The 117844-nt window shown below is 36.5% G+C and overlaps 3 protein-coding genes across 3 annotated transcripts; all 3 read right to left on the reverse strand.

The window, feature by feature from the left end:
- Positions 1-1105: 1105 nt before the first annotated feature.
- Positions 1106-40671, reverse strand: KRTAP21-1 (keratin associated protein 21-1). Its single transcript, XM_082459461.1, has 2 exons — positions 15019-40671; positions 1106-6453 (listed from the first exon to the last, which is right to left on the reverse strand). Exons 1-2 carry the CDS (start codon positions 15266-15268, stop codon positions 6065-6067), a joined length of 639 nt encoding a protein of 212 aa, XP_082315587.1. The 5' UTR covers positions 15269-40671; the 3' UTR covers positions 1106-6064.
- Positions 40672-60559: 19888 nt separating this feature from the next.
- Positions 60560-66253, reverse strand: KRTAP8-1 (keratin associated protein 8-1). Its single transcript, XM_082460661.1, has one exon. The coding sequence runs from the start codon at positions 65821-65823 to the stop codon at positions 65560-65562; it is 264 nt and encodes an 87-aa protein (XP_082316787.1). The 5' UTR covers positions 65824-66253; the 3' UTR covers positions 60560-65559.
- Positions 66254-78162: 11909 nt separating this feature from the next.
- Positions 78163-90410, reverse strand: KRTAP7-1 (keratin associated protein 7-1). The gene is given in 2 exon segments (XM_082460660.1): positions 78163-81423; positions 81427-90410. Coding segments are annotated over 2 exon segments (261 nt in total). The 5' UTR covers positions 81562-90410; the 3' UTR covers positions 78163-81297.
- Between the last annotated feature and the right edge of the window lie 27434 nt (positions 90411-117844).

A 117844-nucleotide genomic window follows, 5' to 3' on the forward strand; every position in this document is an offset into this window, starting at 1 on the left:
TAACAATCAATAATGATTTGCTTAGACTATCTTGTTATTTTGGAGACTTCATTTTATTTAAAGAGCATCATTTTAATATGCTCTGCCAAAGAATTGTCTCTGTAGAATCATGTGCCCAGTAACTTGTACCCATTTTCCAAACTTCCTATCATTTAATATATATCTTATATTAAAAGGTTTGGGTGGAAATGTTAAACAAATATTGCTCCTTTTTGTCTTTCCTCTTTACTTTCACATCTGCGTCTGTCCACATGAACACAAAATATTTCTGTCCATTTTCTTGAATCATTGCAACTTCTTACCAGGCTTTTCCCCCCCAGATACCTACTTGCCAGGTTTTGAATCTCATCTTGTGTAGAAACCAAAGATGCTGGTAATTCTACAGGGCACAAAACAGCCCCCAAGAAGAAAAAATATCTGTTCCAAAATGTCATTAGTGCTATGAATAGAAATCTTGGTTTACGCCTATGCATTTATAAATATGCTTCTTATATACCTATAGATGTTTAAATCCAAACATACCCTATCTACCCACTCTAAACAAATACTTGACCTTTCCATTACCAAACATGTAGTCCAAAAAGTATAGTTTTTGTTTGTTTGTTTGTTTGTTTGGGGAGATTTTTTGCTTATCTTACCTGTATATCACCATTTTCAGAATTAGACAGTCTCCAAAATTTAAGTTTTTTTATTACTATTGAAGTATAGTTGATCTACAATATTGTGTTAGTTTCAGGTGTAGAGCATAGTGATTCAATATTTTTGAAGATTATACTTTATTAAAGGTTATTAAAAGATAATGGGGGGCTTCCCTGGTGGCGCAGTGGTTTGGAATCTGCCTGCTAATGCAGGGGACACAGGTTCGCGCCCTGGTCTGGGAAGATCCCACATGCCACGGAGCAAGTAGGCCCGTGAGCCACAACTACTGAGCCTGCGCGTCTGGAGCCTGTGCTCCACAACAAAAGAGGCCACAATAGTGAGAGACCCGCACACCGCGATGAAGAGTAGCTCCCGCTTGCCGCAACTACAGGAAGCCCTAGCACAGAAACGAAGACCCAACGTAGTAATCAATCAATCAATCAATAAATCTTTAAAAAAAAAAAGATAATGGGTATAATTCCCTATGTATACAGTATATCATTGTTGCTTATCTACTTTATATATAGTAGTTTGCATCAGTTAATCCCACGGCCCTAATTTGGCCCTCCTCCTTCTCGATTCCCTTTGGTAACCACAAGTTTCTTTTCTATACCTGTGATTCTTATTCTTCTGTTTTGCATATACATTCACTTCTATAATTTTTAGATTCCTCATATAAGTGCTATCATACAGTATTTTTCTTTCTCTGCCTGACTTTTTTCCCTGTTTGACTTATTTCACTAAGCATAATATTTTTAAGTCTATCCATTTTTCTGCAAAGGACAGTATTTCATTCTTTTTATGGCTGTGTAATACTACATTGTATGCATTGGATATATTCAATCATCTGTTGATGGGCACTTGAGCTGTTTCTATCTGTTGGATATTTTCAATAGTGCTGCTATGAACATGGGAGTGCATGTATTTTTTCAAATTAGTGTATTAATTTTTTCCTGATATATACCCAGGAGTGGAATTGCTGAATCACATGGTAGGTCTATTTTTAGATTTTAAGGAATTTCCGTAATATTTTCCCTAGTGGTAGTACCAATTTACATTCCCACCAACAGTGTATAAGCGTTCCCTTTTCTCCCCATCCTCTCCAACATATGTTAGTTGTAGATTTTTGATGATAGCCATTCTGACAGGTGTGAGGTGATATCTCATTGTTGTCTTGATTTGCAGTTCTCTAATAATTTGTGATGTTGAGCATCTTTTATTATGCCTGTTAGCTGTCTGTATGTCTTCTTTGGGCAAAATGTCTGTTCAGGTCTTCTACCCATTTTTTGATTGGGTTGTTTGGTTTTTTTATATTGAGTTGTATGAGTTATTTATATAATTTGGATATTAACACCTTATCAGTCACATCATTTGCAAATATTTTCTTGCATTTCATAGGTTGTCTTTTCGTCTTTTCAACTGCTTCCTTTGTTGTGCAAAACCTTTTAAGTGTAATTATGTCTCATTTGTTTACTTTTGCTTTTTTTTATTTACTTATTTTTTTGCCGTAGGACACAGATCCAAAAAAAATAAATAATGCTACAATTTATGTCAAAGATTGTGCTTCCTATGTTTTCTCCTAAAAGTTTTATATTTTCAGGTCTTACATTTAGCTCTTTAACCCATTTTGAGTTTATTTTTGATATGGTGTGAGGGAATGTTCTAATCTCATTGTTCTACATGTTGCTGTCCAGTTTTCCCAGTACCATTTGTTCAAGAGACTGTCTTTTCTCCACTGTATATTCTTGCCTCCTCTGTCATAGATTAATTGGTCATAGGTGTGTGAGATTATTTCTGGGCTCTGTATTCTGTTCCACTGATCTATGTGTCTGTTTTTGTGCCAATACCATGCTGTTTTGATTACTGTACCTTTGTACTATAGTCTGAGGTCTGGGAGGGTTGAATGTCCAGCTTTGTTCTTATTCTCTAAAGAGTGCTTTGGCAGTTGGGGGTCTTTTGTTCTTCTAGTTTTAGGAATATTTTTCTATGAATGTTAGAATTATTTAATGATTATTTGTTCTAGTTCTGTGAATTTTAGGATTATCTGGTCTAGTTCTATGGAAAATGTCAAAAGTATTTTGATAGGGATTGCATTAAATCTGTAGATTTCTTTTGGAGGTATGGTCATTTTAATAATTTTAATTGTTCCAATCCAAGGACACAGGATATATTTCCATTTCTTTGTATAATTTTCAATTTCCTTCAGTGCTATACTTTTCAGAGTATAGGTCTTTCACCTCCTTGTTTAAGTTTATTCCTAGGTATTTTTGATGCAATTTTCAATGAGATTTACTTTATCTTCCTAATATTTTATTATTAGTATATAGAAACACAACAGATTTCTGTATAGTAATCTTGTATCATGCACCCTTCTGAATTCATTTATTGGTTCTAATGGTTTTTGGGTGGAGACTTTAGAGTTCTCTATATAAAGTACGACATCATCTGCAAATAGTTATGGTGTTACCTCTTCCTTTCCAATCTGGATATTTTATTTCTTCTTGTTGTTTGCTGTGGCTAGGACTTCCAATTCTATGTCAAATAGAAGTGGCAAGAGTGATGTGATCATCCTTGTCTTATTCCTGAATGTAGCAGGAAGGCTTTCATCTTTTCACCATTGAGTATTATATTGGTTGTGTGTTTGTCATAAATAGCCTTTACTACATTGAGATATTTTCTCTCTACACCCACTTTGATGAGAGTTATTATCATAAATTGGTGTTGAATTTTTTCAAATGCTTTTTCTGCATCTATTGATGTGATCATGTGATTTTTGTCTTTTTTTTTTTTTTTAATGTGGTGTGTCACATTGATTTACTTGCATATGTTAAGCCATCCTTGTGACCCTGGAATAAATACAACTTGATCATGGTATATGAACTTTTTCTGTACTATTGAATTTGGTTTGCTAAAATATTGTTGAGGATTTTGTATCCATATTCTTCAAAAATATTGGGCTATAATTTTCTTTTTTCTGTAGTGTCTTTGTCTAGTTTTGGTATTGGGGCAATGGTGGCCTTGTTGAATGAATTTGGGAGTGTTCCTTCATCTTCAATTTTTTGGAAGAGATTGAGAAGGATAGGTATCATTCTTCCTTATATGTTTGGTAGAATTCCCCTGTGAAATCCTCCAGTGCTGGACTTTTATTAGCTGGGAGTTTTTTGAATTACAGGTTCAATTTTACTTCGAGTGATCAGTCTGTTCAAATTGTCTGTTTCTTCTTGACTCAGTCTCAGCATTCTGTATGTTTCTAGAAATTTGTCTGTTCCTTCTAGGATGTCCAATTTGTTGACATGTAACTTTTTATAGTATTCTCTTGTCATTTTCTGTATGTCTGTGGTATCACTTGTTATTTCTCCTCTTTCATTTCTTATCAAAATTAAAGTAACTTTTCTATAGTAACAACAAGGAAATCCAAGTTGGAAGGGAGTAAAAATTCCAGAAGATGATTCCTTCTACTGGGCACTCACATTTTGAAACAAAAAATGAGTTGTGATGCAGTAGTTTATGGAATGCCTTCAACAGGAATTTTCACAAAGCTGTCAATTTCACTTTCTGAGAACATCAATTATTAGCCAAATTTCTTCCAGTTAATGAATATATCTTTTTTATGATATTGGTCACTGGTATAATCTGATCGCTCTGCTATGTTTAATCCATAACAATAGGCGTAAAGAAAATACCAATATATCTCCATTCCAATTTTTATTATTCTTCAATTTCTTTCTTTTTCTGTCATCATTTAAATTCAAAACTATCAATGTTATTTCACAAATTCTCTGGATTAGACACTTTATTTTTCAATACCACTGCCAACACACACTTTCTGATGACTATACTCCTGGATTATTGAAAAGTCTTCTATCTTTATCGAATTACTTCTAATACCTTTCAATTCAAACATCTCGATATTGATCCAAAACAAAAAATATATATATCTATTCTATACATCACTGAATAATCATCTCTCACAACAGTGCCTGGCACATGGTTTGCACTCAATATTTCTCCAATAAGAAAATGTATGAAGTCAAACATTTGTGTGGCACATGTAACTTGTAGTATATTTGTAAATATTATCACCATTTTCTCATTTCCATAAAGCTGAGTGTCTCAAATGTTCTTTAACTAAGGAGTCACAACATTTCAGATTTTGAAGGTATGTTAAGAGCTAGTGTGTGAAGATTCTTTTCTGGATATACAAATTATCTCATACGTACTTAATACATCATATTTTTCCAAAACTTAGTTAACTTCTCGCACCCCTTACACTTACTACTGTACTTTCCAGTCTTTCTTTGCAATTGACATCAGCTCATTTGTCACAAGTTCAAAATTCCTCCCTGAACTATCCCTCTAACACTTCAGTCCTTACTCTCTTTCCCATTAAGCTGTTTATTCCCCCCATCCCAACTGTCAGTTTGAAATTTTCTTAATTATTTTTTACTTTTTTATCTTCACATACTAGAATGTAAACATTGTGAGAGCAGGAAACTTGTCTATAATTTTCCTACTGTGTCTTCACTGTATAGAATGAGACTCTTTCAAAACTACTCAAAACTATTTGTCAATTAAGTGACTTGAATAAATTTCCTCAATCTCAATAAATATGTGCAAATAAATATATTTGCAATTCCATCATAAGCAGATGATACAGTAGAATAATTTTATTCTAACTTATCCTTTCCTAGCTCTCTTTTCTTCATGTACTTTAATACTTAGCTCTGCTTATAATTTCTCATTAATTCTGGCAAGTATCTCTTCAATTCCATTATTCCTTTAAGCACTCAGGCCACCTTTTCTCTACCTTAGACTTTGCATTAACATCCTGCTTAAAGTGTCATTCCTCCTCCTCTTTTCCCCTCCAGCTCCGTCCCATACACAGAGCAGTTTGCAAAGCACACTGAAATACTGTGAGATTTGTGCTTGAGTATGTGAGTGCCTGAGCATGTGGGATACGAGAAATAAGTGGAGAGGTATTATTTCTGATGCAAATGTAAGAAGAAATGCTTATATTATATCAAGGAAAAACTCAAGATTCAGGCAAGATATTAGCCCAATTTTCAACAGAGGCCATAATACTTCAAAAAAGACTAATTCACAAACGAATACACAGAGATTTCTTAGAAACAATGAAGAATTTTTATTGATAGCAAGGGATTTCCCCAACAATAGGATGTTAGGATCATCAAAACAGAGAATCAGAGATTAAGGTAGTAAAGGCTAACAATTGGAAAATAGGCAAATAATACCACCATGGACTTCAGGCCACAAAGATGACAATCTAAAAATTGGTAGCTGGAGGTCAATACCTCTGTCAGACATGTAATTTCTTGGATATTAGAAATTGTGTCCTAAAGATCTTTGAATCAGCATTATCTTTAGATGTCTTTACAGAAGCGAATGGACCTTGGATGGTGATGTTCTAGTAGCAAGAAGAATAACATCTCCTATAGCAAACTGGCCGGTAGCTGCAGTAGCCAGTACCAGAGCCATATCCACAGCCATAGTAGGAGCCATATCCACAGCCATAGCTTGTTCCATAGCCACAGCCATAATGGGAACCATATCTACAGCCACATCCATAGCCATAATAGGGACTAAACCCACAGTCATAGCTGTTTCCACACCCGTAGTCACAGGAATTGCCGTAGTAGTTGCAAAACATGTTGTCAAGGGAAGTGGATTCAGGTGGGTTGCAAGAGAATGTTTCTGAAGTGTGTGTGTCGTCTACTTCCCATGGACCTTTATATACTGTCAGTAATTGGCAGAGCATAACATTCATTCCTTGACACAGGCAACAAACATGTAAGCAACCATTATGTGCCAGTCACTGTTGACAATTAATAATGATTTGCTTAAAATAGCTCATTGTTTTGGAGACTCCAGTTCTTTTTTTTTTTTTTAATCTATATTTTTTTATACAGCAGGTTCTTATTAGTTATCTATTTTATACATATTAGTGTATATATATCTATCCCAATCTCCCAATTCGTCCCACCACTATCACACACACACACCCCCACCCTGCTTTCCCCCTTTGGTGTCCATATGTTTGTTCTCTACATCTGTGTCTCTATTTCTGCCTTGCAAACTGGTTCATCTATATCATTTTTCTAGATTCCACATATATACATTAATATACAATAATTGTTTTTCTCTTTCTGACTTACTTCACTCTGTATGACAGTCTCTAGGTCCATCCAAGTCCCTACAAATGACCCAATTTCGTTCCTTTTTATGGCTGAGTAATATTCCATTGTATATATGTACCACATCTTCTTTATCCATTCACCTGTCGATGGGCATTTAGGTTGTTTCCATGTCCTGGCTATTGTTAATACTGTTGCAATGAACATTGGGTTGAATGTGTCTTTTTGAATTATGGTTTTCTCTGGGTATATGCCCAGTAGTGGGACTGCTGAGTCATATGGTAATTCTACCTTTAGTTTTTTTAAGGAACATCCATACTGTTCTCCATAGTGGCTGTATCAATTTACATTCCCACCAACAGTGCAAGAGGGTTCCCTTTTCTCCACACCTTCTCCATCATTTGTTGTTTGTAGATTTTCTGATGGTGTCCATACTAACTGGTGTGAGGTGATACCTCATTGTAGTTTTGATTTGCATTTCTCTAATAATTAGTGATGTTAAGCAGCTTTTCATGTGCCTCTTGGTCATCTGTATGTCTTCTTTGGAGAAATGTCTGTTTAGGTCTTCTGCCCATTTTTTGATTGCGTTGTTTGTTTTTTTAATATTGAGCTGCATGAGCTGTTTATATATTTTGGAGATTAATCCTTTGTCCGTTGATTCGGTTGCAAATATTTTCTCCCATTCTGAAGGTTGTCTTCTCGTCTTGTTTATAGTTTCATTTGCTGTGCAAAAGCTTTTAAGTTTCATTAGGCCCCATTTGTTTATTTTTGCTTTTATTTCCATTTCTCTAGGAGGTGGATCAAAAAGAATCTTGCTGTGATTTATGTCATAGAGTGTTCTGCTTATGTTTTCCTCTAAGAATTTTATAGTGTCTGGCTTACATTTTGGTCTTTAATCCATTTTGAGTTTATTTTTGTGTATGTTGTTAGGGAGTGTTCTAATTTCATTCTTTTACATGTAGCTGTCCAGTTTTGCCAGCACCACTTATTGAAGAGGCTGTGTTTTCTCCATGGTATATTCTTGCCTCTTTTATCAAAGATAAGGTGACCATATGTGCATGGGTTTATCTCTGGGCTTTCTATCCTATTCCATTGATCTATAGTTCTGTTTTTGTGCCAGTACAATACTGTCTTGATTACTGTAGCTTTGTAGTATAGTCTGAAGTCACGAAGCCTGATTCCTCCAGCTCTGTTTTTCTTTCATGAGATTGCTTTGCTATTTGGGGTCTTTTGTGTTTCCATAATTTTGTGCAATTTTTGGTTCTAGTTCTGTGAAAAATACCATTGGTAGTTAAATAGGGATTGCACTGAATCTGTAGATGGCTTTGGGTAGTATAGTCATTTTCACAATGTTGATTCTTCCAATCCAAGAGTATGGTATATCTCTCAATCTGTTTGTATCCTCTTTAATTTCTTTCATCAGTGTCTTATAGTTTTCTGCATACAGATCTTTTGTCTCCTTAGGTAGGTTTATTCCTAGGTATTTTATTCTTTTTGTTGCAATGGTAAATGGAAGTGTTTCCTTAAATTCTCTTTCAGATGTTTTGTCATTAGTGTATAGTAATGCAAGAGATTTCTGTACATTAATTTTGTTTACTGCTACATTACCAAATTCATTGATTAGCTCTACTAGTTTTCTGGTAGCATCTTTAGGATTCTCTATGAATAGTATCAAGTCATCTGCAAACAGTGACAGTTTTACTTCTTCTTTTCCATTTTGGATTCCTTTTATTTCTTTTTTCTCTCTGATTGCTGTAGCTAAAACTTCCAAAACTATGTTGAATAATAATGGTGAGCGTGGACAACCTTGTCTTGTTCCTGATCTTAGTGGAAATGGTTTCAGTTGTTCACCATTGAGAACAATGTTGGCTGTGGGTTTGTCATATATGGCCTTTATTATGTTGAGGTAAGTGCCCCCTATGCCTACTTTCTTGAGAATTTTTATCATAAATGAGAGTTGAATTTTGTCAAAAGCTTTCTCTGCATCTATTGAGATCATTACATGGTTTTTCTCCTACAATTTGTTAATATGGTGTATCACATTGATTGATTTGCATATATTGAAGAATCCTTGCATTCCTGGGATAAACCCCACTTGACCATGCTGTATGATCCTTTTAATGTGCTGTTGTATGCTGTTTGCTAGTATTTTGTAGAGGATTTTTGCATCTATGTTCATCATAGATATTGGCCTGTAATTTTCTTTTTTCGTGACATCTTTGTCTGGTTTTTGTATCAGGGTGATGGTGCCCTCATAGATAACTTTGAGAGTGTTCCTCCCTCTGCTATATTTTGAAAGAGTTTGAAAAGGATAGGTGTTAACTCTTCTCTAAATATTTTATAGAATTTGCCTGCGAAGCCATTTGGTCCTGGGCTTTTGTTTGTTGTAAGAGTTTTAATCACAGTTTCAATTTCAGTGCTTGTGATTGGTCTGTTTATATTTTCTCTTTCTTCCTGGTTCAGTCTCAGAAGGTTGTGCTTTTTAAGAATTTGTCCATTTCTTCCAGGATGTCCATTTTATTGGCATATGTTTGCTTGTAGTAATCTCTCATGATCCTTTGTATTTCTGCAGTGTCAGTTTTTACTTCTCCTTTTTCATTTCTAATTCTGTTGATTTCAGTCTTCCCCCTTTTTTTCTTTATGAGTCTTGCCAATGGTTTATCAATTTTGCTTATCTTCTCAAAGAACCAGCTTTTAATTTTATTGATCTTTCCTACTGTTTCCTTCATTTCTTTTTCATTTATTTCTGATCTGATCTTTATGATTTCCTTCTTTCTGCTAACTTTGCAGGTTTTTTATTCTTCTTTCTCTAATTGCTCTAGGTGTAAGGTTATGTTGTTTATTTGAGATGTTTCTTGTTTCTTGAGGTAGGATTGTATTGCTATAAACTTCCCTCTTAGAAGTGCTTTTGCTGCATCCCATAGGTTTTGGGTCATCGTGTTTTCATTGTCATTTGTTTCTAGGTATTTTTTGATTTCCTCTTTGATTTCTTCAGTGATTTTTTGGTTATTTAGTAGTGTATTGTTTAGCCTCCATGTGATTGTATTTTTTACAGTTTTTTTCATGTAATTGATATCTAGTCTCATAGTGTTGTGGTTGGAAAAGATACTTGAAACGATTTCAATTTTCTTAAATTTACCAAGCCTTGATTTGCGACCCAAGATATGATTCTACCCTGGAGAATGTTACATGAGCACTTGAGAAGAAAGTGTATTCTGTTGTTTTTGGAAAGAATGTCTTCTAAATATAAATTAAGTCCATCTTGTTTAATGTGTCATTTAAAGCTTGCGTTTCCTTATTTATTTTCATTTTGGCTGATCTGCTCATTGGTTAAAGTGGGGTGTTAAAGTTCCCTACTATGATTGTGTTACTGTCATTTTCCCCTTTTATGGCTGTTAGCATTTGCCTTATGTATTGAGGTGCTCCTATGTTAGGTGCATAAATATTTACGATTGTTATATCTTCTTCTTGGATTGATCCCTTGATCATTATGTAGTGTCCTTCTTTGTCTCTTGTAATAGTCTTTATTTTAGAGTCTATTTTGTCTGATGTGAGAATTGCTACTCCAGCTTTCTTTTGCTTTCCATTTGCATGGAATATCTTTTTCCATCCCCTCACTTTCAGTCTGTATGTGTCCCTAGGTCTGAAGTGGGTGTCTTGTAGACAGCATATATATTGGTCTTGTTTTTGTTTCCATTCAGCCAGTCTATGTCTTTTGGTTGGAGCATTTAATCCATTTACATTTAAGGTAATTATTGATATGTATGTTCCTATACCATTTTCTTAATTGTTTTGGGTGTGTTATTGTAGGTCTTTTCCTTCTCTTGTGTTTCCTGCCTGGAGAGGTTCCCTTAGCATTTGTTGTAAAGCTGTTTTTGTTGTGCTGTATTCTCTTAGCTTTGCTTGTCTGTAAAGGTTTTAATTTCTCCTTTGAATATGAATGAGATCTTTGCTGTGTGGAGTCATCTTGATTGTAGGTTTTTCCCTTTCATCACTTTAAATATGTCCTGCCACTCCCTTCTGGCTTGCAGATTTTCTGCTGAAAGATCAGCTGTTAACTTTATGGGGATTCCCGTGTATGTTATTTGTTGCTTTTCCCTTGTTGCTTTCATTATTTTTTCTTTGTATTAAATTTTTGGTAGTTTGATTAATATGTGTCTTGGCGTGTTTCTCCTTGCGTTTATCCTGTAATGGACTCTCTGTGCTTCCTGGATTTGATTGACTATTTCCTTTCCCACATTAGGGAAGTTTTCAACTATAATCTTTTCAAATATTTTCTCAGTCCCTTTTTTTTTCTCTTCTTCTTCTGGGACCCCTATAATTCAAATGTTGGTATGTTTAATGTTGTCCCAGAGTTCTCTGAGACTGTCCTCAATTCTTTTCATTCTTTTTCTTTATTCTTTTCTCCGGTAGTTATTTCATCTTCCAGGTCAGTTATCCATTCTTCTGCCTGGGTTATTCAGCCACTGATTCCTTCTACAGAATTTTTAATTCATTTATTGCATTGTTCATCATTGTTTGTTTGCTCTTTATTTCTTCTAGGTCTCTTTAAAGGTTTCTTGTATTTTCTCCATTTTATTTTCAAGATTTTGGATCATCTTTACTATCATTACTCTGAATTCTTTTTCCGGTAGACTGCCTATTTCCTCTTCATTTGTTTGGTTAGGTGGGTTTTTACCTTGCTCCTTCATCTGCTGCTTATCTCTCTGTCTTCTCATTTTGCTTAACTTACTTTGTTTAGGGTCTCCTTTTCGCAGGCTGAAGGTTCATAGTTCCCATTGTTTTTGATGTCTCCCCCAAGTAGGTCAGGTTAGTTCAGTGGGTTGTGTAGGCTTCCTGGTGAAGGGGACTTGGATTTGGCCCTGCCTCTGCATGTAGGTCACCCTCTAGCGTCTATTCTTTGCCCAGACAGGAAGGGGTTAAAGGCGCAGCTGGTTAGGGGGCTCTCACTCACTCAGGCCGGGGAGAGGGAGGGGTACGGAATGCGGAGCAAGCCTGCAGCGGCAGAGACCTGTATGACGTTGCAACAGCCTGAGGCACGCCGTGTGTTCTCCCAGGGTAGTTGTCCCTGGATCACGGGACTCTGGCAGTGGGGGCTGCACAGGCTCCCAGGAGAGGAGGTGTGGAGAGTGACCTGTGCTTGCACACAGGCTTCTTGGTGGCTGTAGCAGCAGCCTTAGTATTTCATGTCGGTCTCTGGTGTCCACGCTGATAGCCACGGCTCACACCCATCTCTGGAGCTCATTTTGGTGGTGCTCTGAATCCCCTCTCCTCACGTGCCCCAAAACAATGGTCTCTTGCCTCTTAGGCATTTCCAGACTTTTTCCCTGGACTCCCTCCTACCTAGCTGTGGTGCACTAGCCCCCTTCAGGCTGTGTTCACGCAGCCAAACCCAGTCCTCTCCCTGGGGTATGAACTCCGAAGCCCAAACCTCAGGTCCCAGACCCCACCGGCCCCGGCAGGTGAGCAGACAAGCCTCTCAGGCTGGTGAGTGCTGGTTGGCACCATCCTCTGTGCAGGAATCTCTCCGCTTTGCCCTCTGCATCCCTGTTGCTGCGCTCTCCTCCGTGGCTCCGAAACGTCCCCCCTGCCCACCCCCTGTCCCCGCCAGTGAAGGGATTTCCTAGTGTGTGGAAACTTATCCTCCTTCACAGCTCCCTCCCACTGGTGCAGGTCCCATCCTTATTCTTTGGTCTCTGTTTTTTCTTTTTTCTTTTTCCCTACCCAGGTATGTGGGGAGTTTCTTGCCTTTTGTGAAGTCTGAGGTCTTCTGCCAGCATTCAGTAGGTGTTCTGTAGGAGCTGTTCCACATGTAGGTGTATTTTTGATGTATTTGTGGGGAGGAAGGTGATCTCCACATTTCACTCCTCTGCCATCTTGAAGGTCCTCGAAGTGACCTTTTATGGTGAAAACTATGAAATCCAAGTTGGAAGGGTGTATAAAGTCCAGAAGGTGATTCATTCTACTCTACACTCACATTTCAACAACACAAAATGCATTATGATCCAATAATTTACGGAATGCTTTCAACAGGAATCTTCACGGAGCTGCTGATTTCATTTTCTGAGAGCATTTATTATTAGAAAATTCTCTTTCAGTTGAGAAATCTTTCCACCTATATTTTCTGATGTTGTTCACTGCTCTAATCTGATCACTCTGCTATGTTTAATCCCTGAGAATAGGCATAAAGAAAATATATTTTCATCTCAATTTTTATTAATCTTCAGTTTCTTTTCTTTTCTGTTTCCCTTGACATTAGAAACTATCAATTCTACTTCATAAATTCTCTGGTATAGACACTTTAATTTTCAATACCACTGCCAACACACCCTTTATGACCACAATATCCCTTTATTACTGAAAAGTCTTCTATCTTTATTGCATTACCTCTAATACCTTTCCATTCAAACCTCTGGCTTTATCCATAACAACAGCAAAAATATCTATTCTGTGCATCACTGAATAACCTGCTCTGAGAATAGTGCCTGGCACATAATATGCACTCAATCAATATTTCTCCAATAAAAAGGGATGGATTAAGTCAAACACTGCTGTGTCAGTGTAAGGTATTTGGATAGATTATCATCATTTTTTAATTTCTTTAAAGCTAAATGTCTCAAATGTTCTTTAACTAAAGGAGTCACATTTCAGATTTTGAAGGTATATTAAGAGTTAAGATGTGAAGACTCTTTCCTGGATATATAAATTATCTCATACATGCTTAATAAATTATATTCTTCCAAAACTTAGTGAACTTCTCTCCCCCCCTTACACTTACTACTGTACTTTCTGTCTTTCTTTGCAATTGACATCAGTTCATTTGTCACAAGTTCAAAATTCCTCCCTGAATTATCCCTCTAACACTTCAATCCTTACTCTCTTTCCCGTTAAGCTGTTTTATTCCCCCCATCCCAACTGTCAGTTGGAAATTTTCTTTTAGTTATTTTTTACTTTTTTTATCTTCACATACTAGAATATAAACACTGTGAGAGCAGGAAATTGCCTTTAAATTTTCCTACTTTATCTCCACTGTCTAAGATGAGACCCTTTCAAAATTACTCAAAACTATTTGTCAGTTAAATGACAGAAATCAGTCTCCTCATCCTCAATATATACAAATAAATTCACTTGCAATTCCATCAAAATCAGATGATATTATACATATTTTTATTCTAACTAACTTATTCGTTCCTTTGTTCTTTATTCTCATGTATTTAACACCTATCTCTGCTTCTAATTTCTCATTAAATCTGGAATTTTTTTTTTTTTTTTTTTTGCAGTGTTGGGTCTTCATTTCTATGCGAAGGCTTTCTCTAGTTGCGGCAAGCGGGGGCCGCTCTTCATCGAGGTGCGAGGGCCTCTCACTGTCTCGGCCTCTCTTGTTGCGGAGCACAGGCTCCAGATGTGCAGGCTCAGTAGTTGTGGCTCACGGGCCTAGTTGCTCCGCGGCATGTGGGATCTTCCCAGACCAGGGCTCAAACCCGTGTCCCCTGCATTGGCAGGCAGATTCTCAACCACTGCACCACCAGGGAAGCCCCTCTCATTAAATCTGGAAAGTATCTCTTTCATTCCATTACTCCTTTAAGCACTCAGGCCACCTCTCCTCTACCTGGGACTTTCTCATGACTACCTGAATATGTGTCATGCCTCCTCCACTTTCCCTTCCAGCTCCATCCTAGACACAGTGAGATTTGCAAAGCATGGTTCTGAAATACTGTGAGATTTGTGCTGAGCATGTGGGATATGAGAAATAGGTGGAGAAGGTATTATTTCTGATGCAAATATAAGAAGAAATGCTTGTATTATATCAAAGAAGAACTCAAGGCCCAAAAAAAACAGTTAGCCCAATCTTCAAAAGAGGCCATAACACCTGAAAAAAGATTGATTCACAAGCAAGTACACCGGGATTTGTTAGAAACAATGAACGATTTTTATTGAGAATAAGTGATTTTCCCAGCTATAGGATATTAGCATCATTAACACAGTCATAATGGAGAATCAGAGATTAAGGGAGTAAAGGCTAACATTTGGAAAAGAGTCAGATGATACCACCATGGAGCTTCAGGCCTCAAAGACGCCAATCTAGAAACGTGTAGTTGGATGTCAAAGCCTCTGTCAGGCATGTAATTTCTTGGATATAGAAATTGTGGGTAGCATCCTTGAACCAGCATTATCTTTTGATGTATTTAGTCAGAAGCAAACAAGGCTTGGATGGTGATATTCTAGCAGCAAGAAGAATAACATCTCCTATAGCAAACTGACCAGTAGCTGCAGTAACCAGTGCCAGAGCCATATCCACAGCCATATCTGGTTCCATAGCCACAGTCATATCCACAGCCATAATAAGGGCTAAATCCACAGCCATAGCTGTTTCCACAGCCATAGCCACAGGAGTTGCTGTAGTAGTTGCAACACATGTTGTCAAGGGAAGTGGATTCAGGTGGGTTACAAGAGGATGTTTCTGAAGTGTGTGTCATCTACTTCCCATGGACCTTTATATACTGCCAGTAATTGACAGAGCATACCATTCATTCCCTGACATGGACAACAAATATGTAAGCAACCATTATGTGCCAGTCACTGTTGACAATCAATACTGATTTGCTTAAAATAGCTTGTTGTTTTGGAGACTCCAGTTTTATTTAAAGAGCATCATGTTAATATGTTCTGCTGAAGAATTGTCTCAGTAGAATCATGTGTCCCAAAACTGATATCATTTTCAAAGTCTCGTTTCATTTAATATCTATCTTATAAAACAAGCTTGTTGGGGAATGTAGGAAATTTTTGCCCGTTTTTCTCTCTCATCTTTCCAAAAGCCCTGCTTCCGGCCATAGGAAAGGTAATACTCTTATCTCCTTTCTTGACTTCTTGCCAGGCTTCTCCAACCCTCTCAGTGTTCCGTACCTCCTCCATGTCCAACTCTCCTCAAATCCCTAGAAACAGATCAACATCTGATCATTCAAAGCCAAGCCCATCCACTGGAAGAGTAACTACTTATAAGTGTGGAGACAGTGTGCTGTATGTAAATGTTTCTTGTTATATTTCCTTCTTCCATGTACCAGGCAAAGTAAGGTCCTTCACAGGTGGGGCAGCCCTCCTTTCTCTCCCATTTTTTGTAGCTACATAAGTATTATCAATACCGTTGAGGAGACTTTCACAACCTAACCAACTTTATTTGGCTGAAGAATCAGAAACCTCAGAACAGAGTCTAATTTTTTTCATATGCAGATCTTATCAGAGTTTTGCATTATGAGAGATTAGTGCATTCCTCTAATTCGATAAATCATTCTTTCCTTCTCCTATCACTACTGTTCCTTGTATGTTTAGTTCAGAAGCTAAAGTTTAGTAGATAACATTGATACCTACAGCAAAAGCCCACCCTCCTTATTCATTCATGACATAAAGTAGTACAAAACTCAATTTTGCCCTGTATTTATACATACATTAATCAGAAGTTCTCAACCTTCTACAAAAATTTTCATTGTGATTTTGAAATATAATGTGTCCCCTTTCTTCCAAATAATCCTATCACATTTACCTTTTCAACATATAAAAGAGGAAAATAAGCATCATTTCTTCTGATATTAATGTTTTTCTTGCCACCTTAATTCTCAGCTAAAAAAAAAAATCTGTTTGCACATCAAAATTCAGATCTGTGATAAGTTCCTGCGAGATGCCTTTCCTCACTGCTAACGTCTGGATTGGATCATCCTCCTCTTGGCTGCTATGTGAAGATACATGTCATAGCACTTGTCAAGGTTTATTGAAACAATGTCTTGCCTCACTAATTAAAATATGTCACTCTATACCAAACATCCAGTCTCTCCCTGACCAAACATTCAGTCTAAAAAAAAAGTGTTGCTTTTTTTGTTTGTTTGGGGGGAGGGGGTTGTTTTGTTTTGATTTGCTTGCTTATCTTACTTTCTAGGTTTTATTTAAATCAACATCTTCAGAATCAGGCAGACTCCAAAATTTACATTATTTTTTACTGTAACAACCATGAAATCCAAGTTGGAAGGGAATATAAGGTCAAGAAGATCATTCTTTTTACTGGATACTTGAATTTCAACAACAAAGGAATGAGTGGTGATTGAGTACTTTATTGAATGCCTTCAACAGGGATTTTCACAAAGCTGCCAGTTTCAATTTTTGAGAATTTTCATTATTAGATATTTTTCCTTCAGAGAAATCATTCTACCTATTTTTTCTGGTATTGGTCTCCAGTCTAATCTGATCACTCTGCTATGTTTCATCCCTAACCATAAACGTAAAGAAAATATATTCCCATTCCAATTTTTCTTATCCTTCAGTTTCTTACCTTTTCTGTCCTCCTTAAAATTCAAAACTATAAATTCTACTTCACAAATTCTCTGGAATAGACACTTTACTTTTCAATGCCACTGCCAACACATACTTTCTGGTCACAGTACCCCTGGATTATTGAAAAAGTCTTTTATCTTTATTGCATTATTTCTAATACCTTTCCATTCAGATCTCGGATACTGGTTTATAACAGTAGAAACAATCTCTATTCTGTGCATCCCTGAATAACCAGCTATGAGTAAATGACTGGCACATAATTTGAACTTACTATTTCTCCATAAAAAATGAATGGATCAAGTCAAACATATGTTCAAATATTGGTGTGCCACTTATAAACTATAAGATATTTGATTATATGCTTAAATTGTCTGAACACCAATTTCTTTTTTCTAAAATGGAGCCTAACTATTTTTACATAACTGTTTTTCATATATTGCATGCCTATTTAGTGCTCTGGGTCAGGAATTTTACTCAGTAAATGCTATTCCCTTTATCTCAGTTGTCTTTTTTCCCCTTGGCTATAAATATTTATTTTTGTGATTATCATTTTAATACATGTTATTTAAGAATGTGCTTTTTAGAATCCAAACATAAGTTTTAATTTTAAATAATTTTACTTTTTTTTTTTTTTTTTTTTTGCAGTGACATGGATGGACCTAGAGATTGTCATACTGAGTGAAGTCAGACAGAGAAAGAAAAATACCATATGATATCCCTTATATGTGGAACCTTAAAAAATGGTACAAATAAACCTATTTACAAAACAGAAATAGAGTCACAGATGTTGAAAACAAACTTATGGTTACCAAGGGGGAAAGGGAGGGCAGGAGGGGTAAACAGGGAGATCGGGATTGGCATATACACACTATTATGTATAAAATAGATAACGAACAAAAACCTACTGTATAGCACAGGGAACTCTACTCAGTACTCTGTAATGACCTATATGGGAATAGAATCTAAAAAAGACTGGATATATGTATATGTATAACTGATTCAATTTGCTGTACAGCAGAAACTAACACAACATTGTAAATCAACTATACTCCAATAAAAATTAATTTTTAAAAATCTCATTTTTCTTACCCCATAGTTTTAAATTCTTGTCTAATAATAGATTTCAGATACCCATATTTATTTGTACTGAAATGTTGATTTAGTCTGAATTTAAGATAATAGCTTTGTAACTCAAAAGGGGTCATTCTATGATACATATATATATGCCTTAATTAAAAATGTTTTTATGATAAGGAAGCAAAACCCCCCAGAATATAAATTACCTTCCTAGCAGCCTTTTTTCACCCTGACTGAGCCATATTGTATAGTAATTTATTACCAAAAATACAATGCCAACATTATGTCATGGGGCATGGAATCATGCATATTTTCAAGTTCAGAAATTTAAAAATGACTTTATGTTGTATTTTTAAAGCATATATCTTGGGAACATGTTTCGGTACATATCATGTAAAAACTTGATGTGGACTTTTTTGAAATCCACAAGAGTAAAAAGATCAGTCCATAGAAAAATATTTTATTTTTAGGACTATGTCTATTTTGATAGCTTGGATTAAGTATCATCTTGCAGTAAGACATTTTAGTCAAGATCAAAGATTTATTAAACAGTAAATCTTCATTATCCATGTGAAATATGTTCTAGAGATTCCCATAATTAGGAATGTACATAAATTTCCCCCTTAGAGTATATTTTTTCTAGCTTCCAATCTCCCAAAATCTTCTAATCTAAACTCTCATTAAACAATGAAAACATTCCCTCTAACCAGTCCATCTCTATTGTACGTTGGAAAATGCCTTTATACACATTATCTCAGTTCATTTTCACAATCTCGTAAAATGAATAGAGTGGGTACTTGACAAACAAGTGTTCAGAGAAAGAAGCTGAGCCTCGCAGTGATCAAGTCACTAGCCTGAAGTCACACAGCAGAGGAGTATCAGAGCCAAGTGTTCATAGTCTTCTGCTGGTGGGTTCCCTGGCATATGCTCCTCTGGCCAGGCCCTCTCCTGCTCACGGAAGAGGTATGCACTGCACTCTAGGTACTCTTATGAGAACAGGGAAAGCCTGAGAGTTCCTCTCTAGATGTGCTTAGTGATTACACGTCCACCAGGAGTGATAACAAATGGACACAAAGACTTCTTGTCCCACTCCCCTATCTGACTGGCCAATTCCTACTCAGGCCTCAACTCAAGTGCCTCCTCTTCTCAGATCTCTTTCCTGATGCTCACTAAATAACCCTCCATATTTTATAACTTTCACAACATACGGCTATAAAAACAATTACTTCATTCTATTTTTAATCTTATGTTACTCCTACACAAGATTATGAATTCACTGAGAACTGAGCCCATTTGGATAGACAGATTAGATAGATGATAGATAGATGACAGATAGATGATAGATACATAGATAGATAGATAGATGATAGATAGATAGATAGATAGATAGATAGATGATAGATAGATAGATAGGTATAAATGATAGATAGATGATAGATATGATATGATAGATAAAGATAGATAGATATGATAGATGATAGAGAGATAGATGATAGATAGAATATAGATAATAGATAGATACACAGATAAGTTGTCCACAACATCTGCCATACCACAAACCTTACCTCTCTTTCCTTAGCCTCTACACTGGATAACAACTTCTTCCTACACTGCTGAGGATCCAGAAGACCTGACATGATTTTACTTAAAGACAGAATGATTGAAGCTCACACCAGCCATAATATTCTTCCTATTTTTCTACAATACTTTGCAGTGTGAAGAGCTGACTCTCCCCTCCATCCACTCTCCTTACTCCTGCAACAAATATGGAAGACACAAATCAGAGAAAGAATATCCCCCTTTACTTTCTTGTTTCTAGAGTATTAACATCATTTTCTCTGCTAGTCAGGCTCAATACTTCTGAGTCATTCTTGACGAACAGTTCACAGAATGTCAGGCCTGGATCACCTGACCTAGGTGTACCCTAGGTCACCACTTACCCTGGAGTTCTCACTGTGGTGATCTTGCCTTCCTTGCCTATGATCAGGCAGCTTCCATCACATGCATTCCAGTGGAATAGCCAGTTCAGCTCTCAGAGCCATAGTTATTGGAAACATATTTTATATTTAGAAGTCATTTTCCCAGTAATTATCACCTATTAGTTCCAATTGTGATTTCTGGGACACGAGAAGCAAATCCAATTCTCCTGCCATATTATAAGCCTTTAAATATGTTTTGATAACTCATGTCACTTCTTTCCTCACAAGTCTAGATATTATAAGGATACATTTCCACTAAGTTTCTCTTCCTTGGACATCTCTTATCTTCCCCCTCATCATGTCCAGAATTCAGAGATTCACCCTCTCAAGGGGTTCAGAAGTCTATCACTTCTTTCCCTTTATTTGTGTCAATATCCAATTCAGGTCCACATCACAGCTTCCCTGAATTCTCCTAGACTCATATCTCTTCCTCTTCCAAACCATTCTGTAAGACAATACCAGTTTCATTCCCCATAAACAAATAATTCTTCTTTCTGTGTATATGCATATACAAGTATGTGTTTGTTATTTTAGATGTGAGTAATCGCTAAACAGTAAATTATTGAAGAGAAATGTTTGGAGAAACCAATGAAGTCACAGAGATGCACAAGAAATTAAAAATTAAAAAACAGGGAAGTTACAAAACCTGTAGTCAGTGATGCATTATAGTAAGATTAATGACACAGACTAGATAGATTCAAAGAAGCATTTCATTGGGAAACCAATTTGCCCCAGTGTGGAGCACTAATGCTCATGGCCAAGGACACAACGTAGAAAGAAAGCATGAGATAGATGTAAGGGTTAAATTTCAGAAAACAAATGGAATTTTATCTTCTTTCTTCCATTGTTATCAACGCCCATCTATGGCAAAAGCATTTGAAAGGAATAAAAATATTCAATGACTACCCCTTGGAACAGATTTCCACTTGTCACTTCAGTAGCAAAGGATATTCTGGTAGTAATTTGCTAACAGCAAAAGAAATAACATCTCCTGTAGCAAAATGAATAGTAGCCATGGCAACTACAGCCAGATCCAGAGCTTGACCCATATGGCCACTACCACAGGGCCTTCATTCATAGACACAGCCAGAGCCATAGCTGTAGCTATACCTCCATAGGAATTTCCATAGCAGTAACAACTCATGATGTTTAGGAGCTACAAGTGTCAATGTAAGGTATATGTGGGAAGCAAGGGAGTCTGCAAATCAGTGTTACCCACAATCTCAGACCTTTACATGCAGTCAGGTGTGGCTGGGAAACACTGAGTCAGCCTGCTCAGTGATATAACAATTTGCTTCAAAAGAGCTCATTTTACTAGGCACTTCGAATTTGTTAAGAAATCTCTTTAATTTACTCTTCCCCAGAGTTTTCTCTAGTTAATAATAAGCCTGGAATAACATTGACTTCTTTTTCATGACCCCAACTCTATTGAAAACGTATCTCTCATGTGACTCATGACCTTACAAAGACCAAAGTAAATGTTTCGTCCTCTAATTAAATTCAGTGGCTTTGAAATCATGTGTGTGTGTGTGCATATATGTTGCATAGTGTACGTATATGTTTATCCTTATTAGGCAAGACTAGTAATATTATTACCACTATCTACAATTTATATAAAATAATATAATACTACAATACTGAGGGGTTTTTTGGAGATCCAGAGAAATTGGAGGGTATTTTATTTATTGGTCCCTATATTTTTATTTTCATACAATTTTTAAAGGTTAGTTTCCATTTACAGTTATTACAAAATATTGGCTGTATTCCCCTTGTTGTACAATACATCCTTGAGCCTATCTTACACCCAATAGTTTGAGATTTAAAAAATTAAGTGATTTGGCCAGAATAGCACAGCTGTTTAATGATAGAAATATAACTTAGTCATTTGATTCCAAATTCCATATGCTTCAAGTTTGACTTCAAGAAGAGGCAGAATTTAATAAATTAGTTATCACTAAAAATATCAAAATGCCAATATTTGCATTTTGTAAATTGTCAACCCCCATGCTTTGCTTTTTTATATTAATAGAGCATTTCTTACATTTCACTTTGCCCTCCATAGGTCGGTATAAACAAAATGTGAGTGGATAATTTTAACTATGTTTCTGTGAGTTCCAAGTATCACTTCATGAGCAAAATACCATTATTACTCACTCTTCCAATTATAGTGCTCTAAGCTTTGTCCCTTGAGGTCAGAATTGCCTACTCCTCTTCCTACTGAAAGAAGAGATAGGTAAAGATAGGTTTAAGAGAGAATTAATATGGCTGTTTATAAGTGCTTTAATTCTGGATCTGAACCTGTGTAAAAGTAAAACTTTAATCATGATCCTATAAAATTAAACCATAAAGTAAATGTCATCTTGAAACTTAGACTTCCATCATTATTGCCTATGCCCATCCCTGCCCCCAAAGAAGTCCTCAATACACATGCAATCCTTTAAAATTGGATTGGTGCTATGATTCCACCCACATAGCAAATGCATCCCTGCCTTCTCTCCGAACAAGTTTAGAATAATGATGTTTGCTTACACAAGTTTAATTGGATTCTTCGCTAGACAGTCATGAAGCAATTCAATTCAATTTATCCAACATGTACTGAGTACACACCATTTATGAGACACAATCAGGGCCAACTGCACGGCTGTGCAAGCAGTGCATGTGCAAAAGGCCCAGTGCTCAGAAGGCTCCCTGTGCTTGGTGTTAAATGTTCCATCGTCACCATCTCTAAGTTCTTAACACCTTTCATCCTTAAATTTGTGGTTTGTAAGTGAAGTCTGCTGGAACAATGGAACCTGTGCAGAGGATTTGGGGTGTTATGTCACATGCAGTCCCACCTCTCACCACTTCCCCACCTCCCCGGAATAAGTCCTCAGTTTCCCACTGCCTCATCCCCATCCAGTAGTCCTATAACTGCTGCTACCTTCTACCCCCTCCGCCTGACAGGAACCTGGGTACAGGCATGGGAAAGTTGGGATCCGGCACTTGTGAGGCTCTAGATTCATTCAACAGCTATCCTCATGCCCCAAAGCACATGACATTAAATAGAAAACAAAAAGCATCATAATATGTCAAAAGAGACCACAGAATACAGGCAAAATATCTTTTTTCCTGCCTTTTTGACACATTTTCAGCTTGCTGTGGACCCTGCAGATTATGTAGCTGGCCCTGGACACAGTGCCAAGGATTGGGAGGATTAAGTAGGAAGAGCATGTGTTCTCAGACCTGCAAAATTCCAACGATATTTTAGGAATTAGTCCTTGACCCTGTAAGTGGTCCATAAGGGGCCAGTAGGGCACTAGTAAATTGACTCACTAAAAAAATTAAATATTTCCATCTTGGTTAATTTCAAACTACCAACAGGATGTCCCTGATGTGGAGTTGGGAAGAGATGCACATTGTTAGCCTTCCCAAGCTGGTACAGGCTGGCTTCTGCACACTTCTGCAAGAGAGGCCTCTTGGTGTGGCACTTTAAGAACATGAATCCTGGCTTCAAATTCTGTCAATTCACTGAACTTCTCTGTGCCTCAGTTCCCTCACCTATAAAATGAGGACATGAAATGATAGTATCTAACTCTTAAAGTTGTTGAGAAAATCTGAGTTAATATCTGTAAATCACTTAGAATAACACCTGGCCTCTAGTAAGTGCTATTTAAGAAGTTCTCTTTGTGTTATAAAATGGCATGTGTGATCTTGTTACCTCTCCCATACACCAGAGTGTGAATTCCTTGAAGTCTAGAAATTTAACTTATGCCATTAAATCCACAGCCCCTAGTGAAGTCCAATACATCATATTTCATGAATGTTTGATGAATGAAAGTTTATAATTCAGAATCTAAAATAGAGATTGGTTCATTAAAGGTGAATTTTTGTCTTTCCTCAAAGCATCCATACACACATACACACACGCATACACACACACACACACACACATACACACATACACACACATACATGAACACATACACACAGACACGTACACACACACATACACACACACACACACACTCTCACGCAATCACATTTTATCTGCTCCCTACTTTGGATCTCAAAGGTATTCAATGCTAGAAGATATCTCTCCACAATGTGATGAGGTTTCTTAAAACTAACTAATACTATTTGACTTCAACCTCCATTACAGAAACTTGTACAAAATCATGTTATTTTTTTCTGTTTCTACATCCAGCATCATTATTCTTCTCAAGCCTTTATATTTCAATGCCACTGTTTGCCTGCAGAATCCCAGAGTATTACAGTAAGAAGAGTTGAGAGGACAATTAGTTCTACCTCTCTCCTGATGCAGCATTTCCATCCACAACATGTCCACAAATTGGTGACCTGAACTAGTTTAAAACCTTTGGAGACAGGGGAGCCAAGCATGTTGCCAATCCACTTTTCAGACAGAACTAATTTTTAGAGGAATTTTTAATGTCAAGAAGTCTAACCCCTTGAATCTTCCATTTATTCTTAATGATTATGGTCTCTTGAGTTGGAAAAGCAAATAAAATACAGTTATCTAATACTTTTCAAATAGCCAGCACCCCAGACAATATTTTCTGCCCCTATTTCTATCATTTTAAATACTATGAAAACAGGCTTCTTTTCTTCTAGCAAGGGAAATCTCCCATTTTTCCATTTTGAAATGTTAATATTCAACATATTGATAATATAACACTGAATTCTTTCCATGTATTTCCCATATCTTGTTTTTCTATTATTTTTATCTTTATGGATCTAATCATGGTTTGTTTTGCAAGCAGATCACTGTGACTAATTCACAAACCTATTGCATATCTTCTCTGAGTTACAGAATATTATTATCACTGCTATTCTTTTATAAGAGTTAAATTTTGGCAGAATATAGGAAGAAAAAGTGGGATCACTCCAGGAGTTTCCCTTTTTATATATAGTAAAGGAAAGTGGAATACCAAAGATCAAAGAATACCCATCCTAAAAAGAGAGCCTCAAGTTCTCAACTATTTGTAGAAATTCTTTATTATTCAGTCATGATGGTAATCTTTGACAATTTTTACCCATTAAAAAGTAGCCATCTTCCCTCCATTCTTCCTGAAGCTAAGCATATTTCTGCATTTGTTTCTCGCATTTCTTCTCTCTCAATAGTTTTGTAATGTCAATATTTTTAATTAATTTTGCTGATTGCCTTAATAAGGAACAGCTCTCATTAAACCCAGACAATATATGTCATGTCATGGTCAGCAGAATTCTAAGACAGCCCCCTTGAGTCCCACCCACTGGCATCCATGCTTTTTGCAATCCCCTCATCTTGATTATAGGCAGGACCTGTAACATCCTTCTAACAAGTATTCTATCACAAAAGTGATAGGAATCATTCCCAGGATTGTGTTACCTCATATGGCAAAAGTGAAGGGATTTTTCTGATATAATTAAGGTCCATAATCAGTTGACTTTAAATTAATCAAAAGGGAGATTATCCTTGGTGTTCATGATCCCATCAGGCAAGAACTTGAAGTGGCACATTCTCTCGCTTTCTCTCTCTTCTTCTCCTCTCCTTCTCCTTCTCCTTCTCCTTCTCCTTCTCCTTCTCCTTCTCCTCTCTCTCTTTCTCTCTCCCCTCTCCCTCCACTGCTAGTTTTAAAGAATCAAATGAAACATGAATTCTATAGCATCAAGGAAATGGATTCTGCCCAAAACCTGAGGAAACTTGAAGTAATGCCTTCTATTTCAGCCTCCAGGTGAGAATTCAGCCGGCCAACAACTTGATTTTAGCCTTGTGAGACCCCAAGCAGAGACCCAGTGAAGTTGTTCCCAGACTCCTGACCTACTGGCAGATAATAAATGTATGTTGTTTCAAGCTACTAAGTGTGTGGTAACTTGTTACACAGCCATAGATAATGAATCTCTGAGGAACTGCAAAATTGAAGAATACATATATTCTTCACCTTATGTTTTCACATAGAGTGTTTTGGACGTTCCTCTTTGATGAATGACCATCAATCTCCTTCCTCCCCTTGACCATGATGCTTCTTAAAATAGTAACTTATACTCATTTTATTCACTCCTTTACTATTCATTCAGTCCCAAGTTAAGCAAACTGTATTCACTCTCACCTCTCTATGAAAGTATTCAATATTCTCACAAAATCACCATAATTGAACTATTTGTCAATGTAACTGATGCCTTGTAATAATTCCTTTATTATTTTACAAAGAAGCAGGAAATAAAATGGTCATATCATGGAAATATAAGCTCTTACTTTTAGTGGCCTTATTACACTTTGCCTGAAGTGTTTTATATAACAATATATTATTGAAAATGTAATGAAAGCAATCTGGTATAATATGATACTTTGGAGTTCAGTAACTAAGGGATGAAGAATTTTTGTCCTTACATAATATTCCATTTAGAGATATTTCTATATGTTTAATTATGAATAGTTGCAATTCTTCCTTGAAATTTTATTACCATTAAATGAGTTTGATGACTTTTAGATGATTAACTCTTAGAATTTAATAAACCCTACTCTAAAAGCTACATTTAATCCTCACAACACTCTTATGAAATGGGCACTATTATTCCTTATAATTTATTTTTAAAAATACAGTTTAGAAGGAAAGTAAATTATCCAAGACCACAAATCAAGTAAATAACAGAAAGAAGATCCTATTTTCATGCTAGATCCTGGAATTTCAATCATTGTATGCCATTAAGTTTAGGCTTAGAAACGTTGTTTTAATGAACTGAAATCATTATTTCTTGTAACAGGAGATTTTAATGGTAATCAATGTTTCCTTCAATATTCATCTAGAATACAAGGGTTCCCATGAATCAGAGTGTCCCAAATATCACACAAGTATAAATATATGATCTTTCCTAATACTCTCTCATTGCTCTCCATAGTATCTTGTTTTAATGCACATGAATACCTATTTAATTTAAATAATCCTATCATGAATCTTTCTAAATAAACTTGAAAATCTCTCCTATGCCCTTCGTGAATGCCACAATTAACAACTACAATGAAAAATTTGGTGTATTAAATTGCAGACCTCTATGAGGAGAAAGAGTGGAGAGGATTCATCTCCAGGAAATAAATGGTATCTTAATTTAGGAATGCAACTTTGTAGGTTATTTTTATCTTTAGTAGAAAAAAGTAAGGCCCAGAAGCATAACCTAGATGATGGCTACAAAGAAAACTAAATTACTCTGCATATTAAAAGAGAGAGAGAGAGAGAATTTGGAGGTGGGGAACAGAGATGACATAGTGAATGGTGATTAATGAGGAGAGAACTGACCAGAGAGAAATCCTCTATGAGACAGATGGCAGAATATTTATAAACCTTTCATTGTAATATAACATGTGTGCAGAAAAGTACAAATCTGAAGTGTGCTGCTCAATAAATTTTCATAAAGTGAGCACAACTGGGAAACCACCGTCGATATCAAGAAAAAACACATCAGTTTCTGTGACGCCACCCCTCTCCTCCTCCTAGCTACCGTTTCAATTCTCTTCCCAAAAAGGAGAACCAAAATTATAACCAATACCATGAGTTTCAATATTATAAATTAGTATTACCTGTTTTTTATTTTACATAAACAAAATCTTGCCCATCCATTATTTTGTGTCTGACTTCTTTTGTTCCTCATTATAACTGTACAGTTCTTTCCCCATTTTCCATATGTCAAAGTAATGTGTTCTTTTTCATTTCTTCATAATATATAACTTTATGAAAATACGACATTTCATTATAAATTTTACTGTTGATAAAAATTTGAGTTGTTTTATGTTTTGGCTATTAAACATAATGCTACCAAGAGTATTCTTGTGTTACGTCCTTTTATAAACATATGTATGCATTTCTTTTGGGAATAGTCTTAGTAGAAGTACTTGATCGTAGGGTATGCGTAAGCTCATTTTAAAAGATACTGCCAAGCAATAGTCCAAAATTGTACCAATATATATTCCCTGGGGCAGTAAATGGAAGTCCTATTTACCCATATCTTTAATTACCTTCCATATTATCTGTTTTTACACTTTCACCATTCCGGTGGGTATGTAATAATAACACATTATTGTTTCAATTTCCATCTCCCTAATAGTGAAGATTAAAAAACTTTAAATATTTCTTGGCTATTTGAAATATTTCTTGGCTCTTTGGTAAAACCTCCAAGTCTTATGTCTGTTTTTCTACCAGGCTGTCCTTTTTCCTGATAATTTTATAATTCTTTATATATTTTGGATACAAGAGAAATAACATCTTCTGTAGCAAAATGGACAACAGACATAGCCAGAACCACATCCACAGTCATATTTGGATCCAAATCCACAACGATAGCCACAGCCATATCTGGAACCGTATCCACAGTTTAGTCCTCTGTAGCTCTTGCATCCACATCCGTAGCAATAGCCACGGCCACATCCACAGCCATAACTGTGGTCCTAACCACAGCAGCCCATGGTTTCAGGACTAGTGGGTTATAGTAAGAATTTTCTAATGTCCCTCACACACCTGGGACTCATATACTGTGAGGAATGTGTGGGGCTTACCTCAGTAAGAATCTTTTTCTCATCACAGAAATTTGCATAAACTGAACTCATTATTTTGGTGACTTCAAATTTGTTGTAAACTTTCTATTTAATCTGCTGTTACTGAAAAAGCATATAAAGCCAGTCAGCAACCTTGAAGGAAATCAACATCACCCAAGTCCATGCTATTAAAACATATTCAGCAACCTTGGTTTTAACCTACAACAGTCCCTCTCCTTGTTAATCTCTCTTCCATAGTACTTTCAGAAATACTGAAGATTAAATTCAACATTTCCCTATATGATGCTTCAAATGTGTAAGACATACTCCCACCAGAGTAATGTCTCGGAAAACCTAACTCATCATTTGAGAATCAACACAGACATCACCTTCTCCAGAGGGCCTTCCCTGGCTCCCACAATCTGATTCACATACCCCTTCTTGGAGGATGTAGCTCTATACTATATCATGACCCCTGCACATTATACTATAGTCTTCTCTTTATCTACCTACCTTACTGAATTTCATTTGCGTACCTGAAATACCTTTTGTTTATTGAACTTAGCCCAACGTCTGGTTCAAAAGAGGCACTGAGCAAATGGTGGTTTAATAAAGCAAAGAATGAATGAGAAAATTAATGAATTTGTGAAAGACAAATAATCATTAGATCTGACAATATTTAATATGCTCCCAATTCTAATATTAATTTTTATTATTTTTGTTAGAGATAAAAACACAAATTTCAACAATAGTAGTTAATAAAACAAATATTAACAGTTATATTTGATTATTTGATTTGATTATAAAGTACTCCTACCCATGTTAGCCCATGTTATTCTCAAGAGTCCTGTGAGAAATATTTTAAAATTTGTTCTTATCATTTTATAAACAAACAGACCGATGTTAGAGGTTAAGATATTTACAAGACCACTCAGATCTTCAGCAGCAGAACTTAAATCAGGTCTTTTGAATATAATATCTATACTTTTTCCTTAATGCCTCAAAGCAAGAGAAAGATAAATAAGGTGATTCATTACCAAGGTTTTTTCATAAAGTTTATATTCACCACATCTTCTAAGTAACAAAAATTTATGATTCTTTCATTTTATATACCAATTTTTTTAATCTCCTTTTTGACCTCCACCACTGCAGTGAAACCACGAATGCTTCTTAAGTAGACCCACTTACTGAGCTCTTACATTCACTGCAAGTCTCCCTTCAGACTCAAAGTGTTATGTTCTTGTGGTAATGACATGCTATTGTCTGGTTTTAGAGAGGGGCCGCATTATTTTTATGAAAAGGAGTTATGTAACCCTAGGAGTTAAGGAGACAGAACAATGATTTTTCTAACAGTTTTAATTTTGAATCTTATGTAATAAAGTGTCATAAATCCACAACCTCCATGGGCAAAACGTGCCTTTTATTCAAACCTTCCTCAGCCTGTTTAATTATTGTGGGTGCTATGACTACTCTTTCAGAATTATCTTCTGAAATATCAATCCTTCCAGACTCCAGGATTTATTATAAATGTGTTTTTCCACTACCATTACCACAAAGTAGATTTTATTACATTAATCTTTATTTGTATTAATTTTCTTGTTTTTCTGTGGTCATCAGACAACTGGTGAACATTTATTAAGCACATACAATCTGAAAGGCCTTAACATATTGAATTTTAAAAATGTTTCCCTGTCTTCAAGGTTTAAACTTCTATTTCAGGAACTCCCCTTTGACCATGCATGTCTCCTGCCTATGACCCAATTACAGTTCTTTTTCATGTTACCAACCTCCACTTCTTCGTGACTGCACTTCACACCATCATCTACTGCAACTGCTCTTGGTAAGAACATTAATAATGACCCACATTACATTTTCATTGCCTCTTTTATATGTCTATTTTCTAGCATAGTAACCATGCCTTTTTCTTGAAAACTTGCAATCTTCAGTTTCGTGATAATAGGCTTTTTTAGTTCCGATCTTACTTCTCTGAAAAATTCTTATTTCTCATTGGCTCCTCTTAATGTACCCTCTGTTTGTCTTTTTAATTATTAGGGTTGCCTTAATTCTGTCTTCACCACTTATTTCTCATTCCTTACATGCTTACTGAGTTACCTCTCCTCTTCCCATTGGTTTAACTACCTGTAATTCCAAGTACACAAATCCAGCTTGCTAAAAAAGAAAATTTCTCGTGAATGTTGCTGAAATTCCATAGATCTTTTTCATCATTGTATTTCCTAGGATCTTAAGTAGTGTCCAGAACTTTGTTAGATCCAATAAATATTTCTTATATGGATGAAAGAGTAAATACATCTTATTCATCCTTAAATCTCCTCTTTCTCCATGTTTCTACTCTCAATGACTGATACAACCCAATCACCCAAGCCACAAACCTGAAAGTCATGTTTCACAATGACATCTCCACCAACCACCAGGCAGTCATCAAGCCTTGATTCTAAGCCGTACGTATATCTGTGGAATCTGCACTTCCCCTCAGGCCATGCTCTATTCATATATCATCATCATCACCATCATCTTTCCTGCATTATTAGTATAAATTTGGTCTAACGCCAACCCATTTAACAAACCACTACCATAAGTTTTCTAAGCTACAAGGCTAATTGTGTGTCTTCATTCACTTAATTCAACACTCCCCATCACCATGAGAGTGAAACACACATTTTGAATGACAACATGACATACTATGTATTCCTCAACTTTGCCAAACTACAAAGATATGACTCCTAGCCTGCAGGAGGTTCTTAATAAACATCTGTTGTATTTAGTTGGCAAGAAGAACACCAGTGTTTTCCTACTTTCCTGCTTTTTCACTTGCTACCTTGCCTGCCTGGAATATCTCCATCAGGGTGCTATCTGGCAAACTCAGCCTTCACCTCTTTTGTGAAGTTTTTAGGACCTCCTTTCATACCAGCCAGTCTCCAGCATAGCACTCCATTAATGGCTTTACAGATGAGTAGACACATGAATTACAAAGAGGAATTACTTTTATCGGTTGTTTTATTATTCATTTTGAACTTTAAACACAAAGTAAAGATGTCTTAATTAAAAACAACTACTTAGTGTCCTGGGCATAACTTTGTTACAATTGTCATCTTGTTGGTTTTGTTCCTTTTTTTATAAAGTCTAGGGATACCTTGGGTGAAATGGTTTTTTGTTTGTTCATTTATCTTATATTCCCCCATTGTCTATCATACACAGCAAGTGGTACATATATAGGCTTGATTTTTTGCTACATCAAATGGAATAGAATGGGATGGAGTGGAACTGGGTTGGATACAAAAAATTAATTTTTATAGTAAGGTCTAGGATGGATTACACAAGAGAAAAGCTGAAGTCATAGAGGACATTTATAAAATTATTTTACTAGATAAAAGGTAAAGAATCTCCAACCTAGACAGTTGAAATGACACTCAAAGGAAGAGTAAATTAAAAGAAATACAAGCAGAATTTGACAAGAGATTGGTTCTGGTGGTGAGGGAAAAGAACTGGATGATGATGTTAAACTTTCAGACCTTTGCAACTTGGCAAAGATGACAACATTTTAATATTTATTATTTTACTTTTCTTTACTTTTAAAGTTAAGATGATTTCAATTCTCTATGTGTAAGATCTTTGGGATCAAGGAAAGATTCCCACAATGAAAGCTCTGATACTCATCTCCACTGGGTATTTCACACCCTGGAGATGCTCATAAAAGAAATGATCTAGTTATTAACTTTACACCTTTGGCTACTGTTGTAACCACCACAATCCCTTATCATAAACACAGTTTGCAGTTGTTACATCATTTATTTTGCCATCCTAGTATAACAGCAAGTGAGGTAACCATGATAAAGTATAGATGTGGGCCTGCCTAAGTGTTCCTATTAGGAATGACGTTACCAATTTTATACCAGATAATTTCTTTCTGAGAATCTCATGTTCACCAGCAAACTGTAATTGGCTAAATGTCTGAGGGAACATAAGTTTCAATGATAATTGGTCAATACTTCTTTAAAGTTACAGGAGAATCCAGGGAAGCCATTATTGGGTTGTGCTCCTAATTGTGCAGAACAGAAACCCAAGGGAGGGCATGCCTTTTGGCCTGAGTTGTGCTGATGCTGATATTAGAAAAGCAAGAAATGCTTCTTTCACAAGTACTGAGACTGTGTTTGCAACCACCAAGCCTCCAACTAGAACTGAATGGCAAACCATGTTGTTATATTTTACAGCCAAGACATTTTTTGTGCCAATTGTATAATTTTGCTGTGTTTCACAAGAGAAATCTATAGCAACACATTGCATATGATGTTGAAAGAAAAAGAAAATTATCTCAAGGAAGATACAACTGTGCCCCTACAATCCTATGAAATGTTGTGTATGCAGCTGAGAACTGAAATCCATGAAAAGACACATAATAAACTAGACTTTAAAATAGGCAGCAAGAGGACTCATAATGGTTGTCTCTGTAGTACATATGACACTTGGTAACTAGCCCAATTTCCAATTAGCATAGGTTCTTTCTATGAATTGAATCATGTCCCCCCTAAACTCATATGTTGAAGCCCCAATCCCCTCTGTGATGGTGTTGATATTTGAAGATGGGGCTTTGGGGAAGTAATTAGGTTTAGATGAGGTCATGAGGATGGGGCCCTCAAGAAGGGATTAGTGTCCTTGTAAGAAGAGATACTAAAGAGCTTGCTTCCTCTCACTCTTTCTGCCATGTTAAAGACACAGCCAGAAAGAGCCCATCTGCAACCAAGAAGAGAACTCTCACCAAGGAAACTTGATCTTGGACTTCCCAGTTTCCAGAACTGTGAGAAACAAATTGTTACTGTATAAGCCACCCAGTTTATGGTATTTTGTTAGACAGTCCAAGCTGACTAATACAGTTACTATCAGCTCAGAGCTGGTGATGGCCATCTTTAGTTTCAACAGTAACATTCAAGTCAGGAGACTAACAATTCCCATTTAGATTAATTAAAGTGGCCAGAGGTTTTCATATCAAAATAGAAATTGTTCAAATGATAAGTATGGTTAAAAAAAAAAGTCTAGAACAGATAACAATTTTACATTTTAAACAGTAATTGAGTTAATACAATTAATACAACCAAATCCAACTTTTTTTCTTTGCAAGTCCCCAGAATTCAGAAAGCACACAAAGAAATTGAAAAGCTACAACCTGATATGTTTCATAGCATATAATTTGACTCTTCCTAAACTTTCATCTTTTTTTAAATCAATTATTTTATTCTTATAAGTTAAAAATCTAAAATCCAAATTCTCATGTTAAATTTAATTAAAAGATTATCTTCCTAAATTTCTTATTCAATTTCATCTAAATCATAAGAATATTTCATCTTAACAAGAACCAAGTTGATCACTTTTTTATTTAAAAATTGTGTGCAGAAAGCAGAGCAAATCAATTTACAAGATGCCCTTCCTGTATTATTATTGGGTAAATATGAACCCATTAAGTATAGTTGTAGAAAGAAACTAAAAAGTAAAAAATGAGAGAATGGCTGAGTGAAAGAAAGGAGGGGAGACAGGTAGGTTGAGATCACTGCTTAATTTTATAAATTTATTTTGGATTGAAAATAGTATAAACATTGTCCAAAAAATGAAAACAAAATAGTTTCTGGATGGTCAGTTCTCTTTAACAATGAAAAATTAGAGTAACTAAACATTAGACTCAAAGTTGTTCAAGGCATTAGAAAATACATAACTAGGAAATTAAATGACTTTCCATGTTAAAGAAAATATAAATAATTGCATCAGGAAATTAGCCTATAGATATAACACCATAATGCAGTCATTTTCACTTCTGTTGAGTTTTGTACTCTTATCCTCAGTCAATGAAAAATAAGCAGGTAACAGTATTTTAGATCTCTTACCTCCTCTTTTCATCTTTCTATGCCTAAAATATCTCTATTGTAAAAGAATTGATATAGTTTGGCAGATGAATCCTTTTTAAAACCAGTAAGTAATTTTATTTCCTTCCCTGTAACACTAGCAAGATTTTATCTCCCTACCCAGATTTTAAGTTTTGAACTGTTACTTCAGGTAATAAATACCTCAACATAGGTGCTTCATTAAATATAAGATAAATTGAAATAAATACAAAATTATGCCTCTCATTGGCACCTCATAAAATCCAGCTCATAGAAAGCTCTGGGTTTTTCATCAGTTCAACTAGGAAAATACCTAGACCTTGTCTTCACGTGATCAAATGTCACATCTGAAACCTGAAAAAAAATTAGATAATATTCTGGCTATTTTAAACATTTGAATGTTTAGCTCTTACACACTGTATCTATATTTGCTAAAAAATTCTAATTTTCAAATATTTGTCATGGCCCAAAAAAAAAAAGAAAAAAGAAAGAATCACTCAGACTATGTGATGGAGTAGCCATACACTCCATTTCTGAGGAACCCCTCAGGCCATTGATTAATGCAATCAACTGAGTATCATATCATTATATCTGATTAAACACTCCCTGATTTTATTGGCAATTTAAGAACTCCAGTTTAATGCTGAGGAGGAAATCAAAAAGTATTAAAACTCATATATCTTTTTTTTTTCAAGAGGGAAAACTTCATTTGGTATTCAGTCCACACTAGATAAGGGGTGATCTATGGAAACAAACATATTGAAACATGGACATGAATAAAATGAGTAAACAGAAGGAAAAATATCCACAAAAACACAGGGTTTTAACCAACCGACAACCTCACTGTTGAGTGGGCTGTTCTTTCCAGTGAACTCCTTTGGAACTCATGTTATAATAATGCCGATAATAAGTCTCTGCTCCTTGCAATCCTAGGAACCAGCGTATTATGTAATACTCTTCCCTTATTTCCTCAATATTTCTCATGAATAAGAAATACAAGCTTCTGTAAGAAATTTCCAGAGACTCAAAAAACACATGAATACAGACAAAAGAAAAAGGGGGTACACCAAGGACTGTTGGGAGGCATCTCTCAACCTGATGTTGGAAGAACTGACTCCTGTAAAATAGAGATTGTCATACTAGCAGTTATCCTATAATAACCTTATATGAAGTGAAAAGAAAATGGGCTAGTTCACCGTGTTATAGGTAATGCAGAGAGAACCATCATGAATCTTCTTGCTACCTGTCTTAAAGTATTGGTTATGATGAGTCTTTTCATGGGTTTCAATGGTCAGGTACACATACAACACTTCATATGGCCAGTATGGGCACAACTGTATCTTCTTGTATCAGTACTTCATTCTTTTTTATTGCCAAATAATATTATTCCATTGAAATGGATATATAACATTTCTATACCCATTCATCAGTTGGCATATATTTGGTTTGTTTCCACTTTTTGACTAATATGAATACTGCTATGTAGATTCAAGCAAAAGTTTTTGTAGGGACATATGTTTTCATTTCTCTTGGATATATATACCTAGGAACTGAATTGCTGGGTTATATGGTTTCTTTATGTTTAAAATTATTGAGAAACATATGTTCATCAGTGATGCTGGTCTGTAGTTTTCTTTTTTTGTGGCATCTTTGTCTGGTTTGGATATCAGGGTGATGGTGACCTTGTAGAATGAGTTTGGGAGTATTCCTCCCTCTGCTATATTTTGGAAGAGTTTGAGAAGGGTAGATGTTAGCTCTTCTCTAAATGTTTGATAGAATTCACCTGTGAAGCCATCTGGTCCTGGGCTTTTGTTTGTTGGAAGATTTTTAATCACAGTTTCAATTTCAGTGCTTGTGATTGGTCTGTTAATATTTTCTATTTCTTCCTGGTTCAGTCTCAGAAGGTTGTGCTTTTCTAAGAATTTCCAGCACAAATTATTGAATGTAATGTTCTTCTGTAACTACAGAACGGCTACACTGACATTCACAAAGTATTCAGCTCATAAATGTGTCAATGTTTTATAAGGGCTCTCTAATCGGTTTTATTGTATTTTTTAATTATAATTCATTTATTTATTTTTTTATATTTAGTCAATGAACATTGGATTTTGTGCAGAGGACTAAAGATAAAATACATATTTTTAAAAAATTAAAATGCGGTGGGTAAATCAACACAAAAATTATTTTTAATATTCTGAAAACACATTAAACAATGTCCTTGAATTTTATAGTAATTAATCACATAGAAAATGAGCATGGATTTGGAAATCAGAACGTCACACTGAAGCTCCAGCCATCCTTATATGATATTAAATAAATCATTTAAGCTCACTGAGATGTAGTCTCTTTGTTTTTAAAAAGAGTGAGAGAGAAATGGATGAAAGAGACGTGGTACATATACACAATGGACTATTAGCCATTAAAAAGAACGAACTAACGCCATTTGCAGCAACATGGATGGACCTGGAGATTATCATACTAAGTGAAGTAAGTCAGACAGAGAAAGACAAATATATCATATTGCTTATATGCTGAATCTAAAAAAAAATGATACAAATGAACTTACTTACAAAATAAAAACAGACTCACAGACTTAGAAAACAAACTTATGGTTACCAAAGGGGAAAGGTGGTGGGGAGGGATAGATTGGGAGTTTGGGATTGACATACACACACTACTAATATTTAAAATAGATAAAGAGCAAAGACCTACGGTATAGTACAGGAAACTCTGCTCAATATTCTGTAATAACCTAAATGGGGAAAAAAATTGAAAAAAAATAGATACATGTATATGTATAACTGAACCACTGTACTGTACACCTGAAACTAACACAACATTGTTAATCAACTATACTCCAATATAAAATAAAAAAATTTTTAAATAAAAAGGTAAAAATAGATAAAATGAATGAGGGGAAGGGGACAGCAGAGTGAGGGGATTAAAATAATGAGATGTTAATGCCAATCTTGCCCAATTCATTGAGCTATTATGAGGATAGAATGAAATATTTTTTGCAAAAGTGGTTTTTTTCTGGTATTAAAAGTTGAAGGCAATACAATTTGCATCATTATAGTAAAAAACTCACACATGAATTTATTTCACAAATATTTACTGAGTCCACGTTATGCCAGCCACTGTTTCGGGGCTAAGGATAGAGAGGTGAACAAGAAATAAGACACAGTCTCAGACTTTACAGAGCTTCCAGCTAGAAGAAGAGTTTTCAGACTACAAATTTAGGGCTTGTATTCTTTTATTTTTCAAATTTACATATATAATAATCACTCCAAAATCTAAAGAGATAATAAGAAAAATAATTACCAAATGGTAAAAATGAAAACAAAACAGCACTAGTGCTTGGCACTACACACACAAACTTCTGGTTATTGAGTGAACTTCTGCTGTAAAATTCCTTACTTGTTGGACTATTAAAGCCTTTAAAAGCTCCTTTTTACATTTTACTTTTAATATGCCAATATCTTCTTTCATGTGCAGAATCTCTCATTTTATTTTTTTCCAAAATCTGGGCTTACTTGCCCCAAAAGTTTCCTATCTAGACTCACTGAAGTATAAGCTATATTTCAAGCATGAACATTGTGCGTGAGCAACAAAAGAGGTAAAAATTGACTTTCTAAATTATAAGGAAGGCCTCTACAGTTTATTTTGTAATGCACTCACTAAAATACATACCCACAGTGCAGATTGAGCAATAAACAGTGTTCAAGGTAAGTCAGGTGATGGAAATTAATAAACATAGTAATGTTTTCATGTGTTAAAGGGGTAAGAAAGACTGTGACTTTTATAAACATCATGGTAGAAAGAAAATAATCATTTTTCTACTTTATAACAAACCAAGACAAAGAAGATTTCCCAAATAATATTGTTCTGTAGCACTTGAAACTTAAAACTTGGGCATATAAGATGTATAAGATTGGAAGTAGAGACCAAAAGCAACACAGTCTCTTTCATCTGATCTAATCCTTGACTGCTCCTGTGTCCAGCTCTGTAGGTGGACCATTTCTTCTGAATGATTACAACTGTTAAACATGACCCAGTTCATGAATGGTTAAAAAGAATCATAAAGTCTTTAACAAAAACAAGCAGAAAAAATAATGAGATGAATTTAAATGCATTTATTAAGGAACTGTGCTATAACACATAAACTAAATAGAGAGGTTGGGACACCAGAGTTTAACAGTTTAAGAGCAATTGCTTAAATGTTGATTATAACAAAATATTGGTAACTCTGTCCCAGAGGCTGAAGTGTAAGCTGCCATGTCGTGCTGTTGCCCACTGTCCACAAGAGATGAAGATAAATGTAAGGAAAATCAACATGGGCTTCCTGAAATTTGTCACAGGATACTAGTGAGAAGCATAAAAACTCTGAAAGTCAAAAAATAGCCACAAGGGACTTCCCTGGTGGTGCAGTGGTTAAGAATCCACCTACCAATGCAAGGGACACGGGTTCAAGCCCTGGTCTGGGAAGATCCCACATGCCGCGGAGCAACTAAGCCCATGCGCCACAGCTACTGAGCCTGAGTGCCACAACTACTGAAGCCCGCGTGCCGAGCCGGTGCTCGGCAACAAGAGAAGCCACCGCAATGAGAAGCTCACGCACCGCAACAAAGAGTAGCCCCCGCTCGCCACAACTAGAGAAAGCCCGCGAGCAGCAACGAAGAACCAACACAGCCAAAAATAAATAAATAAATAAATTTATTTTTTTTAAAAATAGCCACAAGATGACCAACATCTTTGGGAATATAATGGTCAGTAAAAAGAGTATTCATAGCCAGAGCTGTATCTAGCTCAAGCCATAGCTAAGCCCACAGTCACCACCATATCTTGAGCATAAACTACAACCTGGCCCTGGGTAGCTCCTGCATCCATATTATAGCCACTGCCAAGGCCACATCCACAGGCTCCGCCAAGAGTTCTTGCCATGACTGGAATGCATGATGTCAGAAGGTGAATTTTCAGTTGGTTGTAAAAGAAGTTTGATGTCATTCAGAGCTCCAAGACCTATACATATATCCACTGCCAGGAATGGGTGGACCATGTCTCACACGGACTCTGCCTTCCCACTCAATGCATCCAATTGTGTAGCAGCCTCTCATTATTTTGTGGTGTCCTCTTAAAAAAAGACTTTGTCACAGCAGTTAAGGAAGTTTTCAAGTCACCTCCTGCTAACATGGGTTTCCCCAAAATAAATCTTCAGTCAGTCTAAAATAATAAGTTCTATTATTATGAGATGTACTATTCAGATTTTATTATACATAATCAGCAGTGTGACACCTTCTATTAATGTGACGTTCCCCTGTGAACGCACAACCATGGGAAAGCTACTACAACAAATTCTTTTGCTCTTTCATTATCCTGGTATTTTACCTAAGACCATAAACTCAACTTCTTCCTCATTGCAATTTAACACGTCAGATTAGGCAGGAAGTTACATTCCTATTAATGCGTAAAGCCTCAGAGACAGAATTATGTCTGCGTCCACCTGCTGTCTAAACAACATACAGTTGGCCAAAAAGCACATGAAAAGATGCTCAGCATCGCTAATCATTAGAGAAATGCAAATCAAATGGGTTATCACCTCACACTAGTCAGAATGGCCATCATCAAAAAGTCTACAAACAATACATGCTGGAGAGGGTGTGGAGAAAAGGGAACCCTCCTACACTGTCAGTGGGAATATAAATTGCTACATTCACTATGGAGAACAGTATGGAGGTTCCTTAAAAAAAAAACTAAAAATAAAGCTACCGTATGGTCCAGCAATCCCACTCCTGGGCATATATCCGGAGAAAACAATAATTTGAAAAGATACATGCACCCCAATGTTCATTGCAGCACTATTTACAATAGCCAAGACATGGAAGCAACCTAAATGTCCATCGACAGGAATGGATGAAGAAGAACATATATACAATGGAATTTCACTCACTCATTAAAAAGAATGAAATAATGCCACTTGCAGCAACATGGATGGACCTAGAGATTATCATACTAAGTAAAGTAAGTCAGAAAGAGAAAGACAAATATCATATGATATCACTTATATGTGGAATCTTAAAGAAATGATACAAATGAACTTATTTACAAAACAGAAACAGACTCACAGGCTTCAAAAACAAACTTAAGATTACCAAAGTGGAAAGGTGGGGGAGGGATAAAGGAGGAGGTTGGGATTAACATATACACACTACTATATATAAAATAGATAATCAACAAGGACCTACTGTCTAGCACAGGGAACTCTACTCAATATCTGTATAACCTATATGAAAAAATAATCTGAAAAAGAATAGATATATGTATATGTAAAAATAAAACAGTACAATTGTGATTAGGTCACATGTGCCATCAAATCTAGAGTTAATTAATGAGGAAAATTATCAACACTTTTATCAAAAATTATGCTTTAAAAACAAATAATTTATTTTTTTCTGTTTGTAATATCTCATCTGTCTAACTTGTTAGTTGTTAATCATATTTTGATAATTTATCCATCCTTCATGTGATTGTTTTATGTATTTCTATTATTCAAAATTCATTCCTATGGTAAAGCTGGTAAAAAATGTTTAACATTTTCCAATGTATTCTCCAAACTCCTGCCCTTCATTCTGTTTCTCTTTTTCCACTGTGAAACATCACTCATCTTTTGGCGATTGGCAGAAACACTGCCATACCCAAATAAAGAAATAACATAATCATAAGTATAATGCATTTTAAATGTGTTATTTTAACTAAGCAACCATATAATCACAGCGCAGTCACAAGGAAAAGCTAGTGGGACCATGTACTTAATTCGTTGGTATAATTATTAATATTGCCACCCTCTATTCTCAAGGGTATTCCAGCTTGGATAATAAATTCTACCAGTGTCCTATTATCACTGACTTGAGGGTCTGCCTGTTTAGGTTCAAATCCAAGCTTTGTTATTTACCATTTGTGTAAATTTGGACAAACATAATCTCTCTGTCTCTCAAATTGCTTCATCTGTAAGTAAGTGTTAAGGGTTACGTGAGTTACTATATGTACAGCATTGAGAACAATGTCTGGAAATAGTAATTATTATTATATTATTGAGTGTTAGCTATGGTTATTATTCCATATATTAAAACCAAATACACATTCACAGAGAGAGAGAGAGAGAGAGAAGAGTAACACATCCTTCTGGCCTATGGTACTTCAGAAGTAAAACAAATATAATATTGAAAAACCAACTAAAACAGTACTATTTGATAATATATAGCATTAAGGACAGAGAATGTTTATAGGGACCTTTGGGACTGTGAAACTTTTAGAAGGAAGTAGTTATTAGCTTTGCTATATTTTTACCTGAGGCAAAATGTATGTTAATATTCCATAGAAATGTTAACAGTTGGGCTTGAATATTAGTTTCAGTTTAACAATCATGAAATACAAATAGGATGCATTTAGAAAATTCGGGAGATGAAACATATATAAATAAGTGACTGAATATGAATAAAGTAGTTTTAAATTTAATGCTTTATATATTATTTAATTTTGAAAGATAAAATATTTTAAAAATATTTTCCCCAGGATTTTAAAGGCATTGTGAAAAATAAGAAATAAAATAAATTTATTTTCCTCGAGTTTTTCACTTACAAAATGGCTTAATATGCTACCTACTAATGTTTCTGAAAATTGAAAACATTTTTTAGGAAGGCATGTGGCATGTTTTGAATAGCTTTATCTTGTTCTATTAGCGTTTACATAGTTTTTCCTTTTCATAAATATGACAGAAATAAGCCATCAATGGAAGATATACTTGCATAACTATTTGTAAGAGAAACAGAAGATTAGAAATAATTAATCCATATTTTTTCCCTTTAGAAATGGCAACATGCAGATCAAAGGTGAATAACCTGGATTGGACGCCAAGCCACGGTGATGGAATACATTACACTCAACTCCCCAAGTAAGAATCGTGCCTAAAACCTCCACATTATTGAGACAGTCATAGACAAGAACCACTAATTGGACCAGATGCTCTTTTACACTCAGTATTGCTCCAAAGTTCTGAGTTTTCCCCAGCAGATAATTCAATTGCACCAGGAAATATAGAAAAGTCAAAAGAGTCACAATCAGAAAGTTCAGAAACTTCCCAAAACTCCTAAGTTGATTTGCAGGTAGAGTGTGAATCAAGAACTATATGAGGAGACTTTTATTTCCAGTTGTCATATAAAAGATTCAGTCATACAGAGTGAAGTAAGTCAGAAAGAGAAAAACAAATATCGTATATTAACACATACATGTAGAATCTGAAAAAATTGGTATAGACAATCTTATTTACAAAGCAGAAACAGACACACAGACATAGAAAACATATGTATGGATACCAAGGGGGAAAGGGGGCCTGGGATGAACTGAGAGATTGGAATTGACATATATACATTATTGATACTATGCATAAAATAGATAACTGATGAGAACATACTGTATAGCTCAGGGAACTCTACTCAATGCTCTGTGGTGAATTAAATGAGAAGGAAATCCAAAAAAGAGGGGATATATGTATATGTATAGCTGATTCACTTTGCTGTACAGTAGAAACTAACACAATATTGTAAAGCAACTATACTCCAATAAAAAAATTTTTTTAATAAACTGAAAAAAAAAAAAGATTAAGAAAGATCTTCCCTCCCATAACAACCAGAAAAGCTTTAACAAAACAAAATCATACTCCTCCATGGGGTTAACAAAGAGCAGTAGATGCATGAAGACCTTGTGAACTGAATTCAAGAGAGAAATGAGCCTCATAGAAGAGCAGGAAGCCACGGGAGTTTTCACTCCTGAAGGCAAATGCCTGCTGTATATGCAGGCAGACCAGACCTAGAGAGAAAATTTAAAGATAATCTTTGTGTATTTCAAATACAAAAAGAAGCTAGTTACCTGATTTCACCCCAGCTCTATGAAGCAGCATGTGTTCTGACTTCCAGCACGAGGATGAAGGTTAAAGCCAGCTTAACACCTCAGAACATGGACCAGTAAGCCACAAATGAGGAAAACATGTTCCAGCTCAAGCATCCAACTCATGAACATCAGGATCTCCTTTATTCAAAGCCAGTACAACCGTCTTTTAACCTGCATCTGACATCACTGTGATAGCTTGGTCTGGAGGCTGTAACTGACAACATATAAAATGTAATAGGAGCCAGGTAAAGCATTACGGTCCCTGAAATGAAAGGAGATTAGCCATAATAGAAACTCAACTGCCATATGCGCCATCAGCCATAAGTGGCATGTTGGAACACAGGACACTAATCTTAAACACACCTTATCTTAACACTCAACACCAAGGGAAGACACAGGTTGATAATGGATGTCTTTCCAGACAGACAAATAATAACATCTTACATTTGATCGTGTTTTCCATTTTACAAAGTGCTTTTGAGACAGGCTGGGACCTGGGACCTGGGACCCTTTGCTGCAGTGCTTGCACCTGGACAAACATCTCCACCAGCAATAGAATACAAAGTAACTATACGGGACTAAAAATAACTGCCTGCATGTACAGTTGGGACAAATTATGTACAAAAAGATACAAAAAGACCAAAAAACTCAACAGCTACTTTTAAAGAGCTGGGAACAAACGCAGGGTACTGTGCATGCCCCCTGCACACAACATCACCAAAGGGGTGGACAAACCACATAAGTCACTCCTCTGGCCTGACCCCTGGACCCCCTCCTACCCTCACCCCATATAAGGAACCAGCTCGCCCCCCAGCAGGGGATGTGGAAGGGAACCTGTTACTTGTTTTCACTCTCGGCTGCTGCAGCAGGGGCCCCAGTAAATTCTTCCCTGAATTTCTTGTCTCAGCTCTTATCAATTTCTATTGATTACGGAAGGCCAAGAACCCTGGTCAGTAACACTTTCATGATATCATCTTATATAGTGATTAAAAACTATGAATTCCATTTACAGAAAAGAAAACCAAGGTTTGGAGACATTAAACTATTTTCAGATGGCCAAGCAAATAGTGAATAGAGGGGCAAATTACTACTAAAATTTCCTTGTTCGAAATATAGGGCTCTTTCTACAGTAACACAAGACCATGTTCTTTCAAATAGTTAATATCACTGCAATAACATGCTGGATCATATAATCAAAACCTTTGTTCTGGTCTCCCATTACTACCGCCTGATAAGCAGATGCATTACATGAACTAAAGCATCCATTCGATTGTGCAATAAATATTAATTGAAAAATTTACATGTGTTAAATAATGAAAATGAAAAATAATTCCTATCCTCAAGGATCATACATGTAATAAACATGTAAGTAGGAAAATCCAAGGTAATATGACAAGGAGAACATAGAGATGGGTACTAGGTTAAGCTAGAGGGTTCTGAGAAGCTTCAAAAGGATAAGTAAGATACCATAAGACAAAGAATCAAGGAAAATATTCCAGGGGGAAAGAAAAATTATATGAGGGTAAAGAATAGGTAGAATTGTGATATAGTTAGGGTGAAGCAGGATTTTGACATAGAGCACCTGGAATTCTCTCTTTGAACCTCTTCCCTCTTCTGCCTGCATTCATTTCCTTCATGGTCTCATCCAGTCTCATGGTTTTAAATACTTGTCTATTTTTGGCAGTTTCTGACAACTACCAAACTTAAAACTCTGACCCAGACCTCTTCCTGGACATCTTTCCCAACTGTTTAATCAACATCTCCACTTGGGTATCTGATGAGCATCTCAAACATAAAAAGTCCAAAATTTACCTCTTGATCTTGCCCCACAGAACCACTCCTCTTGCAGCTTACTTTACCTCAATTTAAGACTGCCCTATCTTTCCTGTCACTCAGCGTAGACTTTGGAATCATCCTTAACACCTCATTTACACTTCAGCATCCAATCATTCAGCAAAATTGGTAAATTCTACCTTTGAACTATATCATCATTTCCATTGCTATCACCAAAAGCCAATTACAATAGCCAGTAGCCTTCTGACTGGTCTTCCTGCTCTCAGTCTTGCCTGTCCCTACCCCTTAGCAGAATATTATCAACACAGCAGCCAGAGAGATCCAGATAAAATATGTCAGGTTTTGCATCTCATCTGCTCCAAACCCTGCTGTGGACTCCCATCTTAGAATAAAAGCTAAAACCCTTATTGTAGGTTCTCTGACCTCATTTCCTACTACCCCCCCACCAACTTCACTCCTCTGTAGCCAAATTCCAACTCTTCCTCTTCGATACACTAAGCAGAGTCCAGCCTCTGCACTCCCTGTTCACTTGGCCTCAGATGTTTTCCCCACATAAACAGGAGTCACATGTTCTCTTCCTTTAAGATTTTCTTGAATGCCATCTTATCAGGGAAAACTTCACTGACCATCTTGTTTAAAATTTCAGTAAGACTGAAGAAAACTTAACTCACTGCTCTTACTTTGTGCAGGTTTTCTTTTAGTCAACACTAGAAAAGAGGAAATTCAGGTCCCATTCCAGACCCCTGAATTGGAATCTGATTTTTAACAAAACCTCATGTGATTTGGGCCTTGGTTCTGCACCCAATTCCAATGGTGGGGGTGGGTGGCAGTGAATACCCCCCAACACCACCAAGCAATTCTCGGAATATCAACCAGGTGTCCTACAATTTAACTCAATTCAGACACTATCTACCTAGAGATAGTGTCAGATCCCACAGGTTAAGGGGGTCAGTCCTACAAGACACCCCCTCCCCACTTCAGATGCCAATCACAAGCTCAGCAACTGACTATAAATTAGAGGTTCCAACAACCACCTACTTGGGTTCATTTAATTTACTAGAGAAGCTCACAGAACTCAGAGAAACATTTTACTTACTAGAGCACCAGTTTATTACAAAAGAATATAACTCAGGAACAACCAGATGGAGGAGATGCATAAGGAAAGGTATAGGGAAAAAGCACAGAGTTTCCATGTTCTCTTGGAATACACCACTTTCCCCAAATTTCCATGTGTTCACCAATGTGGAAACTCTCCAAATCCTGTCCTTTCAGGTTTTCATGGAGGCTTCAGGACATAAGCAAATTAATTAAATCATTGGTAATTGGCTACTCCATACCCTCTCCCAACCCTGGAGATCAGGGGGATGGGAGTGAAAGTCCCAACCCTCTAATCACAGGATTGGCTTCCCTGGCAACCAGCACCCATCCTTAGGTGAGGTTCAAATATAACCTCATTAACATAACAAAAGACACTTTTGTTGCTCTCATTACTTAGAAAAATTTAGGGTTTTAGGAACTCTGGCAGAAACAGGAACAAAGATCAAATACATATTTCTTATTATAAATCACAATATCACAGGCCCACATTAAAGACTGATAAACACTGATCTAGATAGCATATACTCCCATAATATTTGGATTGGTTATCAATGTTCTATTTAAATGCTTATCAATTCCTAATAATTTTGATCCAAAAATCAACAGCTTTCACAATCATTGCTAATTACTGCAGCACGTTTCTCTTATGATCATGAATACCTCAATTAGCACTTCAATCTACAAAAACATGAGCAGTTCAGTTTACACCTGGACAGTTTGCCTGTATTTGAAGGGAATATTCAGACAATAACTACAAATCTCAACAACATGCCTTGTCTAGATAACTGATAATCATCACAGGGCTGGAGCCATCATAGGATCAGAAATAATGAAAAGTTCAGAGAGTGGACATTAGGCTGTTCAGATTTCCAGAAGTTGAAGCCAAGGCAAATGTTAATGTTATTCTGTACATACCTGGACAATACATTTTCTTTCTTTTTCTGTTACTTTTCCTCTTAAAACAGAATATATACTTATGTGTGCAGGACAATATGTTTATAATGAAAACATACTGCATCTTTCAGCCAGGATGAATTCTACCCTCTTATATACTGATATGCTCTTTTATTTCCATGGAATAACCCATATCAATAGCTTGACAAATTAAATATGGTAGTATAAAGAGTGTTATGTGTATTGTGCTTTTCTCATGAAGATTAATTAATATCACATGAATACCATAACCTTTAGAAATAATATTATCCCCATGCCCCCCAAAATTAACAAGAATAATTAAAAGACCTTTATATAAAAAATATGATCATGCCTTCTAAATGCACACAGGGAAGATTAAGGTTCTTCCCTTAATCAATTATGTAATCTATAAACATTCAGGACCAAATCAGAAAACACAATCTGAAATGATCAATTATCAGCCTGCTAACCATAGCCCACTTGGTGCTACATTTTAGAAGGAGTACGTATGTGTCATTCATTCATTTCTCTAGGTACTCAACACATAAAACGAGTTAAAAAAAAAAAGAAGTCTAATAATTATGGACTTCAATCTTTTATCATTGATATTAACTGAATATTAGGAATATTCTAGTATAAACAACAAATGTGTTCCATCCTCTGGAGAATTTCTTAGGTAATATTTGAGCCCTGGATCCAAAGGAGGTGTGTTACATTGTTTCAGGACACAGGAATGCTCCTCTTTTGGGGACCATACAGGTCAAAATACCTTAGTGTTTCAACAGTGATAAAATGGAAAGGACACTCAGAGAATCAAAATCCTAAAAAAACAGGCCGAAATCTGGACATATATCTGGTCAGCTTTTCAGAATAGGAAAAACATCTGCCGAAATGTGAACCTCTGAAAATTCAAAATCATGAACAAGTGAAACAGAGGGCAAATTCAGGAAAGAAGGAGGGAAAACTGGAAGATAAATTATTCTGGGATCCAGGGTACAGACATAAATCCAGAATCCAAAATGAATACAGAATGAAAAAATGCATAGCAACAATACAACAAAATAGACACAAAAAATCAGAAAGAAGGACCAACAATTGCTACTCCAGGAAAAGAATACTTAGAATAATCCGCATAGCAAAGTGGCCCCCAGCTTGAACGACAGTGAACTCTAAGCTCCATCACCCAAGCATAGCATTCCATTAAGAGGAAAATGGACTTTTAAATAGAGAGTATCTGAGGGACTTCAGACAAAATTCATTCCAGTATCCACTGTGAATTAAAAAGTCAGTTCAACACTTATATCTGGATTCCCAAGTACAAGAAAGAACAGGAAAATTAGTTACCAAAAAATAATATAGGAACTGGCAGCTAGGTGTGAAGTGAGCAGGCAGATAAGATGACAGTTCATGGTGATCAAGGTGTAGAAGTCCCCAGTTAAAACGTGGGAGAGTCCAGATGACCATTATCTTCCACAGCAAACTGGGGCTTGGGTATAGGCCCAACCAACAGCAAAGACACATCCACAGTTATACCCAAGTCACTGGAAAATTTGCAGCCAGAATCAGAGCCCCATAACCCATGGCCAGAGCCCCAGCAATAACTCAGGTCTCAAAGACACCATATCTAGAGTCACAAAGTCCAGAAAAGCCTGGGGGCAGGGGGATAACCAGTCAGAAGAGCAATTGTTGTAATAAGTCATATTGAAACTAAGTGTGCCCTCTGATATCCTGGAGCACGTAATCAAAGTTAGACCATCGCAGTTTCCATGGTCCGTAAGTCTGTTTATTAATACATCTACCTAGCGGTGGGTAAGATACTGCAAGTAAACCCCCTAACTCATTATTCTAAAAATGTATTTAAAAAATAATAATAAACCTCATTAACCAGTTTTCTTTTTACATGAGGACAAACTTGGTACCCTTTTAAAGACACAGTATTCTTTGAGGTCAAGTTGCAACTTCGCTGTACACATCTCAGTCTGTAAACTATACTAGGAAGAGAACATCTTTAATTTTTTGACCCCAGAGGTAAAGCTCTGAAACTAGACTGTTTGATTCTGTTCACATACAGCATACTGAAATTTCCTTGCCCTCTAATAAGATCTCATATCCCCTCTCAAAACTTTTGACTAGATGAACCTTCCCAGAAACTGGGAGTTTCTGAACAAATTCCCTTGTTTAGAATGTTGCCTTCCCAACACAGGGTTTCCTGATGCTGACACACCCTGCACTCCCACCAGTAAGCTGAATGACCAACAGGATGTGTCCAAATGTAACAATTGCCCACAACTGTTAGAGATATTGACAGACTCCAGCCAAGATAACTGCCAGCATTAACCAACACTGTTGACCTGAAGCCATGGCTATTTCTCTCAAAAAGCATCCAGATAATGTAATAGGGAAGAACAATTCTGACTCCATATTGGATCTGTTTCTTTTACTTTAACCTTTGTATTCTATTGCTTTTGCTACAAGTTAAGAATGTTGCCTATAGCCTGAAATTTACAGGATAGCCCATTCTCAAGGCTCTGACCTTTAAAGGTATAACACTTTTCCATTCATATAGAGATTAAAAAGTTGCAGAACAGAGAATAACATTTGTCTTGTTGGAGATTTACAGGAACATCATGACCTGACCTATGTGGACAGATGCAAGAACAAAGGATTCTGACACCAAGAAATCTGCAACAACCACACCCCCTCCCCTTTTAGTATAAAAGAAGTCTGAGTTCTAAATGGTTCTTTGGGACACTAGTCCACCATCTTCTCAGTCTGCTGGCTTTCTGAATAAAGTGTCTATTCCTTGCCCCAACAACTAGTCTCTGGATTTATTGGCCTGTCATATGGTGAGCAGTATGAGCTTGGACTCTGTAACAATAATAAATGGCTTCGCTTACTTTTCCGGATGTACAGGTGTTTCAATGAATACCTCTGCTCAATAGGAATCATATTAAACTTAACAGTTGCTGGTCCCTGAATTGATGAAAAGCTCAAGTAGAAATCCCAAGGCCCTGCTCAAAAAGAGTTTTTGAAAATGAAACCTATTCTACACTTTGATTTGTCACCGTTAACAGTAAAGCAACATAAACAAACCTTATCTACTCAATAGGTTTCTAGACTGGACCTTGAAACCTACAGAAATTCCATTCTAGATCCAGAATTCTACTTTTCTATTTGTTCTTATATTATGGTGAGAAGTACAATGTGCTGATATATTCATAGAGAGTCACCAAATTGCTGGTACAATCAATAAAATACTCTGAATTGCTGTGCAAACACAAAGTAAACAGTAGTACTATTGCAAGTACAAGTTTAGAAAGTAAATAGAAATAACTATACATATATCAATAAATTCAGTAAAAAGGAAAGCCATTTTCTTTTCAAGGCAAAATTAGAGCCAATGGTACTGCTTAACATAATGTTCACTAACAAAATGATATAGTAATGGTAGAAACACAGGCACATTTGAGTATGGGTTGTTAAAGGAAGGTTAAAGCTACATAAAGGATTGCAGTGATTAGAGAAGCCTTAAAGTCAGGATTTGTAGGATTACAAGAAACAACATTTTGGCAAGTGTCTGAATGTGATTTTCTTCCAAACTATCACTAACACTTCTTTGCTCTCATGCCCAATCCTGCCTCTTGTCAATAGTCAGTGAAAAATATTGCTGCTCCCTTCCCATGGAGTAGTGTTTAACCTCTGTGTCATGTTGCCCTGAGTGCTGGCTTCACCATTTTATTGACTGACAAAACAATGTTTAGATCAACCAGCCAGTCAGTTTACAGGAGAGGTCGCTGCCATTTTATCACCTGGTCTTCTCACGCTGTACTGTTTTTTTTTTTTTTTTTTCCTTTAGTTGGGTTGTGTTATGGGTCATAAGTAGTGGCAAGAATCTTTTAACAAAGAAACAGAATTTTTTTAAAAAAGATAGAGTATCACATGCACAGTATTTAAAAGAGAACACAAGTATATTAATAAATGTGCTATTCTAGAAGAAAAATCACAGGAATCCGTTCCCCATGATCTAACCTGGTAGTAAAATTTATCTTAAAAATTATTTCCAAGCCAGTACCTATGAAGAGAATCCTAAAAGATTTCACAGAGAGGAGAAAAAAGCATTCATACAAAGGACTAGAGATCAGAATGATATTAGATATCTCAAAAGCAAAATTGTAAGCCAGAAGAAAATGAAGCAATGTTTTTTTAGTAAGATGAAAAAGTATATATTTCTAGCTTAGAAAACCAGTCAATATATAAATTAACTGTCAGTGTAAAATAAACATACTTTCAGATATGCAGGATCTCACAAAGCTTATGTAAAGACCCACTAGCTCAGGAAAGTTTTCTCCAGGATCCTATTGGACATAGTAAGGAATAAGGAATTTATTTTCATTGCAATGGCCTGACATTGGAGGATAACATGTATCCTGAATCGTAAAAATATTTAAGACCTTTGATTTAGTATCTTGGCCTCTACTTGGAGCCTAAAACAAGGGAATAATCAAAGATGGGAATAGTGATTATTAATGATGTTCATTAAAACACTATTTCAAGCAATGAGTGTTTGAAAACACCCTAAATGTGTAAAAGTGAGATTAAATAAATTAAATATGCTGTACTTATGTAGAGAAATATGATGCAGTAATTTTAAAATTATGTTTTCAAATAATGTTTAATTTTATGAGAGTTCAAAATAATCACACTACAAAAAGTATAAAAAATTACTTTCAGTCACTAAGGATGTGCTATTATTCACTCCTGATTAATAGGTAGTATTTATGATTTTTCTTACTTTATTTTCTCTACTGTTTGCAATGAACAATTACTCATAGAAAAAATATAATACTTTTTTATTTTTCTACAAAAGTAAGAATCCTTTCTATGGAGCTCAATTTTTTTCCCTGTACTTCTAATAGAGAGAAAGTTCTAGTTATTTCTAAGCAAGGCTTTCTAATGTTTTTCTCTAGACTCTTCCTCATTTTTCTACATTCTTAATAAAATTCAGATGATAAAACAGAATGAGTATTCTAATATGGGTCTGGACAGAGCCATATGGTGGAAGGATTATCACCTCCTATGTGTCATACTTCTATTAACTCACATTTGCATCAGGTTCTTTTTTAATTATACATTACATTGCTGATTCATTCTTAGTGTATGACTTGTTCAGTTTCTACAATATTTTCCTGAGCTAAGATTTCTCCATCCTTTCCCTGGCACTGATGTGCACTTGTTTGTCTCGTGCCAACCTTCATTCTTGCTGGTCCCTTTGTTTAGGTCACCTTTGAAATCTGCTCCTAAACCTTCAAGGTTTGGAAATACCACTCAAGTTAGCGACACTGGGAAAATGTGGTGAACATGTCAATTTCTTTATCTAGATCAGTGTTTCTCAAGAGGTGATTCTGACACCATCTGCTTCGCAGTCATTTTGTGCTAGTTAAACAGGCAGATAAATGGGGTGTGCCCCAGACACTGAACCAGAATCTATGGAGGCAAAACCCCAAACTGTGTATCCTTTAACAGCTTGGCTGGAGTTTTTATCCATGCTCAGATTTGAAAATCATGAAATCCAGGTTATTGTAAAATAAATTTCACATATTTTATATATCCATCATGGTTGATAAGACATTTTCAGAAATTGCTTGGTTCTCTATCCCCACATTTCCTCTCTTTCAATTGCTAGACCAATCAACCCAGAGGTCCAGGCCTACCCCAAATTCTGGATGGATTCTGCTCTTAGCTTACTCCTAGCCAAAACAGATTCAAGAAGCTTAGCAAACCCCATATAGGAAATACCTAAAGAAGTCTGTTTCAAAAGGTTATATACTGTATAATTTCATTTATATGTCCTTGTCAAAAAGACAACATATGGTGATGGAGAACAGATCAATGGTTGTCAAGAATTAGGGGAGAGAGTATGACTAAAATATGGACAGCATGAGAGAGTTTTTTGGGTGATGGAACTTTTTTATATCCTGATTGTTCTGATAATTACACAGATATATGCATGTTTTAAAACATGTACCCGATTTTACTGTATGTTGATTTTTAAATGTTTTTAATCTGGCTTGGTAGAAAATTTTCCTAGACATATAAAATCCTCCATGCATTTTAGCGATCCAGATTATATCTTTGGATAAAGTGAAATTTTCCAGAGAGCTTTAAATCTACATTGCATCATTTTTTACCTATACAAATGCATTTTTCTGGATTTTGCTTTTATGTTGCCACATAGGCTTACATTGAAAGAGATTATAAGAAATAGACATTAGAAACTCATTATAATGTTAATTATGGAAATGTTCTTAAAGTGATATTTAATAATAATAGTAACACTTTAAAAAAATTATTTAGCATTTACAGCTAATTCAATGTAAGACCATGAATGCACAAAGTTATGGACCCAGGGGGATGTGAATATTATTCAGGGAACTGTAATTTTGGTCAAGTTTGATCTAATGCAGTGAATCTTCTGCCATTTGTCTTATGTGTCCATTTTTATGTCAAGTTTGGTGGTTCAGGAATAAACCAGAATGTGAAACACAGCTTACTGCAACAAAATTCACCTTTCTTGACCTTTTATATTTAAAGGAATTTAAAATATATTTCTCATCTTCCTTCATGCAGTCCACTGAGAATACTCAAGAGAATAACCTTTCCTTAGCTAGCTGTGTGAGGCAAATACCACTGTAACATCATTGGGATTTATTTTAATTCACATCTTTGTTCTTTTGTTTAACCATTAAATTCATACCACAGATTCAAGAAATTAGTCATATAAACAAAAATCAAACTGAAAACAGAATATGATGGACATATACGGGATGTAAATTTTAAGATTGCACACTGTGTACAAATTTAAGATTGTACACTGTTTCTTCTAGTTGGCATTGTCAACACTGAGCCAGAATGAAGACAACAGGAAACGGGAAAGTAATCTTAAAAAGCTAAAAACCTTTTATAGTGGCACTTAACACAATGGAGATTAGAGAGGTTAGGGCTAAATTTAATCCCCAGATTTATTATTCAAGAGTATAATATGAATAAGGGAATGAAAGAAGAATCCATGAACATTCACCACACGCTATCTACTTTTTTCTTAAATCAATATCCCTTTAATAGATAGAATGCTTAGAATAGCAAAGTATTACCCTCACTGCAAAATGCAGGAGGAAAATATATCCACAAAGAATGAATCAAGAGAACACAACGAAATTGAAAATCACGTTTATAGCTAAGTATATTTATTAGAATAGGGAAATCAATGGAAAAAACTGAACTAGAATTTAGGGGGAAACATGAAAATCAAACATATTGGGAATTTAAAATCTTAAGGTACAGTAATCTACCAAGAAAAATTGAGACTTCAAATAAAGTTCAATCCACAAAGTTTATGTTTACTCTACTTTGCACAGTTTAACACATAAAAAAAGCTGTTAGTACAACATTGCTTCAAGTTTGGTTCCTGAGGACACATTGTACAGTTCTCGTGGTTAGAAGTTGATTAATAGAGGTCGAATGTCCAATATCTTCTGTAGTCAAGTGGCCGGGAGCTGCCATATCTACATCCAAAGCCATAGCCCATTGGGGAGTAGCTGCTGCCATATCCACAGTCAATACTGTAGCCCAGGGGTTAGCCACAGCTGCCCCAGTAGGAACCTGGGTAGATGTCTTCACTGAAGAAGCCACAGGACATTTTGTTAAGAGTTGAGTGTTGAGTGGCAAAGACAACGTTTACTGGGAATGACTTGCTCCATCTGTCCAAGCCTTTTATACACCCCCACTAAAAGGTATGGCAACAAATACGCACCTTGTTCTTAGGTATTTTCATTACTCTTTAAAATTGTTTGAGGATGACTGACTGCCCAGTGTTCCTTGAATTAGTTTAGTCCCTATAATGGGGAAGCTACTGAAGAGTCATCAAAGTTTTTGGTAAAAGCAGGTTCCCAATTTAACCTTCAAAACTCAGGCTTCCAAACAACCAGGAATATTCTTACTATATTACCTAATATTGCCTGTGAGATTGCAGACATTTTCTGGCCACACAAAAGTGATTATTAATGTTGTCTAAACTGTGTGGCTAAAGATACCAAAGATTGTTCTCCCAAGAAATTTTTGATACATGATTGAACCCATTATAGATGTTTTCAAAAACTAAGGCAAATCTTCTGTTAATCATATCTCATGAGATCTAGAAATCTTTATTTTCTTTGAGAATCTAGTCCACAATTTAATTGCAATTACCTTGTGTTCAGTGATCACTTGATATTTATCAATGATGAGGAAATATATTTTTATGTTTATGAGTAATCAGTTTTTGAGGATGGTCACTATTTTCAACTAACTTTTTAATGAAGTTTCAATATTTTCACTGTTTTTCCTTTGTCATGAAATAATGAACCACGTTTAGTCTCTAAGTTCATTAAATAGCCTTGATGCTAACCAAGATCTACCAGACATGAGAAAATAAGTAATTAGAAGAATGCAGCATTCTACAGGGTCAACCAAGTGAGATAAATTACAAATGTAGTTTCCCTCATGTTTCTCTCAATAACCTACCCTCAAGAAACATGACTTTACATGATTAACTACCCACTTGCACTGAGAATGAGAAGAACACATCAGAAATGTAACATTAGCCTTTCAACGAAGCTTAAAGCATTTGTGAACATGCTTTACATCTTACATATATTTAAATTATTAAACCAACTGGCTTTCACTTAACTGTTCCTTAGGATATGATCAATATTGCCAGAAAAACGCCCACTGAGATGATTGAAATAAGAAAAACCTAGATTATTGTATAAAAGTATGAATTTAATAAAACAATAATAATTCTTCCAATGTTTACTTAGTTCTTTAAAATACTGCGTTGTTTAGAAAAGTGTAACAGAATATGGCATGGAGCTTGATGTATATTTTGGAAAGGTTAATGAAAAGAATATATTTGAATTTCTATTTAACTCTGGATTGATCATGTTGAATCCATCAGGATTCAAATCATATAAAGGATCTTATTGGAGCTATATTTAATATTAGGTAGAAGAACAAAGTGTTAGCCTTTAAGGTACAAAGGCCAAAATGAACTAATGTATTTTTTTATTATTTCAAAAAGTACATAAAATATCCAAGAATGTATTTAAGCCTTGCATGGACTTGCTTATATTTCTGCTTTTATCACTTATTAGAGTATGATTTGGTCAACATGTAATATAATGAAAGGACCACAATAGTAGAAAATATAAATTCTGGTCTGAATTTATATATTGTTTGCCTGACCTTTGATAATAACACCACATTCTCTGCCTCAGTTGCAAAGTTGTAAAGAAGAGGCAACTACTTTTCCTAATTTGTGAGGTTTTGTGAAGCTCTAATAAGATAATGTAGATGAATATACAGTGAAATCATAAGGTACAGTATAAATGTATGTTAAAATCATTGTTTTCTTTTGTCATTCCAAATCTAATTAATCTTACAAACAGTTAACTAAAACTATTCTATATTAATTTGATGAATAAATACACTAAATGTTCTATAGCAGTATTTCACAGATGTAGCATCCATCAGAATCTCCTAGATGACTTGTTAAAACACATACTGCTGACTCTGTAGGTCTTGAGGGGAGGAGATAAAAGGCTTGAGAATTTGCCGTTTTAAAATGTTCCTAGTTGATGCTGATGTTGCTGGTCCAGAAACCACACATTGAGAAACATGGTTCTAGACAGGAGATAAAATTAAAGAGAATATAGTAGGATAGAGAAATGTATGTTCAACATAATGTATACTTCAGTAAACGTAATGTATACTTCAACATAAACAGTCATTCTGTATTATTTAGGATCCAAAGTAAATTGGTTTGACTTCATTACTGGACTTTGCATATTAATAATCAAATCAAATTAACCTGGACATCATCAATCCCATTTGAGTTAGCCCAGATATTAGAGCTAACATCATTTGGTAATCTATAAAAATCAATCTTCATTTTATTGGATTTAAAATGTTATTTTTATTGTACAATGTAACTGAAAATATGACCACCATAAACATATTTAAACCAAAAAACAGATATTCAGACCACAGGTTCTTTGTCAACTCAGATAAATTTTTGAGGCGAAAACAGAAGTGCCCTCAAGATGGAAAACCACTGTCAAATGTATTAGAGCAGAACATATTTCAAATAAGAATCACAGCCTAAATGATGAACTTGTGGAAAAATTCAAAGAATTATCATCTAAACATGATACATCTTGAAGTGAAACTGATCCAGTGTATAAAGAAGCTGGATTTGGTCAAGCATCATCTTGGGGCTCAAAGAAAGGTGGAATCAGACAGGAAACAAAAGAGCAAAATGTCCCAGAAGTGCCAAGGTCTCAGATATGCAGATTAATCAATAGGCTCTTGTTGCCTAATATCTTTTATAGCTAAGGGGTTGGTAACTTCTACAGCCATAGTTCAGGCCACAGCCCACAAGTACGAGGATGTTACCATATCCACAGTCAGTACAGTGGCCCAGGGAATACCCGTAATTTCCCCAGTAGCCATTGGGGTTGAAGTTGTCAGGGAAGAAGTCATAATACATTGTCCAGGAGACAAAGATTTGATCAGTCAGCAAGTTTGATGGCTACAGCCATCACGTAATGGGATCCTTCTTCCTAAGTGACTCATATAGCTGTGATGAAGAAATGTACCTCCTTCATTCTTTAAATCAAGGGAATTAAAATTCTTATTAAACTCTTAGATCTCATTGAAAAAAGAAGAGATCCTCATTATTCTTGAAAGAAGTTTGAGCTTGATTAACTTCTCAAGAATTCTTCTTTATGGGTTTTGTCTCTGTAAATGAGAAGTTACTGCCATGTCTTCAAAGTCTGGGATTAAACTGGACTCCAAATTCAATCCTCCAATTATCAGACTTCCCAACAACAAAAACTGTGCTGGTTGCAACACCAAACCATGTTTTTAGTCCACAGGAATTTACTGAATGTCCTCATGCTTCATAAAGCTCTACACCAGGATTTGAGATATAGATTTCAAAGAGCTCATAGATCTAGCAAACCTTTCAAACTGGAAGCAAAAGCAAAACAAACAAGCCTACAATCAACATAAATATATGCAGCTAAATCCCATAATTATAAAATGTTGTGTGGACCTAGTGGAGCAGAGATTATAGTAGGAGTTTGTGTAGCTATAAAATTGTAAAGATGAATTAAACTTTAAGATTGATGTTAGGACCAAGGAGTGTGTAGCATAGCACTCAGATAACAAAGGAAAGTTTCTCTTGATATTTTAAATTATGAAAACAAAATTTGAAAAAATAGACAAGGAAAACTGAGAACTGAGATGTGTTTTAAAAATTATTCATGACACTTGTTAAAGATGGTAAGGCCAACTTTATTCAAGGGGAGCTACTACAATGTAGTAGTACGGGTTTTGTAATAGTGTAGAGAGATTGGGCTCAACTTTGAATACAAGGAAAAGTGGGAATTTTTAGCCAAGGAGCAGGGGGGAATCAGTGGATGGAAAATTACTAAGAAGAAATATCAAGGTTAAGGGGAGAGGGGGTTGGTTTCAGGTTAAACCAACCTAACAGGATTCTTGCTGAAGGCAGTCCAGAGAGATCAGACTGGGAGGTGGTGGAAGATGAGGAACCAGATCAGGTATTGAAGGTGATCAGACATCGAGGTTGGTGCGGGGGGGTGTGGTGGTAGAGGGGTTCTTGTTTAACTGAATTAGCAGGTTTCTTGCTAAAATTGGACAATGCAGAGACAAACACGGGAAACCAAAAGTCAGAGCCTAGTTGAGAAGAGGGTTCAGTGGAGGCTGATTAGAGTTTGATCAAGGAGGAAATCTTTGTCAGATGAGCAAGTCTCTTTCCCTTCCCTTTACTTCCTTCTTCACTGGCCTTCTACCTCTGGACTGTGCAATTTTACATAGATTACTCATCTCTTCCTTTAAGGCAGAACATCAAATCATTTTTGACATTTATGATGAATGGTACTGAAAAATACTCTATAATTGATATCTCTAAAATTCTAAGAGACACAGTTGAATGAATGACACTGAGAGAGCTGGGGGACGTGAAATTGCTGAATGATGTCATTGCTTCATCCTATCAGTAGATCCTAACCAAACGGCATCCGCAGCCCACTCCTCCATCTCAGGAAATTGTTTCTGGGCTCATAATCAACACATTCATAAATATCTCTTGAGTGTCAAAAAAACAAACAAAGCAAATAGTGCTGTTTTCAGATTTGAACAAAAGATTTTCAAAGGATCTCATTGCCATGATTAAGGATTCTTTATTTTAATTTGAAAATAACATCTTGTCTTTTCATTCATGTGACATTTATCCAGGGCTTAATATGAGCCCAATGCTGTGCTTTATTTTGGGGACACAGTGGTGATCAAGTTAGATAATAGCCCTTCATGGAGCACACAGATCTATAGAATGCAATTCGAGTTGACTCTGGTTAGTGGGAGATAGATAGCAAGGCTTCAGCATCAAACACACCCAGATTACAAATCCAGTTCTGCCACTCTCCAGCTTTGAGACCATGAACACATCATTGAACTTTCTGAATTCCAGTTTCCTCTTGTGTAAAATGAGGATAACAGAACCTTGAATAAAACCAAACTCATGGAGTTGTGAAGAAGAGTAGTGTACTACAAGCCCAGGAATATATAAAATATTAGTTCTTTTACCTAATTATTTTTATCATTGAAATGACTGAAAAATTATACTAGAATATGTTCAAGGTGATGACCTCACCTAAAATCTCAAATAAACCCAGTTCAGAGGATTTCAGTGTCATAAGAGAGCAATGGGATGAAAACATGCTTACCAAATATTTAGCTCCAAAGTTATTATGCTATTCTAGGATGTACACAAGGTTGGGTGGGTAGTTGGATGGGCAGTTGTTTGGTTGTTTGGTTGGTTGGTTGGTTGGTTTTAAGAAAAATTTATTTACACATTTGCCACCATAAAGCCATGGGTTGAACATATCCACTGGGCAGCAGCTATCACATTTGGGATGGCTCCTTTGGCTGAAGGAAAATTATGGGAAATCAAAAATCAGAGCCATGTAAGTATGAAGCATTTCCAGTTTCAGCTTCGCTTCCTGTGTCTGAAGTTTGGGGCAAAAGAGCAAGTAAAACCTTCTTTGGATAAGAAAAAGATTCACTTTGAATAATTTTATCAAATGCCAGTGTCATCCATTGATTCTTCAGTGTTTTATGTTTATGTTTATTTAGTATCTTCAGTAGGTGAAGAAGAACTCTGACTTGTAAGGTACTTGGTAATCTTCCTTAGGTATCCATTGTAGCTGAAAGCTTTTTTTTGAGTCTACAAGGCAAAGCCAGTGTGAATCTTTGAAAATGATGACTTTTTGCAACTGTGAGATTTCTCTGTGCTGGGAAGGGGCTTCTCTTGATCTCTTCTTGCTGAGAGACTGCTCATAAATCTAATTAGAAATTGACCCTGCCTTCATATGATCTATGGGAATAGAGGTGAATCTTGTGGTCCTCTAAGAAGTAAAAACTTGAGGACAAAGATATAGAAGCGAAAGAGAAGAAAATGCAGACAAAGGAAAAAATATGAGGGAGGGAGGGAAAATCATTTGGTCATTTCTTATTTGCAAGAACAATGTAAATATGCTGTAAAATTTCCTACCAGTACCAAGCTCGCTATGACTCTGCCATCTTCGCATTCTCCACTGTAGTAATTTTATGGCCAACAACTTTATTGGTTAGTGTAATCAAATACTCTAGTCACAAAAAGAGTCACACTTGGAGAACATTCCTCCATCAACTTGTGACAGAAGGCAGATATTAGATGCCTTCAAAATAGCCTTAAGAGAAAACTTGGGAAATGTTTAACAGGGTATCACTAATAGATTTACTATCAAAGTTAGTCTTGGAAACTCTTTGGGACTCTAAACCACTCCTGTGAACCACATGGGTAAATACAAATCAGCATTCATATATTCAGCTATGACTAATGAATCACTACTTCTGAGTAATCAAGGAATTGGGAAACCTAACAATTCGAGTAGAGGGTTTAGGTAAAAGGACAGAAATCTGGAATCCAGGTGGTAGACGTTCGTGAGGGACATGAGTACATAATTGATACATAGAACGTGAAAATGTGAAAAACAAATTTCTAAAGGAACTTGCAGCATTCGAAACCCCTCCTTTGTGGAGTCAAGTTGGTTATGGAAATAAGTCATTAGGAAAATAGTAAGCAGAGTAGAAATAACACTACACTCTGGATTCAAGCAAGGGTTATGCAGTATGATTCTAAGTGCAACAGTTAGTCACAGACTCATAATTCAAGAAAGTACTCCAGAATATTCTCTAGCCATGCCTTTCTTCCAGGAAGAATTACTCTGAAACATCCTAAAATATAGGAGGAAATTTTTTTTTTCTCTCTCTCTTTTTCTCTCAAACGTTCTTCTGTAGATAAGATGTCTTTAAGTGGGCTTCCCTGGTGGCGCAGTGGTTGAGAATCTGCCTGCCAATGCAGGGGACACGGGTTCGAGCCCTGGTCCAGGAAGATCCCACATGCCACTGAGCAACTGGGCCCGTGAGCCACAACTACTGAGCCTGCGCGTCTGGAGCCTGTGCTCCGCAACAAGAGGCCGCGATAGTGAGAGGCCTGCGCATCGCGATTAAGAGTGGCCCCCACTTGCTGCAACTAGAGAAAGCCCTCGCACAGAAACAAAGACCCAACACAGCCAAAAATAAATATAAAAATAAATTTAAAAAAAAAAAGATGTCTTTAAGTATTCAAGTCATCTTTCTCAGCTACAGGCTTTATTCAGCATGGAAATCTTAAATATACGTAGATTAGTTTTTCAGGTAATTCGGAGAAGTAAGCAATTAATGGGAAATTCGGAAATAAAAACAACACTTTTCTTCATGTGTGACCTTCTGCAATGAATCCAACTTATAAAATGCGCAGACATCAGGCTTCCAACCTGCAAAAGGCTATGAATTAAAGAATAGTTATGAGATGTTAGCAAATGGATGTTTGATATCTTTTTCATGTTTGTTGGGGAAATTTGTCAGATAACCCAGCCATATTTATTGAGTTTCTACTATGTGCAGAACACTTAACTGGCCCAGCTCAATACCAAAACTCATGTACAATTAGAAACAAATAGCTAGCCATACTCCCTACAGACCACAGCTGAGCCTGAATGCAACATCAAATGTTCTTCCTACTCTTTCTTTTCACTTTATCTGTAAAATGGTATTTATTCTGTACTCATTTTTATGAATCCTGTATAAATATAGATGAAACCTCTTCATTCCTAGATTCAAGATAAGTGGAGGAGGCTGAAAAGGATGGGAAATAAAAAGCAATGAATAAGGACCTTGTAATTGTCCCAAATTGGTAGCCCAAAGGTAAATTACTTATAGAGAACTTTTTAAATACAAACTTCCAGAACGCATAGAAGATCTTCCTGTGAGAATTTCCAAGGGTGGGATCTGAGTACAAGCATTTTTTTAAAAACATATGTAATAGGAGTGAATTACAGTTAAAAATACCTGACATAAAGTAATGTAGAACATTTTCTTATTACCTAGGAAAGTATTAATTTATCAAATCAACCAAAAATACATTTTTTTTCTTCTAAGCAGAGCATGTCATCAGAAACTTCAGTCCCAGTACCATGTCTGTGCTTGAAGGGTGCCAAGCACAGACATTGTACTTCAGTGTACTTCTTGTATGTCCTTGGGGATATAAAGGACTCCTTCTTCTGCCCTTATCCTGTTGAGATGTAGATGATTTTCCTTTATCAAGATTCAGTTACCTGAGCATAAATAAATAAATAAAAAGTGTGTGTGTGTGCACGTGCATGTGTGTGTGTGTAATAGCCTGAAGCAGTGCTTCTTAACGCATGGGGGTCAGACCACCTGATGTAGAATCCCTGGGGTAATTCTAAAAACTTTAGATTTCTGGTTCATCCATGTTGTTTCCAATGACAAGATTTCTTTCTTTTTTAAGGCTGAATACAATACAAAACAATAAATACAATTTTCTATTGTATTTATACCACACTTTCTTTATCCATTCATCCCTCCATGGACACTTAGGTGGTTTCCATTTCTTAGCCACTATGAATAATATTTCAATGAACATGGGAATGTGGATATCTCTTCAAGATAATGACTTCATTTCCATTTGGTGTACACCCAGAAGAGAGATTGCTGAATCATTTGGTAAATCTATTTTTAATTTTTGGGAAACCTCCATATTGTTTTCCATAGTGGCTGAATCAATTACGTTCCCATCAACAGTGCATAAGGGTTCCCTTTTCTCCAACATCCTATAAGAGATAACAACCCTTACTATCTCTTATCTTTTTGATGAAAGCCATTCCAACAGGAATGATAACTCATTATGGTTTTGTTCTATTTCCCTGAAGATTAGTGATATCAACATCATATACCTGAAAAAAAAATCGGTAATTATCTGAGGTGAATGATATGTTAATTCAATTGATTGTGGTAATCATTTCACAATGTATGTACATATCAAACATCCTGTTGTACACCTTAAATATATAAAATTTTTATTTGTCAATTATACCTCAATTAAGCTGGGAAAAAAAATTTTATTTCTGGATCATACCTCGGATATACCAAGTCAGAATTCCTGGGCGTGAGGCACAAGAATTTACATTTTAAGCCAGCTGCCCAGGTGATGTTCCTGCATACTGCAACTTCAGAAACACTGAATTAGATGTTCTCTGTGGTCTCTTCAAGCACAAATTTTTTATAACTCAGTCATCATTCTAGAACAGTCAGACAGTTTCTAACCTCAATCTGACCCTCTAATTCCTGAAAAAAAACCCTTTTCTTTTCTTATGCTATTCTAACCTGCATGTTTGGTTAAGTTACAGTTCTCAGCATGCATCAACCTACGACTGCTAGAAAGTTTCAAACTGGACATTTTACTGGTTATAACGATAGTCTACTGAAAAAGAATCTACTAAGTCAATTCTTAAACAAGATGTCTTTTGAATTTTTTTTAAACAGATATTTGTTGGATGAAATACGGTGCAGAAAATATTGTTTTCTAAAATGATCTCTCCAAATAGCCTTTACATTTATAACTAAGGCGAAAAATATGCAACATGCCACATGCAGACACTCAATAGAAGAGCAGAGTTTAGCCAAATCCTGCTGTCACCAAGAATATTTGTACTCTACCTAAAATGTTTTCAACAAAAGGATTGAGACATTATTGACTTGGCTTATAAAAAGAATACTACTCTCCTCTCTAAAAGAACACAGAGAAAGGCGGATATATCTTCAGGTCTATGAAAAGGGGCTCTTTTAAGAGTAAAATTCACTACCTGGTATTGATTCTACAAAGATTAAGAAGCTTTCCATTGTTGTTTCTAAACTGGCGCTTCTAAGCTGTAAAGTAGATACCGTAGGTGGTTTGAGATAAGGGATTTATCCTTCCCCTAAAAGACTCTCAGACTCCTAAAATACGTCTATAGCTATTCTAGATGCCCCAGAATCCTTAAATAGGGGACATAACATTTTATTCTACAATCCTTAGTCCCTGGGAGAGGGAACATAGTGGGTTTCATTTGCACTAATATAGAAATAAGTGAAATAGGCCATCAATGTTCTGTTCTCTTGAAGAGGAGCAGGAGTGGTGAGATGGTACACCAAGCAATGAATGGTGTACCATTGGCACCAGAATTGGAGGTGGATGTCACAGAGTTAAAGGAAGGTTAAGATAGGATTTTTTTTAATCATAAGCAAACCCCTCTTGCCTGCTTATCACAAAAGATCAAGGATTATTTGCTTTCTCACTGCTTCTAACACGCACATGAGAAAAATAAATCCACTTCCCTCCCCACTCAATGTACCAAAAAATATGCACCCACCAAAAAAGGAAACTCCACTCAGGTGAGAATATTATGATGGTTGACACAAGTTTATTGAGAATTTGACAGACACATCCACAACTTGATGATGACAAACGTCATGAGCATGGTGAAAAATTCAAAAGTAATACATGTTTGGGTGTCAAGTTTCTGCAAATGTCCCCACAAACATCATCCAGGAAGGCAGCTGGAGGCATCAAGTGATTTTTCATTTTCTTCCCTTGAGACTCTGGTGCTAGGTCTGAAAAGCAGCGACTAGGAGGTTGATGAGCACATGAGGACCTGGAATTATGCCTCTCAGCCTTGGGAGAGAAGATTCCATGCCTCGGGTATTTCAGCAAATCAATAGAGAGCAAATGGCCAGAATCTTCTGTAGTCGAAAACCCCACAGCCATTGTAGCCATAGCCAAAACCATAGCCCACTGGGGAGTGGGTGCTGCCATAGCCACAACCATCACTATACCCCAGGGGGTAGTTGTAGCTGCCCCAGTAGCATCCTGGGAAGACAGTGTTGGAGAAGTTGTTATAGTACATGGTGTCTGGAGTTGGGGGCTTAGATAGCAGTGGAATGCGTTTCCTCAGTGTGATGGATTCCCTACTCTCCATTCTCCTTTATATACCCTGGCTATGGGGTGTGGCGGAAAACACAAGGCGTCATTTTCATTGACACCAGTTTGCTTCACGAATAGCTCATTCGTTTGTTTTGCTTGCTTAAGATATCTTTACACTTGCTTAAGAAATTTCTCATGTGATAGAACACAGGGACAGGATTCCTTCAAATAAATTGTGTCTCTTCATTAAAATACACGTTGCAGAGACTTCAAAGCACTGGGTCTTGTAGGTCCTAGATACGAGCCTCTGTGAGCAGGCGTTACAATACCAAGAAATTTTCTGACGTTGTTAACTGTTATTCAGTCCTCTTGCTCTTTGAACGTCCATACCACACAGTTGGAATTCAAAAAATATGTGTTGAATAAATTAATAAATGAAATAACAAATACATAGTAAGACAGCCTCAAAATGGAGATATTTCTTGGGCTTCCCTGGTGGCGCAGTGGTTGAGAATCTGCCTGCCAATGCAGGGGACACGGGTTCGAGCCCTGGACCGGGAAGATCCCACGTGCCGCGGAGCAACTGGGCCCGTGAGCCACACCTACTGAGCCTGTGCTCCACAACAAGAGAGGCCGCGATAGTGAGAGGCCAGTGCACGGCAATGAAGAGTGGCCCCCGCTCACCGCAACTAGAGAAAGCCCTCGCACAGAAACGAAGACCCAACACAGCCAAAAATAAATAAATAAAATTTAAAAAAAAAAAAAAAATGGAGATATTTCTTAGTATTCACCTGATTAAAGAATTTTTTTGCAGTATGCAAGACGAATGCCAAAGAGTTTATTGGAAAGACTCCTTTTTTCCCCTCTATCTATAGCTACCCTGTTTACAAAACTGGATATAATTTTAATTTTAATTATAGTACCTGCCTGAACTATATTTAACATCACATTTCTAAACCACTGCCTGAACTAATAATCTTGTAATTATAAAAAAAAAAAACAGAGCTTGTGGATTGATCCTAGAAATAAATTGTCAAATATCATCTGTTGGCCTACTATGCTTTTCAAAGTAAATGTTGAAAATAATAACAGGATAAAAACAGAAATATTAATGGGAAATTTTACCTTAAAATGTACACTATTTTCTTCCATTAGATCTAGTAAAACCAGATTATCTAACAAATGTGATGATCTTGTAAAGAGCCAGGTGACAATATTAAATCAAAGTTATTTCACTTTTAGAATGATCATGCACCCCAGGATTGGGAAAGAAAATCATTCCTCTCTCTAAATAGAAATTTAGTCCTCAAATATGAATTAAAGGAGGAATAAGATTGATCAAACCCATCTTGGGTCATGCAAGACTTAAAAAATTATTCTCAGATACCTGCATTGATATTCCTCGGAATGGCACTTAAGAGAAAACTTACAGAAAATACAGCAAAAGAGGACATATGGCACGGAAATAAAAAGGCACAGAACTGCAAGGAATCATTCTTAGAAAGGCACAGAACAGATACATATTACATACTAGCCCCCAAAATTTTACTTTAGATCTCAGACATAAATTTCCTTCCTGTTGCTAGCAGCTAAGACCTAAATTTCTGGAGGCATATAGAGGTCACAGGCTGACTCCAAGGACAAGGTGGGACACTTGGAAAAATGCAAAACTGTGACAGTGTTTCAACCACTAATTGGTTAATTTTAACAGAGGTATTTTTGAAAATACACCGTGCTCTTGCACCATCCTTGATCACGAACAAAGCTGTATGACCACCTAGGGTGATTCAGCATTTAAAATTCAAACACTTCATGTGACTTATAGCTAAATAAGGCCAGGGAATTACAATTAGCTTCACTCACAAAATATAAAGGCATTCAACAGCAGATCCTTCTCTAAAAATCATAGAATAATTTATGTCTTATTTCTGCCGTCATCACATTGCCCTGCTCCATAAAGAACAAAACTGGTAATATTTGGAAAAAAAGAAAAATTGAACAAAAATATCATTGTACAATGGAAAGAAAAAAAGATTGAGTTAATGTTAAAATTCAGTTATGATGCTCTGTTTAAATAAGGTCCCCCCTCACTTGCCTACCCAGTCTGACAATATGCTAGCTTTGCCCTGCAGGGCACAATACCCAACTCTGTATCTGAGTAGTAATGGTGAATAAAAATTAAAATATGTTGTCTTGTTAAAAACTTAAGCCGTATTTACAAAGAGCATTCAGAATTTTCTCTAGAAATTCTGCAGAAAATCATAACACAAGAAAATTTTAGGGAAATACATGATTTATCAAGTTATTTAAAAACAAAATCGGTAGCTAGCTTAACCTTACATTGGGTCTATGAAAGCTTTATTGTAATGTAGGTTTATCTAGGGATGATCCAGGTTTTGTAGAGCCTGAAGTTTATGCAATGTTGCGAAGCCTCTTGATGAAAAACAGTAAACATAAAAATATAAAATTCAGTACAAAAATAAACATTTGTTAAATTGATAAATCACAAATTTAAACACTAATAAAAGTCACAAATATTATAAAATTTTGAAAAAATGTTTTTACTACATAACTGCCTGACACGCTTCTATAATATTTTTTCCATAGACGAGCTTTGGGCTCCACCATTTCAAATTTTTTCCTCCACTACTCATTCTACGCTGGATGCCATGGGGCTAATACATACTGAGATGTGACTTCTGGTCCTGTACATTCATGTCACAAATTCTGGGTGAATTGGAAGAGTAAATGGGAGAGAATTCCTGGAAGCCATCACCATACATGGATGGCTATAGCTAGCCTAATTAGACACAGAAGTAACTGCAAACCACATAAATCTATCTCCCATATCCAAATTCAACTTCTCCTTAGCTAGATCCCAGAAGGGTCCGTGGTCTCTCTAATGCCTTCCAACTTGAGGGGAAGTGTGAGTGTAGGGAACCCCAGGTGGAAAGCAGCAGCGGGCTAAACCAATTTCAGTTAAAATGTCTTACTTTTGTGAGTTTCTCAAAAACTAGGGTCATTTGACATGGAGGTTTGAAAAACAGAAAAATATTATATTCTTATATATGAAATGACATGGTATTGAACAAATCATTGCTGGGTATTTATTGGTTTAGATAAAGTTCATGACCCTTTATCTTTTAATAACAATGTTAAGATGTTATTTAATAAATAATCTGATTTCTTCTTTCACATTTCTTTGATTTCAAATAAAATGTGACATGAATAAAGATAGGGAAAAACCTTGCTCTTTGATTTTCTACAAAGGAGCAAGAATGTATTGTGTACAGATCATAGAAATAGAGTCAATTCCAGTGTGCACAATAAAACAGTTCTCGTCTTATCAGTTTCAGATATAAAGTTTCCAGCTTCAAGATATTATAATTCATTAAAAATGAGAGAAAAATTACAAGGGAATGTTTTAAATGAATTTTAGAATATACATCAGTGTTACTCTATAATATAAAAATTATATTTCATTCTTTTCATTTATTCCTACAAATATTTATTGAGCATCTCCTATATTCCAGGCATGTTGTTAGGTGCTAGAAATCTAAAGACAAATTAGAAAGGGTAATTAAATGGAAAATGATAAATAAATGAACATGCAATACTTTATGTTCTACCCTGGAAGTCCACACTGCCCTCTTGTAGACTTCAGTGGGTGAAACAGAGAGTGGACAATTCTACGTGATGTAAGGGGTAATGTCCATGGAAAGCTTCATTATGAAAGGGATAGATATTTGAACTGGGTCTTGAAAATGGACATCAGTTAGGAAGATAGTGGATTTAGAGGATATTCTAGAAAGAAGTGTTTGAAGCAAAGTCTTAACGGTGTTAAATAGTACAATGCCTTCCAAGAGACATTGATCATTCAGTGGGGCCGTAGCCTTGCATGTGACAGAAGAATTAATGGAAGTTGGAGCTGGAGAGACAGTCAGGGGACATATGAGACTGTGTGTTTTGTGGAGGAAAAGAGAGTCACTCGTACACTAAGCTAGGGTTGGCATAATCAGTTCTGCATTTTAGAGAGATCACTACTCTGACAGTGTGGAAGATGAATTAGAATTGGGAAACCCTGGAGGTATGAAGACCAGGTTTAAAATTGTATCCTTTAGGCATTATTTTGGCTACAAGTAACCAAAAAAACAAGAAAAACAAAAAACAAAACCAGCTGAAAGTTGCTAAATGAAAAGAGTTTATTTTTCACAAATAATGGAAAATGAGAGCGTAAGCAATTCCAGGTTGCTCCAGGGCTTGACAACGTCAGGGTTCAGAGGTGTGATTCTCTGTCTTCTCATGGCTGCAAAATCACTGCAGCAGGTCAATGCTTCAGATTCGTTCACGTCAACATCTAAAAATAAAGGAGTTAAAAAAAAAAAAAAAAAGGACTTCTCTCAAAGCTCCTTTTCATTGTGCAATGAGCAGGAATTCATTTCCTATTTGTCTTCCAATGGATTCCTTTTATGTCCCATTGTCCAGAATTGAATCATATCCCAGGGTCGAATGACAAGGGAAGCTAGAAAAGTTGTATTGGGCACTTTCTGCCCGGATCATGTGAAGCAGGCTCTGGCAACCTAGAAGAAGGAGGAAGAGTAGTCACTGGATTGATAATCAGTTACACAAAAGCTACTTCACTAACTAGGTGGCAGTATTAGCAAGGGGATGAAATTAAGAATTGTTAGGGAGGTAGATTTAACAAGTGGGTTAACAACCATCTATCAGGATCATATCCCTACCAGGAATTCTGAAGCAAGACATCCGTGGAAGACACTGGGAGAAGGAATACCAAAGGGCAGTGCTTCTCAATCATTCTCCCATTACGGCATCAAAGTACATCATTACACATCTTTAGGGTACAGTGGGATAATCTGACAAGACTCACTGGGAAGAGATAGCCATCCTGGGAGCTCTGGCACCCCAGGTCCTGTCCAGATCAGCTGGAGGACTAAGAGCCGCAACACTCTGGCACACCTGTAATTCAGTGCTGAGGTCCTCCCATTGGAAGGCTCTGTAAGGTATTTGGGACAATTAGAGATAATACAATAGCCAGTAGAGACAACATCTAATCATTGCTGCAAGAAGAAAATAAAGAAAATTTTCATGCTTCCAGAATGTAAAGTTATCCCAAGGAGGTTGCTTGCTTAGACCCTTGATTTAAAATCCTCCTAACGCCTTTGGGTTACTATTATCTGGTAATCAGACACTGAGACCCTCAAAATATGACTTCCTTTCAGGCAATTTACTAACTTGCGTACAAAATTTAATTATTGTTGTCTAGGGCCTCATATTCAGAAGTTGCATCTGGTTTTTGATATGAAATTAAGATTTACACCCAGCAGTGAGGTGATACCATCTGAATAATAAGAATCTCGACACCTAGGAGTCACCCTTGACACCCCCCTCCCCTGCATTTGCAAATCCAGTCTGTCACAAAGTGCTGTCACTTTTACCTTCTAACACTCTCTTGGATCCATTAATTTCTATCAATGTCCACTTCACTACTCTATTTCTTATTGTTTCCTAATGCTACAAATTACCACAAACTTGGTGACTAAAAAAGACACAAATTTATTATCACAAATTCCAAGAGCCGGAAGTCTGAAATTAAGGTGTTGGCATAGCCAGTTCCTTCTGAAAGCTCTGAGGGGAGAATCTGTTTTCTGGCCTTTTTCAGCTTCTATAGGTGGCCTGCATTCTTTGGCCTGTGACCACTTCCTTTCATCACTCCAATCTCTCACTTCTATCATCCCATCTCCTACTACTGACTCTGACCCTCCTGCCACCCTCTTATAAGGACCCCTGTGATTACATTGGGCCCACCTGGATAATCCAAAATAATCTCCCCATATGAAGATCTTTAACTTAATCATTTCTGCCAAGCCCCGTTTACCATGTAAGGTAACATTTTCATGGGTTGCAGAAATTCAGAGTGGACAACTCTGGGGGCAGCTTATTCAGCCTGGCACACTACCTACTTCAAGCTACCAGCTTATGTACCTACACTGCTATGGTGACTGCAAAACTAATCAAGTTGACAGTTTCCCTCCTTACACACTGCTTCCCGTTGCCAAAGTGTTTACAAAATGTAGATCTGGTTACAATACAAACACACACACACACACAAACAAACATTAAAAATATTTCAGGACTTCCCTGGTGGTGCAGTGGTTAAGAATCCACCTGCCAATGCAGGGAACAAGGGTTTAACCCCTGGTCTAGGAAGATCCCATATGCTGTGGAGCAACCAAGCCTGTGAGCCACAACTACTGAGCACATGTGCTGCAACTACTGAAGTCCCCACGCTCTAGGGCCTGTGTGCCACAATACTGAGCCCGAGTGCCGCAACTACTGAAGCTCACGTGCCTGGAGCCCTTGTTCAGCAATGAGAAGCCACCACAATGAGAAGCCCACACACCACAAAAAAGAGTAGCCCCCACTCTCAGCAAATAGAGAAAAGCCTGCGCACAGCAACAAAGACCCAACACAGCCAAAAAATAATGATAATTTTTAAAAAATTCAGTAGCATCCCATTGCTTTTTAGATTTTTTTTTAATCTTTAATCTGACCTAAAAGCCCTCAACTCACTCTGATTAGACATCATTGACTATCTTAGATCTTCAAATATATCATGTGTCTTGCCACTTTCTGTTTGTTCTACATGGAATTATCTTCCCTCTTCTGTCCTCCTCAGCTCCCATCAATCTTCAGATATTAGTTCAATCACTTCCCTTGGGAGGCCTTTCTGTGGTCCCTGAGTAGCCAAAGTCCACCTACACTATCATAGTGGCCACCATCTCCCTCCTACTTGTAGTCCTTTAACCTTTATTTGTGTGATTAATACCTGCCTCAGCAACATGCTTGTTTCAAGGAGAGCAAAAATGACGTCTTTAATCAGCCCTGATTCCTCAATGCCTAGATCACTACTGGGCATGATGTAGGTTTTCAATGAATATCAGTTGAATAAATGAGTGAATGAATGAATATTCCAAGTCAAATTTGGTCACTCACTTGCTGTAAGAATTTATGCAAATCACTTGCCTGGGTCCCAAGTCTTTTGACTGTAACAGGAGGTAAGTTGACAACCTGGGACTCACCACCTTAGCCATTGAATGATCCTAACATCAAAATTACTGATAAGCTAAGATTACAATTCAACCCTCTCCCACTGGATTTTGTCAATTAAGCATGCAGCTATATAGAGTGCTTTTGTTCACTGTGTTACACACCCCTGCTAAGACACACTCATGAGCACCCAGCTGCCATCACTTTAAAACACAAAATGCAGTGACAGAATTGCAGAAGAGAAATGTTGAAACCTCTGCAAGACATTCCACCACAGTAGTTTCAAAGTTTAGTCTGTGCAAGAATCTCCTCGGACACTTGTTTAATATGCATATTTCTGAGCTCTGTTCCTGTAGATTCTGATTGCCTGGATCTGTGCTGGGGCCTAGGAATCTGCATTTTAAATAAGCAGCCCAAGTGATTCCAATAACATGCTTTGGAGGAATTCCCTGGCAGTCCAGTGGTTAGGACTCAGTGCTTTCACTGCCGTAGCCTGGGTTCAATAATTGGTCGGGGAACCAAGATCCCGCAAGCCACGTGGCACACCAAAAAATAAATAAATAAAGTGCTTTGGTCACTCCTCGAGAAATTTGTACTGTTCAATGTTTAGCCATCTGAAAAGGTGTCCTCTTTAACAAAACACACGACTTAAAATGGGATGAGTGTAAAATGGTGAAGGAGAAAAAGGAGACACCTTCTTAGCCAGGATTAATAAGCAGAGTTGATGTAACTTATTATCATGGGCAACTTTGCTCCCCAGGGGACTTGGCAATGTCTAGAGACAATTTCACTTGTCATGACTGGTGAGATGCTGCTTTGCCAGGGATGTTGCCAAACATTCTGCAACACACCGAACACTCCCCTCCCCCCAGCAACAAAAAGCTATCCAGCCCAAACTGTCAACAGAGCCAAAGTCAAAAACGCTGGTCTAAAGTCAAGATCACATGCAGTTAAATATGACTGCCATGCAACATACCCCAAAAATGTCACATGACATGGACCAGAACTTGCTGACCAAGACTTGGGACTAACTTGAGACACAATTTCATTGCCTTGCTATCGCAGCACTTTTGGAGCTAAGCCACATTGTGAGGCTACTTAGTTAATTATCAGAGCAAGCACCTAATTAATGAAGCTTGCTATTTGATGTAGAACCCATGTGGTTTTCTTAAGAAATAATGTGACACCACAACAATGCCTGGATGCATAATAGGCCCACTGATTCTGGTCAGAAACATTTCACATGTGTTTCAGAATCAATATGAAAAAGAAATTCCAAGGAAAGTACATTTTTTCTGCAAGCTTTTAGTCACTAGTGGGATCTGAAGGTCCTTTTTAGCATCTACCCTCTACTCCTGCTGATGCAAAATGGAGGAGCTGAGGTCTACTACTTGTGACGCAAAGAGAGAGTTAGAGCCAGAAACTGGAAATGTGTATAAAATTAAAGCACAGAACCAACCAGCAAGCTGAGTTAGTGAAAAGGATCAAGTATGAGAAGTTATGGTCTGTTGTGCTACCTCGGTGCTAAGACAGACTTGCTGATGAGTAGAAGCATGACATTTCAACTTGCTTGTTAGCTACCCTTTGGAAGGCCTGAGATCGTGTTCTTCTGATGACCTTGAAAATAGTGTTTCCTATTGCAGCCAAACAAAAAATGATGGCAAGTTCAATCTACTAAAAACATCATTTCTTCAAAGTCTTTGCTGACCAAAAACTAAATATAAAAACAAATAAATTTAAATTTAAAAAATTAGGACCTGTGTCCCAAAGATTTCTTTATCTTAAAATTTAAGGCTGTTCATTAGGAAAGTGTTGAAAATTCTGTCATTGCAACCAAGTGCGTAGGACATAGAAGCTTCAAAATGGAAATAATGAGGCATAAAGCAGATTATTAAAAGGGGAGGATGATTGGAAAGGGAAGAAAATGGAACAGAATACTGTAATGCAAATATCATTGTCAAAGATAATGTCAGGAGCCTCAGAGGCAAGTCAAGGAATTGAAAAGGAATTGGTGTCTGAGGAATAACAGGGTATTTTTAGAGACAACCATATTCAACATACTCAGGAGTCATATAACATTCTGAGTGGTCTCTGCCTGGCAGGCCTTAGAAGCAAGAAATATTTCCATTTATCTAATAGAAAGCTCTCCTGCTATAATTTTAAGTGCTTTTTTTCTATTCTCAATAAAAATGAAAAAACATAAACTAGTTTTTCTGTAAATAGCAATAAAAAATTGAACAAAAGTATAGGAAAATAATTTTTTAACTTTCCTTTTTTGCTGAAAATGTTAACACCATTTCATCAACACTTTAAACATCAACAATGAGATATGTCTCCTTCTCTACTTATTTTGGGATAAGAATCAACAGGACTTGGGCCAGTACTCAAATTGTATGTGCACACAAATCACTGAGGATCTTGTCAATGTGCAGAGTATAATTTGGAAGAGGAAAACCCGAGATTGTGCATTTTGAACAAGCTCCCAGGTGATGCCCATATTTCTTGTCTGCTGACCATATTTTAAGTAGCAAGGGAGTAGGCTTTTTCCTCTATGGCTTTAAATAATTATATTAATTCAACAAATACTTATCAGGTGTCTGGGATACAGCACTGGTGATAGAACATTGAATAAAGCATGGTGCTTGTCCTCAAAAACCTTACAGCATACAGGCTACAGTGAGGGAATCAGACCTGCCAATTAATGATGGTGAGAAAGATAAACAGCAGCCCTGAAAACACTAATGGTAAACGAGAGTGTTCCCTGATTCCCACACACAATCTTCAGAACATCAAATCAGACAAGGTCACTCTGTGACAATGATGGAGAGAGACAAAAACAAGACCACTCTGTAGCCATACCAGAGAACTGATGAAAACAAGAACACTATACAAACCACAAAAATGACTAAACATCATCTTCAGTGACTACTGCTTTTTTACCAATGACAGTTTTAGCTTTATTCCACTTCCTCAGTAAAAGTTGTTAAAATACCCATCATAGAATTAGGTCTGTTTCCTGATGTTACCTCTGGGAAGTGGACTAATGGTCCCCCAAAGATGCCGCCATCCTAATTCCAGAGCCTGTGAATATGTTATACTACATGGCAAAAGGGCTTTGAGGTTGTTAATCCACAAACCTAGAGGTAGAGAGATTATTCTGGATTATCTGGGTGGGCCCAATGTAATCAAAAGGCTCCTTAAAGTGAAAGAGGAAGGTAGGAGGGTCAGAGTCAGATCAGGGAGAGAGATTTGAAGATGCTATGCTACTGTCTTTGAAGGTGAAGGAAGGAGACACAAACCAAGGAACTGGGGCAGCATCTTGAATCTGGAAAAGGCAAGGAAATGAAATCCTCCACAATGAATACAGCTCTACCAATACCTTGACTTTTGAACTTCTGACCTCTAAAATTGTAAGAGTAAATTTGTGTTGTTTTAAACCACTAACTTTGTGGAAATTTTTTACAGACGGTATCCAATCCAGAAGAGACCACTGCCTCCTTTAATCCTCTCCAAAATCAACTCCTTCAAGCCCAAATCCTAGAACAAGCCCCTCCTAACCCTCTTATTGAGACATCCTACAGTTTCTCATTTGCATGATCTCCATCATCACAGTAAGTCATAAGCCCAACTTTGTTTGACTACGATGTGTTCCAGGTGGTCTTGGTTGGTGGGCAGAGAGTAGTGTGAGCACTGCCATATTAAAGTAAACAGAGGTGAAGCTTTTCAGTCAGAACAAGGGAGGACCCCTGGGGTAGAGGAAGGCCTTCTGAAAGCTCCGTAGGAGTTCACTGGATGAAGAAGAGGGGAGAAGACAACAAAGAACCATTGCAGGAGAAAGGGAAGCGTGTTATAATGAAGTAGGAAATGAGACTAGAGAAATCGGTGTTCTTATGAGCCACTAACTGATCTTTATCCTGAAATCAGTAAGTAACCACAAAAGAACCAGAGTTTGTGAAACAAAGTCATGTTATTAGATTGGCATTTCGAGAGATGATTTCATCTGTGGTATGGAAGATGGTTTGGAGATTGCCTGGCAGACCAGATAGGCAGCAGGTGTATTAATCCAGGCAAGAAACGATAAGCGTATGAATGGAGGCAGAAATTAGGAGTGAAGATCTGCCACCATTTTGTAGAGATAATGAGATGGGAAAACCTAAGGACTTGGTACCAAGGTAAAGAATGAAGCCTAATAATTATTAAGATTATTTGGCAAGCTTATGAAAATACTGGAGGACCTTCATAACCTCATTTAGGGTCAAATCAGTAAGCACATAATGAATGTTTTGCCTCTGTTATCAGTGGTAGAATAATGTGCTTGGAAGGAATCAGAAGACCTCAGCTTGATACCTTGGCTTAAGGCTCAGCTTTCCCAGTTGGTAAATATTTGCCCACTTGGGAAAATTACTTAATCTCCGTCAAATTCCTAATGATACCTATTTCCCAAGACAATTGTCAGAATTAAATAAAATTCTATAGATGTATTCTGTAAACTGTAAATCAATATGTACATTTAGGTACAGTTATTTATGGCATAAGAAGTGCATTAGGGACGTCCCTGGTGGTCCAGTGGTTGGGACTTCGCCTTCCAGTGTAGGGGGTGCGGGTTCAATCCCTGGTTGGGGTGCTAAGATCCCACATGCCTTGCAGTCAAAAACCCAAATCATAGAGCAGAAGCAATATTGTGACAAATTCAATAAAGACTTTAAAAATGGTCCACAAAAAAAAAAAACAAAAAGTGCATCAAACAGGGGTACTTCTGGGAAAGAGCTCTATAGCTTTAAAAGTGTTGTATGGAGGGAGGGGGAATTCCCTGGCAGTCCAGTGGTTAGGACTCAGCACTTTCACTGCCATGGCCCAGCTTCAACCCCTGGTCAGGGAACTAAGATCCCACATGCCATGCAGCCAAAAATATATATATGATATTATATATATATGACATATATTAAATATATATTAATATATAAAGTATATATTATTATATTATATATATGATTGTTATATATTGTGTAATATATTAATATATAATATATATTAAATATATATCTCATATATATGATAGAGTGGAGAGATGGATTTAGAGTCAGATCATCCTTGGCTAGCTATAGCTTGACATTTTCTTTACAAATGAATGATGCAGCCTAAAACAAATTAAACTTTTCGACACTGGTTTCCTCTTCAGTAATATAGTAGATAATGAAATCTGCCTCAAAAAACCTGTTATTGTTTTATTAAAATTATCTTTTGTTGTATCTGTTACATAATTACTACAGGAGAAAAAGAGATAAGTTTTTGTTGTACTTAATCCTTGCTTGTCCCTCATTACAGATATTTTTCCTTCCCCTTCCCTAGAACCCATTAAATTATAGCAAAGGCTGGAAGCCAACAATGACAGAGAGAATTGTAGGGACAACATCAATTGAGGGGAGATTAACTAAAGGTCTGGATGATGGAAAGGAGATGAAGGGAAAACAGAAAGAAGGAGAAGCTATGAGAGGAGGGCACTACAGCAACAGTAAGCTGATCTTCCCTTCAATTTCCCAGGGAGGATTGGGCCTCAGAACACTAAGAAAAATACCAGGATTGGGGTTGAAACAGAGATAAGGTGGTTAAATGAAAATCTCGTTGAAGAACAGGGCGGGGTACTAGGGCAACTTGTGTTGTCACTTGAACTTTAGAGCAAAACTTTAGACCTTTATACACTTAAACTTTAGATCTTTACGCATTTGAGGACTTCATCCAGCCTAAACGTCAGCCACCCCTCTCTTACCCTAAAGTGAATTCTGCCTGTCAATGAACTTTTCCACCATACCCAGAGCTCCAGTGCAGCTCGTCAGTGTGTCATTATTAAATCTGAAAGAATGACTGACAATCATAACAATGACTGTTATAACATATGAGAGGATAGAAATTAGCATATGTAGCAATGATACCATAGCAATAAGTACACTTAACACCTGTATCATACTTTCTTAATACCAGTCTTCACCTAAGGGATCTAGCACTTCCATGACTGAAGGAGAAAAGTTCAAGATGAGCCTGGAATATCTTGTTGAGCCAGAAAGGAAGGCATTGATCAAACAGCAATGGGGGCCATTTCTGAAGGACAAAGGAGCCAGCATGAAGATGTCCCCTCTCTCCAAATCTGGGACAATTTGAGCATCAAAATTAATAATAATAATAATAATGGATGGTAACACATTGAGTAAAATAAGAATCCTCAAGCCCATATTGATATAGATATTGATACTAATAAATAAGCACACAAAAAATAAGTGGGGAGAAGAGAAATTTCTTTCTTACATAGAATGCCAAATAATAAATATAGAAGGAATTAGAAAATTAGAAAATTGTGAATGATGGATCCTAAAATAGTGGGTGAAAGTTTGATAAGGAATAGAATATTTACATAGTGTCAAAGTATCAACACAAATTAATTATTAATTACAAAGGGAGAAATAGCAAATTTGCAGTGAAGAAACGTGAAGGACACTATTTTCATCAAGTGATCAAGGTAACCACCAACCAAATTTACATGAACCAACATAAAGTGTCTCTTGATACAATGCAATGAAAAGGATACAGCATCACTTCTATGGCATTTCTACCAAAAAATGCTAAACATGAATCTAATCATGAGGAAAGTTGGATAAACCCAAATCAAGGGATATATATAAATATATATATACATGTATACCTTATTATAGGCTGTCTCGTATTTTGGGTCCTTGTAAGGAAATGAGTCTTTGGATAATCATTTATAACATGTTAATTGACATAAAATAGGAGACTATTAAATTTCCTGTAAATATTGAATAAAGTATATTTAACTCTTGAGGGTCAGAATTGTGTTTTATTTATCTCTCTGTCCCCAAATTTTAGGACAATGCTTGGTGTTGTAGCTACTTGGTGAGTGTCTGTTGAATGAGTATCTCTTGAAGATAGTCAGTGTCTCAGGCCAGAGATTGCTGCAGGTTTTTACAGTGCCTCAAGTTTTAACACAGTGTCCAGAGCCCAATAACTTCATACATAAATGAAGTTTATATTGGACTCTACAATATTTTGCACCCATAAAGCAGAGATTTAACAAACCAATGAACAGTTATTGAGCATCTTCTCTGACACAGGCAGGGGTGCAATAAATACTTGATACATGAATGCATGAGCTTTCATTCAAACAGAGCAGAGGTTTCTCAGGAAAGAAGATAAGAAGCATTTTCTAAGTGCAGACCACGTATCATTTCAAGTGCTTTTGATGGCAACTATCATTCCAAAGAATAAATGCTTCATTTTTAATACAGCTATATATATAATCAGAGGTGAAGAAGGTAGGAAAAATAAAACCCATCAATCAAAAAGGGAAAAAACTACTACGTGATTTTAGCTGTCGGCTTCCCTTTACTGACCAAATCTTAGAACGTGTTAAAAACAGAGTGTCATAACTCAGTCCATTTAGTGAACTTTTTCCAACAGTTTATGGAGTTCAAATCTCTCTAGACTGTGTTCTATAAACAGCAGGAAAAGGGGAAAAAACAAGATGGAATTGTGTCACTAATGAAAGGAGGAAAGAAATGTTTTTTAACATTCAACAACTAAGAAATGTTCCTGTTTATAATCAGCATAGAGAAACACTAACAACTGTGGTATACAGACTATACAGTTGACTCTTGAACAGAGTGGGTTTGAACTTCAAAGGCCCACTTATATGTGGATATGTTTTAATAGTAAATACTATAGTACTACACAATCCACAGTTGGTTGAATCCACAGAGTCAGAGAGAATCTCAGATACAGAGGGCTGAACATAAACTATACATGGATTAACCCCTGCATTGTTCAAGGGTCATCTGTATTTGGATTAAATTTAGGACTTTTTAAAGGAATTTTTAACAATTGAAAGCTCAACATAAAGGGACAAAATTATTAGGCATCACCCTATCTTGGTGTACAGTCTGAAATCAGAATAAGATTTGATTGAAGTTCACCATTACATGTTGAAAGTGGTTGATGAGTACAAAAAAAACCAAACAAACAAAAAAGCATCATAAAATAAACAACCAGAACAAAAATATTTGTGCTAAATGAATTTGATTTATTGAGACGAACAGCAAAACCCCTTCCTACTCACACCTAATTGTAATGCATTGATGTTGATGTAGAGTTTAATGATACATGGGCAGAGCGACCATAAGAGACAAATTGCCTGCTTCACTAGTAAAACTTCAGGTATATCAGAGAAATGTATCTTGCTTTGGCTGTAGATGAGTATCAGTTCAGCATTTTATGCCTGGATGACTTGTTCAGCATCATCAAAGACCAGGATTTCAGCAAGAAGTCAGCGAGAAGATGGAAGATGTATCTTTCAAGCATATCTGGAAGCAGGAAGACAGACTTTGTTTTTCAGGTTGTTCTGTGCACAGAGTAATGATCGAAGAGTCCTGTAGTCATCTGGAGCCATGGTCCATCAGTAAGTGCTGTAGCCAAAGCCAGAGCCAGAGCCCCATGGCCGGCAAAAGCTGCCACCGTAGCCATAGCCTAGGTTGCTAATGTTGCTACCACCAAAGCTGTAGCCCAGGGAGCTGTAGCCATTTCATCCATAACCGTAGTTCAGGGGAGAGCCCAGGGGCATGACGCAGTTCAGGAGTGTGGCTCTGAAGGTCCTGTGGAAATCGGTTCCATAGCAAGGATTACCTGGGAAGTAGCTTCCACAGCAGAAATAATGAGTCATGGTGGCAGGAGTTGAGAAGGATTTGGATAGATTGCAAAGAGCAAGTTACCCAAGAATGAATGAAGTTCTCGTCCTACACAGGGCCTTTTATACCTTAAGCTGGTGGGCATGCAATGCTTGCCTAGACATCTTATGATAAATTTGCATAGATAATTCTATAATTGCTAATAAAATGCATATAAAGGAACCCACACACTCACTGCCCACATTTTTGTTGGCTTTTCTATTTGCAAAGGAATGTGTCATATCTTCAAAGCCAGCGGCCATCCTTGACACACAATTGAATTCTTTTCATCGGTGTTCCATGGTTTAACCAGTGTTCTGATTGCATCATGTGAGGCTCTTTAAATCCTCTGATTATAAACTCCTCCCAACTGATTTAGCTAAACTAAAAAAAGCTTTGGCAACCATGTAAACACTTCTACAGCTTCTTGAAATTCTCTCCATATGTCATTCAAAAGCATTGGTATACCAACTGTTTAATGGGTATGGAGTTTTTTTGGAGTAAAGAACATTATTTGGAACTAGAGATGGTAGTTGCAAAACATTGTGATGTCCTAAATACCACTGAATTGTTCACTTTAAAAATGGGTTATTTTATGTTATGTGAATTTCATCTCAATACTTTAAAATTTTTAAAGCATTGCTATAGAAATCCATCAGAGCAAGTCTTTTTACAGAGGCTGTAAGAACACTAAATAATAGGATAGCTATGGATAACGTAGTAGTAATTTTCATGTATTTCATTTATGAGCATTATCCTTGTTAACATGTCTTTTTTTCCATGGAGAACATACAATCTTTGGTTGTAAATCATCTTGAACATTGCCAAGCTGTCTTGTTGTGGAGTTGCCACACTGGGGCTGAGTGGAATTGTGCCCGATTTAAAGTCATGTTATACCATGCTTGGTTCTTACTGACTCCTAGTAAAACAAGCTTGGATACCATGATCCATTATGAAATACCAGTTATATTTAAAAGCACAGCACTTACTTCTGCTCCCATTTTGCAGAAATATGTCCACTTTTCATGACAAAAGTAAACCAGAAAGAATTTGAGCTCAGCAAACTAAGTCTATTCCAATTCAAATGTTTAGGAAAGAATCGTTTTTATACAGCCTAGATTCTCTGAAAATAGATAAAGAAAACTTCCTGGATACCAACTCCTTTTGTATATTCCCCCCTTAATGGATAACCATAGAGCCCAAAGGGCAAAACTAATTATTCCAGACATTTCTCTGTTAAAATTCCTCCTCCCTGAGGTTCTCTGACCCAAGAACTTCCTACAGGTCATATAATTTAAGTTTGGACATTTTTTTTTATTCTAAAAAGTGATTACATGTTATGAGAGTGTATAGTTAGAATCAAAAAGATAAGGTCTATTTTCAAATTCAATTTTTAACAAAAGGAATGAATTAAAATAAGAGGCTGTATCCTCAAGAGTCCAAATTATATAAACTCTACATAAGCTAATCCAGAAAACTCAAAAATATGTGTGGGAGTCACAGAGGGCAGAGGTGACTGCTCTCATTTAATTGTGACTGTTCGGTGGTTACTTGAAATTTTTTACTTCTGATTCTACCATGCAATGACTTCTGAACCTGTAATTTGGATCTACTGCCACCAGGTGGCAATGTTATTTATTTCAGTTAGTCTGAACTACCGGATTGGAGATGGAGGGGTCTCAAATGTAAACAGGCAGAAAAACGCCCTAAAAAACTTGTTTGAAATTCAGATTTCCAGAACTATCCTCTCCCTCTACCACCATGAGATCCTGGAAATCTGTATTTCTAATGAGTATCTCAGGTGATTCTGATGAATAAATCATCCTGATAAATTCTGGACCAGTCTTTCATGAGATTTCAAGGACTCTGTCTTTGCTTGGCTGTGTGAAATTGCCCTGAGCTGCTTATTTCTCTTTGACAGGCATGTTCAGTGTCAGTCACAGGTGACCTATTCTCTGGGTGATAGAGATAATTAAAGAAAAAACCTTAGTTTGTCTTTTCCATTCCCTTGTGCTCTGTTTCTTTTCTCAGGTCACACCTGAATAGAAAGGGAAGTAACGACAATGTGTCCAGGCATATTTTACCAGGAGGTAAAACCCACCTGAGCTGACCTATGAATCACTTATCCCCAATTACAATTAAAAAAAAAAAAAAAAACTCTTTTGCTTGTTTTTTATTTTCCTATCTCCTCTTAGACTTTCCCAGAGAAAATCCTTAGCCAAGTATTTGATTCAATATTTTTTATTTTAAATATTAGTAATAATAAATATACATGAAGGGCTCACTCTGTGCTAGGTTCTGTTCTAAACACTTTATGTATACTACTTGTTTATATATCTTACCATATACATTGTATATATATATATATATATATATATATTTATACATATATATATATTAAGAGGACTTACTATGCATTTTTTTTTGGTTGCACCACACAGCATGCAGAGTCTTAGTTCCCCAAAACCAGGGATTGAACCTGCACCCCCTACAGTGGAAGTGTGGAGTCTTAACCACTGGACCACCAGGGAAGTCCCTCTATGCACTTCTCTAAGCACTTAACAAATGTTAATTCATTTAATGTTTGCAATGATCTTATAATATGGGTATTACAATTTTTCTAATAAGAAAACTGAGGCCAGAAAGTTTAAGTCAACTTCCCAAGGTCACACAGTTAATAATCAGCAGAATCAAGCTCCAAATCTAACCCACGTAGCTCCAAAGCCATGCTCTTCCCAGTTTTTCTCTACTGCCTTTGATGTTAGTGATATTATAAAGGGTTTCAGCTTATAAAGTGCTTCAGATCACTTTATATTCTTGAACAGATCAGTAAGGAAAGGCTAGTTTTTGCTGCTGTAACAAACAACCCAAAGTCTAGATGCTTGGAGGAATCAGAGGTTTATTTCCTGCTCACACTATACATTCCCTCAGTTTGGTGGGTGTCTTAGATGGATGACATTCTCATTCAAAGACTTAAGCTGACAGTTGTCCTCTAAAATATTACTAATAGGGGAAGGGCATGTGGCAAATCACACACTAGCTTCCAAAAACTTCCACCCAATGTTGTGCATCACTGCCACACTCTTCCCACTGCACAGCCCTACCTAACTTCACTGGCCATACCAGCAATATGAATATTTAATGGGTATCTTTATCAGAAAATAATTAGGCTCTACAGTATAGCCCTTCAGCTCCTACAAGAATCATCTTTGTTTAGGCTCCAACCAGTGTCAAGTAGATATAAAATGACGGTGCTTGCCCATTCCCTCACAAGATATCTCTTACCTCAAACCCAAAGGTTTCACCTCTAACATCTAAAAAAGACATTGACAAGCCTATGTGGTACCCATGTATGTATAGTCTGGAAGTGTGGGGAGTTAATGCTCTAAGGGGTGAACCTTTGTACAAGAGAGATGGGAGTCAATGGACTGTCCTGGATAGAGTTAGGCAACTTCTTGGGAAATGGTCATATAGAATCAAGCACTTAGTTGTATTTAGCTGTAGTCAATTCAATAAAGCATCTTAATCTGAGGTGCCCACCCTTCCCTGTTTCACTTCCCTGCTCCCTAAGAAAGAAAAAATACATCAGCCCTTCACCAGAAACTTTGCTTTCTGAAGAACCTAGACCAAAACAGCATCTCAAAAAAATTCTTTTAAATATACCTTTAAATCTGCTGAGATGCAACTCATATATGATAAATTTCACTCTTTTAAAGTGCACAATTCAGTGATTTTTATAGCCTCAGAGCTGTACAACCATCACCATTATTCAATTTCAGAACAATTTCATCATCTCAAAAAGAAACTCCATCATTAAAGTCACTCCCCATTCACAACCACTAATCTAAGTTCTGTCTCTATGATTTGCCTCTTCTTGACATTTCATGTAAATTTAATCCTACTACATGCAGCCTTTTGTGTCTGGCTTCTTTCTCTTAGTATAATGTCTTCAAGGTTCATCCATGTTGTAGCATGAATCAGTATTCATGCTGAATCATGAATCATTCTTTTTTATTGCCAAATAGCATTTCATTTTATGGATGCACCATAGTTTTTTTAATCCATTCAGCAATAGGTGGACTTTTAGACTGTTTCCAATATTTGGCTATTATGATTAATGCTGCCATGAACATTTGTGTAAAAATGATTTTTAACATGTCAAAACTTGAGCTCCTAATTTTCTCCCACATACTTATTCCTCCCCTAGCCTTTCCCATCTTAGTAAATAATTCTGCCATATAATTGCCCAAAACAAAAACTTAATTCTTTTTTTCATATAATTCCTTTATCCAATCTGTCACCAGGTCCAGTCAGCATTGCCTCCAAAATACATCTCAAATCCACATACGTTTTTCTAGTCTCACTGCTGTGATCTAGTCAAACCACCACCATCCCTACCTAGGACTATTGCCATAGCATCCTCTCTGGTTTCCCTTTTCCCTCTTTTAGTCTCCCTCCACATCAGCGAAGGTAATATGAACTTTTCAAAATAAAGTGTGCTATACCCTACTTAGAAAGTCTTCAGTGATTTCCTGTTGCTCTTAGAAAAATAAAAATTCAAACTTCTGACATGGTCTGGTTCCTGTCTAACTTTCCAACCTCACTTCATCCTACTCTTCCTCCCTTCCTATGATCCAGCCACAATGGTCAACCCCTCACTGTCTGTCACCCCTGGCAGTAGGCACCTTGTCTGTCTTATGTGTGCCTAACTAATACATAGTTGAAACTCAATAAATATCTCTTAATCTCTTAAACGAATGAATGAAAGAAATAGTTGTCAGAGTGTGTGATGAAAGATGAGTATGATTTGGACAGGTGAAGATAAAAAGATATTCAGGATGAAGGAACACCATCAGCAAGGAAAGAGCAGAATTGTCTGTGTTGGTTTAGGGATTGGTGAGCTGATCCATTCAGATGGAGGAATGTACATATGGAGGGAAGTTAAGTTGAAATTTCCAGCAAATCAGTGCCATAGTTAGAGAAAGGATGGCCTTACATGCAGGGCAGGTGTGGGAAGAGATAAAGAGCTGCTACCAAAAGATTTAATTGAGGAAATGATGCAATTAGAACTGGCTTAGTTTGAATAATGGATTGTAGGAGAGAGCTATGGAGAGAGAGACACCTGTTAATATTCTATTAGAATTGTCAATTCAAAAAAATAATCAAGCATCTGAGTGAAGCTTGGCAATAAAAATGGGAATAAGAAGACAGATTTGAGTGACATTATGGAGGGGAATTGTATGGGACTTATTAGCGACGAATAAGATGTCATCTATGAAGGAAAGAAAGGAACCCAAAAAATCACTTCTGGTACCCAGGTAAAAGGTGCTTCTAGTAATGGCAATAGAGACATCAGGAGAAGGATTTTAATTTTAAAGGGGTCACTTGTGCCAAAGAGATTATAAACATTTGGAAATAAAGAAAAACAGCTTAGAAGAAAAAAGGCTAAATACAACAATCGGGCTTTCATCTTTCTTAAAGTAATACTTTAAGCAATGTTGGTAAATAAGATCCACTGGGTAGAAGAAAAAGACTGAGAACAGAACACTGGAGACACTGGGATTTTTAGGGGGATGAGGAACAGCAGAAGTCAGAGGTGTCAGTAAATGAGGGTCAGAGTGTAGTGGGGAAGTCAAGGTAACAAAGCGAACAGATGCCATAACAAGTGGGAACTTTCAAAGTCAGAAAAGTTTAAGGTACCTAATGCCAGAAAGAGTCAAGGAGGATGGAGATTGGGATCACTTCACTGAATTTGGCAAATATAGTTTGTTGATGACCTTTGAGAGGAAAATTTCAGTAAAAGAAAGGGGAGAATCTGCACTGAAAGTGATTAAGAATTGCACCAATAATTTTTTAAAATGAATAAACATAGACTATCCTTTACAGATGATGATCAAGGAAGGAAAGAAAAATGACGAGAAAAGATAGCTCAAAGGGTAGAAGGATCAAGCATTAGTTTCTGCTATGGGTGATGTATATGTTATATATATGTTTCATATATGTAATATGTTTTATATGTTATATATGTGATATATATGTATATATGTATACACACAAATATATATATATACACACACACATAAACACACATATATCACATACCCTTCGAGTAGCTCCATTGGTGCAATTCTTAATCACTTGCAGTGAAGATTCTCCCCTTTCTTTTACTAAAATTTTCCTTAATGTTAAAGCTAGAGGAAACATTGGTCCAGCTCTGCCTTCATTTTATATATGAGGAAAGTGAGATTCAAGGAAGAAAGTGAAATATCCCATGTCACACTATCAGTGTTGATTTGAGCCTAAAATCAAGGTTTCTTTAAATTTTTTAAATTTTTTATTTCTTTTATTGAAGTATAGTTGGTTTACAATGTCATGCCAATCTCCACTGTACAGCGAAGTGACTCATTTATACACACAAAATCAAGAAGTTTTGAGTCCTTGTCTATTACAGACTTGAATCCAACCAGTTTCTCAGGGAAAAAAAACTGATTCCTTTTTTGCATCTTACCTCCTCTGGTGGGCAAACCTAAGCTGGCCCCCATGACTCCTGCCTCTTGGTATTCACACCCTTGAGAAATACTTCTGAGTGTGTAGGACCTGTGACTTGCTTATAATGAATTGAACATGACTACAGTGACAGGATGTCACTTCTGTAATTATATTACATGGCATTGTAACATCTGTCTTGCTGAGAGGTTCTCTCCCTTGCTGGTTTTGATAAAACAAGTACCACGTTGCAGAGACCCACACGGCAGGGAACTCCAACCAGCAGCCAACCAAAGAAACTGAGGCCTCAGTCCAATAAGCTACAAGAATTGAATTCCACCAACAACGATGTGAACTTGGAAGTGGATCCTTCTCCATTCGAGCCTTGAGATGAAGCTGCAGCCCCAGCAGGCACTCTGGTTGCAGCTTTCAAATGAGACACTAAAACACAGAACCCAGCGAAACTGTGCCCAGAATCCTGACCCACAGAAACTGGGATAATATAAGTGTGCTGTTTTAAACCACTAAGTTGGTGGTGATATTGTTACACAGCAAGAGAAAACTAGTACAACCCACACACAAATGCGTGTACACACACACACACTCACACAAGCACAGATGCAATTTGTCACTCATCCAAAAGGCTCCAAAATGTATCTCAAATCCTCTCATATTTCTCCATCACCACTGTCACCAGCCACCAAAAGCCATTATCTCTTTGCTCTGTACTCACTGCTTCAAATTTGAGGTGAATTAGTCTTCTGCGCCCTGCATGGCACAAGGAAGAAGGGGTGTATACCAGCTGATACAGTTGCTCCTAAATAACTGTCGTCTTCATCATTGCACCAGGCTATCAAAATTGCTCCCATCTCTTCCAACAGTCCTGCATGTGACCAATCCTTTTTGCTTTCCATCTTTAAGAGATGTCTTATTTCTGCTCTCATTTGATAGCAATCTTTTTATTTTTCCAAGATTGTTATGATTTGTTCTTTTTTCAAAAAAGAAATGATCTTTTCTATCATTTCTAGGGATATGGAGAAGGAGTAGGAGGTAGGTGCCTGTGTTTAGTCTGTCATTTTGATACAATACCCTTTCCAGAGTAATTTTTGCTATATTATGCTGCTTCCCCCAAAATCCATTTATAGACATTTTTCCTGGAACTAAATTCTGGCAGGGACTTTTTATAATGGCTCTTGTAAGTACTATGCAGCCACTGCAAATTATATTTATGAAGAATATGTAATGGCATTGCCAAATTCTCACACTATAATGTAAGTAACAGGTCGGGATAAAAACTGTATGAATCTTCATCCTCCCTGAGGTGGAATTTTAAGCCATACTATTGAATGATATTCACAAGAAAAATAGAAAAGGGGGCTGGAAATGGACCTTGGGAAAGCCCCAAGAGCCAGAGAAGTAGAAAGCCATAGATATGTATATATATATATAGAGAGAGAGAGAGAGAGAGGCACTAAACAAGACTGTGGAAGTCCTGGAAGGCTTCCTGAGGTAGGACACAAGCTGATTCTTAAAGGTGAGTAGAAGGGAACCAAGACAAGTGAGCAAAGGAATAACAGGATCAAAGGGTCAATGGAGGGAAAGGAAGGGGATCAGAAAAGCATTGTAAATTTTAGGCTTTGAGACATATCCTTTCACAGAGCCTGGCGCACCAAAGTGTGCATTTTTTAATAATGAGCATTTTTAAAATATATTAATTAACTGGTGCTAACTGACTAATTAATAAAGTAAAAAAAATGTTCTGAATGAAATCAATATTGTAGCCTTTTTATAGCGGCCAAACAGGCAATATCAACCTTGAACGGTCTTGGGAGCCATGTCCTAAAGCTTGCTGCCCTCTGTAGACCGTCATCATCGTCACCGGCACTGCTCAGAGGAGCCAGGCCTTGGGCGGCCTCCAGTTCCTCCCTCACATGCAGAGTCATCTCACTTTGAATCACCCCCGCTCATTTCGTTCCAATATCTTCACAGGGGTAATACAGACTGGGACCAACAGAAAGGGACCAGGAAATATTAACTCCCAAAAAGCAACCCATCGATTCTTACTAAACACCTTTAATCTAACTTAGCTATGTTTACGAGTTACTAGTCTACCTTTCAGAGAAGAGATCGTCCTAGAACAATTGTCCTAGAACTATTATTCTTATGTGGTCTTTGGCTATTTTCCTCCTGAATTTTTCCATTCCTCAGTTTTATCAGCAAAGAACATAACACGGGATTTAGGTAAGAACGGAAAGATGGCTGTTGGCACAGTTAGTCCAAGAATATCTGCTTCCTCGGTTTCCCAAGCAGAGAAACAAACCAATTTAAAATAAATAATAAATAAATAATTTAAAAACATTATCAGGGCTCCTAAATGTCATAAAACGGTGGGCCCTAGATCACGTCTCATGATTCTATGCATTATTTTATATATGACTCAATAGAACACTTCTTTGTCAGAGCAAAAAAGTTGTAACAAAACATAGAAGAATTTTTACTATACCGGACTTAATGTCCTCTATAAAATTGAAGTTTGAAAGTCAGAAAATTTGGAGATAAGTTCAAAACCAGCAGTGAACAAGGAAAGCTCTTATCTACAGTATCATGAAAAAGATTTTTTTTAAAGTTTCGGTCTTATGATTCAAGAATAACATCATCATTAAATGTATTTATTCAGACAGTCAACAAATATCTATTAAGTATATTTTATGTAGAAAGTATTGGAAAGTCACTGGAAAGTGACTTTCCCAGTCACTGTTGAAAATATAAAGATTAAAAGATACAGTCACACATACCCTTTTAAAGATGTATTTTAAGTTGTGTACAACTTGCAGAGGAAATGTTGGTTTATCCTTTAAAAAGTTCTTAATCGTTTATCATTTGATGCCATTTGAGGAACTATAGGAGGCTATCTATGACTGAAATGGACAATCTGACTGGGACTGTAGTGAAAATAAAAACAACTCTACAATTAAAATCAGAGAGAGATCTCTATGCTGATTGGTTGGATTTTAAAAGAGAGGAAATAACTGATTTAGTTATGCTGATAGGGATTGTGGTAAAAACAAGAATAGATAAATTATGGAATTCATTGAATTTTTGTCAGAAGAATGAAGATAGTGTTAGTAATGGGCCATGATTTCTCACTCGATTGACTAACCCTATTCTAAGAGAATGGGATCATGTAAAATAATAAATACTATAATAGATATAAAAAAAAGATACAGTCCCAGACTTTCAGAAATTTGTCGGGGGAGGGGGAATAAAGGAGATGGGTATAAATTATGCTGATACCTAGGCATACCAAGAGACATCAGAAAGTAAATTCACTAGTCTGGGTTGAGAGTGGGGTGGATGGGAGTCAGACTGGAGACCTGAGATTCATGAAAAGAGCTGGGGAAGTATGCCATGATAATAACCATGATAGAAATAAAAATTAAAATAAAATAAACTATCACTTCTCAAAGTAGAGCAGCACAAATAGCGAGTCCAGTCAGGAGCATTGAAGAACTTTATCTTTGAAATAACACAAATAGTTGGATTAATGAACCCACAGAGAAACAAAGTATTCATATTAAGCCTAGAGAACAAAGCTGCCTTCCCAGGTCTAACAGAGGACTGAGACATCTTCTCACCAATAAAACCATACTTATTTTTAACTAGTCCCAGGCAAGTTGCCCAAAGTTTTTTAGATATAGACTATTTTCATCTTTTCTTTTCTGAACACTCTCTTATGGCAGAGATAGAAAATAGAACTATTCCTACACAAAGAGTCTGAGCATTGGATTAATATTTTAAAACCCTTTGAGGCATCTTCTAAAAGCCTATAAAATTCAAACTATTCCCTTAAGCAAGGAAATGATATATCACTTAATATCACTATTTCATTGGGTATGAAAAAAGAAGTAGAGGGCAGTTTAAAAAAAAAACACTAAAATTATGACCGCTAGTCATGATTAAGACCTGGATTTTGTGACCTCTAAAATTTATACTTTTCCCTGTGGACACAAATATCTTTCACCGCATTTGGACCATCAGTAAAGTTCCCAAAGACCCAAGAAGGACTGTTCTGACAGACTGGATATTATTAATATTATAATTAGCACCAATAAGAATAACAAAAAACTTATTATTTATTTAATACTTAATATATCTGGCACTCTTCTAAGTATTTTACATGCATTATTTCTTGTAATCTTAACAAAATCCCAATGAGGGGTCACCTTCTATTATTATTCCCACATTACAGTTGAGGACACAGAGGAAAAGAGAGGTGAAGTAATTCACCCAGGGTCACATGGCTCTTAAGTGTCAGAGCTGGAAGTTGAACCCAAGGGATGCGGGTAAAATGATAAGAGTAAATGATAGGATAAACAAGAGTCTAATAAAACAATATCTTAGGACAAAATCAAGGTTAAAGCTTGACTCAGGGCACACGAATCTGTATTTTGTATTATGATTTTATTGCACTTTTTAGCAGTAAATAGTGGTTCAGAAAGAAGGAGTAGAATATAAGGGTTGTTGCATTCCCTAAGGTTGGGTTCTAGTGCAAAGAAAGGAGTTAAAAATGGCAAGAGATGCTGAACTACCTCAGAAAAGCCAAATTAAATTGGGTAACAATGGTATCTAGATAAAACTGAATTGATGGGCATGCACGTAAGGGAGAGAATAGCCTTTCATTGTGCAACTTTCATAGAAGTGCTGTTTAATATTGTGACTTATTAATGATGTCACCATCAGAAAAGAAAAATGGCACAACTCCCTTAAAGGGCAATTTGGCACTATCTAGCAAAATTTCACATGCATTTACTTTTTGACTCAGAGATTTCTTTTTAAGTATCTATCTCAATGATTTAATGACAAAAATTAGAAATGACATATGCACAAGCTATTCATTGCATCACTTTTTGTAAAGGTAAACATTTAAAAACAACCCACCAATAGTAGACTGGTTGAATAAACTATGCTACATTCATACAATTTGGTAGTAAGCAACTCTAAAGTGAATGGGGGAAGATCTCTATGTACCCACAGGGAGTTAATTTAGAATTTCTAAGCAAAAATGGCACTGTGCAGAGTATTTGCATCATGCTACATATGGGGTAAGAAAGAAGGATATACAAGTATTTATCCATATTTGCTTACAATGTTTAAAAGAAAGAGTGGAAAAATGAATCAAAAACTTGTAAATATAGTTACCAATAGAAGCAAGGAGAGCAGAATGGAGGGCATAGGCTACATCTCATTTTATATTTTTGATTTTGAAATCATGTAACTATTTTAATAAATTTTGAAAATTAAACTGAAAGAATAAAGGAATCTGAAAATTGAAAGCAATGTGAAGCAAATGAATCTAACTACATGTCATGTTGGTGGCATAACAACTCAAAGAATTATTTCGAGTGATTCTAACATACAGAATTTGGGCTATGCCTCCCTGGAGGTAAAACAATCTTAAAATGAAAAGAAATATTTTTAAAACCTTAAGTGTGTTCAGTAATCTTATTGTTAGTAATAATATTTGTCTTGTTATTCTGAAACTATTACAAGTATCAGATAAAGTAAATAAAAAACAAAGATTTTCAGCTTAAGATGAGGACACAAAAGTTTAAAGTCAAAGTAGCTAAGCAAAACTCTTTAAATCTGAATTAGAAATATCAGGAAAAAATTCATTACATATTTTTCTCCTTAAAAAATTATAGATTTCCTGGTTCTGTCTACTAAAATTGTCTACAATGACAGCTCAGTAGCAATGAGGACAAATAGCATTCAGATTGTGTGCTCTTAGCACCATTTTGGATCTAAAGGAAAGAACTCTTTAGGGAAATGACTGATTCCAAGTCTGGCAGGAAATGTACAAAATAAACTTAGGACGTCTATGTGACAGGAGAAGAGGACAGGAGATGAAGGGAAGGGAGGGAAGAGAAGGGGAGGAGAGGGCAGGAGAGGGGGGGAAAAAAAAGGAGCAGCCTAAGTCTAACCAAGCCTCTAGATCAGGGTTTCTCAGCCTTGGTACTATTGACATTTGGGACCCAATCATTCTTTGGTTGGGGGCTGCCATATGCATTGTACGATGTTTATTTAGCAGCATCCAGGCCCCTACCTACTAGACGCCAGTAGCACAACCTTCTCCAAGTTGTGATGACCAAAACTCTCTCCAGAAGGGTCAAAATCATCCCAGTGTAAAACCACAACTTTAGATCTCCAGAAACAAGTTCAATGAAACACAGGGAAGCGATCAGCCAAATCCAGAATGGGTTATCTCCTTCCACTTCTCATCAACAATAGAGCTCTTTTGCCATCTGACTAGTTAGTGATCCAGAATCTCAACTTGAGGATATGTTTCCTAGGATTATTTCCTGTCCCAAATATCTTAGTGTTACTCCAGAAACAGTAAATGAGATAAAGTTTGAGTACAAGTAGTTCATTTGGGAAGTGCAGATAATATTGATACGGAAGCAGGGAAGGGACACAGAGAAAAGAAGGAAGGCAAAAAATAAAACACTATTAAGATGCCTGGGAGACAGTGCAAAACTGAAACCTAAGAATTAACTATCAGAGAGCTGAGAAAGCTGGGGTGTTTGCACCAGCTTCCTCACATCGCTGATTGTGGACTACGCCTGCCACGTTAGTTCCTTGGCACTTCCAGGCTGCTCATGCAAGAGCTCTCCACAGTTCCAGGGGAAAGCACTCAGGCACATAGATTACAGATACTGGTGGTTGGCAACATGCTGGAGAGAGATTTAGAAACATCTGGTATTTAAAGTAAAAGAACACTTGAGATTCATTTTAAAATACTTAAGCAAAAGAAAAAAGTGAATGAAGCTAGGCTAAACAATACCGGAAAGGATTGATCATTGCTGAGGCTGTGATGGGAGCAAGAGTGTTTATATGATTTGTCTCTCTAGCCTTGTGTAAGTTGAAATTTTTCATAATAAAACTTAATAAAAATAATATCACTACCTGTCATCATATTGTATTTATTATTACAAGAACCCATTGAGTTCTGAGAGTTCCATCTCTTCTCTTTCATTTGCCTTAAGTATTGAGACTTTGCAAAAATCCATTAGCTTATTGGCCTCACCATCAATAAAGTAACAGATGAAAATTACAAAATTCTACACACAGGATTTGAATCTGATTTAAATAAGTACTTTTATTCTGACTCAACTTAAATATGTAACTCCAATTAAAATATTTAGGCTAAGACAAATGTAGATGAAAGTATACTCAAAAAAAAAAAAGAGAGAGAGAGAGAGATGCATTTATATTTACAACTTAAGAGAAGAAAGTAAGAAAACATTTCAGAAGGAAACTTAGGATAATTAGACACCAAAAGGAGAACTCTGTAATTCATTCAAAAAATTTAATACCCATAACTTCTCTTTGAAAGACTGAGACAAAACGGCAGTCCTATGACTGTTAAGAGAGAACAGTTAAACCCATCTGCCAAAGAACAGATATCTGTTCTGTGGGATATCTTGTACTGAGTGTGAGAAATTCAAATCAGAAGTTTACTGTTAACTGGAAGACTACATTTTCTTAAAATATATTCACTTCTAACAATGAATAATGAACCCTTTTTAAGTTTAACAAATTCACTTTACAGTGGCTTTATTTCACAAATATATGAATAAAAGTTAGTCTAATGAACAGTCCCTAGAGTTATCATAGACCCTAAGTTGCAGAAACCTGCCTTGCACCTTAAAATTTTCACTACCCTAGTGAAAAGTTCAACAGGAACTTCTGTAGGCATAATCGTGTGATGTGGTATGTTGTAACATTTAAATAAAGGGGAGAGATTTTTCATTTAATTTTCTAATATTCTCAGAAATGCTCTTCTGGGTGTCATCTCCTAATAGAAAAACTAATTAAGCAGTTGACAACTTTCATTCTCTTTCAAAGTACTATTCCAAGAAATACTGCAATCTTATCCTCTTATTTCCTTTCAAGGGACTATGAAATTTCTAAAACATCTTTCCACGTAAATGCTTGAACTTCAGGGAGATATTAACGAATAAACCATCACATCTGTTCAAAGAGCAAGCCAAAATATGTGAGCTCTAAATCAGTTTGTAAGAAGAAAGAAAGAAAGAAAATCTTCTTCACTTTTGGGGAAAAAATATCAAATACCATGGTCAGAAATGATTAAAAACCATATGTCTTTCCAGCAATATCACAATGGCTTCTAATATCTCTGCTTCCAGACTCTTTCTTCTTCCTACCCATTTTACAATTCTTCAAATGTGTCTTCACAAAGTCCAGCACCATTTTTTTATTTGCAGGTTCAACAGCTATCATTGGCTCCCATTGCCAAGAAGTTCAAACCTCTCATTAGCTCCTAAGCTCCTCCACAATTTGTCCCCAAGCAAAGCTTCCACTCTTCCTCTTCCTTTCTGTGCACCAGGCAACTAGAATTATCACCATTTCCATAAGTGCATTGCTGATTCCTACTATAAAATTGTATTTCCTCTTGACTCTGTTGATTGGAATGGCCCTTTCTCTGAAATCATCCGCACCTTTGAGATACCCCCATTTAAATCATGATTCAATTAAATGCCATTTCTTCTAAGAAAGTAACTTGATCAACCTATCAGAAGTTATTTTGCCTAGCTCTTTGACCCACTATTAAAACAAATGAACTCCTTTTATATTTTTACCTAGAGACTTGAATTACCTAAATTAGACCACGAGGTCCTTAAAACGAAGGATTGAAGACATTTTTCTTAGACCCACCTAGCTGTGGGTTTGCCAAAGTTCCATTGAAGGAAGGTTATACAACAGCCATCAACCCCTTCCAGCTAAACTCTCTAAAAGTATCAATAGATACCTCTGAGTGATTGCTGCTTTGCTGAAGTGGGTGAGATATGTAGGTAAAACTTTGGGAAACTGAGAGAATTATATATTAAGTTACCTGTAACAACAGAGATAACAGAACATATTGTAGAGGAAAGAGCCCAGAAGGGAAGAAGGAGTTTGGAACAAGCATAGCTGGAGAGAAACACAAAGAGGAAGCAGAGGAGAAGGATGGAAAGTAGGAAGTGAAAAGGCAAAAACGCTGGCAAAAGAGAAGAAATCAAGTGGAAAATCCAAGGGGAATGGAACTTTGGAGAAGGAGAAAGCAATGAAAAGAGGGATTTCAGGAACTTTAATTGCAAAGGATGTGATATAATCCCTTCCTCTTCATTCTCATCACTACCTTGACATTGAAATTTGTAGTGATATGACTGCTTGCAATATTGGCGTAAGGTCAGCCTTGGCTAAGAGTAGCTGATGCAAGGGATTCCAGTTCCAATGTGTTACAGTTAATTCCGGAATCACACCATATCACAGAATCATTTATTGCTTTGGGTAGACATATAGGCTCTGTTAAAGCTAGATTTGATGAAGGTTTGATTCACTCATTCTCTACTATTAATTTCATTATCTTTATAAGATTCCCGTATAAAATGAAGACCTTCAGGTATTATAAAAGAAAGTATCTTAGCAGCAGGAACAAATTAACATTCACAGCCAATGCTCCATCTAATATTGAGAATTGTAGAAGCAGAATCCATTTGCAGAATTGGGCCTGGACAAAATTTGGTTTTATTTAGGTGGGCTGTACTTTACATTAGCAAAGAGCATCACTTTTTGACTTGCTGAGGAAAAAAAAAAAGAATAAAGTAAATGCCTCCGTCTCTAGTAGGAATCAGAACAGAAAACTTAACAGAATCAGAACTTAACGGAAGTTTGCCAGTGAGTTTTTTTTTTTAGTGAGTTTTTTTATTACTGTATTAATAAATTTATATTTTGTCTGCCAAGAAAACTTCAAGGCACTCTGAGTCCCCTTCTTTTTAATACTTAACACTATAAAATTGCATCTCTCTTTTCTCACAAAATTTGCATTCTCTCAGGACCAAACAATCCCAAACAGCAGGATGTGGGGATTGGGGAAGAGGTGGAAGAATCTGAATAAATCAATTGTATGAAATTAATTTCTAAGACCATCAATCTTTAATTGGTGAAATTTCAGTCACAGAAGACGGGAAGAATTTGACTGGGTACTATTCCGCCCACAGTAAAGTGGAGGCTCCTTGTGGGAGAGAAATCTGCAATACCCTCTATTCTCTCCCATGCCCCACTTGAGCAGAAACTGAATTAGCCTGGTCAAAAACGTGGCTAATGAAGAATTAGCCTTATCCATGACATTTAAAACAGCATGCCTCCTTCTTTGATGATTAAAAATCTCGAGACTGAAACAGTCTAAGATAATAAATCCAAGATCTCACTGACTGGAGTTGAAAATTAATATGCACCATCATATTTTAGCAAAGGTTTGATCACTTACATGAAGTATATACATTCAACACACTGTTCATTGCTGTCATCTAAGAGTAAATGTTTTGAAGAAAATAGATATGAAGATGATTCCTTGAGCTGCCTGCAAATGGCAGGCCCAAGGTACACCACCTGAAGCAATTTAAGTAAGTGAAAAGATGTGAATGCCGCAGTTGCTTTACCAGCTGTGACTATTTATTAGAAAATAAAAACAAAAAAATCTTTACCTCTCTTAAACAGAGCAAACAGAGAAAATAAATAAACAGGTACCTCTGAAAATTTAGAAAAACTTGTGCTTGGTCATTCAATATTTAAGGAGATAATTTCTGGATAAAGACAAGCCAGGTGCTTAAGAACTGTTCACGCAGCTAATGTACTGACAGCAACGATTAACTACAAATTGATCTTTGAAACTTAGCCATTTTGGAAAATGCTGTTGCAGAGCACACATAGCCAAAGCACACTAGCTCGTTCAAGAAGCACCTTGTCTATGACCCGGGACTCAAGGTCATCAGAACCCATTGTAGTCCAGGAAGAACAACGGCCCCATGACCCGCAGCTAACACCATGGATGTCCCACTGAAGACATTACTAATGGATTGACAAATTCAAATCCATGGTCCAAAGAGGTCCCAGTGGCAGAAGGAAAAGTATAGGATCTGGATTGAATGAGCAGGCGTCAAAGCCTTCCTAACTCAGACACTAGCTACTGTTTGCTCATCTCTATTATGAAAATAAAATTATTATTTTAAAAGGACAGTTTGGCAGTCAAATGAGATGAAGAGGATGAAATATGTTTTATAAACAGTAAAGCATAATTTGTTGTCACCTACTCATAATTAATGCAAATACTCCTACAACTAAGAGTGAGATCTATAATCTGCTGAATGAAATTCCATTTGTATTATGTATTGAAACCCCAAGGATAAAAATTGAGCCTTGAAATCTTATATTAAAGGTTTAGGAAAATGAGATAAGGCATAACCTAAACAGTCACTCTCTGATAAATTGTCATCATATTAAATTAGATATAAATTAGCCAAAATTAAGGATTCTAAACATTTAAAATTATAAAATACATTGATTAATGTGGAAAATTTTAATAATATTGTCATTAAATATAATCATTAATATAATTTTTATCATACAATGGCAAAAAATAAATGAAATTTGTATTTATTGAGCTAGGCTTTAATGATAGATTTTATAATTTGAAGAGAGTAAAAATAGAAGCGGTCTTTAAAGGTTTTGTTATTTTATTCTCTCAGGTTTTATTAATAAAATCACAATGTACAAAATTATGCTATGTTCTTGACAGATAATAGCTGTAGCACTATGGTGAGTTCTTGGAATTACACTTTAAGGGGACAAACAATGACTGAAATGTTGCGGAAGGGGTTTAAATATCAAAGGATGGAAAAAGTTAGCTACATTACATACAAAGGTCTCTCACAACTCAGATTTTGCGGTTTTTAACTTTCTTTTACAGCTCAATGTAAAACAAATACAATATACTCAGCTGAAATAGGGCAACAATTTTACATGATGCTCGTTTACATATTTTACAAGTATAGCTCCACAACTTAAAGATGGAATTATGCTTTGGCACTAGAAGGAAAAAAATTGACTAAGAGAAAATTGTCCTCTCACAAACTTAAAATATGGTAAAATAATAATTAAACACACACACACACACACTCCATGCTAAATGTCCTTTCATGAGATACACTCAGAGGACCCTAGCGGGCTTTCCATGCTGCAGAGTGTCACTCAACATCCCCAATACTAATTAAAAATAAATGATTGATTCTGAAATGGGGGAGAGCAATTATCCCCAGTCCTCCTGCTTCCTGAAAAATAATAAAACTTTCACTGCTTGGAAGGGACAGGTATAGGAATAACACTTCCAGGACCATTCATTCTCTTTGATTATCTTATTGATGAGACTGAGAGAAAAGCCTACGCAGGGGAGAATCAATTCTTTCTGAGCTCTAAAACATACATCTTTCTTCTCCTTTGCCACGTGGTCATCCACCTGCCCTGATGCGGTGCCTTGTAGTTGTCCAGCTCTTACCTGCAAAGACACCAGAAGCATTATTTAGGGGTAGGTGGAGAGAAATATTAGAGTCCAGATGCAGGCTGCATTTTCTAAATCGATTTATAAGTAACCAAGCTGTTATTTTTGTTTGAATCTCCATCTGTCGGCAATCTATGTTTATTTTCTGAAATTGGCTCTAAGTGCTATAGTGAGGGAAAGAGATATGATTAATCATTTGCTTCCAAAACCTGCACAAGTTTTACCCAAATGACAGAAATACATCACATTATATGCAAACCCAGGGTGGCATTGTTGCAGTAAGCATGTTTATTTGGGAACAGAAACATTCACAAAACTCAAGAAAGCAGGAAAGAAGAAATAGACACATGCTAAATTTAAAAAGAAAAACAAATCCTTATTCAACGTATAGTGAAATTTGTTCTTTATATAAATGAAATTTGAATTATGAAAAGTTATATGTGGTAGCTGTTGCCTAAATTTAGGGCAAAAAGTTTATTGCAAATGTACTAAAAATAGGTGGATGAAACACAGCTGGTCTTAGAAACTGGGCTGAAATAGCACCACAAAATGAATTTTTTTTTACTGCCTATGAAAGAATTCTGCAATAAATGAAAAGAAAATACTGCTCTCAAGAAGAGAAAACAAAGCATTTTTCAAATAATTTATTGTAGGAAAGAGAACATTTTAAAGAATGCCTATGTTGTGACCTCAACAAAATTAAATTAAATAGGAAATAAAAGGTGAAAATAAGATAAAAAAGACAAAATGAGATGAATGGGGAGCTTTCTTGAGAAGTAAGTTGTGGTGAAAGTTTCCTAAAAATAATAAAATATTATCCCAAAATCGGAGTAGTAGAATTTATATCTTTATCACATTGAATAAAGAGCAGAATTAACTGTATAAAAAAATATGTAATATGAAGGATAACCTTAAGAAGTCTTCTCGAAATGCAGAAGTTAGAAAAAATGAAAAAAAATAAAATAGTAATAGTGGGTCCCTATTTCTGCCTGGAGATGAATGGACCACAACAGAATAAAGATGAGATAAAATAAAATACACTGAATTTTGAAGTCCTGGCTTTAATATTTTAAAAATAGAAATGTTTGCTTATTGTATTAAAATGTTTAAAGCAGTAATGGTAAACTCAAATACCTATAACAGTTACGCAAAAATGTAAATATCTGAATCATGGTAGATGAATGAGAATCAAGGCTTGGGGGGACTGAAGCAAACAGAATAAACATGCTGTATCCAAATGCTTTCAAAAGTCAAAATTTAACACAAATGTGCAGGCCAAAAAATATACATATTAGCCACATTGGGCCTACTGTCTGCCTGTTGATAACCCCTGGCCAAAACACTTAACTTTTCTTATTTTAAATCCTTTTATCTTTCTCTCCTTCGTATATATATTTAGTTTATTGCGAATTTACTATAGACAGGTGGATGAAACATAGCTGGTCTTAGAAAATTGGCTGAAATATCGCCGCAAAATGAAATTATTTTTACTGCAATAAGTGAAAAGAAAAGACTGCACTGAAGAAGAGAAAGAAAAGCATTTTTCAGACACACACACACATATATATATACATACACACACATACACATCTAAGATATAAACATACACATATAAATGCACCACACCTATTCTAAAATGGTGTGAGTTAATGAATTAATTTCAAAAAATATACACACATATAATAAGGCTCCTAAAATACAATTTGAAAGCAAGAGTCATATGACACAGTAGGGTGATGGCAGCACCTTGAAGCCCAGTTAATTGATAACAGTATAACACAGAATTGAGCTCCTGGCAGCCTCTCTTTAAGTGGACTTTAGTTTTGGAATCATAGATACAAAGCCTGAAAAGATATGTGGAATGCAATCAATGGCACTTTATAATCTATCAGCTGTGATTTGGCCAAAAGGAAGAATACAAAAAAAATTCAGGGAGAGTTTGACTCTAAACAAATTAGTCATATCCAATCAAGTCTTGAAACCAAAAGGTGGGGCTGAAGACCCAAACATGAGGAAAAAAAATTTAATCCATGATAAACACTGAATACAATGTTGGTTTCAAAACTAGCTCCATTTAAAGTAAATGGACTTGAAGTTCCTAATGTCACAGGCACTGCCGAAAGGGCTCAGTGGCCCCAGACCTAAAGGAATAAGTGGTTAGCTGACCTCTTACACCCAAACACCATGAAATTTGTAGTTAAATTTTTGGCAGGAACAGAATAGAAACTTTCTGCAACAAAACCCCCAATAATCCTGACATGTAAGTCAACTAAGTTGTTGGTTGAAATGGAAACCATTTATTTTAGGTGTCTTTTGGGGAAATGTCAACCTCAGCCTTCTGGTATGAAAACTTAGGTTTGACTAATAACTGGGCACCCAAGGAAAGATGTCATGGCCCCTTTTGACTTTCCCGGGCCTCCAGTAGAAATCGCAGTTATTTCTATTCCTTACCATGACAGTTTGGGGCAGGACCATATCTGCAACCCCATCCCATGCCTAGTCAGGCCCATGGCAAGGGCCTGGCAATTACACGTACCTTCTGAAATGTCTGAAATGCCATAGAGAGCCTGAGCAAGAGGTCATGGTCACAATTAGAAAGTCCTTCTCCCTGGTAGCTAATACCAGGGTTCTAATCATTTTGAAATTTCTAAAGGTATCAAATCAATGCTATACACCTTAAACTTGCACAAGGCTATATGTCAATTATAAGTCAAGCCGGAGGAAAAAAAGAAGAAAGCAAGCCTTCTTCCAAAGTTCTAATCAGTAGCTCCTCATCACATAGCTCAGACTCTTACATGGAAAACACAAAATCTGCTACAGGAAACTAACTGAATAGAGATATATGATTATCTTTTTGAGTTTGATGAAGTCAGTATATTTATTTAAGGAGTAGAGGAGAAATAAAGAAGGTGATGTGTTCAGAATTTCCTTCTAGAAAAGTGAACTCATTAATCAACATACGCAGAGCTCAGTCGTGAATAAATAAAATATGGAATTCTGACAGCTACAGATGGTATCTGCTGCATTGGAGAAAAGAAGACAGCAGTTTGTCATTAGCTAAGAAATGACTATTGAAGCTTGAAAAACATAAAATGATAGCATAAATCTGTATATATTTGTATTCCATAGAATCCAAAGTGTGGCTTGGTAGATGCTGCCCACTCAAATTCAGCTGAATTTTCAATTTTTAGTAACCATCGCAACCTCAGCCAGAACCAAATCCCCTTGACATAGCACTGCCACCAATCCTTTTTTTTTGGAACCATAATTCACTGATCTAAGGCCACTCTTACTGGAACTAAATCTGCCAAACCCAACACTATAGAACAATCAAAACCCTGCAGAGTTGACATGGCCAGGCCCATAAGCATCATCATAAAAAAATCCCAAGATGGAAGATCAAAGAAAGGACTGTATTCTAAAAGCTAGAATGGAAATTCCCAAATTATGAGGTTTGGCTCATTGTGTCAGGAGCTGGAGATGAGGTTTGTTGAGCCAGGAGACTGCCCGAGCTCTTCTCTCAGGCACTAAAAAATGAAACTTTACCTGAGACCATTCTTTCTCAGCATCCACATCTGTTTATTTGGAACATTCATCTGTTTAAAGAGACAAAAGATAGATAGATGATAGATACATAGATACATAGATAGATGATAGATAGATAGATAGATAGATAGATAGATAGATAGATAGATAGACAGACAGACAGACAAGTAACAAACATACCCAGGAAGGGTTTATACAAATGCACAACATGATAGAATTCCAGCTACTGACTGAGTAAATTGGGAATGTCCCATCAAACAGCCATGTGTAGTGACTGAAATGAGACGAGCGGATCCTTTGGAGGCTGGTCATGTCCTGCTTCTTGGTTTGGGTACATATTAAATAGATGTGTTCACTTTGTGAAAAATTGACTTTGTTGCCATTCTTCTGTATATTTTTTGCTTTTTTGTTATATTTCAATAAAATTGGCATTTAAAAAGTCAATGGACTGTATAAACTTGCAATTCACTCCCCACTGGAGTAATTTTGGTAGATCAAGTAAATTCATATCCATTAACTTCTGTTAGCACTTATTTAATATGGTTGGCATATATCTCCCTGCACTTAAATCTACCCTTATCACTAATGGCTTCAAATTGACATGTGACTGAAACGTATGGTAAATGGCTCCTGATTGCATATATTTCCAATCTATGAAGATCCAGATACAACAAAACATTGCACAAAGAATAAACACTGTATCAATGTGATTGACAGATTGCCTCTATTGAACCTAACTGTCCCACACTAGCTATGTGGGTTTGAGAAAACTCTTTAACCAGCTTTGCGATTTTTAAATCCGCACAGTAGGAACAATTATAGTGTTACTTCATAGGGTAGGGCTGTTGCGAGGATTAAGTTAGTTAATCCATTAAACTCTTAGAGCACTGCTGACTCATGGTAAGTTCTAAATAAATGTATAAATGTTATTATAATAATTATCTTAAATTTTGCCACTAAATTCTTGTCACAAGACGGTGTGTTGGTGAGTTTTACACTTATATGATGCAAGTTATTTTTTCAGCTGCTATAAGAGTCCAAATAAGTATGACTTCAAAAAGCAGAAGTTTATTCTTCTCTCTTATAATAGTACAAAGGTAGGCAAAGTTGGCAGACAGTTCTACTATCCTAAAAAGATAGATTCCACATGGAGGTTTAAATCAGCTGCTCCTAACTTTTGCCACATCTCAGAAAACAAGAAACTTGCCAGAGGAAAACACACTCAATGCTTTTAAGAATTAGAGCTAGAGGGTTCATCACTTCTACTTGTATCCCATTGGTCAGTACTTAGTCACATGGCCACACTTAGCTGCAGGGGATGCTGGAAAATGTAGGCTTCAGCTGAGTAGCTACATGCCAGCTGAAACTCTATTGATATTGAAAACGTGGAGAATGGATATTGGTAACCAACTAGAAGTCTGCCATTATTACCAACATGGTACTGTCTGCTATGCAGTCTTTAAAAGATCCGGGATACTCTATGTACCACATTAATTTATGTCCTTTCTCTTCTGAGAGTCCATTAAAATGTTAGTAAAGGAATAAAACAGCCATTGATCCACAATAATGGATTGCAATAATGGATACTCAATAACGCAGAATAAGTTCTTAGGGGTCAACAAAATGTTTCAACAAATTTCTGGAAGATGGCATAGCTGATAGAGAAGAGTGGAGCAATGTTAAGTTCATGAGGAGAATAAAGTCAAGGAAGAGGCTGCTCTGCCTTGTAGAATGTTAAGAAGGCTGTACACTTAATTGGAAATATTCTGAAAACATCCAAAGTACCAGACACGTGAATGGAGAAGCTTTCAGATGATGAATAAAGACCCATACTTAGTGTTTCAGTTATATACTGCTGTGTAACAAACCACCTAAAAGTCAGTGGCACTTTATTATGCTCATGGTTTTGTGGGTCAGGAATTGAGACCGAGCACAGAGGAAGGATGGCTTGACTGCTACACAATGTCTGGAGCCTCAGCTGGGAAGATTTGAATAGCTGGGAATGATCCAAACAGCTGGAGTGTGAGATCATCTGAAGGCTTCTCCAGTCATGTGTCTGGCACTTGAGTTGGGATGACTTAAAGACTGATCTCAGCTCAGGCTATCAATAGATCACCTACATATGACTTCTCCACATGGTCTAGGCTTTTTACAACAAGGCAGCTAGTTTCTGAGAGAAGAAATCCCAAGACGGACTTTCTGCGGAGCACGAATTCCAAGAGCCCCAGGGTGAAAGAACAAGGTCTTTCATAACCATGCCTCAGAAGTCACTTCCTGCAGACTTTAATCATTGAGGCAGTCACAAGGCTATCCAGATTCAAGAGGAGGGGACATGGACCCTATCTCTATATAAGAATAATGTCAAAGAATTGGGGGCCATGTTTTAAAATGGGAACTCTACATACATCACTGTGGAATTTCATAATGCTAAGGCTGAATGCATCCAGAGGAAAAGAATTTTAAATAACTTTGTACTTTGTAAGTACAATGGAAAGAGAACCAGCCTGACAAAAGATATTGTGTCTGAAACACAGGGAGTTAAAGACAGAAAAAGAAAACTGTCTATACTCTGATAGAAAAATTATTTTCAACCTAGTATTTGATACCAAGTCTAACTATAATTCAACTATGAAGTATAATAAGACACTTTCAGGTGCATCCAATGATTCAGAAAGTTTATCCTCCACACACTCTTGTAGATTGCCTTGAGAATGTGCTCCAACAAAACAAAGGATTTAACCAAAGAGTAGGAGACATGGAGGCAGTCAAACTACAGATCCAACCCAGAATAATAGAGAAGTGGAAACCTAGAATGACAGCCAGTCATCAGTTTAGTTTGAGTAGAAATATAGAAGACAGAAAATAAGAAGATCTCTGGAAGGAAACAACAAAAACCACGCATCTCCAAAGTTTCTAGGAAAAAGTGACACTAAAAACAATTAAGATAGAGTAATGGCAAGTAGTGCAAGAAAAAAATGATATCATTAGAAAGTACAGGAAAAACATCAAGCTATTTAAGAAAGCCAATATAATCATGGTGTGCTACTTGGCTCTACAAAATAACTGTATAGTCTTAATAACATGAAAATGATTATTGATTAGCCAAATAATAGATAACAAAATAGGAAGAACATGTTTATGGGGAGTTACCAGGGATTGGATTTTGTAAGAGAGCTAAATCTTCATCAATTGTATAGCAGCATACTATACTAATTAAGGATATAGCAGTAAGTATTTACTAAAGGAACAATCTAAAATAATGTAAGGTGCCTTCTTTTGGAGAACAAGACTGAGGAGGAATCAAGAATAGAATTTTCACTTTATGTTAAAAGTCACCCTGTACTATTTAATTATTTAATTTGCATGCTTTAATTACGTTAAAAATATTAGTGATTTTTAGAATGCTGATTATCATATTTTAGTGTTAGTTAAAGATCAAGGGAAGACATAGAAAAGATTAATTAGTACATTATTGAAGATTATGAGTCTCAAAACACAAATATATTCTCAAGTATTTAAGAATTTAATATATTACAAATATGAAATCATGAATCAGTTAGTAAAGGAGAATATTAGTCAAATAGCCGTGCTGAGATAACTGTTTAACATTCGAAGGGAAAAAAAAAATGATTTATCAGATGATATCACTTATACGTGAAATCTAAAAGAAAAAAAAGACAGAAATGAACTTATTTGCAAAACAGAAAGACTCACAGACACAGAAAACAAACTTATGGTCACCAAAGGGGAAAGGTGGATGGGGGGAGGGATAAATGGAGGAGACTGGGATTAATATGTACACACTACTATGTATAAAATAGATAACCAACAAGGACCTACTGTATAGCATAGGGAACTATACTCAATATTATGTGATAACCTATAAGGGAAAAAAACCTGAAAAAAATAATATATATATACACACACACTGCACTGTACCCCTGAAACTTACATGATATTGTAAATCAACTATACTTCAATTAAAAGAAAATTTTTTTAAAACCATGCTTTATACCATAAACCATATTAAATTATGACTCTGTAGTTAAATTAAAAATCTAGAAAGGGGCATGCCTTCCCTTTCCTAAGTAGCAATCACTACAATCAAAAACTAACTGTGCCTGGCAACTTGGATTTCAAAAGAAATAAAAAGGTTAATTTTCTTTTATAAAATTAAATTCATCACATATGAGGCAGAGAGATTTCTTTTTTTCTCTTTTTCTTGCAGAACACACAATATCACACACATGTAGGAAAAGGAAATTGACCAGAAAGAGCTGACAACAGAGTTTTGGCCAGTGTGATAGTCCCCTTGGTGAAAACAGCCAGCACCCAGAAACGTGAAGGAGAACTTGCACATCACCCACAATGGCAACTGTTGTGGAAGATCAGAGATACTGTTTTCATCCTCAGTTTGTTCTACTCTCTGTACCAACAGGTTCCACAATTGCCTTTATTAAAAACTTCCCCTTATACATTTTAATGAGCTTTTCTAAGTAAAACGTACTTTTTACTATTGCCAGTGTTCTCAGCTCTTCTAAGATTGCATATGAGGTATAACCTTAGATGTAATGCTAGCCAAACAAATCAGGTTGGAATGGCCTAGGAAGGTGCAGTGGGCTGAATAGTAGCCCCCAAATGTATGTCCAAGTCCTGACCCCCAGGACGCATAACTGTGGTCTTCACAAAAGTAATTAAGGATGTTGAGATGAGATCCTCCTGGATTTAGGGCGGGCCCTAAATCCAGTGACAAATATCCTTATCAGAGACAGAAAAGAAGACACAGAAACACAGGACAAAGCCATGTGAAGATGGAGGTAGAGACCAGAGAGATGCTGCCACAAGCTAAGGAACACCAGGGGTCACCTGAAAGAGACAAGGAAAGATTCTTCCCTAGAGCAGGGAGTGGGACGTTGCTAACACCTTGATTTCAGACTTCTGACCCCACAGCTGTGAGACAAATTCCTGTTGCTGTAAGCCACCCAGTGTAGAGTCATTTGTTACAGCAGCCCTAAGAAACTAATACAGAAGACCTCATGAAGAAATAATAGCTCAATGCCTCTTTGAAGGACAGCACAATTTCAGCAGGAAAAGGAACTAAAAAAAGATGTTTAGATATAAAAGCCCAAGGCCTTCATAGATAACTTTCTATTTTAAATGAAGTATCTTATTCATACAAGCAAGTGGTCAATACACTGGAAGGTATTTCTGGCCCAGTAAGTCATTGATTGCCAACCTAAGAAATATAGACTTGGTGGAGCGAAAGTAGTACTTTCCATGTATGTTTTGTTTCAAAGTTTACAAAGGACCTTTACATATTTTTTAAAACCCACAGCAAATTTATGAATCAGGCAGCAAGGCTATTATTGTACGAATTTTATAGGTGGAAATGTTTTCACCTCTAGATGTTAAATGACCTGCTCAAGCTTGCAGAGGTCATGAGTGGTTCTCAAAAACATGACTTTGTTCACTCCAAATCCAATGTCCTACCCCTTACACCTTGATGATTTTAATAAATGATTAGGAATTAATGAAGTTTGATTATGAGATCACAATAGTGCAGTCAGAATACTAATTTGGATAAGAGGTTGTAGTTAGCAAAACCTATTAGCCAGCTATTATAACAGTCAGACATAAGATAATAAGGGCCAAGGTCAAGATGATTTCGGATGCAGGCAGCAGTAGGCAGCACCTTGCGGCAAGCAGCAGGGAGCAGTAGCTGGAAACAAGATCCCAGCTCCCTGACTAGGAATCAAACCCAGGTTGCCTGGATGGAAACCAGGATCTTAACCACTAGACCACGGGGCCAGCAGCTGGAGTCCAACGTCCCAGTCCTTTGTGTACTTTGAAAGGAAGAATCTGACAAGGTGACGGAAGGTATAGAAGAAAGTGTTTATTAGAAAAGCAGAGTACATGAGGAAAGACGCACTGGCGAACTCAGTGAGAGAATCGCGAGAATCGCACCTTTGGGAAGATTAAATTCTTTTTAAGGGGGCAGTTTTCCTGGTGTTTGTCTTCTTCTCAGCCAATAGTATTGTTTTGACCTCCATGGCTAATTTGCCTCTGGACCCTCCCTTGGGTGCACACGCATCCCTCAGTCAAGATGGATTTCATGGTAAAGGCCTCTGGGAGGAAGATAGCAGGACTATGGTCTGGCATCTCCTGCCTTTTTAACCTCATGAAGCCTTTTGTGCATGCATAGTGTCTCCCTTGCCCCAAGGATGGGAAATGTATGACCTCTTTAACAGGGTTTAGCCCCTCTCTGTCCCTGCCATAATAGTGCCTAATGTCCGGTTATCTACCTTATTCCCGCTACTGTTTCTTATATCAAGGTGCAGATCTGGAAATATAGACAGGAGTCCGGTCATAAATATGTAGTCCTGGAGCCCGTTTGTCTCTCACCTCAGGAAATGTAAATAGGGGGCTGGTAATGGATGTCCGGCCTGGAGCTCATCTTCTTCTCACCCCAGGAGGTGTGAACAGGAGGCTAGTTGTAAATGCCTAGCCTGGAGCCCATCTATCTCCTGCCTCAAAGATGGTGTCGATTCAGATACACAAGGGTACATAAGGGAAATAGTGAGAAAGAGCCTACATATTTCACACAGTGTATATCATGACTGCCCAAATTTTGTCATATTTTCTGAAATCCTTTCCCATTTGGGATTTTATATAAACATTAATTGCATTCATGTCTACTGAAATATATTATGCTTCTTCCTGTTTATCCATTTAGCATAATTTTCTAGGCAATTTGGTATACCTTCTTTTCCCCAAAGGACTAGCAACTCCTAACCTCATCTTTGCATGGGCTAGGATTTAGCCTATATAAAATCTAATTAAAAGATTCTAGGGGCTTCCCCGGTGGCGCAGTGGTTGAAAGTCTGCCTGCCAATGCAGCGGACACAGGTTCGAGCCCTGGTCTGGGAAGATCCCACATGCCGCGGAGCAACTGGGCCCGTGCGCCACAATTACTGAGCCTGCGCGTCTGGAGCCTGTGCCCCGCAACAAGAGAGGCCGCGGCAGTGAAAGGCCCGCGCACTGCGATGAAGAGTGGCCCCCGCTTGCCTCAACTAGAGAAAGCCCTCGCACAGAAACGAAGACCCAACACAGCCATAAATAAATAAATAAATAAATAAATAAATAAATAAATAAAGATTCTAGAATTAAAATTGATTAGATACACACACACACACACACACACACACACAACCATGAATTTGTGTCAGTTACCTAAACCTATCGTACTTGTATGAGCTCAGATAATATACCTTGATGACACATACCACATACATTGAAAGAGACTATAAGAAACGTTTATCACTCTGGCCAGTGAGAAAGAGGGTTGGCTATGACTGAAACTTGAAATCTGAAAAGCCTTCTTTCTTATGCAATAACTATTTAAAATACTGAAAATGAATACATCTTGAAACTTCCAAAAATTAGATAGCTAACATAGAAAACCACAATTTAATAAGAATCATCCATGTTCAGTTGGGTCTCTACACCTTAATGCATGGCTTTAGAGCAGGGGTCCCTAACCCCCGGGCCGCGGACCAGTACCAGTCTATGGCCTGTTAGCAACCGGGCTGCATAGCAGGAGGGAAAGTGAGCAAAGCTTCCTCTGCTGCTCCCCATCTCCCCATCGCTCACATTACTGCCTGGACCATCCCCCCACCCCCACCCCCGGTCCGTGGGAAAATTGTCTTCCAGGAAACCGGTCCCTGGTGCCAAAGAGGTTGGAGACTGCTGCTTTAGAGAGTGTGTTTAATGGGACTCTGGTCCTTCAAGATATCCTAGGGGGAAAAGTGTTTGGGATGCATTCCAAGTTATATTCCATTCTTAAAAGAGTCGTGATGTATATTAGAATATTAAAAGCTCAGATAAAATCTACAATAAAGAAACCAGCTTTACTTTCATTCATCCAGTGTTTTTCAAATTTATTTATTTTTTTGAGGGAGAAGAGTTATTTATTTTTGATAATTCATGGAACTAGAGCTCTGTATAATTCTGTTCTAACATGTTAAGTCAACATGCCCTCAGCAGAATAACTATTTTGAGCTTGCTTCAAGGAAAAAAAAACAGTTTTTCTTTGTGCAAGAGGCAGTCATCATGTGAATTAAATGGAATAATCCAAATAAATGACAAGATGTGCCAACCATGTCAAGTGAACTGGAGTCATTACTTTTATCAAGAAACATAAAAATCTACACAGAAACTAAGAAAGTAGAAAAGATAAAAGAGAAAAATGCTGATTTTTAAAAAATATTTGGGAAAATAGTTTTATCTTTAATATTACGCGAACTACACTCCGGGTGAATATCACTTGGATTCTTGGCACTGAAGTACAAAGATAAATGACAATATTGCAGAAATCTGAATTCCAAGGTATAGGCAAAGAAGAGTGTGAAGATTCAGGATCTACTTGCAAACTCTTCAACAGCCATTGATTTCAGAAGAAAGTGCCACAGCCAGTAGACACAATTGTAGCCATGGTCTCTGCCCCCTAACCTCCAGAACCAGAACCATAGACCTCAGAATTTGAGCTTTCGAACTCAAAACCAATGGAAGACACTGTGCCCACATTTTCTTTTGCAGTACACCTCCAAGGCCCACTCCTTATGACTCATGGGTCCCTAAAGACTCCAAGAGCAAAATCCCAGAGAAAGAACTGTGGCTCTCTGTGTCAGGAGAGAAAGATAAGGTATGAAGGGAAAAATAAACCCCTGGAGTTTGATGTCCCCTTCTGCCTAAGGACATCTATATCCTTTCCCTCATTAAAAAGTGTGGCTTTACTCCCAGAACCTTCCCTCTCCACATGCATACTAATTGTTTGAAAAATCCTTTTTTCTAATCTTAATATTTCCTGGCTCATTAAGAAATGTACCTTAACTTGCAGAGGAATTAAACCACTTTAACCCAGTCATATAAAATATGTATTATATTTTCAAAGTCACTGAGTAGCAGGAAGCTATTAAATTCATGCAAATCAAGGGACTACTCTTTGTTGATATGACTTTATTAGTTTGTTTCTTGGGTGTATATCATTGCCAAGCCATTGTCAACCTAATACTTTATATTATCCACAGTATCCAAAACCTACCAATGATTTGTTAGAAAAATCATTTCTAACCATTTCTTTCTAGATATAGCAAATGATCAGTAGAAATACACAGAACTTGGTCATGAAAGAGTCACCACATAAATTTCAATGAGTATAATTAAGCCTCTCCCTCTGCCTACAGGAAAATCCATACTGAAATAGCACAGCTTATGCCTGAAGATCCAATTGCCACATGCTCATACCCACCTGATGTTCTACAGATGTCTCAAATGCAATCATCACTAAATAAAAATTATTATCTGTAGTCCACCTCATTTATCGTTCTGTTACATGCCTTCTCATGGCTAAGGCATCACAGTCTACCAATTTTCCAGAATAGAAACTTCAAAGTCATCTTTGAGCACCAGTATTTTAGAGCTCACCTCAAGCATCTATCATCACAGGTTTCTGTGGTTATCAGATAAAGAGAATTCTTACAACACTTGCATGGCTCCTTCTTACTTATCCTAAAAGGTTAAATGCGTCACATGACATTCAAGATACCCAAGAAAGGGATTCTTGATTCATGCTTTGTCTTTCATGCTTAACATTCATTTATAATAATTTTTGGAGCCACATTGGAACTCACTGTTTTCTGAACTCATTATAAGCTCTCATGCCTCCACAACTTGGGCCTTACTGTTTAATCTATGGGAAGCTACCCTCCTTTTTCTCCCTTCACTCTACCCCACCCAACACACCTACTCCCTTAACTAACTGGGACTTGTGAATTCATCTATTCTTTAAGACCCAATTAAAATTATTTTCCTCTGAAAACCCTCCCATATGTCTCCACCCACAGCAGAATTGATCCTACTAATCCTCTAGATCCACAGCACTTTATCTATGCTTCCCTACTAAGGCACTTATTTGACGTTAGTTGGGTGTTTATATATCTGCATCCCTGCTATATTAGAATCTTCATAAGAAAGAGAGACTGTCCAATTACCATCAGATGTTCAATAAATATTAGCTGGGTAAATGAATGATTAACTGAACAGTTTACACTATAAGGTCATTCCAGTGTCCCCAATTTTAAAGTGTAAATGAAACCTCAAGAGTTCCCGGAAACTCCCTTTTCAATACTACGTCTCCTGAGGCCATCTTATGCATCTCTTCTCGGGGAGATATGCAAAGTTAGGGGATAAAATGAGAAAATAAAGCCATCAAATAAGAAATAAAGAAGGAAGGAATAGAAGAGAATCTAATCATAATTCTAAAACATCAATCTTTCCTATGATCTTGAAAAGACTAGTCAGAAGCTTTGAAAAATCACTCATTTGATAGGTTCTGCACGGAAATAAGTTCTCTGGGGAAAAATAAAGAGAATCAAAAAACTACTCTAAAATGTTAAAGGTTTTTGGTTGTTTTGCAATGGCTTTATTTGGCATTCAAATGTCACGTCTCACTTTGAAAGACCCAAACTACCCATCAAAAGATTACACAGCTCAGTCAGCACTATTCACTCATAAATGTAGTTTGCCTTTTCAGTCATCATTGCAACAGAGATATAAGCAGCCTCAAATAATCTTGTTAAGAGCCACTCGTATAAGACATGGCCTAGACATGTTAATTTAACAGTACATATGGAACACTGGAAGTTGGTGGACTTAACTTTGAATCGGAGAAGAACTGGATCAACCAGCCTGTCTGACCCTTCATATTACAAAATGCAGAAGAGGAAACAATTCAATGAACCATCAAAATTACGCTGTACAGGCTCTTCTGCAAGTCATATGGATATTTCTATTTTTCTTCTTAAAATTCATGTAACTGTCTTGGTCTTCTCATCCTTCTCTTATATTAGAGAAAGAGTGGAATACATCTTGCAGGCTGGTTTCTCTGAGTCAACTAACACTGCTCTTCATTAGTGTTCTACAAAATACATTTCACAGAATGATAGTCCCACTATATGCTCCAAGATGAAGGGGTTTCATGGTTAAAACAGTAAAAGAAGACAGATAGAGATGATAGATAGATAGATAGATAGATAGATAGATAGATAGATAGATAGATAGGTAGATGATAGATGGATGAACATTTGAATACTGTCTCTGTAGCAGAGATTCACAGTACATAGTAGCAATATTAAGGATCTGAGAGGAGTGAGAAAGCAAATCATGTAAAATGAATTGGACCTGAACTTTTCAAACATTTACCCTATGGAACTCCTTCTTTCCATTCCAAAATTAATATAATATCAAACAAGACTTCTGCAGAATTTTACAAATGAAATACAGAATCCCAGATACATTTGAATTTCAAATAAACAATAAATTTTTGTCAACAAATACTTGTCTCAACTGGGACATACCTATAATTAAAAAAAAACTTCAAAGACTAAGACTACTAGTAGTGAGAATTAGACACAGTAGAGGATGAGGGTAGGGAAGATGTCTTGAGTAGACAAAGAGAACAAGAGATTGGTTGTGAGATAAGGCTCAGTAGAATCTTCGACTAGAACAGCCTACCACTTTGCAGGTGGTGAGTTGTATGCCAGCTTAGCCTCACTGCCCCATCATGTGTCCTGAGGACCGCTGGGGGGGGCGTGTCCAACAGGACAGGATGGACATCAGGAAGGGTCGGTCAGGCCTCTGTGGTTAGAGAGCCAGCTAAGTCCTCTAGAGAAAAGAGTAGTTCCCTAAGTGTATCCTGCGTAAGGTTGCCAGATTTAACAAATAAAAATAAAGGACTACCAGTTACATTTGAATTTCAAATAAACTACCAATCATTTTTTGCTGAATGAAAAAGGTTTATAGGGCCCTTGTAAAGAATATAGAATCTGACAGTGGTGACATAGCATGTGATACTCCTGGACAGACTACATGCAGAGTAACTCATCAAGAAATGAGAGTGAATAAGGAGCCGCAGTATCTGAATTGTGCGACCTGCATATCTCTATAAAAAAACACTCAATTAAACATCATTTAGTGGTTCCATCACTGACTATGTTTATTGGACAACCAAGTCACTCCCGTCCTATTTCCTCATCTGTTAAATGAGGGAGTCATATAAATTGACCTCTAAAGTCTCTTCCAGCACTAGTATCTTACAAAAGATATTGTTACACAATGAAAATAGCAGTCAGAATGGAGGACTCCATCATTCAAGATGTGCTAGATATGATATGATATGCATAGATATGATGATATTATGTATTAGATGGAAATATAACATTATGTGTCTGCGTTTCGTTTACAGAGATGTTGGCTGGTCAATTCCCATTTTACTTCAAGTTAGAAATATCTAAATAATTCCCAGTCCTTGTAGACATTACCAGAATTATGTACATCTCAACCATCTAGAATTATTTTCCTTGGGTTTAAAAAATAACACCTCCTAGAAAGTTAGATCCTTCAATGCTGTGAGCAGCCCATGAAGTGTTAGATTAGTGCCCAAGTGAATCTCTTCTCATACATTCTGCTTCCTAAAACAGAGCTCCTTTGGTGGACGGATACAAATAGAAATCTAATTCAGATTCATCCACCAGGTTCAGAGTGCCCACCATGAGTCAGATCTTTAAATTTTACTCTCATTCCTCTTTCAATTTTTTTTATTTTTATACAATTTTAAAAGTTACTTTCCATTTATGGTTATTTAAAAATATTAGCTATATTCCCCGTGTTGTAAAATGCGTCCTTGAGCCTGTCTTACACCCAATAGTGTATACTTCCTGCTTTCCCACCCTTCTCTTGCCCCTCCCTGCCCCCACTGGTAATCACTAGTTTGTTCTCTATATCTGTGAGCCTGCTTCTTTTTTGCTATATTCCCTAGTTTGTTGTATTTTTTAGATTCCTCATGTTAAGTGATATCATACCGTATTTGTCTTTCTCTGATTTATTTCATGTATGTGCTCTTCATTCTTACAACCACGTTATGAAACATTGCAGACACAGGCTTGCTGTTCACCAAATTCATTTTCTTTTCTCTTCCTCCTTTGCCTGCATCTAGATCATATGAGCCAGTTCTTTGCACTTAAGTGTGACCATATGACTGGAAACTTGACCTTGAAAAGTGGGCAGAAGCAATGCATTCCACTTCCAAGTCTGGCTCATAAAAACTCCCCACGTGTAATCCCACACTCTTTGCCCCTCTGCAGCCACATTAGAAGCCTTGGTTAGAAAAGTCACAAGATAGAAAGTGCTTATGTTTCCAAATCAGCTGTTGTAGAAGAGCTACCCACTGCTTAGGAGCACACATTCAAGACTGGGGATGAGCAGGAAATAAACTCCTATTGTGTTCTGTTGAAACTATGCAGCAATGAGCATCACCTTAGTTAATACTTGAAGGTAGAATTATTATAGCCATTTTACACATGAGGGAACAGAGGCTCTGAGAGATCAAACCACTTAACATCAATATAGTAGAACTGAATTTATCACCAGACCTAACCCCAAGTCCTGTGATTTTTCTAGAAGAGAGCTGTCTCTCTTCCAAAATTTCTGATTTCCAGAAGTACATTATATATGCTTTTTAGACCATTTTCAGGCTTTTCTTTAAAAAAAGAAATTTTCCAAACCCTTTCCAGAATCATATGCTGACATAAGGGAAGAGTCAATGAATTAATATCTTGGCAAGGGCTACCAGAAGAACTGAGTTCTGTCCTCATTTTAATCAAATCAATTTGAAAATGAATGCACCTCTTAATCCTGGGATTTATAACTATAGCTTTTGTCCAGGGAGTAAGTTTTAAGGTAAAGTAGCTTCACTTTCTGGTGAGTTTTATTTCCATATTTCATTATCTACTATG

This window comes from Balaenoptera physalus (genome assembly GCF_965194825.1).
Source record: "Balaenoptera physalus genome assembly, chromosome: 4".
Taxonomy (NCBI): Eukaryota; Metazoa; Chordata; class Mammalia; order Artiodactyla; family Balaenopteridae; genus Balaenoptera; species Balaenoptera physalus.

Coding starts and splice junctions, on each gene's coding strand:
- KRTAP21-1 (XM_082459461.1), bottom strand. CDS start 15,268: ATGACACACACTTCAGAAACATCCTCTTGTAACCCACCTGAATCCACT. Junction 6,454..15,018: donor GAGATGTTATTCTTCTTGCT/GCTAGAATATCA, acceptor CACATAATGGTT/GCTTACATGTTTGTTGCCTG.
- KRTAP8-1 (XM_082460661.1), bottom strand. CDS start 65,823: ATGGAGAGTAGGGAATCCATCACACTGAGGAAACGCATTCCACTGCTA.